Source organism: Arvicanthis niloticus, chromosome 2 (assembly GCF_011762505.2).
Source record: "Arvicanthis niloticus isolate mArvNil1 chromosome 2, mArvNil1.pat.X, whole genome shotgun sequence".
NCBI lineage: Eukaryota > Metazoa > Chordata > Mammalia > Rodentia > Muridae > Arvicanthis > Arvicanthis niloticus.
This window is the reverse complement of record NC_047659.1, coordinates 5385680-5528821: the sequence shown is the minus strand read 5'-3', so window position 1 is coordinate 5528821 and position 143142 is coordinate 5385680. Positions and strand designations below refer to the sequence as shown.

Genomic DNA, 143142 nt, shown 5'->3' with positions numbered 1-143142 from the left:
ACTTGTCATGCCTGCTAGCATGACTTCTGTGATATGATTTAGCTCACAAAGTCCTGCCCTACTGTCCTTCTTGTTAATAATGGGGTTCAGCTGCCACCTACCACTGGGCTAAGAGAATTCTTCATTGCTGCCCTGGACCAGGGCCTTGATTCTGCCCAGTGAAGGATGGGTGTGGGGGTCCTAGTACCTGCCACTGGCCACGAAGTCCTGAGCTTGTGTGAGGTGATGTTCTTGAAGGATCCTTGTTACTTGTGATGATCACTGAGTTCCATCCCTGTTTTTAAGCAACATCCCTGTTTAAGCAAATCCCTGTTTTTTGTCAGCCTTTTTCTTCAGCTTGTGTGGCTGAAGTTCTAGGTTAGTTGGGCCCACCTTCCTTGCTGAAGGTCCTCCACTATCCAGGGCAGACCTCAGCTGGAAGCTCAGACCCTGGCAGCAGGCAGAGCGGGCAGAAGGAGCCCATTTTGACTCTGTGCAGATCCAAGGAGAACATAGTACTCACAACCACAGATGCTGGTGACAGTCAGAGAGCCCATAGTGTCCTTTCTCATAAGGAGTCCTCCCCTCCCGGGCCCTGGCCACCTTATCCCACCCCCATTTCTAAGCAGCCAGGGACACTGCTTTTATTTAGATAATATCTCTTGGAACTCCCAAAGGGTTCATGACAGAGTGCAAGTTGCTAGTTGCTATCCTGCTGGATTGCTTGGCTCCTACCAAAGTGATGGGGTGTTTGCCCCAGGCCTTAGAAGATGTTCTGGAGTCTCTAGACAAAGCTGTGTCAGCCCCAACCCTGCACAGCAAACAAGGCTTTCCAGAAGAGCAGAGCTAGCCTCCTCCCACCTTCACCTACCATCACCATCAGCCAGGGATATATTGTGACATAGCTAACAGCCCACAGACAGCCACATGAAAACACTCATTAGCATGTTACAGACGTTTCATCTTGTCATGCTGTGAATCTGCTCTCTTCATCCCTGCCCAGGCAAGTGGGGACTAACACAGGGATGTGCTGCAGGTTAGCCAGGGAACCAGGACTCAGGGGTCACCTCATACCCTTGCTCACACGGTAGAAGCCAGAGCTTGGTACATCTGTCTGTCCAGAGCCACAAGAGTGCTAAGGGGCCTTTTGGAAGATGCCCTAACTAGCCAGCCGTTGTTGAAAGGCACAGAGGCTTAAAGTGCCACCAGACAGCCTGGTGGCTGGAATGCAGTCCTGCCCCAGCTCCAGTGTGCATAGTGCCCCAGAGATGTGTGTGAGATGTGACATCTTCAGGTCACACGCCATGTGCTGAGAAGCAAGGACTCAGAAGCCATCCTGCACCTAGGACATGGCAATGGAACAAAATAGTCTACAGAAATGAGCAGGTCCACATGTCTCTTGGCTGGGCCAGGGTCCAGTGGACTTTCCTGCCCTACTGTGTGGACCCATCTAGGCTGAGTGTCCAGAGGGTCTTTACGGGAGAGGATAAAGGACTCACCCTGGAGAAGCACCAAAAGTCCTCCAGGCTCAACTTTCTCATTCCATGGAGTCAAACACTAAGATGATTCTTCTGCCTCTGTATGCACCTGATTCTGCCATGTGATTTAACCAGCATGCCACATCCAGCCATCAGCAATGGCTCCACTCCCCAGTGTCAGTTAGGGCTTAGGTCTAGCTAGATAGAAGCAGGGTTATCCTTGATATGAGGTAGGTTACCCCCTGAAGGATGAATGAATACGTGGGAGGTCTGGGTTTTGCATGTACTCTTGGCCAAGCTCCCTTTAACCAAAGGGGAAATGGGGGGCGGGGAAGTCTGAGGAGGGAAGGGATGCCTCCTGGGCAGAGTCCACATCTCAAGGCCTCTGCCAGCTAAGGATTGCTGGTTGCTTAATTCCAGTTGTGCTACCTGACAGGGGCCAAGGCTCTACACCCATACCTGGGGCCCTTATCACAGGCTCCTTGCTGGCCAGTCCCTCATATCCTCCCTTTCTCACAAGCCTCCACAGGTTACTGAGCCAGCCAGAGACACCAGTGAACAGAGAAGGCCCAGCTTCTGCCCTGCTCCCCTCACCCAGACAAATGGGCTGCCTCCTGGCAGGAACAACAGATTTGTCTCCTGCTGAGTACCACACACAAACCCATTTCATCCAGGTACTGAGATCCATCTCTTCTATCTCCTAAATTTATAGATGGCTGCTCTGCGTGCCCTCCAGAGAAGATGCGTTAGAGACGATAAAGACGGCGCCAGCTCCAGACAAATGCTGGCTTGTGATTTAAAGCAGAAATGTAGGTTTGTAGGCAGATATGCCAGGAAGGCGGCAGAGCCCAGTGAAAGACGCTTTGGCCTATTGGACCTTCATGGCTCCCCAGTTCACTGTCTGGCTTCTTGGGTCTACACTGTGGCCTCTTGTTACAGGTAGCTAAAGACTCCCAGGGGAAGCTTGTAAAAAAAACGGAGGTGTGAAGCCTAGCTTTCTTGGGGTTGGGGGGGGGGGGTCTAGACCTTCGGAGTCTGTATCCAGCATGCAGGAACCTCCAGCTTCCCTGGATAGTTGATGATGACTAAGCAAGAGTAACAACCCTGCCCAGCTGCCCAGCACTCGACACAGCTCTTCTCGGGGATTGACATTTGAAGGACTCCTGCATTTCCGAACTGCCCTCCCTGGAATGCCAGTACCCATCTCTTCCTCAAGATTCTACAGGAAACTCCATGCTTCCACTAGAATTTGGGATTTATCCTTTCTCCCTTCTGCCCAGACCACTCAGAACTCACACCAAAGCCTCTGGAGGTGTTCGCCCTCTGCTTACTCCCTGCAAAGCTTCTGATGCATAGGTTACTCCTTAGACCACCTTCGCCATGCCACCCTGGCTCTCCAGAGGAGGTCCCCCATGGAGAACATCGAGAGCAGCTCCCTCTGGCCTGTAGGAGACAGTAGGACGATGCCTCATCCGCCCTGGAGCACTTCACCCCTAGTATGTTCCCTGCAACCCTGGCCTCTCAGTCCTTTCCCAGAGATGACTGCCCTTCAGTGCTTAACTGAGTTATAGGAAAGTTGCCCTGAGTTCTGGGGAACGGTCCACTGAAGCCAGAATAGTGCAGTGTGACAAAGTTTGAGTACCAGGGTCTCCCATTTATTCTGAGACATACAGAAGTTGTTCTGTACAGCACAGAGGGGCAAGCCTATATGCCATCTCTCCCAGAGGACTGAAGTGGCTCATATTTTGCTACTTGGAACAAGCTGATCATTGGCTTGCTTAAAATCCTCTCCAGGCTTACAGTGGGCCTAGGCAGAGAGAGCAATGTCACAAAGTGGCTCATCTATCTGCTTCTCCCAAATCTACACCTCACTCTTGTGATATGGAAGTCAATGTTTCTGTTGGTATGGGTTACCGTGCATGTGTATACAGTGTGTGTGTAATGGGGGGAGGGGTGTAGGCCAGAAGATGACACTAGTGTCGTCCTCAATCTCTCTCTGCCCTGTTTGAGACAGGGTCTCTCAATGAGTCTGGAGCTTATTGAATTGGCTACACTGCCTGATCAATAAACTCCAGGAACGCTCCCATCTCCCTGTTCCCACCTGAGAACGTGGGTTACAGACATATACAGCTGTTGAACAGAACCATATGTCCCCTGGAGGGAAGGCCAGGCCAGAGATCGAGAGAGAGGCCCTGAAGTCATAACTTCCCACTTTAAAAATATCTGGGTGGAGATGTGATTCAGTTGGTATGAGCCTAGCATTCAGGAAGCCCTGGGTTCCACCCCAGCTCCCCATGTCTGCCATGGCTCACATGTGGGAGTCAAAGGACAACCCAAGGAACTGGTGAGGATTGAACTCAGGTTGTCAGGCTGGGCAGCAAGCACCTTGTACCTGTTAACCCATCTCACCAGTTGCTGTCACAGAGTAAAAAGTATTCTTACCTTACCACACAATCTTCTCAAGTAGCGTCATGTGGAAGCCCTTTGGCTTCTCAGCACATTAATAGGCAGACATACCATATATTCTGGCTGGCCTACTATACACTGTGATCTTTGTAGATTCCCTGACCACAGCACTGCCAGGAGATACTGCTGCCCAGCATTGCAAGTTAGGGTCAGACTGCAAGGTACCAAGCGTGGGAAAGGACAAAAATGCACACTTCGAAGTGTATTTTCTGAGCTTGTATGACTTTTATACCATTCTAAAGCTGAATACGTGTGCTCGTGAGCCCAAGTGACACGGAGGTATCATTACAGTGCCATGGGCAGTGTTAGACTCTCATTGCCTTGTGTCCTATCCCCCCCACCCACCCCCATCTCCACACTGCAATGCTTCCATTTTCCATACGCTGTACACCCCACAAGCCACTAAGGGAAATTTAGCTGGAAATAGACAGCTGCGTTTTAAAGAGATCAAAGGCGTAGATGAATGTGGACGTACCTTTGTATCCACAGCTTTTGGTCAGAAACCGTTAACCCAGACAAGATCCGTTCCTTGCACCATTTCCCCTCTACCTACTGGACTCCTCTCTGCACACCTGCAATCACTCTTCCAATTACAAGTGTCTGCCCAGCCCCGTGAGCACCTCTCAGCTGCCTGCAGGGCTTTCTCTCACAGTGCTGGGAAGCCGTCCTTCCATGTTTTTCCAGCTTTGTCTGCTTTCCAGCGATGTCCAACGTCCTCACACCTGTTCCTCTGTGTGCCCCAGCAGTGTGCAGCTTTTGCTGTGGACTGGTGGCAGTCTGTGCAAGCTGTGCCTTGGTGTCGTTTTCTCTGTTAATCTATCTAAGATCTTGGTGAGGTTTTAAGCTTTGTGGGGTTACAGTTTCATCTGATATCTGCTGTGATAGAATTTTCTCCATTCCGTTTGTTCTGAGACCTGAGGCCTGAGAGTGTTAGATGTTGGTGAGTTAGGTCACAGACTTGAGTGCTTGTTTTCTGGGGCCCTTCTCTTTGTGCTGTGTTTTGAATGATGGGTCCCGGCAATGTCTGAGAGTTCACTGATTCTAGCCCAGCTCTACCACTGAGTTACACAGCCAGCTGTCTTCCATCCTCCATTTCCCCTGTTCTTGTTCTGCTTTGTAACACATGGTTAAGTGTTGACACTCATGTGTAGCTTTCTTTTCAAACTTTATTTAGTTAGTTTTTTTGTTTTGGTTTGGTTTGGGTTTTTTGTTTGTTTGTTTGTTTTGTTTTGTTTTGTTTTTCGAGACAGGGTTTCTCTGTGTAGCCCTGTCTGTCCTGGAACTCACTCTGTAGACCAGGCTGGCCTCAAACTCAGAAATCCACCTGCCTCTGCCTCCCAAGTGCTGGGATTAAAGGCGTGCGCCACCACTACCTGGCCTCAAACTTTATTTTTAATGATGGTTTTTAAACCCTTTAACCCCTTCTAGCCCACCACCCACCAGAGGTGGCAGGGGATAGGGAGGAAAGATACAGGGGAAGCGGGCCTATTGAGAGATGTTTCTTTAGAACAAATCCCATCTGCGTTGTCAGGAAATCAGCAGTTCAGTTCATAGGTCAGCAGCGGCAGCTCGATCCACTCGCAAACATGTCACAGATACACCAGCGGTCCAGTTCGGTAGTGTTGGGATAATAACAGTGTTGACAAGACCTAGCAGGAACAGCCAGGCCTCAGCTGAATCGACCGAAGAGATTTGGATCAACAGGGACACCAGGAGAAGTTCCTGGCTGTGCCTCTCTCAATGAAGTGAAGATCAAGAAAGACTTAAGACAACAAGCATTGTACAGCTAGCTCTACCAGTAAGTAAGTCAAGTCCATCACTGTCCACTGAGTCCTATTTATCTTCCCTCCAAACATGGCATGTCCTCCACAGGTCTTGCCTCACCACGTGTCTTGTCTTAACACATGAGTCTGTCTTAGTAAAACTTCACATGAGTCGGTATCAGTTGAGATCACTCTGCCAGTCAGCCTGGGTCCACAGAAGTGACAAGAAGCTGTAACACAGCACCAGAAGTTTTTTGATGTGATTCTCTCGGTGGCCTCCTGACAAAAGGAGCTCAACTACATACTGCAAGGCCCACTGATACATGTGTGTTGTTAGTGAAGAATCTTTCATCACGTGTCCTTTCACGTGCTTGCTTTAGCAGAACATCCTCTCTCCTGCGTCTGCTTCAGCGAAACCTTCCTTCACGAGTTTGTCCTGACAAAACACCATCCAACACAACCGACTTTCCATTAAGTTTCCACATCAATCAAGTTATATGAGTTCACTAGACCTTTGAAATCTTTGTTAATTTTTTTGCATTTACTTATCTATTATGGGGTGTGTGTGTATATGTGCACGCGCATGCGCCTATGTGTGCAAGAGTGTGTATGTGCGCACATGTGTGTGTGCGTGTATGTGTGGTGTGCCACAGTGTACATGTGTGGTGGTCAGATGACAACTTTCACGAGTCAGTCCTCTCCTACATCTGGGACCTGGAGATCAAACTCAGAACCCCAGGCTTGACAGCAAGCACTGCTATCCAGAGAGACATCCTGCCAGCTTGAAGTCTTTCTGGAAGCATTTTAAAGTGGATATAGGGTAAATGGCATCCCCACTCTAGGACTGGATGCTTTGCCTGGTGCTAGGTGCCTGAACCGTGTAGACTTCTATTGTTCTCCTCTGTGGGAACTGGGCACTATGTGGGCCCTGATTGTCAGTGTTTTACCCGGACCTTATACTGTGTGGACACAGGAGCTGACAGGCAGCCACCCAGGGAACCGGGGTACCTGACAGGACTTTGGAAAGGGTTCTGAGTGTTCTTTATGCTCACATGCCATCCTTACCATCCATCTACCCTCATTTATTCATTATTTGCACTGGGGAATCTCCTCTGCTCCCTGAAACTCATCACAGCACTGACTGAAGTGGAAACTCGGGGTTCTTTGGAAAGTTAGTTGGATGGTGTTTTGTTGGGGCAAACATGTGAAGGAACATTTAGCTGAAGCAGACACAGGAGAAAGGATGTTCTGCTAAAGCAAGCATGTGGAAGAACACATGACGAAGGATTCTTTGCTAATGACATGCATGTATTGGTCCACGTTACATTGCGTGGTTGAGCTGCATTTGTTGTGACTCCATAGAGAGAAATGCACAGAAAAATTTATAGCGGTATGCTGCAGTTTCTTGCCACGTCTGTGGACTCAGGCTGATTGGCAGAGTGATGTCAGCTGAGGCAAGACACATGGAGGACGTGTGATGTTTGGAGGGTATAAATAAGACTTGATGGCCAGCGATGGGGGCTGAACCTGGCTTGTTTATAGAGGTAGCTGTGCAATGCTTGTGGGTCTTGCATCTACAGCTGAGAACTTCTCCTAATGTCCCTCTGGGTTCCTCCTGCTGACTTGAGCCTGGGCTGAGGCCTGGCTGTCTCTGCTAGGCAGTGCCACCACTGCTGATTCCTATTTGTTAACCCAACTTTACGAAACTGGACTGCTGGTGCATCTGTGAAGAGTTTGCGAGTGGATCGAGCTGCTGCAGCCTGCTAACCTGTGAACTGAACTGCTGATTTCCAGACAACACAGACAGGAGTTGCTCCAAAGAACCTTTCTAAACAGGTCCTCTCCCCTGTGTTCTTTCTTTTCTACTACCTCTGGTGAGCGGTGGGCTAAAAGGGAGGTTAAAGTATTTAAGAACCATCATTTAAAATAAGCTTTAAAAAGTACAGTTACAGCCTGAGGTGCAGCTGAGGTGTCCCGTCCTGTTACAGCCAGTATGTAAGCCATGGAAAGCAGAAAGCATCTCATCCAATCTTCATTCTAGATACACGGGGACACTGAAGCACCCAAAGGGATGGTATGGGTCTGTGGTCTCATCATGAGTCTGCAGCAAACCCATACCTTCCCTCTCAGGAGCCTCTCTCCTGCCCAGGTCGATTCTGACCTGGTTTATCTTCCTGGCTCTGTAGAATCCCTGAGATTGGACCATTTGTGAAGAGCAGAGACTTGTCCTCTGCCAGCTCTGAAGACTTTAAGACTGAGGGCAAAGCAGCAGCAGGTCTTATGTTTGGGACAGGGCTGCTCTCTGCCTTGGGCTCCTTTAGGGGCTGAATGTTGTATTCTCACAGGGCAGAAATTGGGAATGTGGAAAGGGACAGCTTAACAAAGCTTTTACAGTGGCTCATCCTGTCCTAAGGACAGAGACCTGTGACCCTTCCTAGACATACTTCCAAGTCAAGTGCTATGTGACCTCAGGGCTCTTTCTGCTAGTCAGAGTAATTAGCATAGACCTCCCTGCATATCCAGATGCCCAGGGACCTTACCTCTGTGGGGCTTGGGGCCAGTTGTGGGCAGGGACCTCAGACCTGCCCCTTCAATCAGACTTGGCATTCATGTTTCATGGGATCCAGGGGGAATCTGCTGAGCTCTGTCCAATAGGAGACCAGGCCAGGAGATTAGAGTTGGGAGCAAGTTCCTACAGAAATCTTAGCATCCCAGATATTGAGTACCTTGAATCTATGCACCCTAGCATAGATTCCTTACCTGAGAAGGAGCGGCCTGGGATGCTGCTCCAGGCCTCCCACAAAGATGCTTCTTATAGGAGTCAGGTATTGGTCCCTGTTTAGGCTTGGGGGCCAAGGACTACCTCTAGGGGTGGCGTCTGTGTTGAATGAACAGGGGCACCTATGTCTAGGGTCCTGAGAGTCCTGTCTTCTCCTCCCAGAAACCAACACACATAGTTGTATCCTCCATGTACCTGTAGTCTGCTGGAGAAGGTCAGGAAAGACCCATGGTGGCAGTAATGTCCCTGTTTCTCATGGTCCTCTCAGTCCTTCTTCCATAAGAATTCCTCTGCCAGGCTCTGTTTCCCTGGAGGACCAGTTACCCTGGACATAGCCACCTATAAGGCAGAATGGCCAGAAGGCTTATACACTCAAGGAAGGCCTTGCCCCCAGTGACTGTTCTTCATTTCTTGCTAGCCTCTGAGCTGCATTCCAGACCCTCCAGCAAGCTAACGCCCGCACAAACCTCTTTCCTAATTAAATTCTCCTTTCTGTAGAAAGACTCAACTTGCTTTCTTTTTTTCCTTCTGCTGCTAATTCTTTTAGTGCTCATATTTTTTCCAGTGACTACTTGTTGAAAAGGGACAGAAGCTAGACCAATGGGAGCACAGGCTCTGACAGAGAGCCCCCAGTGGGAATCCTGCCCCACATGCTCCTGTGGTTCCTCCAATCCCCATGCTTCTGTGTCCCCGTCTGTGCAGCGAGGAAGTGATGGTGGTAGCTCTCAAGGTCACTAAGTTTGGGGAGACACCGGCCATGAGATGCTCTGTGAGGATGCACCTGAGCCAGTGAGATGGCGCAGCATCTGGTTGCCACGGCAACACTGCCAGCATGCCCGTCTTCTGCAAAAATGGGTCACTCGCTCGTCTCCTCCACAGTTTTGAACTTCTGTAAAATAATGATGATGCTCCCCAAGTGCACCCTGGCCTGCTGCTGTGAACTTCCCCTTGGCCGTTTCTGAGCAGTGTGTTGCCGTAATGAGCCACTGGGGGAGGGGGGCGAGGAAGGACGTTTGTCACCTCAGAGGGCCAATTTATCTCTGTATTCCAAAGTCAGCCATAGCCTGTGATGAAAGATGAAACAACTGCATACATAGTCATGGAAGTCCTGCTCTAAGTCTGACTTTGTGCCTCATTGTGACATGTGATGAGTAAGACCTATGAGTCTTGTCATGGTGAGACTCCATTCAGTCCATCAAAGTCTTCATGTCTGCCTAGGGCCCAGACTAGTGAGGACCCTGCCATCTACTCATACCCTAAGATGGAACAAACCAAAGCCTGTGTGTGTATTTTGAGGCATTTATAAGCCCCGAGGTATACAGATGTATCTTAGATTCCTTAAGAGACAAGGGTGGGCCACTTTTCCATGGCTTTGGAGATGCCAGAAAACCAGAAGAAGAGACACTGCAGTTTACTGGAGTGTGGGGTAGGCTGGGCTGGTAGACACACAGAGGACATTTCCCAGCCTTCTATCCAGGGTCCAGGGGATCCAGCAGGTTAGCTCAGGGGGCAGGGGGACACCTGAGGAGTGAAGAGCAGAGGATCTTCCTCAGGCACAGAACCCCTGAGTTCTGGTGGGTTAACCACCAGTCTATAGATGTATAAGCCTCCCTTGAAGTAATGGGTAGGCAGGTGACTGACATTAACCAGTGGGACAAGCACGATGTCATACTTGCCCTTGGGAGCCACAACCAAAAGCCAGCCAGTTAGTCGCCTATGCCCCATTTTGACCTATGCTGTGTCCTGCTGCTTGGAGCTGGCATGTGATGGCTGAATGCCAGCTGCTTTCCTGGCCACAGGGCGGCAGACACAGGACAGCAGACACTGGACTGCAGAATGGGTGCTGCGAGCCCTAAGCCTGGGAGCTGAGAAGCGAGGCCATGCCTGGACTGCACACAGAGTTCTCTCATGGAAAGTCTGTAACGGGCACTGGAGAGCTGAGGAGAGAATAGCCTGGGTTCTGGAGAGCAGCCTGGGCAAAGGCTTGTCACTCAGGGCTGGGCCTGGATGCCATGAAGAGACCTGGATGAGAGGGAAGCGGGGTGGTGGGCAGACGGGATGGGTCTGTCACCCATGTGGTCTGACAGCCTCCTTGCCCTTCAGTACCCATCTGCAGGGCAGAGCTTCATGATGGGTTTTTGCTTCTGACTGCTGTGTTCACACAAGTCCGAGAGTGAGGCTCCCAGAAGGAAATGTGAAGTATTCTGTTGAATATGGTTTGATGGTTCACACCTGTAGCCTAGCACGAAGGAGACCCAGCACTCCAGCCTAGCCTGACCCTGTCCCTGAGGAGAAAGCCAGTGGGAACATTATGAGAGGGGGCCATCTTCCTGACAGACCCAAGGTCCAGCTCAGACCCTTACAGCCTCACATTAAAAGTTAGTGTGTCCATGGAGGCCCTCTGAGGCTCCCAGAAGTCCATCAGCGAAGAAGACCGTTCTATATGAGACTGGCTGTGGTGGACACAGAGAGTCCATGGTACCTCAACCCCACCCCTCACACTTCTGACTGAGGTGCCTCATCTCAGTCATGGGGGCAGTCCAGGCCTGGCAAAGAAGTGCTGAGCAGAGAACCACCAAGGACAGGAAGACACGAGGAATGTAGGAGTCAAGGTTCCTGCACACTCGTGTGAAGAAGGGGTCTGGAAGGGTTTTTTATTCTCTGAGCCTCCAGGGGTCCTGTGTTGGCAAGAGGACAGAGGACCCTGCCTGGCATGCATGCTAAGGAGAGAAGCCTGCCATCCTGCCTCCAGCTGTGCTACTTGTCTGAATGTGCTCTGACACCCTTCTCATCCTTGAACACCCAGACTTGGGCTCCTTGGGGACTGGGATGGGCCTGGTTCACCTTTATGCTCATCCTGAAAAGGGTTGCGACCCCAAAACAGGTGTTACATGGCAGTGTGTTTAAATTCAAATGCGATGATAGCCTGCACAGAAGTGGCCAGCACTTGTCTTTCCTTACCTGCCTTGAACTCGCTTCCTCTGTTGTCAAGATTTGAGACGGAGTCTGGGAAGGAGCCTGGGACAGGGATGGCTACTAAACCAGGCTGCTAAACTGGGGATGGCAGAGCAACCACCTCTTGGGTTTTGCCACTTCCTTTGTGGCTGCAGAGGCTCTTTTGGTCCTCTGGAATGTGAGGGGTGCCCTGTGGTCTTCCCTAGACTCCCCAAGATAGCCCTGTGAACCAGTTCTGTCTACGTGCTGCTCTGACTCACCGGCTCCGGGAGCCTGCGAGCATCAGGGAGGTTTTTTTCCACTGCCGCCTCCTGCAGAGTCCTCTTCTTGGTAACTTAATTAGCTCTCTGTTTCCCAAACAGGGGAAGCGTGACTCAGCACTATCGTGCCATCTATATTTGTCCCTTGCTCCCACCCCAGGTGCCTGGTAGCCTAATCCTTGGAGAAATTAGATCATGAGGTTAGGAAGAGATTTGAAGATGTCCAGAACCTTGTCCTGGTCATATCCAGGATGCTCTCTACTGGGCTCCCAAGAGGTCCGTTGCAGAAGACCTGAGGCCCCCTCACCTGTCCCTCCTCCTGGCTCCAGTAGGAACCTCTATTTAAATAGTTGGTAGAAGCTTAAAAAACAAAGTGGCCATCCTTTTATCAACCCTCTTGGGCACTAAAGCTGAAGCCCTGTTTCCAGCTGAGTGTCAAGGGCAACTGTCTCTCTTTGCTCCCATAAGCTTTAGCACAGAGCAGCTGGGGCCCTATAGTCACACTCTGCGACTCTGCGTCTCGATGGCCTGGACCTGAGCCCTGATGCTACACACTTCCCTCATCTCTTCTGTTCCCCCCCCCCCCGCGCCTCCTGTGTGCCAAGCCTAGCTGCCCCCCATCCTTGAGGAGGTGGTACACTCACTGACGAATGCCCAGAAGGACCCTGGGAACCCTGCTTGCATCCCAGCTGTGCCTTGCTGAGCTCCTGGATTCAGCAGGGAAGCAAAAATGCACCGGAACAGTGGGTGGTGTCTGGGGTGACCGGGTAACAGGTTGTTAAAGGGCCAGACCTTTCTCTCCAAAGCCCTTGGCATTAAGCACACACATAGTCCCTTCACCTGGATGGGCAATGGCTCTGTTAAGACCAAGTTGCTCTTTGGGAAGAGCCCAATGCAGGAGTCTGAGTGGTGTGTGTGTGTTCCTTATCTCTGCATGTGCCCACTTTTGTTCTCCCAGGGTGGGATGGGAGTGAGGGTGCAGGTGCTGCACCCAGGCAGGGACCTCAGCTCCTTTGCAGTTGACAGGGTCCTTATAGCCCCATGGTTCATGTGAGACAGTTCATCCTGAAGCCCAAGGAATGACAATATGTTTACTCTGAGTTAGGAGCCATGACTTCCTCCTGTCTAGCTCAGGGCCATCCTGCCTCTCTTTAAATCTCTCTGTCCTAAAGGTCAGCACAGATGCCTCCTTCTCCGTCCCTGTCTTCTCTGCTTCTGTCCACCTGTCAGTTTAAACCCCTCCTCTTGGCACAACCACATCAATGCAGTAGGTGGCCCAGACAATCACCTGGCCCCGGATCATCACCATTCCAAAGTTGTGAGTCACATCAGACAAGTCTCCTTGACACAGAAGGCCCCCTGCTCACAGACTCCAGGGCAACCGCATGGTTTCTTTGAGTGCTGCTCTTCCGGTCCAGCCTCTGAGCATCTGCACTGTCTTATCTTTGAATTCATGTACTTCATGCGTGTTGCAGTAGCCAAGGTTCACATGGAGCCATCTTAGTGAGCCGGCTCTCAGATGTCCTCTCGGCTGGACTGTGAACTCTGAAGACCGTGGGTCTCCCTCAGGGTCAGGTCTTTGCCTGGTGCATCATCTCAGCCACACTTTGGTCAAAGAACAGCCCCAAGGGCCTTTGAATGCCGCTCACCTGGCTGAGGCACGGGTGCTTTATTTCTGTGCACCTGTGCTGGGAGGCTGGAAGGCAGCGCTATCATCCCTGGCTGTGAAGCGTAATTATAGATGTGGAATAAATGACGTGTTAACATGGCTGATTACCCGCTGCCTCTCCTGCTGTCATTAGCAACCAAATGACAAGGCCAGATGCTCCTAAATGGGCTACTGAGGCAGTGATGGAGGACACACCAGCCTGGGGCCCATCAGAGGTCAGGGCTGCTCAGTCCCGATTGCTTCTGGCCTGTCTCCACCCTTTTCCCCACTCCACCCCCTCACCCCCCATCTCCACCCCCACCCCCATTCTCCCCTTTACTGCCTCTTGCCTGAAGGACAGACTTGATTCAGAATGGAAGCAGCTCTTGACCTATCACAGCAGGCTGGCCTTCCCTCTTGGAGGTTCAGCCCATGACCCTCAATCCACCCAGAGTCTAGCACCCCTGGGTAAAAGAGTGTTTCCTGGAAGTCTGTGAGCTGACATGGAAGGCCATAGGACCAGCCAGCAGTGGGTGAGCATGTAACCGCCCCACACTGGCACACACACATGCTGGCTCATGTGGTGGAGCACAGTCTTCACTCTCTGGACAGATATGAGGCTAATGGTATTATTGCCCTGGCTTAATGAGACTCACCTAGAGGATGTCCATTCATGAAGGGATTAAGAAGGGACCTGCTGAAGATGACATGTTTTGAATATACCTTGTGAGCTCTCTGCTGGGTGTCACAGTACGTACACCCTGGCAGCCCTGCCAACCTTGAGGGAGCCTCTCCATTTGGGTATCAGAGACTGAAGTTCAGAAAGGGTGAGTCACCTGCCCACAGGGTCACACAGGGTCACACAGCCTTGCAGCTGGCCTCTTCAGCTCAAATCAGCATTTCCTGCTACAGTCTAAGAGGTACAGAGAGGTGAGAGGCAAGGTTTTTGTTTTTAAACTGAGGGTGATGGGGCTGAGTCTTCACCAGCTCTGCTTCCAGGAAACCACACCTCTCAGCCTCCCTTGAGTCAGGCTGGGGCCTTTGGGTCTGATGTGGTCAATTCCATGTGTAAGGAACCATCTTTTCTTAGGAAAATCCAGGAGGAATGGCTTGGAACCCTGCGTGTCACGTGGAGCAGAGCGGAGATGTCAAGAACTTTAGACCTGGGCCATTAACCTCTGACATTTACTCTCAAAAGCCAGAAAAATGCAGCCTGCCAGTCACATCATGGAGCTTAAACATGGGGGTGGACAGGCTCTTTCTCAAACAGAAAGTGAACGGTCAGCACAGCACAGGCAGACTCCAGAGGCTGGGGAACTGTTCTGAGGCGAGAGGCAGCCCATGCAGCTGTCCCGGAGGTGAGTGTGTCCCCCAAACCCCGAGGGCTGTGGAGACATGGTGCCATCCTCTCTGTCCTTTGCTTCTCAGGAACCCCCATTACTTCCCTTGTTTGTCCCCACCGCCCAGCATTCTGGGGACATTTGGGCCGTAAGTCAAGCGTTTTATATCCAGAAAGAGAGAAGGCGGCTTCCCTGAACTCATCACCCTGATTTATAAAGTCAGCGAATTCTACGAAGCTCACGGTGGCCAGTGTTTTATGTTGCCCTTTTATATGCACAATCCATTTTAAGACTTGTTTAAGAAAGAGACAGGAAAATGCATGCCTTTCCTGTGTAGAAAATCGGCAGGCCCAGCATCTCCAATCAATAAAATCACATTCTGCTGACTTTGAGCAGGAAGCTGAAATGTCTTTGCAGGGGGCGTACTCCAGCTATGGGCGGGGTAGCTGGAGGCTTCTCGGCTTTGATGTTGATTTATTGAAAAAACAAACAAACAAACAAATGGATCTGGCTCCGTGCACGGGTGGCGAAGGCAGGGTGGGGCTCACAATCCTGGAGAGATGCTGGGGAACAAACCAAGTCGGCCAGTGCCGCTCCCCAGGGTGAGTTACAGCCTTGCAAGGAAACAGTGGGCAGAGGCTGCAAGCCACCCAGATTTACATACTGTAGAGTTTTTGGATTGTGGGGAGATGGGAGGGCATCCAACCCTGTCATGTGTGTATCTTACACATTTTTTCTTTGCAGCTTGTATTTATTTTAACTTCTGGTCACTCTGTGCCCTAACGATAGTTTTATGTGAGCATACTGAAAGGTATCAGGTATGTACCTGTATGTGTAGACATGCCTGAGACATAATCAACTTCCTTCTTTACAGGGCCCATGTGTGTTGGGCATGTGACATTGGGTACACAGTATGGCACAGCTAGACTCTGAGTTCTGAAGGAGTTAGATAGGTTGGAGAGGTGTGTTAATGATGCAGCCCTGATTTGGATTCTGAGGTCCTGAGCCAATCCTAGCCATCAGGAACCCAGTGGGTAATGCAAAGCAAGGAGGGTTCCAGGCCTGCCTCCCCACCCTTCCTGGCAGACCACAAACCTCAACAAGAGGAATAAATTTTTTTTTTTTTTTTTTTTTTTTTTTTTTGGCCTACCACTTAGCCCCCTGAACTGGAGCTGTTGGACCCTAAGATCCAAACCGGGGGATGCGCTCCCACAGAATCACTCACTGACGGTGGATTCGATGCAATAACAAGAGGTTTATTGAATTGATAATCGGTGCACTGGGGTTCCCTCGCATGCAGGCAAGAGGAACCCCGAGCCAAAGCTAAGAGCAGTTTTTATTCCATTTTCACAAAATTCACGAGGGCAGTTATACAATGACCTCTTAAACAATAACTACAAAGGCTGATGTAAAACAAGCAGGCCCGGTTTCTAGGTAACTCAGATTTGCACATTATCTTTATGACAATGAGTGTTAGCTTCTGTTTACCCAGGTTTATTAAGGACCCAGCTTCCTGATTACCTCTTATCTTGGGCCCTTCTCCTGGAATATGTGTTTAAGTCTTTGGAATGTGCTCCTCCTGTGTGTGTCCTGGGGCAGTTAATTTTTAAGTTTAAACTGAAACCTGAGATTCTTTTCAATTTTAAGTTTAAATTGAGACCTGAAATTCCTACAGGGCCACCACTGGCCATTAGAGATGTGATTTAGGCTTTGACAGCTGCTCCCCTGTCTCTGGCCACGGTAGCTCCTCTGACCTTTCACTTTCAGGACTATGGAACCCAGGATTGAACTTGCTGCACCCACACACAGTTAGCCAAGTGTCTGTGACTTGGCCTATATAGCCTTGAAGCCAACCAGGGGTCATGATAGCTTTGCCTACCCCACCTCGAAATTTCTCCTATCTCTGAACTCGTGGTCCTTCAGTGTTCTGCTGTGGGTTCCTCAAACTGACACTGCTGTTTTCCCAAATGCCCCGCCTCCACCTTCTCCCAGTCTGGCTTCCCCATTTCCCTGGCTTCTGTGGCTCCTCCTCCAAGCCTGTATGTCTTTCACTTGTCAGTGCTGAGATCCCACTGTGGTTCCCAAGCCCTCAAGCTTCCTCCAGATCCTCCTCAGGCCCCTCCCTTGTCCTTCCTCAAAGCCTTTGTGTTTCCTTCCGTGTTTTTGGGATCCTTCCTGCATGATCTTGGATGCTCTGATTGTTGTATTCATTTGACCTCAAGCCTGTGTAGGTCAGATTCTTATCTTGACCCCACGTCCCTCTCCATTTCTGCCTTCAATTGATCTCCATGGCTTGCCCTGGCTCCTCTGCCTGGACATGTCCCCTCCTCCCTGCTCCTCATCTGACACTGACCCTTCCCCATGCTTCACTGGCAGCTTGAAGCGTCCACCCTTTGCACACATTTTCCTCCCTTGGGTTCCAGGCACAGCATCCCCAGGCAGACTGATGCTGCCTTTCCTCTACATCTCTCTGGCTATTTCTGTCTCTTTCCCCTCTCTTACCACCAAGTTCTTTGCCTCCTCTTTGGACTAAGCCTCTGTATTATCCACTGTGTGAGCATTTTTGAGGGGGATGCTCAGTTCTCCTGGAACCATGGGACCCATCAGGTTTTGGGAGGGCGGTGTTGACATCAGCGGCCATGTCAGGAAAGCTCACAGAGCAGCGTGCAGTGAAGCTGCATGGAGAAACTCAGCTTATGACTATTGTTTCTGAAACAACCAGTTACATCTAATCAAATAATGGTTCTTGTAACTCACAGCTAATTTGTTTCCAGGATCAACCTTAGAAGCTTGCTCCAGTTGGGATGTGTTTGCTGTCTCTCGGTGTCTGCACACGTCCCCTCAGCTCCTCATCCCACTTTGCCTGCTCTGAATAATTCACACATACCAAATTGCTTCTCGCTCCTGCTGCTGAAGCCTGGCGAGAGAGCTGAGCGGGGTGGGTTGGGGCCGGGAGATGGCTTTCTTCTACCTTCTTTGACCAGGGGCTTTGGGCCATCTGAAGCTAGAGCAAAAGGCAAGAGTCTTGGGAGCCGTGGGGGCTCTTCTGTGCTTTCTTTACCTTGACCCAATGTTCTGTTCCCAGAGAGAATGCATACAAAGAACCCAGCCTTGTCTGCTGGCACTGGCTCCTCAAGAGGTTAGGGCTGGGGCATTTGCAAGTTTGGGGTCAGTCTGGGTTACATATAAGTTCAAAGCCAACCTGAGCAGCTCAGGGAGACCCAGTCTCAGGGTAAATAGAAATGAGCTAGGAATGTGACCTGCAGTACAGCAAGCGGAGCCCCTCAGCAGCCCCTGGTATGTATGGCAGCCCCTGGTATGTATGGCAGCCCCTGGTATGTATGGCAGGCCTCTCAGGAGAGGGCAAGAGCCGGAAACTCAGTGTCTTGTGCCTCAAGGGAGGGCAAGATATTCCTGGCTCCCCTCTAGTTGAGTGCACAATGGGTGTCTCCTCCAGCTCTAGAAATGCCTGCTAAGCTGTAATGAAGACTGGAAGGTTCTGGAAGCCAAGCGTCAACTCCTGCTGGATTTGGTCTTCCCAGTGGGAAGCAGCAGACCTCTTCTTTGTGGTACCCAGTGGCCACTCATCCTCCAAGTGTCCTCCTAATCCGAGCTTTCGCTTTGTCAGCTTGGGCGCCACATTATTAAATGGATCATTCCAGAGTGAATGCACCCCTCAGCTTTCTATTGTGGGGGAACTCTCACAGCAGCCCAGTATGTCCTGCTGGGTGTGAACAGTCCTATGCTCAGGGCACCCTGGGGGTACTTGTGAGAGTCTGCTACCAGAGTGATAACTTATATGGTGGTGTATGGGTGCGATGCTGACCTTATGTGGTCATGGCCCTAAAGCAAGCAGGTGGTGCAGAGCAGGTGCCAGGCATCCTTCCAGGAAAGACATACTAACTCAGGGGCTGTGGGACATGTGCAGAAAAGCTCAGTCCTCACGGACCCGTCTCATTTGTAGCTCCAGCCCTCACTGTGGTGGAATGGGTACTCTACTAATGGGCTGACTGTACAAGCCCCTCCCTCATGCCAGGTATACTATGGGCCCTGGGAGAACTGAGGACCAGGAGGGAATTTCTGACTTCTGCTGGGTCAGCATCAACATCTCTGGGGGGTGGGGGTGGGGGAACACAGGCACATCTAACCACCATCCATCCATCCACTATCCATCCACCCACCATCCATCCACTCACCATCCATCCACCCACCATCCATCCATCCACCATCCATCCATCCACCATCCATCCACCCACCATCCATCCACTCACCATCCATCCAGTCACCATCCATCCACTCACCATCCACCCACCCACCATCCATCCACCATCCATCCATCCACCATCCATCCACCCACCATCCATCCACTCACCATCCATCCAGTCACCATCCATCCACTCACCATCCACCCACCCACCATCCATCCACCATCCATCATCCACCCACCATCCATCCACCTACCACCCATCCACCATCCATTCACCCACCATCCATCCATCCACCATCCATCCACCCACCATCCATCCACCATCCATCATCCACCCACCATCCATCCACCATCCATCATCCACCCACCATCCATCCACCTACCACCCATCCACCATCCATCCACCCACCATCCATCCATCCACCATCCATCCATCCATCCACCCACCATCCAACCACCCATCCATCCACCATCCATCCACCATCCATCCATCCACCATCCATCCACCCAAAATCCATCCATCCACCATCCATCCATCCACCATCCATCCACCCAAAATCCATCCATCCACCATCCATCCACCATCCATCCATCCACCATCCATCCACCCACCATCCATCCATCTACCATCCATCCACCATCCATCCATCCATCCACCATCCATTCATCCACCATCCATCTACCCACCATCCATCCATCTACCCACCATCCATCCATCTACCCACCATCCATCCATCCATCCATCCATCATCCATCCACCCACCATCCATCCATCTACCATTGAATGGCTAGGTGAGGGGGTGATTGATGGGCAGTGGGTTGTGCTCCCAGAGACTGGTGTTCCCATAAAAACTGGAAGTGAGGGATCTGACAGCTTAGTTTTCCTTTCCCACCCCTTGCTTTAGGACTCTACAGTAGAGCCATTGCTTTGGCAGAGAGACAGATTTGCCTCAGTCAGGTAAGTCTCTCTCCACATGAGGGCTTAGTTTTCTATTATGAGGAAAGCGGTGGATGTTTATCAATGGACAAGATATTAAGTGCCAGAGGCTCAGTCTAGTGCCATGCATTATGATTGGCAAAGAGGAAAGGGCCAGCATCTAGCAAGGCCATCCTACCCAATCTTTCTGCACTGGGCATTAGAACTTCCTGTGAGTAGGTTCTATCTACCCCAGCCATCCCCACCCTGTTCCTGGAGAACACCAAGAGGCATCCTGGGACAGCATCTGAGTTATCACTTCCCAAAGAATTGGCCAAAGTACTCCTTAGAAGAGTCTCTGGGTGAGACTTACAAATTTTATAGAACAGATTGCACCCTAGGGCTCAGGCAGGTCAGTGTGCAGCTGGGGCTCTGTCTGGCTGCTGCAAGCACCCTCCATCCAAGTCATTGCCCAGACCACGTCCCTACGATGTTCCTTCTGCTTCCTTCATGGAACGAGGTTCTCTGAGATACCTACATTGGTGAGGGGTTGCGGGGTGTGTGTGTGTGTGTGTGTGTGTGCGCGCAGACACAAGAGTGTGAGAAGGAAAAGTAAGGACTTAGAAAATTACCATTGGGCGACCAGGCCTGCATTTATAGGCCTGGTTAAGGACCAGAAGAGGCTGCCTAGGTGTCTCCTGTTACACTGCACTTTTATAGCAATGGTCTTCATAGCCAATGCTGTTGAACTGCCTCTCTCTGTCTCACAGGGTAGTCAGGGCCAGTGGATCTAAGGGTTCCCTAAAGACAGGGCCTGTTCCAGCCCCCGCTTTCCTTGGCTGGCACAGATGGGCATCTTCCCAGAAAGGAAGGGATAGTGAGAGGAGGCGTCTGCACAACAGTCCAGCTCCAGTAAAGCGAAGGCTGGGCTGACCGGCAGTGGCCTTTACCTGAGTTTCTCCTCTCCTGGTCCTTCCTGCAGTAGCTCCCCTGGATGATCCTAAGCAGCGGCTGTTTGTCTTCTTTATTAAGGCTTTGCCACAGCCAATTTAACAGGGACAGTGCCATACTGGCCGAGACAAACAGCCTGGAGCCGCTAGCAGACCCATCCGGCTAATTATAGGGGTGGCTTTAGGGCAGGAGGCAGTAGGAGAGGAGGCACCTGTGCCCAATGTTACATTAAATTGTGCATTTAAGGCCTCTTGCTGGCTGAGTGGGCCTCAGATGTCACAGGAGTCCCGAAGGCAACTAAGGCCCTTGCTGGGGATGAGGGCAGGGGTCCTTCAGGAATCACACAAAACCCAATCATCAGAGACGAGACTACCTGAGATTTGTGTCCAGGACATTATTCTTGGTGACCTTATTTTCCAGGTTTTGGTGGGAAGAAAGAGATCAATAAGGAAGTCTGTTCATGTCTCCAGTCTGCTGGGTTCTTCTGGTCCCTGTGGGCTTGACTTAGAGTGGAAAACAGGCCTGGGCTGGGGCTGGGGAAGCAGCCTTAATCCTCCAGGACTTTTGACACTGGCCAATTAGCAGGCAGTTGCTGTGTGACAATGCAGCTGGTATCTCCAGCTTGAGCCAAGGCCCGTGTCAGGGGACTTGGGTCCTCCTTGAGTTTGCTCCAAAGTAGCTGTTCTAAGTGGAACAGGTGTTAAATGGTCTCTCTGGGCCTCTGTGTCTCTACTGGCAGAGTAAGGACAACAGTGTCTCATCAACAGCAAAGCACCCACATTAGTTAGTGGGGGGCACCTTTCCCAAGCTGGCCACGAAGGGCCACACATCTCTTAGTGGGACCATCTGTGCAGGCTCTCTGAGTACTCTGCCGTGATACCTGGTGGAGATGTTGCAGCTCTGCGGCTCACCCTTCTCAAGAGGATGGCTACTGGAATGGGTCTGGAGCTGTCTCAGGGCCCCTCCCATGAGGCCAACATTGGTATTTCTGGTGCTGGGTGATGAATAGGGCCAGCAGGCAGGAGGACATTTGGGCTAAGATGTAGGTGACTTCCTCCACCAGTGTGGTGGTTTGAATATGCTTGGCCCAGGGAGTGACACTATTAGGAGATGCGGCCTTGTTGGAGTAGGTGTGGCCTTGTTGGAAGAAGTGTGTCACTGTGAGCATGGGCTTTAAGACCTTCATCCTAGCTGCCTGGAAGCCAGTCTTCTCCTCTTTGCCTTCAGAACCAGATGGAGAGCTCTCAGCTCCTCCAGCCCCATGCCTTCCTGAATGCTGCCATGCTCCTACCTTTATGATAATGGATGGAACCTCTGAACCTGTGAGCCAGCCCTAATTAAATGTTGTCCTTATAAGAGTTGCTTTGGTCATTGTTTCTGTTCACAGTAGTAAAACCCAAACTAAGACAACCAGTATTTCACTTCCCCTAGCTGTAGCCACACAGGATCAGGTTAGACAGGAAGTCCCTGAAGCCCTGGGCAAGTGGAGGGTAGGAGAGTGATGCCCTGGAAGGAGATGGGTGCCTGGAGGCAGGAGAATTGAGTGACAAGATTCCACTGCTGGGAAAATACACACCTGGAGGGAGCAAGGTGAGTTCTATGGCTCACTTGTTAAAAGGGATGAGGTCTGCTCCTGGCTTTGCATGAGAGAGAGGGAGGGAGGGAGGGAAGGAGGGAGGGAGGAAGGGAGGGATGGAGAGAGGAAGAGAGAAAGAGAGAGAGAAGAGAGAAGAGGCAACAGGATAAAAAGGAGAGAAGAAAGGCCTCTCTCCCACATGCCTGCCCCTCCTTGCAAAGGCAGAGGAAGACAGGATGCCCAGCTCTTGGCTCCATGTTCCTTGGCCAGGATCTTGAGTCTTTCCAAGGCTCAGTACCAGGCCACAGTGACTCACGGGCTTTGTGTCTAGAGGACAAACCCCAGAAGGCTCTTGCACCTTGTACTGCCTGCAGTGGATGAATAAGCAGGTCGTGACTCGCCTGCAGAGCGCTCTCCTGTGTAGGGCACAGAGACTGGTTGGAGGCTTTCCCTTCCGCCTGTCAGTCTGGTTCTGGCTTCTGCTCTGTTGCCTCATGTCCATTTCTCAAAGAGGAGGTGACACAGCCACACATTGGTAAGGGAGGCCCTGAGAGGTCGCATAGAAGAGAACTCAGCTTGTCTTTGAAGCTCTGTGGAGTCTCAGGAACTTGGCACTTGGATCCCTGGGAGTGTAGAAAACATACTATGTGCAACTCAGATGCTCAGTTCATAAAATAAATGATAATTTTGAGCACAGTAGACAACCCTGCAGTCAGAGCTGGGAAGACAGGCTGGTAAGGCACTGACTGAACATAAAGACCCGAATTCAGACCATCCCAGCATTGACATAAAAGCCATAAAATGTGGTACATACTTGTCATCTCAGCCTGGGACACAGAGAGATTCTGAGATTTGAAGCCCAGCCAAACATAATTGGTGAAATCCTGTCTGAAGAATAATGTGTGGGGTTACTGAGATGGCTGCTAAGCCTGATGACACAGTTGATTCCACATAGTGGAAGAAGAGAACTGATCCCAGTAAGCTGTGGGCTTCCACCTGTATGCTATGACATGCATGCAGACAAGTGTGTGTGCACGCATGCATGCACGCATGCACACATGCATGGATGTGCCCTTCCCCCAGCCTTGAGCAGACCTGACCTGTCTTGTTTACCACTGTAGACCAAATAGGACCCAGGAGACAGTTACCCACCTTGGTGGCCTACAGTCTGCTACAGGAGCTGAGAAGAATAGACTGCCTGCTGAGCTTGCCTTGAGATACCTTGGTAGCTGCAATTAAGGATGGAGTCCCCTCATCATGCGCTGGCTGAAGCACAAAGGGGTTCTGGTGGTGGGGGTTGGGCTCCCCCTTTTTATTTGAAAACTGATCATTAAACTTTGAGCCTTGATCAGAGAACTTTGTCTTGGCTTCATCTCTTCCCGCCTTCCGTTCCTTCTTCCATTCCCAGCCCATTTCAGGTGAACCCAGCTGTTTCGTGGCTGCAGGCGGCTACACATGGACGCATGCACTCTGAATAAAAATTAAATTAAAAAAGATGAAGAGTGTCTGAGAATGACACCTGATGTTGGCCTCTGGCTTCACATGTGCCTTTGTTCACAGGTGCACATAATGTACATATATGTACACATACAACACACACATATAGCACACACACATACAACAATACATATAGTGCACACACACAACACAGACAACATATACACACACATATAACACATACATATAGCACACACACATACAACACATGCATACAGCATATACACACATACACATACAACACATACATGTAGCAAACACACATGCATACAGTACATACACACATATAACACATACAGCACACACACATACACTCATGCATATAATACATACACACATACAACACATACATACAGCACACACACATACCATAACTCCACACATACCACACCACACACACAAACACACACATACACACCACACACACACACACACACACACACACACACACACACACACACTATATGTTGGTAGAATCAAGAACTAGATAACAAAACTGACAATATTTACAAGGGACTCCAAAGAGCCACAAAGGTCAAGTGCTCCACCCTGGAGCATCTGATGTTTGAAAAAAAAGGAAGGAGCTGATGGCTAGAGGGATGGTTCAGTACTTTTCTAGAGAACCAGGTTTGATTTCCAGCATTCACATGGTGGCTCCCCACCTTCTGTAACTCCAGTTCTAGGGGATCTGATGCTCTCTTCTAGTTTCCACGGGCCCTGCACGCACACGACGCACACACATAAATGCAAGTGAATAGCTTTGCATCTTCAAAAAACCCTTGAGAACAAGAACAGTCTTCCCAGTGCTGACGGTAGATTTGTCTGCTGTGTTCAGAATTATCAGTCATTATTTTTATGCTTTGAGCATCTGAGTTGCACACAGTATGTCCTGGTTTTCATACTCCCAAGTTATGAGGATCCCAGAATTCACTGAGATGCAGGCCCCTGTGCTGTGTTAGACCATCAATGCTTTAGAGATTCTGCAACGAAGTGGGGGGCATTCCTTAAGAAACAAGTGTAAGACATAAAGTTTACAGTAAACACAACCTATCACCTGACAGCCTGCTTAATCCTCTGCCCTACATGAGTGCCTAGTCTGTCCCTGTCCGAGGCTGATGGAAGGACCAAGCTGCCTTTTGCTACTTCCACGAGCCGCAAGATGGCCCCCTGAAGGCAGCAGCTGCTTCATGGAGCATGGGTGTGGAGAAGAGGTCTGGTCCTGTACATCAGACCTCTGTAACTTCCTCAGGAGCCAGTCCTGGGGAACCCCAGCAGAATAGGAGGAGAGCCACAGGGTACCTGAGGTGGGTGACTAGACACAGGCTTGCTATAGAACAGAACCCCTGTAGAGATTGGGAAAATGCCTTGCCTGTCTGTGAACAGAACCCGGAATTTCATGCCCTGATCTCTGAGTATCTCAAAGAACTGCAGTTTGATTCCAGGCCAAACTTTTAATAAAGAAAATTCATCCACAGACGCTAGGCTATTGGCTGATATATCCAGTTATTGGAATCTGGGAGATTTAGTGGCAAGGAGTTATTTTATTTGCTCTGTAGATGAAGCCGTTTTTCTTAGGTATTTAATCTCCTAGCAGTATATTTTCCCTAACAAACACACTGTCTGGGACAGCAAATCCATGTGGCCTCGTCATGTCCTTATTTTGTCTTCCAGTGACTCATAAATGGGCATTTGCTTACTTCTGATTTTTTAAAACTGTGTCATTAAGGAGAAATTACACAGAAATCAGCCCACAGTTACTCTCTGTGATCATGGCTCCAGTCTGATGGTGTGCATACAAGACTCTATCAAATGGGGGATGGGGCAGAGGCCTAGCAGCTTGAGTGATCGCTTAATTGAAACTTGGACTTTTAGATGAACAAGCACCCAATGTGTCTCATGGGGGTGGGGTTCTGCCTGCTGTCTCACCCCAAGATAATTTGTGAACATGAAAGTATGAAAATGACCCCCACCTCTGAAAGCTTTAATTGGAAGCTCCTGCATGCTGTGGAGGCCATGGCTTGCTCAGGGAGCCTTGGAGTTGACTGTAATTAAGGATTAGCTTTCCCCAGACCACCCCTCTCCTCTCCTTACTCCGAGTCACCCCAGTGAATAGATTCTGCAAACTTCTAGGCAGAAGAAAAAGCAAGAGAAGATTTCTTTCTTTTTTCTTTTGTTTTCTTCTCTCTCTCTCTCTCTCTCTCTCTCTCTCACTTTCTTCTCTTTATTTTTTTCCTTTTTGGTTTGCATTTGGACACTTACCTATTTTGGAAACTTGAACTACTTCTCTTAGATCCCAGAATATGTTGGATGAGATTGGTCACAGAAGGATGGAGAGCCTGGGAAGAAGATTCTCTAGCAGGTGTGGAGGAGAGAGACCCTCTAAGGTGTTTGTGTAGTGGTGGGAGGAATCTGAGGCCAGGAGAGGTGGTCAGGGGCATGCTAGGGCCCTGTGCCTGGGGATCTCAGTGAGAGAGGGCTAGAGCAGACCCTGCCTCTTACAGAAAGCTGTTCAACCTGCAGGTTGTGTTTGGTTAGATTCGGCCGAAAACAGCTATGAATGTAAAATCATGAATTTACTTCAAACATTAAGAGATATTTTTGTAATTTCTTTTTGTATCTTGAACTTTGTAGTTAACATTGTGTCAAAATGTCAAAAGGTTGGACATACCAGATAGGCCATTGGTATCAGCAGCCCAGTGAGGAAGGGGACTGAGATCCGGATTGTGGTCCCCGGAGTTGCAGTGGCTGGGAACTCCACATCAGACCTGACTGATCTATGCTTATCACCTTCGAGAGGCCTCCCAGACCCCCTTGCCACCATTGTTCTGTGGCTCTAACTATTGTCAAAGGCCAGATAATAAGAGTGCCTAGTATGCTCAAGCTGGGCACAGCCCCTCAATGCCCATAGCTACTTTGTTCCTAGTTGCTCACTATGGCAGTGATGCCAATTTTTGTGTGAGCACAACACTGCTGTCTCTCCTTAAACATCCTCAGACTCTCAGCCCTACAAAACAACTGCGCAGCATGGGGATCAGCTCATTCTGAGTGCCATCAATGTCTTGCTTGGGAACCAACCATCTGCTGTCCCAGGACACAGATGGGAATGTGAGAGACTAGTTTGCTCACTGACTGGGGGACACATACCCTGACCCATGTCTCCACTGACCACCCTGAGTGGGGTGACAGATGCCCAACAGTGGTGGTGAGGAGAGAGGAGATAGCTATGATACCGAGCCCATATGTAGATCATAGACAGCAACCACCTGTCAAATCTGACGCCAGGCACATCACCATGAACAGGGAGAGCCTCTTATGCCATCACCCCACTAGCTGCCATTAAGCTCCAAGATATTCTAGAAGGGCTCTTGACCTGGGGCTGTGACTTGTTCTATGAGAACATCAGGGCTTTCTCAGATACAGGGGTCTACTTGAGTGTTCTAGGTTGTTATCTGCATGTTGAGTTCTTTGGAATTGCTAAGATATACACATCTTGAGGTCCCAGGGCACCTCCTCCCAGGGTTTACCTTCATGGACTCATCAGCACCAGTGGGTCTTGGCTGGCGTATACCAGTGGCAGCAGGGCTGTCTGACATGGGTACCTGCTCCAGGGAAGAAGAGTTGGTGGAGGATGGGAGACCCTGGGCAGCCCAAGGTGGGGAAACTCCAAGCCTTTTTTGACTTTGGGAAGTAGTAAGTTGCAGTCCATTGTCCTCTCTCCCTTCTGAGTTCTGAGGTCTAGAGGGTAGCTACGAAGTCCGGGGTGCCCATCACGTACGTCTTGTCACAAACAATAAGCAGAGTGAGGATATCTCCTAATATCTTTATTGTTCCTTAGTTAACTGAATAGTACAAAGTTGCCCTCTTTGACTTATTTATTTTCTTTAAAAAATGATCTTTCCACACATGGCTGCCCTTGGGGAGTTTCTTCCTGCAGGAAACCGAAGTTTCCCAAGATGCGTCATTCCCATCCATGGTTACACAATTCAGATAACTTGACAAGAGAAGAATTTCACTGGGTTATTATCAACATGAACTTGACTATGTCTCCTATAAGGGCGAACACTGATTTTTTTTTTCTTTTTAGAAACAGAAACCATCCACTTATCAATCCAAACTACAGCATTGCATGACAACATTCATTGCATAAATTGAACACACGGAGTTACCACCTTGGGGGATAACAGACGGACACCTCACGATCTAGCTACAGGGTACGCAAGTTCAACAATGTGGGTACAGCAACTTCACTCTACGCACACCCACCATCGCTTCGGGAAAGTACTAGACACAGGTCCATGAGCTACCGGGAGCCTCAGCACGGTTAATCTAAGAGACAACAGCACGGTCAAGAAAAAGGCAGCTGCAATACGTGTGGGCCGAAGCAGCCCACACCGAGCGCCACGGGGGCTGGGGGCTCAGGGTGGGGAGAATGGCCATTACATCATCTCGCTGGGCACAACCTAAGGAAATGTCCATGCAATCCTAACAGTGGGTTGTTCTTGGGTGAGAGGGGCCAACAGTCATCGCCTTGCTTCTTTGAGTTATTGGACCAGAGAGGGATGGGGGTGGAATGGGGACAGCCAAGGAGCCTTGGGCTGCAGTTCCATCCACATACATGGCGGCTTCTTCTGAAATCTGTGGCCCACCTGCATGAGTAGGAAGGACACAGAGAGGACACCATCACTCGGCGTCAAAATTGCGCTGATTTCTCAAAATCAGGACTGTGAGTATTCTTGGAATCATTTGGCAGCTGTTTCACGGAAATGTCCTCGGGGTGAGGACTTGGACCCTTGGCTTCTGGAAAAGCAGGAGCTACAACTCATCAGAGCGGATGACGTGGAAGAGGGTGACGTTGTAGAGGGTCTGATGGCCATTGTTCCAGGCGTACAGCGCGCGGTCTTTAGGGTTGTAGTCCAGCATGGAGATGTGAGAGTATTTGTTCTGGAAGGGGATGTCAATGTACTCGTAGGTCGAGGCGTTGGTTTGGTAGGCATAGTGGACCTTGGTGCCCCCCGAGTAACCGTTGGTGACGTAGAGGGTGCCGCAGATGATGAAGGCCTCACCGGCGCTGCGCTTGGGATAGCTGGTGTTCCAGGTCTGGAGGATCTGCAGCGAGACAGGATCCAGCTTGCTGATGACAATGTTGCCCGCGTTCTGGTTTGTGGCATAGACGGCCCAGAGCCCATTCTCGTCCACCATGAGGTCGATGTCCGAATGGCCACCCCAGGCATAGTGGTACATGTTGTTGTAGCCAGCGTAGTCCAGGCTGCGTGTCTTCAGGATCGTCTCTGTCTTCAGGTCAAATCTAATGATAATATGACTCTGGAATTTGTTGAAATAGATGGAGCCATTGTAGACCACCTGGCCTGTGCCTGACCAGGGATGTGGGAGGCGGTGAGAGGTAAAATTGTCCGTGTTCATGAAGTCCACCATGGACTTGTACTCACGGACAAAGCGGTTGTTGTGATAACCATCCATGTACCAGACCTGTGGGAGAGCAGACTTGGTTAATGTCCCACAGGGTGTGGGAACTTAAGGCAGAAGGATCTGGAAGGTCAAGACTATAGAGCATCCTTCCTATCTTCAGGAGCACCGGACTCCCCTGGGCTCCACTCGGGCCTGCTTTCCTACCCCAGGAAGAGTGGGACACAGCGGAGGGACAGATGTGGGGACAGGTGGTCAGGGCTCTCCTACATATACAGTCCACAGCCAGTCTATGTATTATACAACGGTTGGTGGTGGGAGAAACCCCACCAGGTCCCCAGTCCTCACTACTTGGGATAGCACCATGTTACAGGACAATGGTCACGTCTTTCTGCTCACTGTTGGATCCTGGCCAAGGGCTTGGGAGAAAGGAGTGTCCTCAACTTGGGGACTCAGTGCTGGAGTCAGCGTGTACAGCTGCTAGGTAGATGCTCACACACTGGGGAGCTTCTGTCTGCAAGGACAACTGTCTCTCAAGGTTACTGGGAAGGGCCATCTTCCAGTGTGTGAATGTGACTGAGTCCTTACCAGCCTGTTACTGATGTACAGTCTGAGTCACTGTCTCTGCTGGTGTGTGTGTGTGTGTGTGTGTGTGTGTGTGAGAGAGAGAGAGAGAGAGAGAGAGAGAGAGAGAGAGAGAGAGAGAGAGAGAACCAAGCTTGATCAGGGGAAGGTAATTAACTGGGGCTTTGGTTTGCTGCAGGGGCAATCGTTCATTCCCTAATCTGGGGAAAGCACTTCTCAGACTGGAATATGGGCCTCCCAGCCATGGAAAGTAACAAACTCAGCCTCGACCTGAGTTTGGAGGGTTACAAAGGAAGTGATTTCTGACGACTGCTTGCATGCCAGTTAACCTGAGAGCCATTTAGACTTGGAACAAAAACCTTTAGTCATCTTGAAGCAATTTTGGGGCAGATGAGATAGGGGCGGGGTTAGGAGAGAAGACCTGGCAACACTCTCTGCCTGGCTTTAAGACTGCTGCTTTATCCACAGAGAGCCTGGGAAGCTGAGTAGGGATTAGGGCTGTGGCAGCAGCTCTCAGGCTTGGTTCCTGAGACATCCGATCAGATAGATACCGGGAGGCAGATGTGCCTTTTGTTTCTAATGAGATTAAAAACACCAACAGCAACAACAGAGGCTCTGTCTGGGGTTGTTGTTATCCTGAGTCTCTCTTAGACCATCCCTCAATGATATGGGTCATGGATTAGAATGGAGATATCAGGACACATACAGTAACCCCTTGGTCTCTCTGGGGAAAGGCTACCCACCCCCTTACTCCCTCACCGGTTTGCTTCATGGGATGGGGAGTTCTCCATCTCTTTGCATCCTCTGCTTTAACCTCCTTCTACAGCCCTCTGTTCACCTATGAAGCAAGCCCCTCCTCAGTGTTTTGGAGTGGGCTCTCCACAGCATGAAGCTAGTGATTGGTTCCTGTGTTTCTTGGGCCTAGTGTATAACAAGATGATACCAATATCATTTCTAATGGTTTGATACCATATCTAATTTCTAAGGATTTTTAAGTGGTCTCTTCTCCATATACTGGCAAATCAGACACAGGACCCAACTGCTTTCTGAAAACACAGATTGGGTTACATTAGGGCAGTGAGCTCCAGAGGCTGAATATTCAACTACAGGCTATGGAGGCTGCTTGGGACACGGGCCATTCCACAGAAGAGAGCCACATGGCTCAAACCCCAGAGCCTCATGGGAAGAGCCCCATTTCCACTGTTGTTCACTGTGTCGTAACTTCAGCTCTGAAATGACTTTATTTTCTGTCCTTTCCAAGGCTAGTGTTGTCCCTGGGAAGTGACTCCAGAGACAGTTGCTGGTGCCCAGACATGTGGCTCTCATGACCTCTTAGAAGGATCAATGGTTCTTTCCAACTAGACTCAAGGATGCTCTGCTAAGGGTGGAGGACAGAGTCCAGGGTGCAAGGGTACCTACACCATTTGACTTTATTTAGAGGACACAAGTGTCGTCATAGGAGCCTATACACCAGCAGAGCTGCCTTCGATGCAGGACAGCTGCTTAGGTCATACAGGGGACCAGTGGACGAAAAGCCATTCCACCTTCATTCTTCTGGTCCTGATTTCTATCTCTCAATAGCTGACCCTGAGAATTTTGGCATAACTGACCAGACCATCTGAAAAGAGATGTATGTACACACTTCCTTTTCTAAGTAACTTCACAAGCAAGACTGTTAAAATGGCTTGCAAGCCACATCTTAAGTAGAACTCCTCTGAGACCGATGTCTGAACAAAGATTCCTTTGATCCATGTCTTACCTCTGGATCACCCTTCTCAGGCTGCAGAGTGGACCTGTAAAAGCTCTTTAGGGAATAAACTCTATGGCTAAGAAAAAAGGCATATGTCGGCATATCCTAACTTCTGAACTTAATTAACAGATTTAATGGTTTCTAAGTCCCACATCACATCTGTAGCCACTGCCCAGGTACACAGGGCTGTCCTTCTAACATCTGTGCTTGACTCTGAGTGCCTCTTATTTTTCTGCCTCAGAACTAACTTGCTAAGTTTGCTTCTGTCTCACCCCATCGTTCTCCTCTTTGATGGATGTCAAGGGCTTGCCTGCTTGGAGGTCCCCTAGCTTTTGTGGGGTTCCCTGAGCTCTTCTGCACACACTATAGATCTGCTGCAAGTTTCACCAAGTTCAGATGTGAAAACGGAGGTGACTTAACTAAGTTCAATTGCTTTTCAGCTGGGAGAGGGACCAGGGCAGAGCTGCCAGGGCCCTGCCCAGCATCTTATGGTGCAGCTTTGGTGTTGGGTGATGCTATTTAAGGGACTGTCTTAGTAACAGGGCTTTAGTTTTGCTCTTCTCTCTGGCTTGGCAAGCATCTGACAAGTGTCCTCCTGAAACTGCTAACATCAAGGAATTCAGCCTTGGAAACCATGTTCTAAAGGGAGCAGTTAGTGAAGGGGTGGAGAGCACCTCGGTGGGAGGCTAGGAGGAAGTGGCAGGATGCCAGCCACCCCAGGAATGTCCCAGTCCCTACTCCCACTGAGAAAGGATTAGAAAGGATATCTAAGCTGCCAGCAGCCAGAGCTGCAGGCACCAGTAGATCTGTGTAATCTAAAGCATTCTGGATAATTCCACCCTCTGTTCTAAGGATCATCTGTTGGTTTTGATGCTGTTTAGATGAGGGGAAGAGCCTTTGAGCACAGAGCTAAGGGAGGGTGTTAGGAGTATGCCACCCTTTTGAACATGAGCCTCCTGGGGCAGTGGGAGAATGGTACAAGCCCCCTCTCTGATGTCTTGTGTAAGCTACACTGGATTCCTGAGGTGCAGGACCAGTAGGGAGCAGAAAGGGAGCTGGGTGGGACATAGCTCTGTCAGTGTCCCAATCTAAGTAGACTGTGAGCCTATGAATCCAGAATGAACTCTCTGGAACTCCAGGGGCCTGGAGGTGTGGTAGAGCGGTAGGGACTCAGGCACCCTACACACAAGAAACACAGCTAGCTCCCTCTCCCAAGCTCTTCCCACTTCTAATGTTGCTGTAAAGGGCCTGGCCTTTGTTGGGGGCTGAGGGTCTGTGGCTCACTGCTGAGTAAGGCTTCTCAGCACAGCACCTTACATAGTTGGTGCTTGATAGAGGAGAGCCCATGCAAAAGTGTCTCAAGCTAATTAATTTTGTTCTAACAGTTTACCCAGAGGCAGTGGGGACTGAGCTGGCTCAGCATAGTCCCTCAGTGCACACACTGATGTGGGGCTCTGCAGCTTCCCAAGGTCTCCTCATGGGGCCCATGCGATCCTCCCCTCTGTTTACCCCCATCCTCCATGGGGGCCTGCTCTGTAGCCAACATCAATTTCTCTTTTTTCTTTTTCCTTTTCTTTCTTCTTCTTCTTCTTCTTCTTCTTCTTCTTCTTCTTCTTCTTCTTCTTCTTCTTCTTCTTCTTCTTTTTTTTTTTTGCATGTGTGTGGTGAGTTATTGGTCCCCTGTGTGTATGTGATCAAAGTAAATGGGAGATTGGAAGAAAGCAAACAAAACAAACACTGCTGGTGTTGATCAATGGCTGAGCGAGGTGACATGTCACTTAGCAGGCTGGGATACATAGGCCACTGTGGGGACCATGTGCATCAGAGCCCAACGTGCCCAGAGCAGAACCCAATACAGTGTGTCTGCTGCCAGCCAGCATCCTGCTTCTTCCCTGCTGTCAGTCCTCCTGAAGGCCCCTCCTTCTTCTAGCCACTCTGCCTGCCACTAGAGCCTCCTCTCCTGGAAGGCAGTCATGAAGCAGAAAATAGATTCTTAATTGTCACAGCACCCATGGGTGTCCTGACAACTCTGTGAGCCTCTACCCTTGCTATGCCTTATATTCTAGAGGCTGAGGCACACATATATGCAATGTCAGAAGGCTCCAGACTTGGGTACCTGTCTTGGCCTTGGCTAGCCAGTGTGGGGTTGATGGTGGTTTTCCTGTTCTGTGCTCTGGGGAGAGGTCCTTAATGAGTGGCATCAGGAGCTTCAGTCCAGAATCTCACAGATTCAGTGACACCAGGGACCAGCCTCTGAGGTTGGTCCCTCTGAGTGAACCATGGGTAGGACCTGGCCCATTTGTATGAGTAGTGGTTAACAGTTTCTCAGAAGCTTAGAAAGAGGTGCCAGTGCTAGAATGTGTATAGAGAGCAGTGTGTGTGTGTGTGTGTGTGTGTGTGTGTGTGTGTGTGTGTGTATGACATATGTAACGATATCATTCTCTGCAATCCAGAGCTAGTAACTAGACATGAATGACATGGTTGGGGTAGAGCCTGACATGCTGGTCTAGACTTCTTAGACATCTTCTGTCTTGCCCCTCTTTCTCTCCATCATGGCATCCACATCTGTAGTAAGGGGGTGTTCCTAACCAAACTTTGAGCAGAGGTAAGTTTTTCTGACAAGATGTGGCTACAATCAAAACCTAAGTGTCCCAGTTAGCATTAATTGTCAACTTGATCCAGCCTAAAATCAGATGAGTAAAGAGTCTTAGTTGAGTACCTGTCTTTATTACGTTGATCTATGGGTATGCCTAGAAGGGACCATTTTGATTGCCTTAACTAACAGAAGGGCTCATCCCACTGTGGGCGGCACTATTCCCTATGCAGTGGTCCTGAGCTATGTTAGAAAGCTAGCTAAGCATAAGCCATTGTTAGCATCCTCCATGGTTCCTGCTGTAATTTCTTGTCCATGGGTGGGTGAGTTTCTTAGTCAGAGGTGATGCTTAGAGGAATAGCAAAAAAGTCTGCCTTCAGGTCCCTGCTTGAGTTCCTGCCCTGACTTCCTCCAGGGATGAAAGAGACCAGAAAGTATAATACAAAAACCAACCTTTCCTTCCTAAGTTGTTTCCTGTCAAAGTGTGTTATCACAGCAACAGAAAACAAGAAGGCTGAGAAACTATATTACCACCACGATCCAGAAAACAGTGTGAGAACAACTTATGCTCACATGGCCCTGACCCTACTGGGTCAGCCCTGACCTTCTGGGCAGCCCGACCAGCCCTCCCAAGCTGTCTGTCATGTGTGAAGAGCTGGGCCTTTGGTGGCACTGGTCTATAAAGCCATGCCTAGCCTCCTGTTTCCAGTTCTGCCCAGTCTTGTTCTGCCTGCCATGGAGAAATGCGAGAAGGCTTAGAGCATCTTGGATTTCAGGCTGCTTCCTCTGGACCAGGGAGGAGCATCCAGTTCTGAGTGTGGCTCTCCACTCTCCTGCAAACCTCTGATGAGAAGAGTGTTTGGGAGAAGCACCTGGACCCTAGGCGGCTCATCCTGGCTGCAGTGATTAGTGCTGGGTGGCATCAAAGGATTCACAGAAGCACAGCTTCTCTTCCATCTCTGTTGGAGTTTCCCAGAGACCCTGACTGTTCCTTACAGGCCTCCTCCATCCAAGGGGCCTCCCAGCCTCTGGTTCCCCAATGCCCAGTTCCTAAAAGAGCTGAGACCACAGCCCAGTTCCAAGGAAGGAGAAATAGGCAAAATAAATGGGCGGCTGGCTCATTTTTCTTCTCTGAGGTCTGCCCACGGGGGAAACACCCAGGAAAAAGAAACCCAGCCTCTTCTCAGAATCAAAAGGGAACACAGAGCTTCTATCAGCCATGAAAGGAATGGCAAATGAGAACAAATCAGCTGTCGTTAAAACAAGAAAGGCCTAATAGATTCCATCCCCGAAGCAGAGGCTGTGATGGGAACCGCCCGGAGCGGTCAACACAGTAGATGCCTGGGCACCTGCTCAGCCACTGGGCAGAGCTACTGCTGTTCCTCTCGCTGCCACCACTGTGCTCAAATGGACATCCCCATCCCACTGTCTGTCACTAGTGTCAGCATGGGGGCCTCTACCAGCTTTCTTTCAAAGAAGCCCTTGGGAGACTATGGCCCTATCTAGTCCACATCCCCTGGAATGGTCTGCCTGGAAGGTAGTAGACATGGCTGGCACTAGGGTGAGGAACAGATTCCAGGTCTTTTAGGTCCCTTAAGAGCTTCGGGGACACTTACCCGGTTATCACCTTCTGGGGCCAGTGGGTCTGTCATCCAGGACCCGAACCTTGAGCCAGAGGTCTTGACAGTCACCGGGTCACTTATGCCTGTCAGCTTCCCGCAGGCTGGAACAGAGTGCACATAGGTGAGGGCCAACAGGCGATGGAGAGCCTTGGCCCCCTTCCCCAATGGCACAGCTAGGTTCGAAGGACAGGTGCATCTTCCTCTTCCCCTCCAGATCTGAAGCCCAGCAGCTCATGATGTCACTTACACAGGTCCCACTGGTGGCCCAAGAAGAGCCACCCCCTCCTCTAGAGAGAGCAACTGAGGGCAGGGATGGCAAGGCACAGCACTGAGCGGCTGCCCTCCGGGACCTCATGACTCCTTGTAAGCAAAAGGCCAGGGCAGCCCGATAACAAGTGAGGTGGCCTCAGCAAGCCTCAGTCTTCTCTAGGAAGCAAACCAAAAGAGCTCAGTAGTCTCTGGCTGCTGGAATAAAGCACTTAAGCAAGATGGTGGGAACTTAGAATCCTGGACCCAGGCAGGATTCACCTTCCCAAACAGAAAGACAATCCTAGCGGTCCATAACAGCACCCCACACTGTGGGCGCATCATCCCTGTGCATGTGTCTGTCTTGGAACCAGCCCTCTGGTAGAGGTGGGTGGAGTCTTGTTGGCATCCTGCTGTGTGTGTGTGTGTGTGTGTGTGTGTGTGTGTGTGTGTGTGATATTTCCATGCTCTCAAGAGGGCTGGGATTGGAGCTTCCTGCTCTATGGGATCTTGAATGTGACCTCTGCATGCCTCCTGTCTCACAGATGGCCAGAGATGACCTCAGAGCTACAACATGATCGTTCAGGAGGTGCTGAGGCTGTGACCTAGCATTCCTGCCTTATTCCTGCAACTTTCTTGCCATCCCATGGACCCCCAGCTTGAGCCTGATGTGTAGGATTCCACTAGGTCAGGCTTGAGTGTGCCCCCCCCAGTCTATAGGATACCCCTCAGGTCAGGCTTGAGTGTGCCCCTTCCCCCCCAGTCTATAGGATACCCCTCAGGTCAGGCTTGAGTGTGCCCCACCCCCACCTCCCAGTCTATAGGATACCCCTCAGGTCAGGCTTGAGTGTGCCCCCCCCCACCTCCCAGTCTATAGGATACCCCTCAGGCCAGGCTTGAGTGTGCCCCCCCCACCTCCCAGTCTATAGGATACCCCTCAGGTCAGGCTTGAGTGTGCCCCCCCCCCCCAGTCTATAGGATACCCCTCAAGGACCACATCAGCATACATACACACAGTCTGCAAAGTTCAGAGAAGATCCAGTTGCTTAGGCAGGATTGTGAGAGGCTTAACCTGAGACCACAGGGAAGCAGAGATAATCCTACAGTGAACAGGGCAGGGCAGGCCTCAGGGATAGTGCAGCCCGCCTGCTCCCACACTCAGCACCATCTCCTAAAGCCCACAATAGGGTGGGCACCTTCACAGTGGCATTGCACAAGACTGTAAAGAACAACAGCTTGGCCCAAGAGGAGGCTCAGCAGGATTACAAATGAAAGACGACACTCCAGGCCTGGATTTCCTCCAGTGCCCCAGCCCTGGTACCCCTGTCCTTCCTGTCCCTTCCTCAAAGGCACCTCCCCTTCTAGGAGGAGCTTGTGTTTTCCCACACCAACACTTTCTACTGAGGCTCAGAGCTTCATGAAGGTCTTGAGCACAAGGGTCTAAAAGGTATATCTCTGAGCCCAGGGCATGCACACTTAGCCTCTGCTCACACGGCCCTGCCCTGCCCAAGCCCTGGGCTTGGAGGAGATACCAAGAAAAGGAAAAGGAAAAAGAAGGGCATGGGAGAGGCTAAGATTGATCAGTGTCAGCAGCTGGAAGTGAGGATCCTGATGGGTCTGAAGAAAAGTTTCCTTTCCATGAGTGGCCTAGCCAACTTCACACACACACACACACACACACACACACACACACACACACACACAAGCACGCACACAAACACAAGCACACACACACACACACACACACACAAACACAAATGCACCCACCCACTTGCACACCTGTATGCCTGCTGAAATTCGAGTGAGTTCATTATGTGCTTCCTGAGGAGGCGGTTGGGCAGGGGAAGCCATATGCCCAGGCTGGACTCTACCTCTCACTCCCAGTTTTTTTTCCTTTGCTCCCTATTGAATTAGGGGATGGGTTTTGTGTTGCCAGGAGACAGAGGCTCTCTCTAAAATGAGTGGGCATTGAAAGAAACCAACAGAAGGCAACCTCTCTGCAAGTCCTCTTTCCAGACCCCATTCTGCCATCCAGACCCATCATCCACAGAATTTCTCATAGAAGGTCTCCTGCCCATCCTGGAGACACGATCTATGAGCTGCTTGGAGGTTGGTGTTCAAAGGAATCAGCGTGCACAGCTGTCATGGCTGGAGACGCCTGTGGGGGACATCGTTACCACCCAATGGCATGTTGTGCTTGTAGCCAACATATGACTTAGCCACACACTAGAGTTTCTGAGATGCCAACTCACACTAGATCTGTCCCAAATCTGATAGAGGTCCCTTCCTGGTTGGACATTCTCCTGAAGAAACCTGACATCCTTCTGTGCATCACTGGTCATGGCAGAAGTATCAGGAGGACGCCCACCACAGCTTGGACGCCTAGCCCTGGTCCTAGCCTTCCCTGCCTCCATGGCTGGGCCTATTCTATTTCTACTCTAGAGCTCACCTTCTGCCCAGCTTCTACGGCTGGGCCCAGACACATGCCCAGACCCTAAAGATATCTTTATCCCATCCACCTCTATAACCTTAGCTAGATCACATTTCCTGGGGTTGCCAACCAAAGTGCCTGGGGCTTGCTGCTCCAGGTAAGAAGTTTCTTCCACTCACCCTACTTCCCCATAAACAAATGAATGCCTTGGTGTACATCCATTCACCACCTGACAAGTGCTGGGCTCGTGAGGGTGAACCTCTGGGCAGTGATGCCCACCCTTCATGCTGCCCATGTTGATCTCGGTTACCACAAAGCAGGCATGGCATCACCAGTGACCCTAGGAAAACACACTAGCATAGGTGCACAACACAGGCCTTTCAGAACATGGCTGGATTCTTTAGTCATCCCACCATGCATTCAGATGGGAATGTGCAGAAAATAGGACTTTGCTCTCAGCCAGGTCAGGGGCAGCCTTGAAGAATCCTACTATACTCCACCCATATGAACCTTTCCTTTCACTATCTCAGAAGTGACAGAGGTCCATGTCTGAGTTCTACAGGAAAGACACCCAGTAGGACCAGCCTGCAAGCCACACCCAGCCATCTTCTATGTGCATAGTCACTGTGCAGTCAGCTTTCCAATACTTCAATGCTGAGGAGGGGTAGGGAGGTGTGGCTATTGTGTCTCCTGCTCTCTAAGCTGCTGGGGCTGCGGCAGGCACAGTTCCCAGGGCCCACGGGGCTGGAGGCTGCCTGCCCTCCTTGAGTCAGGGAGTTATTTTTGGTTCCCTGTCCACACTAGTTCTGCCAAGACCTCTCGAACTGACAGAATCTAAAGGAGTCCGCGGCAGAGGCTTGGCAGTATCTTGGCACACACAGTTCTAGAAAGTACCTCTCTCCAGTCGCGCACTCAGGATAGATGGGGTGGGGGTGGGGAGTGTAAGAGGCCTGCTGTAAGGATGGATCCCATGTGTGAGGGTCTTGGGATGGAGATGCCTGGCCAAGCTGGAAGCTAGACAAATCATACACCCTGTGCACTTCCTGGGAAGACGCCAGGCTGAGAGCAGCCTGGACCATCTCAAAGCTTGAGTCAGGATAGGCACATCTGGGAGGCTGGGTCAGAAAGTCTGAGTCCTCAAACAGGACTTGGCCTCCATTCTCAGCGTTTAGCCCTGAAACTAGAGAAGACCCATGTAGAAAGACGTCTGCAGGCTGGAAACAAAGCCCACAATACAGGTGAAGGAGCCCCAACCCAGGCCCAGGTATGAATCCACAGCCTACAGCAGGCTTGTGAGCATTGTCTTAGAGTCACACCCCTTTTGCCCCAGCCAGGAAAGGCATGGCTTCTAGAAATGGAAGCGGCAGCCCTGGTCCAATGGTGGCTGTAGGCTATAGGAATCCCGGGTTCTCGTTCCTTGGGCTTCCACTGTCAAGTCACCTTAAACTCTCCCATCTGGGAGTGATGACAGAGCTCTATGGGCCACTATGCCCACGGCCCCTGCTAGTGGAGGCCAGCCTCCGCCTGTTGACTCTGGCATCTCAAGTGTTAGGAAGGTGTCTTTTGATTTCCCTTGAAGAGCATATAGGAGCTCACAGCGCAGCCCAGCATGACAGCCAGTGTCCCCCACCAGACCAGGAACCTGCAAATAGAATCCTACTCATGTGGGTGCTAGGTGGACAGTTCACCTGGCCAGCAGGCAACTTGTAAGTGGAAGTCACAAGCTTTACTAAGACCTATTTTCAGTCGAGTAAAAACCACTCTTTCCCCTTGGGTTGGCCCTAGCTCTCGGAGGTCTTCCAACCCACCTGCAGAAAGAAAATAATCCCACCAGGGTGCCTTCGGCATCAGTGCCAGGATGCTATGACAGGGAGGCCATTTAAGCCAGCTTAGTCCTCCATGGCAACAGTGACCAAGGAAGCTGGCAGCACCAGTGTGGCCTAAGTCTGGGGAGTGGCTGCATTGAGCATCCTGTGCTGAGGCCCAAGTTCTGGCCTTACCCAGATTAGCTGTTGGGATCTGACCTTGCAGCATCCTCTCAGCAGCCATCAGGGTTCTGGGTGGCATTGCCTCTCTCCTGCCTGTGGATAAGACTTGCTCTAGGGGATTGTACTTCCCAGAAAAGACCCAAGACATGTTATGCCTAAGCTCAGTCCAGGAGGAAGATGTTTCAAATTCCAGGACCACTTAGAAAAGCAGGTCATCTCATCAAGAAACCAGAAGCAAATGTAACTCTGGACCTTGAATTGAGATTTCTGCATGTGTGAAGGAATTGTCACCAACTGATCTGAAAGAAAGAGGCAACCAGGGCAGATCTGATGAGAGGCTTTGAGAGATGCAGGGAGCCCTTACCTCCCTCACTCCCAGTGAATGTAACCAAGCATCTGCCAAGGCAGACACACCAAGGAGACTGGGGCTTGGGGACTTAAGGACTAACACTTAACTACTGAGTTTCTACATGTGTAGAGTTCCACTCACGGAGCCAGCAGTGAGTGCTGCCTACATCCAGAGGCTGCATCCTGGGTATCTCCATCCTGTTAGTAGTCTGCTAGGGAGGCTGGGGGATGATGCCTCTCAGCAAGGCTAAAGCAAAGACTGAATTAAGCATCCATAGGGTATTAGTCCTTACATTCCCGGGCTGAATGAAGGCCTGGGACAGATGCTAAAGCCATCTATAGACCTATCAGTCAACCATCTGCCACTAACTTCTGTCAGCTGCTTAGCTACCCATCCATCACCCAGCCATTAACCAATTCTCTACCTGTCTGTGCATCTACCATCAGCTCAGCCTCCCTCTGTCCCTTTATATTTCCAGTTATTTCCTCTCCCCACCTCCACTCTCCCACCCACCCACCCACTGACCTATCACAACCCTAGCTCCTCTGAGCCAGGTAGTGCAGAGCTAGAGACAGGAACAGAATCTACATGTTCTCCTAGTGGGCCCAGGCCCCGGGGATTCTCTGTACCTTTGTGTTGCAAATCAGGAGACACTGCAATGCAAGAGGGCAGCAAGGACCTGGGAAAGGTGCCTGCTGTTGAGTGGGTCTTGCTACTTTCACTATTTTATAGCTTGGCACTCCAAGGCTGCCCAGACAGGGGGCTCAGAGCCCACTACCCCACCCCCAGCTGCTGTTTCTCTTCAAGTACACTATTATTGAAGCCCCTCAGGTGACCTCGCTGGTGCATCCCAGGGTGGGATTAACTGGCTTTATCATTTTCTCTTCATTCCCAAATGACACATCTTTAACAGCCCAAGGGCAGCCACGTGAAAGCCCCAAGATCCTAGCCATAAGGTAAATTCACGAGACTGCTAAAGATAGGCGAGGACAGATGGGAAGTCTGGCTTGCCTGGGATAACCTGGAGAGTCATGTGTGCTGCCCCCGTCTCCCAAAGGCCCACTAGCCTGGCAGCCTTGGTAATGTCCCACCATGGTCTCCATCTGGATTCTCTTGGTTTCTTAGGGAAACCAAGGAGGGGAAAACCTGGGAGGGGAAACAGCATTTTGGGGGAATAAAGTAGTAAACCCAAACTTTATACTTTTGCTGGGGACAAGCCAGGAGCAGCCACTGACAATCACCTGGAAGTCACGAGACTACTTGTCTAGTGAATGCTCTCATTTGTCATCTAACACCAAGGATCTGTGTTTGGGTGTCGGTCTGTGCAAGAGCACACATGTATGTACAAGCTCCGATGGAGGCCAGAGGACAACCTTAAGTATCATTTCTCAGGAGCCAGCCACCTTGACAGGGTCTCTCACCATATTACTTCCCACGTGAGGCACACTGGCTGGCCAGCGAGCCCTAAGACCCACCTGTCTCCCCTTCCTAGCACTAGGGTTCTTGGTACGTGAGTTCTGGATCCTGAACCCAGCTCCCCGTGGTTGCCCTGCAACAGAACCATTTATTTGGTCCATGCCAAGGCTTCTGAAAGGCTGTTTGTTCTTTGGGATATTTTAAATGTGTAAGGGGTGGATGAAGGAGGGACTGAGTCAGAGCATAACATAAGAGTCCTCCCAGATCTTTCTGGAAGGTCACCCTAATACGTACATGCTAGAAAAACAAATGAGTTGGTCAGACTCCATTGGGGAATGTTGACGCTGGTATCAAGACGCAGTATGTACGATTTAAAATTGATTCTGAGTAGCCACACGTGCAGTATGGCCAAAGTCACTGGGTACTCAGAACCCAAACGCCACCCACTTCAGGACTGTTGGGGAAGATGAGCCTGAGAGGGAGGCAAACCACCTTGCTCAGCAGTCCGCTCCACCCAAGCCTCCAAGGGCCCCCACTTGCTCTGCCCATACATAACCTGCTGCTGTACCCTCTTTTTAATTCCAACTAAACCAGATGCATTGTCTCAAGGTCTTATCAGTTCTCTTCTTAACCTGGTTGGAGATGTGTTTCCAGCCCTTTAAATCTATCCTAAAAACACATGCATGGACCACACACTTGCATATTAAGCACTCACACATTGTGCACAGATGTGTGCAACCACCCAACAGCATGTGGCATCCAATATCATATTTTTTCCAAACGTTAGATTCAGTGGGGTCTAGAACTGGCCCTGGTATGGGGCCTGCACATGGGTGATACCCTGGGGTGGGTGTTGCCTGCACTTCTTGCTGCTCTCTCTGGGTGGCCCTACCCAGAAGCCCTGATGCAGCCATCACCTGCTGAGGCCAGGCGGGCATTGTGGCTTCAGCACCGCTCCCTACACCTGCGTGTGTGGCAGAGTCGGGCCAGACAGTGCCACACCGGCAGGGTGCTGGGCCTACCTAGTTTTTGCATGCATGCACGGAGCCTTTCTTCAAGATTGGACACTCTGCTCTGAAGTTCATCGTAGTCATAGGCGCCAATTTCCTCTTGCAGTTCGTTAAGCACTGACGTCAGATTCTGGACCTCCTCCTTAAACTGCAATACCAATTTGGCATCGGCCTTGTACTCTTCCAACACAGGGATCAAAGGCCTAAGTTCATCCATTTTCGCTTTTATTGCCTGCAAGGTTAAAATAAGCTGGTTCAGTGCGATGCATGCAAAAACTTGAAATACCCTGCCTTGGCCTGGCTCCTCCCTACGAGAGGGAAGGTGTGCACACTCCCGTTTTAGCAGCCGTCAGTTACAGGTCCCAGCGAGTCAGGAGAGCATATTAAACAGTCCTCAGAACACCACATATTTGGGAAAGGCCTTTATTTGTCAGTTGAGAATGCAGCATCTTAAAGTTACATGCTTTAGGTCACATACACAAAGTTTGTGGTTGCTTTTTTTTTCTTTCTTTCTTTTTCAAAAAGTGCATTGACAAGAAGGGTTCAAACTATTCATGGGATGCATCTAGAGTCGCATGCAAAAGGAGGATCCTGGCTGGATTCAAGGTTCCTTAGTGAAATGGCGCTAAGGATTGGAAAAGAATCGTAAAAATGCATGGTGCAAAAAGCTCTCTGGCTCTCTCATGGTTACATGGGGGGACTGCTTCTTCAGTCACTGGCGCATTGAAAAAACTCTTTAAGTTAGCCCTGCAAGCAAGAAAATGAAACACCGTTGAAAAGCTAGCTCACTAGCCTGCCTCAAACAGCCATTAAAAGACATATATATTTGCATGGTCACTTAAGAAAAATCACACTTTAATCATTGTAAAACAAGTCACTCAGATGGTGGTGATGGGACTCCCTCATGGTTTCTGCTGAGATTCCTTCATGCAGTGAGTACAGCCTAAAAGGTAAGGGCTAGCTTGTGCTATCACAGAGTCTTAGAGACCCCAACTTTGGATCTCAGAAGGTGCTCTGTGGATGACATTGTCCAAGGGAAGCTTCCTCATGTCACTGAAGACACTTCTGTCTTCAGTCTGCCAAGCAAGCACAGGAGGGCAGATGCTGGCCAGGACAGAAACAAACTCTTTTTGGTCTCTAAGGTCAAAGTCTTTCACCAAGGTAAGTCATGGCGGCAAAGGGGCACAGTAGCTCCCTGCCTCGGACAGGAACTGAGGCTTATTTTGCCTCAATGGGATCTGCCTGCTATTATTTTATTTATAACGCAGATTTATAACTTCATTAGCTTGCCATTTTGCCTACCTAATGTACCGCTTTTAAAAGGAGGATTAGTTCCTGCTTCACGTAGGGAGTGCATCAAAGGATAACATTAGCATGAGCGGAAGGGAGGGCAGAGAAGCACTAAGCAATTTCCAGCCAAGCGGCTGTGTAATTTGACCTGTTCATTTACATCGGGGCCTGATTCCTAATTAACATGCATGAACACCTAATTAAGGTGGCAGATAATTCCCAGCCCAGTCCTAGTGGAGAGTCATGTATATATATACATACTTGTACATATGTATATATAATTTCAGGTCAAAGGAAGTGAGCTTTTAACGGCCAGGGTCACATGGAGCCGCAGAGCACTTAGCACAGCTGCATCTACAGTGTGCCTTGTCACAGCTAAATTAGGTCAGAAGTGAAAAACTGCCCTGAGTGATCAGGGCCCAGAAATGGCTCTAATCAATTAAGCTAATCCTTGACTAATGTGATTTACCTGCGGCAGCTGTGGAATGCTGAGGGCCTCTAATGATACCCTGCCCAGCTAATATGCCTCGGCTAGAGGAGAGGGGGCTTGGGACCCCTATTTCTTACTGGCTGATGAGGAAGGAGAGAGGAGCCAGGGTGTGACGAAGGGGCTGACTAAGCCCCACCCCCTTCAGTGGCCGGAGTGGGTGGCCTCTCTATTCCCAGAGTGGCACAGCTTTGCAAGGCAGAGAACAATCCTTGCGATGCTCCCCAGGACCCTGAGCACTACCTCTGTGGGGGATGGGAAAAGAAAGTCGTCTGACTTGGAGGGGGAGGAGGAGGAGGAGGAGGAGGAAGAAGAAGAGGAGGGGGAAGAAGGAGAGGAAGTAGGGGGGAAGGGGGAGAGAAGGGGAGAGAAGGATAAGGAAGAGGGAGGAGGGGAGGGAGGCAGAAAAAGAAAGAGGAGGGAGGAAGAGGAAAAGAGCCCCGGAGGGACTGCATACCTTGAACTGCCTGGCCAGATGCTGCTTATGGCTCTCCTCCACCTGCTTGAACTTGGACTCCAGGCCTTTCATCTGGTTCTCCATCTTCTCCACGTACTGTAGGTCTCTCTGAGTTCGCCTATCCAAGACTTCTATAGATTGAGACATGTTTTGCACCTGTCAAGAGGGTAACAGGTTCAAGGCAAGAGCTGCAGCAGGTGTCAGCCAGTCTCTGTCTGCTCATCAGCCAGGCTGACCTTTCCCACTGCACCACCCCAGAGCCAGGAGTGGTCCAAGCGTGATTTACCAGTTAATCACCAGCATTAGGCTGTTAGGATCAAGAACTCCCCAAACACTGCAAATTGGTTGGGTAAACATTCCCTCCCACCCTGACAGTAGGTTACAGAGATCAGGGAAGAAGCCTTGAATTGCTCCAGGCACGGGGCTGCGGGCCATTTCACTCTACATTTATGGGTGGGGCCTGTTTCCACTCTACGTTGGGGAGTGACTGGCAGCCTTAGGCAAGTGCACACAGGCAAGAGATGCCAAGCCTGCCCGAGGTGTAAATTCCTCCCTGCCGAGTCTCCTGGAGTGTCCTTGCCAACAGCATTGGTGTTAAGTGTCGAAGGAAGGGACAGAGAGCCGTTCCAGGCTTTGTGCGGAGCCTTTCCCACACTGCACTCGCCATCCATCAGCCCCACAATATCATAGGCAGATGACTGCTCGGCAAACACGCACATTCAGAACGCGGAGTCAGGAATCAATCACCCAGCAAATGAAGAATCGCTGTTTTACATCCTTACGGGCACTGTTGAATGGAGTGCAGCCTTAAGATGGGGCTCTGTTATTCAGCACGATCCCAGAGAGCGGCAAAGAAAAACAGTTTTGGTGCGGCCACCTGCCAGCACATTTCATTTTCAGGAAACTGGTTATGGCTTATGCGAGAATGTATGCTCACCAGGGGCGAGGGGGGAGGGGAGCCAAGGCGCCGAGGATGCCGCAGTGGGTTGGGTCATCTTCTCAGAATCTAATCCAATTACTAACAAGGAAGGTGCTTCCTGAATGACAGGTCTTCTTGCTGAATTTTTTTTTTTTTTGGATTTGAAAAAGATCCCTTCCTAGGAACAAAGTCCTTGGGAGAGAGGCGTGGCTTCACTGCACAGTGGTCAGAACAGATCCCACTACAGATCCTTCAGACCAGTAAGTGGAGTAAAGTAAGGAGACTAGAAGCCTTCTCACTGGCCAAGGGAAGATATTGCCCATGTCAGCACTTTAAAACCATATGGGATTTTAGGACCAGAAAGCAACACACACACTCACCTTCACATTTCAGTTTATAGAGCAGCCTTGCAAGGGGCTGACTGTGACTCTGCTCCCTTTTTTAGATGCTCGAATAGAGCTGCTCTTGCTGGACAGCCTCTCTGGCCACTTGACTCCCCTCTAAAGGACTGCAATGCTTCTTGTGGGAAAAGAGGACTCTTGTCCACCCTTCGAGGCCCAGCACCAATGCCACTGCCTCCAAGGAGTCTTCTGGGATGAACTCAAACACTAAATGGCTTGTGAACAACGCCACGTCACTGGCACTTTGGAAGGTGAAAGTGGGAGCCTCATCCACACCTGAAGCCAGAACAAGGACGGCCAGTGCAGGAAACCTGTCAGCCTGCCTGGCCATCTCTAGCCAAAGCCTCTCTTCCCAGTCTCCTCCTTGGAGATTTGACACCAACAACAAGAACAGTGCTCGAAAGTCAGCAAGTCAAATAGTGGGCAGGGCTCAGTGCAACACAAGACTGTGGGTGGGAGATTTTTGTCCTTCCTAACTAGGGACCAATGCATTTAATCAATTTTCAAATGTAAAGATTAGCTTTAACATTAAAAACAAAAACAAAACAACAAAAACCTTAAAGATGTTAAACAGCTTGGTTGCTTTAAGATAAACCAAAGTCTGGCCCTGCTTTCGGGCTAACCATTCAGCTAAGTCTTCCATCACGGAAAATGGGTGACACCCAATCAAACCCTCTGGGGACAACAGCTTCCACACACGCCTACTTCCAGCAGTGTCTCCAGAAGCCAACCAGCACGGTCAAGGTCACAAGGTCATGAGATAGTCTTAGCCACTGTGGCAGCAGGTGCCATGAAGTGGGGGAGGGGACTTGCACAGCAGCCACACAGCTGTCCCCCACCTGGGAATGACTAATGTTTATTGCTCATGTAAGCACTGGCCTGAGCCAGCTATGTTACTTATCTCACTTGATCTTCATAAAACCCTGGAGGGGGGCGAGCTGTTCTGAGTCCTACATGCCAACACAGATATGCCCGCTTAGAAGTTAAGAAACTTTGCCTCAGCACACAGACAGCTCAAGCCTCTGCTCTTGGACTCAGATCTTGTGTTCTTCAGAGGACACAGTTCCATCCTGGTGCCAGCCTCATCTCCTCCTCTGCCATCAGACCCTGGAGGAGCTGCTCAGAGATGCCAATACCCAATCCTCAGCAAGAACTCTGGTTGGACCAAAATGGAGACTGGGACCTGACCTGCTGTGCAACCAAGTGAATCTGACAGGAAGCCCGATGGTGGCAACGCACAACCGGTCCTAGGGTGCAAAGGGACCTAAGGAATCCAGAGCCGTCTCTGCTGTTGCCCAAGATGACAGGTGCCAGGCCTGGCCCCACATGCAGGGAAAAAGCAAAGTAGAAGAGAAGGGAGGCGTGCTGACCAGGCCCGGCCTTAGCGTTTGGACGGCTGAGCAGGCTTGGCTCATCAGTGCTGACAGGCCCAGTAAATGAAGGGCCTCTCTCCAGCCGGTGCGCAGGCCCTCCCAAAATAGAGTCTGCGCGGCGTGAAATGGGGCTTTAAATTTTTAAGCAGCAAAACTGTGGCCTGAATAGACAGAGAGGAAAACCATGCAGCCTCATTCTCAGGGGCCCCTAGAGCTTTCTGGAACCATTTCCCAGCTTTGTCCTTCTCCCAGGGTCCCTTGGCTTGGGCCTCAGTACCCCCCAGCCCCACCCCCTTGCTACAGTTCTGAATAATTAAAGGCTCAATTAGGCTCCTGTCTAGTTTGGTGTAAATAAATGTCCACAGGATCTGTTAAATATATTTTACTTGAACTCTTTTCAAGCGATTTACTCTGATGGCTAAAGGTGGCAAAACGGGCCAAGAAACCAATACACACATCATCCCTTTGGGGAAGCCAGCCTTGCAGGTACCTGATGGAAATAAGGTCCCAGGTCTCTTCCACACAGAGACTGGCAACATCCTGGGAGCCATCCCAATTCTCAGGCTGCTTCCTGCCTCAGCAGCTGAATACAGGAAAGGGGACTGGTCTGCCCAAGGTGGTGGGAGCCCAGATATAGCCCAGCTCCAGCTGGGAAGGCCAGGTCCTGGCAGGGGTGAAGCTGGGCTCCAAAGCCATTCTGTCTTTGCAAAGATGATTTCTGTTCCCAGGGCTTCTCTTCAAGTTACAGAGGATGCCTCACCCTGCAGATCTCACAAAGGTAAGGGCTTGAAACGTTCAAAGCCAATCAGTAGGGGAAGTCCCAGCTTTCCTGGTGTGTGTGTGCACAAGTGCGTGTGAGCGTGCATGTGACATGTGACCCCACTGTCTCTGGGTAGGCCAGCTTTCCTGGTGTGTGTGTTTGTGTGTGCGTGTGCATGTGCATGCACAAGGGCGTGTGTGATGTGTGACCCCACTGTCTCTGGGTAGGAAAGGTTCATGCCCTGGAGGCATCTTTTCTTTGGAGGGGAAGTGGGCAGGATGGAAAAGTCCCTCATTTTCCCTTCTCTGCATGGTAGCACCCCAGGGATCTCAGTTCTTGTGACAATGAAATGAAACAAGACTCAGAAGGTGTGTATAGACACATTGCTGCCCTCATGTTAGGGAGCAACCACTAGGAGCATCCATGGGGGGAGCGACTCGCCAGGTGGGACGGAGACATCCCCATGGAGAGCCTTCGTGCCAGGTATCTGGAGCCCACCGTTTCCCTGGCAGCATTTCAGAGCCTTTAGACTAGACCCCGAGCATTGCTCAGAGGAGAAATGGCATGTGGCAAGGAGAGCCATGCTGGCATGACGAAGGAGAGCCATGCTTTTCTGGCTTTCCTAACAAGCTCTCTCCCAGAGCCCTCAGAGCCCAGGAACCAGGTGTACTTATCTCTCCCCGCTCCCCCCAGGGCTACCCTTGTCCTTTTTCCATCCTCCTATCCACCCGGCCATCTGCTCATCCAATCATTCACAAATATTTAGGTGGGGAGGGCATGTCAGGGAAGGCCCCCGGGTGGGCCCTGCAGGCTGGCCAAGCCTCAGGCTGCCACACGGCACTCTGCATGTGCAAGCTCACACACACACACACACACACACACACACACACACACACACACACACCCTGCACAGACTCACCTTCTCCAGTAGCTGCCTCAGCTGTTTTGTGCGGGCATCCCGTGAACACATGGTCTGCTGGGGGGCGACCACTGTGCAGATACACCTGCCCTCACTGTCCTGGGCAGAGCTGTACACCTGCCAGCTCTCCTCGGGGTTGGTGGGCAATACCTGGAGAGGGGCAAGCAGGGAAGGGCACGAGGAGAGAAAGAGAGAATGTGAGGATGAGGGAGGCCTGAACCTGGGTGCTGAGGGCTCAAGTAGACTGGAGAGGAACAGTGCCTTAAAATGCATGCTTCACCCTGGATGCTCAGTTTTGACCTCTAACCAAATTAATGCTGGGGGAGGTGGGAGGGGCTGCAGATGTACTAGGTTGGGTGAGGGGCCATATAAGAAACCAGTGGCTAAAGGCTTAGGGAATCAGACACCCTCTTCTCCCAGCAGAGTGCAGACTTGCCTTGATCTCCTGTTCCCTAACACTTGAAGACAAGCACCATTGTAAATGGCCCCCAGTCAGCACCTAAGAACTGGGAGCAGCAACAGCCTAGAGCTGTGCTGTCTCCCCAAATGCAGCCTGGCTAAGATGTTGATTTCCAACTCCATGAAGTATCCCCCCTCACCCCCCGACTAGCCATTTGGTGGATGTGAACAAGTATGTTGTGTAAGGGTCACCCTTAACTCAGTCCTGAGTGCTTGCCCAAAGACCACCAAGGACCCAGAGCTGAGAGTGGCTAGGTTCACCTTGCCGGCCCTCTATCCCACCGGTAACCCTGACCTTCAGACACACAGCAGCAGCCACCACAGCTCCTGCATACACACCCCCATGCCCCCAGCCTCCTGTCACTGCAGCCTGCCCAGTCTCCAAGCTCTGCCCTGGCATCCTGCACTTCCCTGCTATTTTTAGGTAAGGATGGGGAAGAAGGCCGAGGAGCTACTGTAGTGATAGACTTCATTTCATTCATCCAACCTCAGCAGCTCCGGACACAGAAGCAAAGTCCGCATCAGGAAACTCACGTTGACATTTTTGTTTGGCATTTTGGTGCTTTTTGAGACAGGGTCTCATTACTTAGCTTTGAATGTCAGGGAACTCACTCTGTAGACCAGGTTGGCCTCAAACTCACAGAGATCCACCTGCCTCTGCCTCTGGGATTAAAGGAGGGGGACACCACTCCCGGCACCAGGGCACTAGGGAAACTCATTTTAAAACAACAGGAGAGGCAGACCCAACAAGAGTCATAGGTGGTGGTGGTGGTGGGTCACACCACAGAGCCCTTGAAAGCAAAACTAGAGGAAAAAGAGACTTGCCCCTCACCTGGCCTTTCCATTGAGCAGTTAGTTATGCCAGGGCCCCTTTCCAGTGGCCCTTCACTACAGGGTGGTCTCAGCTCAGCCTGCTCCATCTATCATAGAAGTCAGCCTTATCCAGACCCTCCACCCCTGTCATTGCTTCCCACCCGCAGGCTGCTGCTGACATGGAGATGCGATTTCCATTTCAGAGGACAGTAGAGAGGGGTGGATGAAGGCAGCTGGGTCCCGCCCAGCTCCTCGAAACCTCCTCTGGAGTGGACGCTTAGATCTTCGGACGGGAATGGGAACCGAAGGGTCCCTTGGGATTTGGGGGACTCAGGTGAGATCACAAGCTCTGAGCTTCTGCCTTGGGCCCCACTCTGGGCAGGTCCAGTCCGCTTTTTACAAAGTAGGGCGAGCTGAGTCCTGGCTGGACCTAGCCCACAAAGGGCTTTAAACAGCATCTCCACCCCTTACATGCTGAGTGACCTTGGCTAAGTCCCCAAGTCCCTAGCTTCAGTTTCCTAAGCTTTGCCAACAAAGATTTCCTAATATTAGTGAACGAGGACTCTGGACTTTTGAACCCCTCCCACCACCACCAAAGCAGGTGTCTTCAAGCCCCTCCGGGGACCGGGCGCAAGAAGCATCGCCCCAAACGCCAGAGCGCCGGTGGCGGCCGCAGCTGGAGGCGCTGCTTGGCTGCAGGGAGGAGGGTGGGCTCGTGACCCCGGCCCCTGCAACCCTCCCTTCCAGGGTGACCCCATCCTGTGCCGCACCGCCCGGCCAGCCCCAGCCAGCCCCGGGCTTCGACCCAAGAGGAGGCAGGAGGGAGGAGGGGCCCGAGGGCTCAAGGCGGGCGCACTTACGCCGGTGCTGCGGTCTAGCGTCCCGCCGCTGGCGGCCGAAAGCCGGGTGGTATTGAGGCCCACCAGCGAGGGCAGCGTCTGGGACATCCAGTTGGTGATCATGGCCATGGTGCTTAGCACGACCCCGATCTTCAACAGCGGCACCGACATCGCGCCTCGAGTGGCCTCCTGCGCCCGCGCCGTGCCGGCGCCGGCTCTCGCGCCCCGGGCAGCCTCAGGCGGCGGGCACCACGGCGGGCAGGGGCGCCCGGCCGCGTCCCCGCGCCCCCTCCGCCCGCCGCCGCCCGCCCGTCTCTGCCTCCCTGTGCGCCCTGGCCATCGCCGCGCCTCCCCGGCGCCGGGAGGTGACCAGGCGGCCCTGCCCGGCGCGCGCTGCCTGCCCGCGCTGCCCGCCGCTGCAGCGTCCCCGCGCGCTCCGCTGTCGAGAAGGGCCACCGGGTTCTGAGCGCCGAGCGGGATGTGCGCGGGGGCCGCGGCCGGGGGGCGGGGACAAGGCCGGGCGGCGGCCGACGCAATCTGCCCAGGAAATGGGTGGATTTTTCCTCCGCGCTCCGGCTCCGCGCCGCCCCCTGGCTGCAGGCAGAGAGGTCTGCAAACCGTCGGCCGAAGAGTTAGGGTCACCCAGGAGGACGGATAACACTCCGCCACAAAAAACCCATCAAAAAACAAAAAACAAAAAACAAAACCCCAAAACCAAACCTCAAGAATGTTGCATGGCACCCATCCACAGCCCTCCCTCCCCAACTCTCTCGGTCACCCTGATGACTCTGTCTTGCCGAGACCCAGCCTGCTGTGGTCAAGGGTCTCCTCCCTTGCTGCTGGGCTTGTCTCCCCAGGTGGATTGATTGAGTCCAGTCAGTTTGGGGTGTCTCTTGAGCCCCAGGGAGAAAGTGGAGCTTGGGCCGAGTCTCCAGTGCCCGCGCAGGAGAAAAGAGGTAGCTACAAAGTGAAAGACTCTGTTGGGAACCTTGGACAAGTGCCTCAGAAGGAAGGGACAGTTGGACTTCCTAGCGGGGGGAACACTGTGGACTTCTGGGAGCAGGTTTGAAAAGAGAGGGGACTGGAGGAGGATGGTATGCCCGCTGTGCACAGTACAGGATGAAGGAGAGTGCGCCCACCTACCATCAGGAGCTGCTGGAAGCCTAGCGCTCAGGAAGAACCAGAGGGACCACACCCATGATTGTGGGCTATGGTACGTGCATTGGAGGGTAGAGTTTCTGGGGTCTCTCCTGTAGGTTTAGATGGACGGGGTCCCTCTCAGCTCAGGGGGCAGGCAAGCTTAGCTGTATCTGTGCCAAGACTTGTAAGTCTCAGCACAACAGCGCAGCCGCCAAAAACAACTTCATAGTGCTTTTGACTTTGAAGCAGCCCTCTAACTGAGGAAAGCCAGGTTCTGTAGGCATCCCTCCAAGTTATTCCAGCCCCGGGCAGGGAAAGCCAGCCTACACAACCCCTCACTCCCCGCCGACAGAGAGAGAGAGAGAGAGAGAGAGAGAGAGAGAGAGAGAGAGAGAGAGAGAGAGAGAGAGAGAGAGAGAGAGAGAGCGCAATTCTTTCCCACCTGGTCAATTATAGATTCCCTGCAAGGGGGTTTGGAAGAGATGTCAGAACAAAGGCAGGCTTCCTTGTGTCTGCCAAGAGGGATATGACATCTTTCTGGGGCTTGTCTCTCTCTGTTCAGCCCCCATTTGCAGAGAAAACTTCAACAACAGCCAAGATGATTCTGGCCTGAGTGCTGGGTGTGAGCCCTGCTGGCTCAAGAAGTCAATTGGAGTTGTTTCTCTGGTTAATGCATGGCATTCATTGGTGCCTCCGGTTTGGGTCAGATGCCAGCAAATTACACCTGTTAGGGAAGGCCGCCATCTCTCGGTGAAATCTGGTACTACAGGCCAGTCACACCCAGTGGTCTTGCTGGATTCAGCATCCGGAGATGCAAGGCTCTGCCCTACTTTCCCTGCCAGGCATTTCCACAGATTCAGGGCCATGGCTGTGCCTGCTCACTTGCTTTTGACTACACAAAGGTTAATGTTTATCAACAATTTTAAATCCAGGCCAGTCCAGTCCACAAAATTCTCAAGCCATCTCAGGAGTCACACCTTTTTTAAATATCTACTTAGTGCAAGATACAAGGTACAGCACAACCTAAGCTCCATGTCAGATACAACGTGGAGACCATAATTGTCTTTGTTAGGCACACTCCATGGCCAAGCACCATTAAACTTTTCCTGCTGTCTGATGGGCAGATGTCCCTCCCAGAGGTCAAGTGCAGGTGCAGAGGTCAAGTGACCTTGGGGTCAAGGGGAGCTCTGTCATGAACTTCCATGAGACAGTGACCTAGCTAAGAGCCTTATTGTGACTCAGCTCTCTCATCTGTAAAATGGGCTTAACAATAGTAGCTTCCCCTATGATGTTATTAGGATAAAGAATCAGTGTAGGAACAAGACTAGCCTGCTCTGGCAAGTCATTGTCACCATTTCAAATGACAAACATAGGCTCAGCCAGCAACCTGTGCAGGCAGGCGGCAGAGCTGGGCTTTGATATGAGGTGTGATGGCCCCGAGTCCTGACATGCCTCTGGAGCTGCTCTCAGTCAAATACCACAAGCAGTGAAGGTAGTGAAGGTAGTTTCCCATAAGGAGAGATCCCTTCTGGGTGGGGGATTTATAACCGTATAGATATAACCATATATTCATATAACCATAGTGGTTTCGAAGAGCTCCTGACTCCACTTTAGGTGAGCAATTTCCACAGGATTCTCAATTACTGCCAAGAATTGGAGGAGCTTAACTTAGCTGGGCTTTTGAAAGGAAATGGAATTCAAGGAGTCTGCAACAGTGAGGCTTGGGTTTGTAGTCCCAGGAATGAGTAGGTAGCCCTGAGTACCACTGGCCAGGAACTGTCTCCCACCCTCACCACGACAGGTCACTGTGGCATGACTTGAAGACATGATCTCCAGCCCATAGTTCTTCTAAGCCCGGGGGGGGGGCGGGGCAGAGGTTCCAGGCTCCCCTAAGACATGAATGAGACTCAATGTAGTTGATCAACTCACAAAGAATGCACCAGAGGGGATCTGGCTGTTGGGAACCAAGCTGACATCAAAGGGCAATCATTAGGCCAGGTAGAAGAAAATTCTAACCCTACTCACACTGATGCTTGTCAAAACTGGTCATCACCTCAGAATGTGTCTAAATTAACAGAGAACTGAAGAAACACACATCTGATCATTTCGTAATGTGATTGGAACAGAGGTGCACACTGAATACAGAATTACCCTTTCAGATCCAACATCTGATTTTCTTTCCACCTGCACCTGAGCCTCTACACCTGCAGCCACATCTGAGCCTCTCACTTGAACCCAGGTCTCGCAACTTGTACCTGCATCTTTCCACATGTACCTGAGCCTCTCCACCTGCACCTGAGCCTCTGCACCTGCACCTCTGCACCTGCACCAGAGCCTCTGCACCTGCACCTGAGCCTCTGCACCTGCACCCTAGCCTCTCCACCTGCATCTGAGCCTCTCCATCTGCACCTGAGCCTCTGAACCTGCACCTGAGCCTCAGCACCTGCACCTGAGCCTCTGCACCTGCACCTGAGCCTCTCCACCTGCACCTGAGCCTCTCCACCTGCACCTGAGCCTCTGCACCTGCACCTGAGCCTCTGCACCTGCACCTGAGCCTCTCCACCTGCACCTGAGCCTCTCCACCTGCACCTGAGCCTCTCCACCTGCACCCTAGCCTCTCCACCTGCACTTGAACTTCTGCACCTGCACTCGAGCCTCTGCACCTGCACCTGAGCCTCTGCACTCTCCACCTGCACCTGAACTTCTGCACCTGCACTCGAGCCTCTGCACCTGCACCTGAGCCTCTGCACTCTCCACCTGCACCTGAACTTCTGCACCTGCACTCGAGCCTCTGCACCTGCACCTGAGCCTCTCCACCTGCGCCTGAGCCTCTCCACCTGCGCCTGAGCCTCTGCACCTGCACCTGAGCCTCTGCACCTGCACCTGAGCCTCTCCACCTGCACCTGAGCCTCTCCACCTGCGCCTGAGCCTCTGCACCTGCACCTGAGCCTCTCCACCTGCACCTGAGCCTCTCCACCTGCACCTGAGCTTCTGCACCTGCACCCGAGCCTCTGCACCTGCACCTGAGCCTCTGCACCTGCACCTGAGCCTCTCCACCTGCACCTGAGCCTCTCCACCTGCGCCTGAGCCTCTGCACCTGCGCCTGAGCCTCTGCACCTGCGCCTGAGCCTCTGCACCTGCACCTGAGCCTCTGCACCTGCACCTGAGCCTCTCCACCTGCACCTGAGCCTCTCCACCTGCACCTGAGCCTCTCCACCTGCACCCTAGCCTCTCCACCTGCACTTGAACTTCTGCACCTGCACTCGAGCCTCTGCACCTGCACCTGAGCCTCTGCACTCTCCACCTGCACCTGAGCTTCTGCACCTGCACCCGAGCCTCTGCACCTGCACCTGAGCCTCTGCACTCTCCACCTGCACCTGAGCTTCTGCACCTGCACCCGAGCCTCTGCACCTGCACCTGAGCCTCTGCACCTGCACCTGAGCCTCTCCACCTGCACCTGAGCCTCTCCACCTGCACCTGAGCCTCTGCACCTGCACCTGAGCCTCTGCACCTGCACCTGAGCCTCTGCACCTGCACCTGAGCCTCTCCACCTGCACCTGAGCCTCTCCACCTGCACCTGAGCCTCTGCACCTGCACCCGAGCCTCTGCACCTGCACCTGAGCCTCTGCACCTGCACCTGAGCCTCTGCACCTGCACCTGAGCCTCTCCACCTGCACCTGAGCCTCTCCACCTGCACCTGAGCCTCTCCACCTGCACCTGAGCCTCTCCACCTGCACAAAACTCTTTCTACCTGTACCCCAATCTCTCCAACTGTACTGCAACCTCTCTCACCTGTACCAAGTTGCTCCACCTTCACCTGAACTGAGAGGTTCAAACTAATCCCTTCCTATTCTTTCAGGTCCAAAGCAAAGTCCTGCGCAGTCTCTTTCCAGATCTGGCAGGAGGCTCTACTGTTCCTAAAGCTTTTGTGAAGGACATCTGAAAGAGCTGGTGTTAAGTGCCATTTGATTTAGTGTTCTACACACACTTCCAGAAGTGATCTTTGGATTGTGGCAGAATACAGGCATTTACATTAAAGTGTCCATGGTGCCAGCCAGCAGCCAGTGTTCTTAAAGAGAAACTCAAGCCCCAATTTCTACATGATTTCCCTTGAAACAAGGGCTAGCCCACATTTGCCACTGAATAGTCATCACACTGATGGAGCAGGTGCTGCGCCCAGACAGTCCTATGTGTTGTGCTGTGGAAGGGTATCCTGGTTCTTGGGTTGTGGGTTCGGCCACACCCCAGAACCCAGGCTCCTGACACGAGGTCTGATCTCCATTCAACCTGTGCCCTTCAGGATGCAGGTAGAGGGTGTGATTGACAGGTCTCCACCTCCAGAGATTAAAATATTAATGAGTTATCTAAAGGCTGGGGGGGGCGTAACTAATTAAGTTATTCCCTCCCCTTTCCTCCCTCCCTATAAAAGCCAGGCTCCCCTGGCTTTTGTGGGGGAGCGCGAACCATCTATACCCATTCACCACGCCATGAACAATAAAAGCTTTGGAAAATTGGACTCCACGTGTCTCCAGGGCCTGAACCTTCCTGAGGCAGCTGCCAGCCCGCCCACAGCAGCTGTGTGAATGTGGGACCCTCTGCTGGTGGTGTGGAAAGCCCACCCGGGACCCCGCTGCCGACCACCATGGGAACCCGCCGCCGGACTCCTCCATCCCCCTCATGAGGTTTTTTTTTTCCCACACCTGTGGATTTGCCATCCGGGATGTCACTGGGTGGTCTCAGAAGATTACAGGGGAGTGCTACTCCCAGCTCGCTTGCATATTTGGCCCAGGCAGTGTGGAAACACAGCCCATTCTCAGGGAAGATCCCATAAGCAGGGTAGTTAGTGCCCCTTCCCCTTGGATAACTTGGCACCAGTCTCCTGAGTGCCAGGAGTGTGTATCCCATACAGCTCTCATCCTGATGACCCAGGGAATCAGTCGGAGCCCTCTGGCTCTTGAAGCTGGTAAGGTCTCAGAAGGCCTGGGGTTCTGTTACCTGTGGTGAGTCACACTGCCAGATCTCTATTCTCTTGCCCTCCCCTTACCAGTCTTGGCTTGGAATCCGCACAGTTGTATCAACAACCAGGACACAAGAATCCTGACCCTCCATAGCCTGAGTTCCTCAGCTCTGAAAGTGAGGGCCAAGTCTACAGGCTGGTACAGGACACTTGCCCAGACATGACCCTCAGAGAGGGGCTAGCACTTGGTACATGCAGGGTAAGGGATGCTAAGGGATTGCCTGGCAATGACAGGACCATGAAGGATAGGCATGCGCAGTTCACTCGCACCACCTCACCACCAGAGAATGGAGGCCCCCCCCCCCCCCCCCCCCCCCCCCCCCCCCCGGGTAGGAGCCTGCTCAGGTGTCAGGGCTGGCAGTGACCACCTGGAGGGAAGCCGGTCTCCAGTTCAGTTCTTAATGCTCCCTCGCAAAGGAGAGTTCCGTAAGACAAAGTCTGGATGACAGGTTGAAGTATAACAATGTCTATGTGGCCTCGTTCCAAATAATTTAAAAAGGAGAGGGGGAAGAAAGGAGGAAAAGAAAAGAACTGACAAGAAGGAGAGAGGAAAGGGAGGTGGGTGAGAGACAGAGAAAGAGAGAGAGGAGTAATGGAGACAGAAGAGACTGAAATAGTGGGGCTGAAATAAAGACAGAGAAATAGAGAGATAGATGAAGATGGATAGACATTGAACATTGAGAAAGGAAGATAGAGACAAAGAGACACACAGAGAGGAATAGAGGCAGAGGGGGACAGAGACAGAGGGACGACAGACAGAGAGGGCCGAGAGAGACCAACGGGGCAGAGAGATTAACAGAAGAGTTCCCACGTGGAGCTACTTCTTTCCCTGTCTCCATCCTTCTCATCTTTCTCTGAGGCAGACAGAACATTCTGGGAATAGGAAAATGATTGTATTTAGCACAGGACAGTCTTCCAGTAGCCACAAAAGGCCCCATGGGTAGGCAGGCCATACGTCTCCCACATAAGCCCATATGTGTCCTCCAGAAGCACAGGGCTTTGGGAGCACAGATGGGTGGAGCTGTGCTTGCCACCCGCATCCCATCTCAGCCTGGCTCTTTGCACTCTAGACCACCCACAGGCCAAGGGTATATGACCCGCCATGGTTGGCCTCTCTGAGCAGCCCTGGGGGCTACTCGTGTCTTGGTGCCCTTGCTCTCTGTCTATATCATGGGAAGTGACGGAGAGAGGGGCTGTTCTTCCCTGTGGCCCTGAGTGAGAAGGCAGAGGTTCCAGGTCCAGCTCAGTTATGGGCAGGAATCACACTGCAGCCATCAGGAGCCACTGAGTTTGGGGTTTATCAGTAGAGCCAGCAAGACAGCTAATCCAGGGACCCGAGGTCCTCTGATATTTTGTCCCTTTCTCTTCTACTCTGGTTCCAACGATTCAAGTCTCCCAGTGAGCAAGTGCCACACCCTCCTAGCAAAAGACTCCACAACCCTCAGCTGTCCTTAAGACTGTCCCCCACTGATGCCCGATCTTCTGTATTTCTGGCTCATTAGATGTGCGACTGCTCTCTGTTCATCCAGAGAGCCGACTGCCATGCTGCTCCCTTGGGCCTTAGCAGTGCCTCTGCCTCTCTCCAGCCTCTTTCATTAATGTCTGTGGGAAGGCTCAGCCCACGTACCCAGAACTGTCTGGCAGAACTGGAGCCAAACCCTGGGAGTGGCACTTCCTGGTGGACACATTCCCCTTGGGGCTAACCTGCAGTTTCCGGGAGCTATAAGACTTTATTTCCTCCTTCCCAAGAGAGGGGAGTTGCCACGGCTGAGGATGGGCTGACTACTCTGGCAGCAGCACCTGACCTAGATGTGAATTAAACTATGCATGATTAGAGACAACACGTTGACTGGGGGTGACCAGCAGGGTGTGGAGGAATGTTGGAGATGTCATACCTGCTCAGCAGTGGACCCTGATGCTGTCAGACCCTGTAGACCAAGCTCCTGCTTGCCAAGCTTGACTTTCTCTGAACCCTGTCCCCTCTGCAGAGCCAAAGCTGAGCTATGAAGATTCTCTAACAAAGATTGTGCTATCTTGGGGGGAAAACTGTCTGTGAATCCTTATGCTACTGATAGGAGGCACAGGACAATAGTCGAGCCTTCTCCATGACTGCCACACACAGCTGAATCACAAGAATAGACTCGGGCCAGGCAGTGCCATGTAACAGAGCAGGGGTAGCCATGTGTTGGGTGGGTGGCTGGGTGTAGGGACTCACATACTAAAGGCACGATTGCTGGAAAAGCGTCTCCCCGTTTCTTTGAGTTCTGCTATGCTAAATGTACCTGAGATGCACTGAGAAATACACCTGTGTTCTCCCTTTGACCCTCAGCCACCACCAGATATCACCCACAGTCAGTGGGAAGTTCCCTTCTCAAAGCCTGCAGAAGAGCAAGTTTGTATCCTGGGGGCAGCTCTGAGCAGGAACATAAGTCCTCAGGGGTGAGATGAGACCACGAGATTGAATAGAATTGTTTTAGGTAAGTATGGTCACTACTAATCAGAGTTGCTAAGGAATCAGCATCCTCTCTCTCATGTGTGTGTGTGTGTGTGTGTGTGTGTGTGTGTGTGTGTGTGTGTGTGTTATAGAGAAATGGTCTTATTCTGTAGCCCAGGCCTCAAACTCAAGGCAATCCTTCTGCCTCAGCCTCCTAAATGTTGGGATTACAGGCATAAGCCATCACACCTGGCTTCAGACTTTATTTTGGGATAGGGTTTTGAGTAGCCCAGGCTGACCCCAAACTCACTGACACCAAGCTTTGGATCCCGCAGCCTCTACTCCTTCTCAGGTGTTTTCCACCAAGCTCAGTTTTAAGTGGTATCAAGGGCAGAACTCAGAAGTGCTTGCATGTGTGCCAGGCAAGCACTCCACCAGCTGAGTTATATTTTAGGGTGTCAGTTCTGTGGAGCAAGAGATAGCTATGTTCATTTCTGTAAAGAAACCACTCTCACTGACTGTCACCTGAGCTGTGGCCATGAACTTTAACACAGATGTAGAGAATAGAAGATGGTTTAGGCAGAAAACCTACTCTCAAGAAGCCTGAAACAAAGGCAAGGCACACATAGACAGTGCTGAACCCTCTGAGAAGATTCAGGTCATCCCTGCACTGCACAAACTGCACAGATCTTGCAAGTGGTGAAGCCACACCCACACAGAGATTTGGGTGATCTAGAGACCTGCACATAGATGACATCTGTTCCACATGGCTAGGTTCTACTTGTGACTTCTGGAGTCTCAAGATTCTGCATAAATGTCAACCAACCCCTGGCATTGCTTTAAGACTGAGCCAAGGAGCCTCAGCATGCATTATCAGATGTCCCTGGGTCTCTGCAGGCAAGAGGACCCACCTGAGGGCTGAGCCTTAGCGGGAAGACAGAGACCCTGACCATGGGCTTCAGACTCTATGTCTGTTCCCTTTGTTCTTTCCCCTTGAATGTCAGCATTTTGTCCCACAGCTAGATAACCACCCACAGCTCTGCACCACAGAGGCTGCTGTGACCCGGGGACACAGCAGGCATCTCTTCTCTCTGCTGCTTCACGACACAGAGCCGTTTATTTTTCTCTCTGTTTTAGCAGACACCTGAATTTTGGGTGTCAGACAGAGCTGGGGCTGCATTTGCCCCCCCCCACCCAGAGGTTTCTCCTCCTCCCTGAGCCTCAGTGTCCTCATTTTAAGAACAAAGATGACCCCAGGTCATAGGGACACTGTGGTATGAAAAGTTGAGCCCCCCTATGTCTCCCATTTATGCCTGATGAAGGATGACCCAGACAGTGTTAGCCCTCAGCAATGGCTAACCTGCCAGTACCTTGAGCCCCTGGGGAGCTTCTCTAGCTGCAACAATGTGAAAAAGAGTAAGGGGGGGAGGGGGAGGTCTTACTTTCCATCTCCCACCCTCTGTTGGGCTGCAGTGGAAACTTAGGTCACCTGGAAGTAGAACTAACCAATGGCCACTGGTCTTTGCCAGCCTCACAGAAACAGCATCCACACCTCTGGAGGCTGCAAGCTGCTTCTCTCCCCATCAGGCCAGTTCAGGCCTACAGTTCCTGGAACACCTAATTTACTGTAGCCGGTAATTTGTTTTGTATCACCTTACGCGGTGATGCTAATACTGATTACAGGGCCTGATAACTGTAATAGTAAATACTACCCAAGGCAGACAACCACTAACTAGCTTTTGACTGTGGAGGGCTGAGGAGGGAATGGGAAGCAAATTGTTGTGTGTATGAGGGATTTACTGCACTCTGTCCTTCCCCCCCTTCCCCCATGTTCTCCAGCCTCCCTGTGAGCAGGGTAGACCCACGTATCTGGGTGCTGTGTCTTAGCAGCTGGGCACTTGTGTTCAGAGCTATCACCCACCCCTCAGTAGTGCAAAGAGTGAGTTCTGAGATCAAATCTGTAGGAAAAGCCAGTACCACCTGGCTCCCTGTCATCCGCCCCACACAGTCTGTGTGACCAGGCAGAGGAGGAGCTGGGCTGAGGGGTGGGGCTGAGAAGATGAGCTAGGTGTCCATGGGACCCCCATGATGCAGGCTTCCTGGGATTCTGGGAGATGAAGTTAACATCACCAGCTCTGGCTCCACTTGTCCCCTCCACAGAACTACCCAGGTGTGGCCAAGTGTCTTGTGTGGGACAAAGGCTTGTTATATCTGCAAGCACCTACAGTGATAGTCCACTGAGGAGTCCAGGATCACGTGCACAGAAGTCACTCAATAAAGACAGAAATGGAGCAACAACCACAGCAGTGGCAGGCAGGAGAGAAAGCTCTGTCGGCATTTACAGCTTTGGCCTCACCAGGGTACCAGGGACACTGATTGTTAGTGATAGCCCATGCTGGGATGGGTGTGATGGCTAATGAGGAGCTGGCCCCCAGCAGTCACTGGAGCATGGGATACAAGAAAGAAGGGTTCTGGGCCCTTTGTCTACAGCAGCCTCTGTAGCTCCCTCTCCTTCCTGGTCTCCCTTGTCATCTTCCTGCTTGGGCTCACCCAGAAATGACTCTAGCACCCAGCTGGGATATTATCCTTCTTCCCAGCTCCTTCCATCGACAGCTAGAGCACTCGGTGTAAGCCACTCTTGTGTTAAATGACATGGCAGAGCCTCAAATCTTCCCACAAAGTGTATAGCCTCAAGTGACGGTGACAAGGACTTGGATTTGTGTGTCACCATAAGCTCATATCTGAAAGGGGCTAAATCCAACCAGTTTGTGGCCAAGGAAGGGTTGTTACAGAAAAGGGCCACTGAGTGGAGCAGATGCAAGAAAGGAACCGGCCGGCTGTGACAGATAGTAGATAAGGTGATGAGGTCATCCCATTTAACCTTCCATTTTCTAAAAAGATGCAAGGTAAGACTCAGAGAGGTAAAGACCTGACTCAGTGCTTAGTGTGACTAGTATGAACTACCTTCCTCAGTCAAGGTCTTTGCTGCAGAGCTTCCCAGCCCTTACCGGACTCCCACAGATCATGCTTCTATCTAAGCCAAGGCTTGGTGTAGGCCTGGAGACCAGGGAGCCCCAGCCACGCCCCCAGCTCAGGACTACAACAAACAATCCAGTGCCCCACTGGGAGGCTCAGGATGGTGTCACCAACACTGCCCTCAAAGAGCACCGATGTCAGCTTTTTATTAAAAACCACAGAACAAAGTCACACCAAGCTGCCTTCTGTCTGAGGACAAAGTTCAGGAGGGCTTTGGCTTTGCATGGAGCAAACTATCAATCAGTACTTGGCATTTGATTGAATAGATCATCTTGAGCCAGCTGCTGGGAGAGCAGATGGCCCAGCACGTGCTCCATGCCCCCACCTGCCTTCCTAGATCCCGCAGGCAGCCCTCATTATGGGCAGGGCTGGCCTATCCATCTGCGGCTGGTTCTCATGCCCACCTGTACCCGGCCACACCCACCACCCTGGGATTTTAGGTCCCCACTGTTTGGAAGAGCTGAAAGCAAATGTGGCTGCAGGGAGCACTTTTCCTGGCCTGGGAGTGGAAGACAGATGCTTTCTGAGGCCCAAAGTTGTCTGAGTGTTTCTTGTCACAGTAGGACTGAAAAAAAAGATTTCCAGGCATGGATATCCTAAGGGACTAACTGACTCAGTGCAGCCCAGCCTCCCATCTCAAGCTGTCACCACTGACTGTGAGAGCCACCTGTCCCTATCCCAATGGGGCCCCTGACCTCAGAACCCAGAGAGAGAGAGAGAGCGCGGAGCCTTCCTAGACTCAACATGGTTGGATGATTAGAGAAATTCATGAGACTTGGTGCTGAAATCCCATCACTGTCAGGGTAGCAGGTTACCCAGGCAAGATTCTACAAAGGAGACTTCAGAGGCCCTGTTGGGGATGGGGGGGGGGGAGGAACCTCAGGGCTCAATTTCTAAGAAAGAACTTTCCAAGCAAGCAAGTGACAACTTCATTGTCTTTGAAACACTGGCTTGAGACTTCGGGAGCTGGCCATGGTCCTGAAGGCAGCTTGCAGGGAGGGAGCCCTTTCTAGAGCCCAGAGGTGGGGTTACTGAGTGTGCAGGGGTCTGTTGAAGGGCTTCCTGGAGGCTCTGTTAGGACAAATGGGCAAACACCAACATAGAGACAAAGCATCTAACTGAAGTTGAGCTAAGTTTTTTTTTTCTCCACTAACAGCAGATCTTTGAAAAGACAGGTAGAGGATTTAGGGAGGAAAATCCTCTTGTGGTTGGACAATTGAGACATAGAGGTTTCCAGAAGGGGCAAAAGGGTCTATGAGGAGAATTGCTTCCAAGCCCACCCAGGACCAGCTATCCTATGCCAAGATATGTTGGAAACAAGGCATTGCCCTTTGTAAGGCTGCCACTCCACGAAGGAAGATCTGTGTGGCTCTTCGTGGCACACAGGTGCGTGGTGTGTGTGTTTATCCATCCATGCACCATGCCCAGTCAGTACCCTCCTCCATGCTTTTCCCAGAGGAACCAAGGAAACTCCCTTTCCAGAGTTCCACAAAGACCATCTGTAGGACTAACTGGACGCCTGTCCAGGACGCTCCCGGCAAAAGTCACGGAGGGCAAGTGGGACATCAAACCCCACTGTCAGGTTGAGTTTGAACCGTATGTCCTGGACATAGCCAGCCAAGCCAGCAGGGGCTTCCAGGTGAACAAGGGAAGCTTGTTCCAGAGTCTTCTGTCTGTGGTCTCCCAACTGCTCTCTGGTCTCTCCTCTCTCTTTTGTTTCCTCTTTTATTCTGAGAGATGAACAGAGGGAGGCAGAGAGGGCCTGGGCACCCGGGGTTGGGACTAAAAGGTGGGCTGCCCATCGACATCCTGGAGTTTTGACTGCCAAGAGGCGGGGGAGTCTTAACTCAGACCAAGGCACTGTGGCACGACACAAAGGGCATTTTAATGTCACTCTTGAACAGCCCAAAAGCTGGCAGGCTCTTCCCTGCCAGCTTGAGCATCCTAGTAGAAAAGCGGCCTCTCAGCTGGGAGCGCACAGCCTCCCAAGCTGCAATTTTAAAATGGAGAATACCCTCCCAGAAACACACTCCGGTCGGTACATTGTTCTGGACAGATGAGCACTGGGCATCTCCAGCCTTCCCACATGCACACAGCACATCGCCCATGCCTCTAGCCGCGTGTGGTCACAGCCCGCAAATCCTCCACAGCCAACAATGCACCCGAGCGAGCGCCTTGCAGCTGCCCTTCCAAGGCTTAGTGGCACCGTGCCCACCGCGCAGAGGGTAGCGTTGTTCCCAAAGGGACAGTCGGGTCCCCGAGGGGGGTGTGTTGGGAGGCAGGAGTTAGGTACCTCCACTGGCAAGAATGCATGGGGGCTTGGCAGTCGCCTCTGTCTTCCCTACCAGATGACAAACCCAGGAAACGAAGCCCCCAGTTTGCCCCCTGAACTTCTCAGGAGTGGGGAGGTGGTCTTGGGAGAGGGGCTGCTGTAACCCTTTGATCCAAGGCTGGGGAAACCCGGTCTATATCAGTCTGCACCCCTCCCTCAAGCCCGGGGCCAGCCGGCACTCCAGTCCCATCCTCAGCCCCAGCCCCGGGGACAGCTCCCCGACTTTGCCCCGCTCACGGTGGCCCTGGCAGAGGAAAATGGCGTTGGTCACACGTACTTGGGTGAGTTCAGTGCCCATCACCAGGAGGACCAAGAGGCTGAGGAGCTTCCGGGCCGGTTGCATGTCTCACGGCCACTCCGACGTCCTGGCGTGCGGGGCCTGGGTGCTGGCGGCCGGCGGCTGCAGGGACGTGGACGCGCTCCCGGCTGGGGTTGGGGCTGGGGCTCCGGCCGCGGCTCGGGCTCCGGCGGCGCCTGCTCAGCAGCCGGGGCGGGCGGCGCGCGGGCTGTGCTGCGCTGAGCCTCCGCTCTGCATATTTATGGTCCCGGTTCCGGCGCGACTGCCTCTCGGGCAGGGCTGGGCTGGCGGGGCGGGGGCTGCGCTTGCTTTCCCTGCGCGCCAGGCGGGTCCCCGCGCGCCCGGGCTCGGCGGAGAGGCGCGCCCTGCGGAGCTCGGCGGCGCGCCTGGGCTGCAGCGATGCCAAAAGTTTGCTCGGTGAGGGGCGCGGGTGGGGGCGGCGCCGAGGGACCGGTGCGCCTCGCTTGCCCGGGAAGGGAGGAGGGAGGGCGGCGGCCGGAGGGGAGGCAGGCTGGGACAGGATGTGACATCAAAAAGGCGGGGGAAATTGAACTGGGCCAGACAAGTCTATCTGGCTGGTCTTAGACCATGGGGAACTTCGGGACCCACTCTGGAGATTCAGCCAGGGACCTCTGAGTGGTGACAGAGGCACCCGGGAAAGTACCCAAAGAGGAGGTGTCCAGAATGGGTGGAGTGACATCCTCAGAGGCAAGTCCCATAAACTGTACAGGTCCTTCCTAGGTGACCCTTAAGGACCAGGGGTGGCAAGGATGTTTCCAGAAGCAGCACGGAGGGGAAGCCGAAGTCAGGTCTCCTGAGAATGGAAGAGGCCTTTCCCATTCCGGTAGGGTGGTCTGCTAGGGGTTGAAGTGTGACCCGGGAGTGGTGCTGTGTTCCATACTCAGGTGGGGGTTGGGATGGGCATCTCAGCTATGTTGGTGTGTGTGGCACCCACATAGGTGGATATACACATGATGTGGCGTCTGTCTTCGGGTTGTCACTCTCTTTCTTTACCCCACATACCTATGCTCAGGAGAGGAGTACCCAAGAGGATCCAGAAGAGAATCCTCCAGCGGATCTGAGCTGTCTCAGCCCCTGTGGGCTTAACCCTTGTCCCTTCTGGCCTTGGAGTCCCCCGCTAGGGTGGAGATACCCTATTTGCTTTTTCTTGTACCCAAAGCCCTAGACTGTAGGGGCCTTGTCTTGGGGCCAGGCTTGTCTTCCATTTAAGTTGTACACTTTGGGGGAAATGTTCTCGACGTGTTTGCCGAGAAGCTTAGCTGCAGAAGGCTTTGAAAGCATCGCAGATGATTTTTTTCCCATTGTTTTGCTTTCAGTTCTAGGAAAACGAACTCTATAAAGAAAATCCCTAATACCAATAGCTGTGAGGGGGCGTGGCTCCATGCTTTTATGTCACAGGAGAAGATAAGGGGTGGGCTGAGGGTGAGGATGGAGGGTCTAGGGTGGGTGAGTTGGGTAGGGTGGGTGGAAGGGGCTGGGGGTGGCTCTGGTGTGGGACTTACCTAGGGAGTTCCAGGAAAGATGGGGTGTGACTTTCTGTGTGGATTTGCAAGGTCCAGTTCAAACCCCAGGGAGCAGACAAGCAGGAAAGCAGGCCTGGTCTATGCTTTGGAGACTGAGTGGTTCACGAGGTGGCCTCTTTTAGATCCAGTAGAACAAAAATAGTGTCATTTAACATGAGTCTTTATTTGGCTGGGTGAGGTTCATCTCGATGGTAGCACCTAGCAAATGCCTTTCCTTGTCATTGTAGAGAAGTGTTTCACTGGGCGTGGCTATGAGAGTGGGCGTGGCTATGAGGGTGGACCTTGTTTCTGTGTCCACTTGTTCAGGGATTATTCACATGTTTGGGTGTTTCTCTTCTTGGCTAGTGCAGAAAGCTGCTGTGGTGTTGAGTGTAAACGCCTGTCTCTGGTGTGGCTTTTAAGTCTGACGAGAAATGGGCCAGATGGTTGTATAATTTGAAAAATCAAGGTGAGCTGAGGTGATGGTTCAGTTTGCAAAGCACTTTGACCTGAGTCTGGATCTCCAGCATGCTTCTAAGAAGGTGGGGATGCCTGTAGTCTAGTGCTAGGGAGATGGAGGCAGGGGGATCCCTCGATTTGATGGTCCGTCAATAAGAGTTCCAGGTTCAGTGAGAGGCCCTGCCTTAAAAGATGGAGAGTGGGAGACGAAGATATCTGATGTTGTCCTCAGGCCTACACATGCACACCTACACACACATACACACACTCATGTACATGCACACGCACATGTATGCACACCCATGTACACACATGCATACAGATGCACACACATACAAGCATGCACACATGCATACCCACATACACATAAACACACATACACATACATGTGCACATACATGCCCGCATGCAAGTGTGTATGCACAGGCGCACACACACACACACACACACACACACACACACACACACACACACACAGGACAGGAAAGAGATTAGATTCCAGGACTAAAGGGAGAGGAGTAAGGAATGATTACTGAGAACAAAGTCATGTTTGAGGTTTTGAGTGAGAACGATTTTGAAGATGGAGACAGTGGCTGGACAGATGGTGTTGCTAAATTGTACACTTCAGATGTTTCGTACTGGACATAGTCTTATCTCAATAAAAATATAGTCATTTAACAGATCCCAAACCTTTGACTTGAGCACTTCAGATTTATTTTCATTTATGTGTATGTGTGCATAAATGTGTGTCTGTGTGTGTGAGTGTGTGTGAGTGTGCATACTGTATATGAGAGTCCGTGAAGAGACCAGAAAAGAGTACTGGTTCCTCTGGAGCTGGAGTCACACAGGTGGTTGTGATCCTCCTGATGTGGGCACCAAGAACCGAACTCAGGTCTCCTGGAAGAACAGCAAGTACTGTAAATAGGAGAATCACGTGGAGTTGGTGTTAGTGTTGAATAAAACTGGTTTTTAAAAGCTACTTACACAGTCTAGAGGTGTACTTCAATGATAGAGCATTCACAGGGCCCTGGGTTGTGTCACAGAAACACACACACACACACACACACACCCTCCACCACCACTCCCAAACCTAAACATGGTCATTTATCACATGACTTTAAACAATATAATACAATGAAGAAAACCTCAGGAACGCCCATTCCCAGGACCACTGAGGGACCACTTGGTCCCGCATGTTCATTCTTTCACACAGATAAACAGATGATTGAGAGTTTGTTATCTTTACAACCACGTGGTCTGGCTTCTGATCCAGATCTGCCTCTCAGGAGCTGCTGTGATCCTGGTTGGTCATTCCTAGGTGTCCCTCCCATCCCTGCCAACAGAGTAATGACCAGTTTGCCACTCTGTGCCAACCCAGTGGATCAAGGATACTAGTGAGAGCCAAATACCTACCCCTGCCTGGCACTCAGGGGACTTGAAACAGGGGAGGAGAGTGAGGTTGTCACTTGTACATTCAATTTGGAAACTCTGTACCCCTTGGTATAATGGTATGCTGTTTGTCTATAACATGCAGACATTTTCCTAGATATTTTATTTCCTTTCTTATTTTAGTCAATGTTTCTGGTTTTGTTTAAAATTTAAAATTTTATTTGTATTATCTGTAATTATGTGTCTGTGCAGGTGAGCACAGGTACTATTGGAGGCTAGAGGAGGGTGTCAGATCTCCTAAGGGTGGTTGTTTGCCACCTGAAAAGGTTGCTGGGAACCTAACCCCGGGCCTCTGAAAGAGTAGCAACTGCTCTTAACAGCGACGTCTCTCCAGTCCTATTTCAACTTGTGAATTTTTTAAAAAAATTTTAATTGGTGCATAATACTTGTATTTCCTCCCACATGCTTGCAGTCAAATAGCCTCTAGATTGTTGCTAATACTCAGTGTAATGTAAAACTGTATAAACAGTTATTATAATGTAAAATTTAGCTCAGTTCTGCAGCCTCCCATTCCTGAGAGCGATTTTCCCTCTGTGGACTTGGGGACCTGCAGACACAGAGGCCAAGAGCACTGTAGCTGAATATAAAGCCAGGACAGAGTTAAGCAGAGTCAAAGCCACTGGCTACCCTGGAGTTCATCATGAGGAAAGATCTATGGAGACGGCCATTCCACAGACTCACTTGGACTGTCAGTCCTGTGTTGAAGGCTAGGAGCTCGTGTGTTCAGTTCCTCCTCCCTGTAGCCCCCAGTGTTCCAGTCCCACCCCTCCTCTGACCTTGCACTGTCAAGGCTGAAGCTTATGCTGCTTGGCCCAGTTTCTGTGTTGGGGTAGATGTAGTGGTCCCTTTTTCTGTCCAACTGCCCACTGTCTTCTTCTGGATCCACCTTGTCTCAGGGTGGTCCAGTCCTCCAGGCTGCCACACTCATGCAACTCTCCAGACAAAAGGCTTTTCTGTCTGGAAAGGCCTAGGTCCAATGGCTACCATGTCAGGCAGCCCCAGCCTTGAAACTCTGGGCTGTCTTAGACACAACTCAGTAGGTCAGCCACCAGGGCTACTGAGCACTGAGCTGGCTTGGTTCACCCCACTTCATAACTTCCTAACTACCTCACCTGCTGTCTTCCTGATGGACCAGCCAGCTTTCCTGGTGTGCCTCCTCAAGACACCCGGCAAATCGATATGTTTTGTACTCCTTTAAGCCAGGCTTCCTGCTACCACTGTGCCTCGTTATAACGTGACAGTGTGTTACCAAGGCAACGGCACTAACTCCCTGTCCTCTCTTAGAATTTCCTAGCAAATGGGGCCTGAAACCTCAGCTGTCCAGCTTTGATGTGTCCTGCCACCAGAGCCAAGACCAGAGCCTACAGATGGCCAGCTTCCCATTGGCAAGGTGCGATTGAACTGGACACCCCATGAAGTCTACTATCTCCAGGTCTCTGCACTGTGTTCTATGACCAAGCTTGTTGAGTGGGGTCTCATGGATGACATATGCTTATTGGGAACACACTGTTTGACAGGCACTGTGCCTAGGGAAGTCTGGAGAGAGGGCCAATGACAGACTCATACCAAGGATAACAGACTCGGGCACTATGACCAACTCTTTCTATCTGGAAGCCATGATGGGGTGTCTGCTTTCATTCCTGTGTGTCCTGTGCTGTTTCTGCAGGATTGACAGTTATGTTCATGAAGACTCAGCCCATCACCCCAATTATTTGCAATCCTTAGCCCTTCTTCTGGGCTGGGCATGAAGCAATGATAACCTTTGTGTACCTGTTAAACCCTTGGCCTTAGGAAGGCCTGGGATGCTGCCATTCTTCTGAGTTACTCCAGCACAAGCATATAGCAAGTCCTAGGTAGCCTCCACCTTTCTTGTCCTGGTCACACCAGCTGTGTTAAGCTCAGCTTCCTGTCCACCATCTGCTTATAGATAGCAGAGCAGGTGGGAAGCCCAGTCTGATGTCCTGGCCTCCTAACTCAACAGGAGTTGAGTGCTTCTAGAAATTGTTCAATCCTGCGTCCCACTGAAGTTCACCCCCTCCAGCCCCTAACTCTGTGTTCTTGCTGCTGTGGGGAAAACTGAGAGCCCTCTGGGGAGCCTCATGCCCCACCCCATCTCCAATCCCTGACCACATAGAGGTCTTCCTCCAGTTCTTCCTCAGCGGACCAGCCTCTTGTCTCTGCTCGCCTGCCCTCCATTTCTATCAGCACTAACACGTAGCTTGCCTTCAGTCCAGACCCCCTTTTCCTGCCATCCCCAGCCATGCTCACCTCATAATGCCTTATAGAGCTGCTGGTCATTGCTGACTGAGTCTGTTGCCCCTCCTCTGTTCTCATTGGTGGTCTTTCCTCAGGATGGCTCTGGACAAGGTTACCAGCGATGATTACAATCTAGCAATGGCTTTATCAGTAGTGGCCACACCCCTTCCATGGAGCCATGACTGCTTCTGGGCTGGGCACAGCTTTCCCTTCTATGCTCAGGCCTTCTTATGCTTCCCCAGTTGTGGTGTCACCAACCAGCCATCTTTAAAGATTGAGGTGACCTCAAGTTCAGGCTTCCATGCCCCCTGAGGGTCCTCCTCCCTCCCCTTAGTACTCACATCTTTTCATACTTGCACAGTCTCTTCCATGAGTTATGTTCACAGCTGGCCTGCAGCTGGCAACACTCTTGGACTGAATAACTCCCATGTCTTTGGCCCACCAAGTTAGCTCTGCCCTGCTCTTTCTCATTCCCATTGACAGTGAATTTGCTTCCTGTTATGATAATGAACTGAACCTCAGAACCCGTAAGCCAGCCCCAATTAAATGTTGTTCTTATAAGAGTTGCCTTGGTCATGGTGTCTCTTCACAGCAATGGAAACCCAAACTTAGTTACTTGCTTGTGTTATTTATTTATTTATTTATTTATTTATTTATTTATTTGATTTTTCCCATCTTATAATCACCTTTGTCCCTCACCAGGAACCCTTGGTTCAGGTCCTCAGTGGCCTCCTTCAGACCTCAGGTTAGATGTTTTCTTGTTGGGAAGCCCTCTATACTGGTTAGTTTCTTTGTCAGCATGACACAAGCTCGGATGTCATCAGACTGGCCTGTAGGCAAGTCTGGGGGCTATTTCTTGATTAATGATTGGTGTGGAAGGGCTCAGCCCACTGTGTGTCATGGCTTGGATAAGAAAAACAAAGAAAGAAAACAAATACAACTGACCAAATCAGTAAGTAGTGTCCCGCCATGGCCTCTGCTTCGGTTCCTGCCTGCCTTCGGGTTCCTGCCTTCAGGTTCCTGCCTTCAGGTTCCTGCCTTCGGGTTCCTGCCTTTGGGTTCCTGCCTTCAGGTTCCTGCCTTGGCTTCCCTTAGTGATGAACTGTGATCAGGATGTGTAAGTCAAATAAACCATTTTCTCTTGGTTTCTTTTGTCATGATGTTTATTACAGCAACAGAAATGAAACTAGGACCCTCAGGGCAAGAACATCATGGTCTCCTTTGGGCCTTCTTCAGTTTTTACTTAGCATTCTGTACTCTGATATGAGGCATGTATGCTCTTCTCCACCCAGTGTCTGAAGGCTGAGTGGCCAGGCCTGCATTCTAGAGGAGACATAGTGTTCTGCAGATGCCAGGGCAGGAGGATACAAACTAAGGGACTTGGCACAACAGGAATTTATTCCTTCCCAGGTCTGGGTGCCAGAAGTCCAAAACCAAACCATGGGTAGGGCTGTTCCCTCCCTCCAGAGGCATGTTCTTCCCACCTCTTTCACTGCCTGGTCCCCCAAGCTTGTGGCCACTTCACTCCAGACTTCAAGGTCAGCTAACACCCTCAGCCTCTCCCTCTGCAAGGCCACCTAGATAGGCACCTGTGAGTCAAACAGCCTTTGCCTCCCCCTCTTGAGGATGTTTGTATTTCCATTTATGGCCCATGTCCCATGCAGAGGTCTGGCGGTGACTGTGAGGCTTGTTGGCTTTGTGAGGGGAAGGGGAAGCAAGACTGGACACACAGATGCATGTGTGCATGCGCGCATGCACGCACGCACACACACACACACACACACACACACAGAGAGAGAGAGAGAGAGAGAGAGAGAGAGAGAGAGAGAGAGAATACAGAGACAAGCAGATAGACAGACCAGAGACACATGACACAGAGACAGACAGACATAAAAAGACAGACAGAGACATAGACAGAGAAAAACAGATGGGGATACAGACACAGAGACAGACATACAGAGAGATAGATACACAAAACATAAAGAGACAAAACAGACATAGAGAAAGACAGACAGAGACACAGAGGCAGAGACAAAGACAGACATAGACAGACATAGACAGACCAGAGATACAAGACACAGAGACACAGATAGAGACAGACAAAAACAGAAAGATATGAAGACAGAGTCACAAATAGAGAGACACACAGAGACTGTGGTGAAACAGACAAAACCACAGACATAGACACGGAGAAGTAGAGACATCGAGACAGAGAAGCACAACGGGGCAGGACAAAGGTGTGAGGTGAAGATGGGTAGACTGGGCCAGACTGCATAATATGTGAATTCTGCTCTTGTGAGAATGCAGACTTGGGGGTGGGGGTCAAGTAGTAGGGGAAGGGGTCTGGCTTTCCTGTTGGATCTCTGCCTCTTAGGAGAGAGTGGGGACTTGAAGTGAGGGAGGACATTATCCGGGAGCCACCAAGTTGGCTCATGTGAGGGGTGACCATTCCTAGGGGACAGTAGAGCTTCAGAAGGATGCGGAGTGTATTGCAGGTTCTGATGGTGGTCAGGGGTGCTGCAGTTGTGTGGGTTGAGAAAGGAAAGGTAACCAGCTAGGTCCCATGCATTGGCCTGAGGCTCTGCTTGGATAATGGGGAGAGATAGCAAGAGAAACAGGGCAGGGAGGAGGCCAAGTCAGGTTCACCTGACTTCTGACTTCCTTCCGACTCTGTTCCCAGAAAAGAAAAAGGAGAAAGGGTAAGGGTTAGGGCTAGGGTTAGAGTTAGGGTTAGGGTTAGAGTTATTAAGGAGGCTCTGGCAGGATTGCCTGTGGGATTTACCCAGTTCATATGCAGCCTAGAGATTCAGTGTAAATGGATTTGGGCTGACAGAATATTCAGCAGGAGTTCCCTTTTCAAGGGCATCCACTGCAACCAGAAGGCTCCACAGGACAGGTAACATAGAGCATCTGTGAGCCACTTATTCCCTGAGTATGGGCAGAATTGGCACCTCAGACAGAGGGCCCTTCATGGATCCCACTAAATCCAAGACTACAGAGAATCCAAGACCACAAGAAATGGCTCAGGACACACTTAACATTGTCACTAGACACACTCAATGGACTCTGAGGGCTGGCTTCATGATCAGCATGCAGTGCAGGGTGGCTCAAGATCCCCGCAGTGTCCCAGATCCTCATTATTCAGTGAGACACCTCTATGTCTCCACATCAAACCAGAATCTGACACTCTGATGTCACCTTTGGAGTAGGTCTCCTCTTGGTGGCCCTGCCTGGAAGCACAGACTGCCAGCAGAAGGCAGGCAGCTTCTGGGGTGCCCATCGTGTGTCTTCTGGGTGAGGGGAGCAGGAAGGAGATGAGGATGAGTTGATCCAGTCATGGGTCACAGTCTCAGGACTCTGCATTTGGCGCCTTTGCGGGACACGTATCCTCACTTCTATATTTGAGCAGCCCTACCTCCGCCTTCTTCAACGGAGGAAGCAGAAGCTCTAAAGTGTGAAGTCTGTCAGGTTATGGCAGAGCCTGGTTCTGCAGGCTTCCAGGGTTCACATTCTTTCTTATACTACAGTGCTTCACTTTGATTGGCCATTTCCCTACCTGGGCAGGACAGAAGAGTGTTACTTCTGAGTTGTGAGTTAGCAGGTTCCAGGAAGTGTTCGGAGCAAGTTGCTCTACTGAACATCAGCTCGTGCCAGGCTCTGGGCTAAACTCCTGCTGTACTGTCTGAGTTAGGCACTCAGACATGAGGGGAAGTGCTGGCTCAGTGTTACAGAGCTGAGAAGTAGCAGAGGCTGCCCTAACTCCAAGACACACAGAATCCAGGCAAGGAAGGCACGCTCACCCATAGCTCCTTCGCTTTCATGGGGTTCTTACTTATCTCAAAGGTACAAAAGTACATCCAAAGGCAGGGTACCTAATGAGCCTGGCACCTCATCCGCTGTCTTCCCAGGGGTTCAGATTAAGAACAAAGACCTGAGAAATTCACAGACCATTAAATGGTCATTTCTGTAGAAAAAGGCAAAAGGAGATAAAACCCAGCCTTTCCCACTCTCTTTATTGCTTGAGTTCCATGTTTCACCATTAGTCATGGGAGAGTGGGCAGGGGAGGGGAAGAGGAAGGGAGAGGGAGACACAGAACAGAGAAAGCAGAGAGGACAGAGAGAGGAAAGACAGAAAAGAGGGAAAGAGGAGATAAGGGAGGAGGAAGAGAGGATGGAAGAGGAGAAGTGGAGGGAGAGAGAAGAAACAGAAGGGATGAAAGAGAAGAAAGAAAGGGAAGAGATAGATCAAGAAGGGAGACAGATAAAGGGGAGAGAAAGGGGCAAAAGAAAGATTGACAGGAAAGACAGAGAGGAAAGAGAAGAGAGGACACAGGAAAGAGAGTGGAGAAAGAGGAGGAGAGAGAACAAAGATGAGAGAGGAGACGTGAGGATGAGAAAAGACTGGACCAAAGCTGCCCAGGAGCAGTCACCCAGGATGCCTTGGCATGGTCCACGGATGCAGATGTGAGTGAAGCCAGTCATTGCTTGACCTTCACATTGGTTTCCAGGTTTCTGGGCTTGAGAAGAAATGGCCACATGGAAGGGCCGAGTAAGGACCCTCCTGTAGGCTTTAGCTCTCCATGTGATTATCCAGAACCAGCACCAAGCCTACTTCCAATGCTCTGAGGGCACAGGGCTATGAGAAGCGAGGATACAGGTGACAGCAAAGGTCTCTGCTTCCTTGGCCACGTGACGTTAACGTCATGGGTCACATGCTGGGACTGGATCAACTTTGTACTACTGATAGAATGATGCAAAGAAGAACCTCTCTAATCTTCAGGTGTGGGATGGATGGCTATGCTGGATCTGGGACTATTTATCTGCCATTGTCACCAGCATCTCACCCAAGCCTTCCCAGGTGCCCACTCTGGTGGGGAGAAGAGAAAGCAAGAGCTAGACTCCAGGGGTGGTCAGTGTGCCAGGGCCCACCCTCATATCCACATCCCAGGTTTCATCTTTCCACCTACATCTGCTCATGTCTCTGCCCATGTCTCTTTGAGGCATGGTTAACCAGAGCCCAGGTTAGCGAGATAAGCTCAGTCATTTATCTTCAACAGGCCATTGGAAGGACAAAGTAAAAAGCAAGAAGTGTGGGGTGGTATTCAACATTGTCACATTGGAAGCTAGACAGAGAGGTACATGACACCCAGGTCCATCTCCAGGGTCCTGACAGTTTCAGGTTTAAATAGAGAACATGAGGTATCTATAGCTCAGTAGTCCTGGTCAATATGTGGTTCCCCATCACTGACCCACCATTATGTCAGCTCCAGCCTCTCCTGGTAGGTTGTCCCAACTGTGATGAGTCTCTCCTGCTATGACTGGCACCAGGCTTCAGCCTTTTCCCTTTCTCAGCACGAGATTCCTGGAGGAATTCCAATTTTTTGAGATCTGTTTTCTTCTATAGTTGAATGTCATTTCTGACAGGACAGTCACACTGCAGGCACCAGGATACAGAGGGAATGGAAGTGACCACACAGGAATTTACCTCCCAATTCGAGTGCCCTTTTCTATTTCCTGTGTGAGACACATCTGCTTCATTTCCTAGTGATTCTTCCAAGTGGCCCCAGGACTAGCACATCTGTGGTACCTCTGTGGCTTTGGTTGTATCAGTTGGAGTCACCTTGGGGCTCAGCTTGGCTGGCCAATCAGCCTCCTGCCCCACTCCCTGGTTCATTATTGTATTGTGACCAGTGTGGTTTTAGGGATTCACTTTTTTGATAGGCTTTTTTTCTCCCAGTATCTAAATTTCGTAGCCATTTTTTAATTGAATTTTTTTTTGGGGGGGGTGAGGTGGGTCATCTTGTCATGAGGAGGCCACAAGAGATGACTACTCAAAAGCAGTTATAGCCAACTGAAGGTCTTTGTTTCAGCTGGCTGGAACCACACTAAGTTATGTGAGGACCTAAACATAGACCCGAGCATTTAGACCAAGGGGCTTTAAATGCAAAACCCACATCCTTGTGCCTCACTCAGTAGCTGTAAGAGGGATACAAAAGCCGGCAACTTAATAGGAGCTAAGATAAATGAGTTGAGGCATCTTGGCCTCTGGTCCTGGATAGAATTAGGTGATTGTTCACAGATTCTCCAGCAAGAAGATTAAATCCTAGTTAAACCTGAAATGGCCTCAGCAAAAAATACAGAAATACAAGATGGAGAAAGCTCTGCCCTGCCCTGTTAATCTTAGTGATTTGTAAAAGTTCTTTATGTATTTTGAGTAGACACACCTTTTGTCAAATACCTGTTTTGAATATTTTTCCACTCTGTCCTTTGCTTTTATTTTTATTTTGTTTTCTAAATTATCTATCTATCTATCTGTCTGTCTGTCTATCTATCCATCCATCCATCTATTTATCAATCATTGTGTCTATGTATGTCTGTGTGTGCCCAGCACATGTGTTAAGACACATGTGTGAAGGTCGGAGGAAAACTTCAGGGAGTCCATTTTCTCCTTCCATCAGGTAGATTTCAGACATCAGACTCAGGTTGTTGGGCATGGCAGTAAGCACCTTTGCTCACTGAGCCATCCCATCATCCCGACTTTGTTTTTTCTAGTGGTTTCCAAAAGCTGAAGGTTTCCCCACCTAGCCCGATGTATCCACTTCTATGGATGTGCTTTGAATCCAAAATAGGAAATTGTTGTCCTAAGGTGGAGCTTTTATGGTCTGGCCCTTGCACTTTGGTATGAGGTAGGTAGGGGTTGATGCTGATAAACCAGCCTGCTTCCATCTTGGGTTTGAAAAACATCTTATAGCAAAGTCAAACTATGTTCCTTCCTGTTTATGATTGTCTCTGTTTGGATTAAGCTATGCTACACTGTACCCTTAACCACAAGGGATTCCGTACTGCCTGTTCCAGGAAATGGCAAGCATGCCTTTGTTTCAGGAAGTTGTTTGGTGACCATGTTGTTACGACCACCTTGCAAGCACATGTTGTTTCAGGAGCTTGTTGTGACCATGCTACACTGTCACTATCACCTCACACTGAGCCTTTGTTTTAGGAGCTTGTTGTGACCAACTTCTTATGCTTATTTTCTTCTTATTTCTCTGCCAAGTGCCCCATTTGAAACTCCCCATTCTTGAGCTATAAAAACCCTTATCTCCCCCATGTCCAGTGCTTCTATCTTGACCCCTGCCTTAGGCGGAGACAGCCTGTGTACACGGACAAAGCTTGCTTTACTTTGGCCATGATTTGGGTTGGTAGCCTTTCTCCTTGAGTCTGTGGGATTAACAATACCTGTTTCCTCTCACACCCTCTCTCATTGGCTCAGGAACATTTGTCCAAGTGGTCTTCCTTCAGCTTTGAGACCTGGCCATACCCCATACAGCATCTGTTTATCATTTATCATTACCCACAGGAGTACCACTGGACTCCATTGGGCATTGTTGGTTGTTATGGGTAGCCCTTTTGCAGAGGTCTGTCTTTTTCAAAAAAATTCTTCTCGCATGTGCACATTCCTGTGTACTTGCGTGAGTGTGGGTCCCTACATGACATTGTGCAGGTACAGAGGTCAGAGGACAGCCTTGTGTTGGCCCTTGCCTTCCACCATGTTGAGGCAGGGTCTCTTGTTTACTGCTGCCCCTAAATTTCTAAAAAGTCTCCTATCTTTATCTCCCATCACACAGTAGGAACATGGGAATCACAGGTCTATGCAGCTACATCCAGGTTTATATGGGGCCTCGGGATTTGAACCCAGGCCCTGGAGCTTGTGTGACAAGAGCTTTATTCCCTAAGTCAACTCCTCAGCCTCTATAGCATTGTTATTATTATTGAGACAGGTTAGCACTATGTAGCCCTAGCCAGACTGGAACTTTCTAGGTGCTTCAAACTATCTTTGAACTCACACTGATCCTCTTGCCTCAGCCTCCCAGTGTTGGGATTCTGGGGGAATGCTGAAAGGTTTGGATGAGGAGGTTCCAGACACTGAGACAGATCACCGTGCAGAAAGGTGTTTATTAGAAGAGTTATCAATGCCATGGACAAACAGACTCAGGGACAACAACATGGTGGGGGCTCCAAGGAGAGTCAGGCCCCAGCACTGGGGACAGAAAGAATGGTGGGGGCTCTGAGGAGAGGAATCAGAGGCATGGGGCAGAAGTAGAGGGTCTTCTTCCACCTCTCTGAGGATGGCGAGGTTTCCAGGCCTGCAGCCTGGCTCCCAGATTCTCAGGCAAGGGGGTGAGGAGCGGGATGGGTGGCCACCAATAACCCCTTTGGTGTAAACTCACTTCCCAGGTGAGAGACCCTGAGGAAGTCAGTGGGCTAGGGCCTCTCAGAGGCTGTCTCCGGGTGTGAAAGGAGAAAGGCCGCTGCAGTTATTGTGGCCAGAGCAGCTGGATTCTGACTCCTCCTTATCTGTACCATGTAACCCATTCTCCTGTCTTTAATAATATATTCTCATGGTGAATCTTGATACTCAGTGGACTTCCGTTTTGTTTCATAAAACATGGCTTTGGATAGAGGTTGTTTCCATTTGACCCCTGCCTGTCAATTCCCCTAGAAGGATTGATTGGTGGGGCTTCACCAACTCACACTGAATCTCCCCTATGGAGAACCAGCCTTGTCCAGGGTGCTGGAGTCTCACACTATAAACAGGATCCTTGGTCTACTTTCTAGAGATAGTTAGATTCTCTCAGCAATACCCATGGGCTGCCTAGAGCAGGAATCACCTGTTTTGCTAAATTTATCCTTCTGTGGTCTTGGGTGGTATTCTCATAGGAAGTTTTAAAACCCCCTCTTCTAATTGTTTGCTAACCAATGCAGTGGGGTTTCGGGAGCCCTGTATAGTCATTACTGCCTTCCCTGGGTTTCTTTTCTGTATGGGCTTCTTAGCAATTTTTACACAAGCAGCTTCTTGCTTATTCATAAAGGATAGATGACAACTCTGCAGATCTGTGTGTGCTTATTTCTTGGTGTCCTTTTGCAATTACTAAATCATCCTATAAATACCAAGCAGAAGTGGAGTGCGGGGGACCTAGATCTCAGGAGAAGAGCACGGGGCATTCAGTAGCCTCTGTCCATACTGCCCCTCACCCTTCCTGCCTCCTCTTGACTCTGAGTGTGTATTATTGGGCTTATTCTATTGTATTTAATCATGCCAAATGGCATTTTGTGCCTATTAAAATGACTGTATGGTTTCCTTCCTTTCTCCTGTTAATATGGAGAATTAATTGATCAATTTTCAAGTATCAAAGCCACCTGCATTCTGGTATAAATGCACCTGGCTGAAACAAATGATCATTTTGTTCACTGTTGTCTCATGACTCATGAACACTTTCCTGAGAACGTTTTGCAGTGTGTTCATGACAGAGAGTGATTAGGAAGGTTTTGAAGTTTTTCTAGTGTATTTTCCCATCCGGTTTAGATGTTTTGCCAGCTTCACAAATGAGTAGTGAAGTTAGTTTCCTTCCTTCTGTTTTCTGAAAGAATTCGGGTAAATTTATGTTACATTTCCTAGGACACTTGAATCTACCAGTCAAACAAGCTGGGTTTGAGGTGTTCTTGGTGGGGCTGTTTGTTTGTTTTTAAACAGGAGAATCATTTTAAGAACAGCTATAGAGGGCTAAAGAGATGGCTCAACAGTTGAGCCCTTATTGGTCATATAGAGAACCTAGGTTTGGTCCCTAGCATCCATCTGTTTCAGGGGATCCAACACCTGCCTCAGAGGGTACTGTGTGAATGTAGCGTGTGTGTGTGTGTGTGTGTGTGTGTGTGTGCCCAATGCCTCCCCCCAATAGATAATTTTAAAACACCTATGGAGATAGTCAGTTTTTTTTTTTTCTCTTCTGACAGCATGTGCTGGTTTGAACAGGTTTGACCTGAATAGATTTTTGTGTTTCCACACTTGGACATATGGAGTGGCACTACTAGGAGGTGTGGCCTTATTGGAGTAGGTGTGGCCTTGCTGGAGGAAGTGTGTCACTGTGGGGGGTGGGCTTTAAGGGCTAATATATAAGCTCAAGCTACACCCGGTATAAAAGACAGTCTCCTCCTGACTGTCTGCAGAAGAGAGTCTCCTCTGGCTGATTTTGGATCACTGCCAAGCTTCCTACCATGATGAAAATGGACTGAACCTCTGAAACTGTAGGCCAGCCCCAGTGAAATATTTGCCTTTAAAAGAGTTGCCTTGGTCACGGTGTGTTTCACAACAAAACCCTAACTAAGACACAGCATAATTTTTTAGTAAACTATAGTTTTTTGGGTTTTTTTGTTTTTTTAAAATTTGTCTTTTTTGATGGCACAAAGTCATTTGTAGCATCATCTTTTTAAGGGGTTGGCATCTGGCCTCTCATGTTCTTGTTGGCCTCTGGATGCGTGTAAGATACAAAACAACCCGTTTTGGTTTGTGCTGTTCTTTCCTTTGGTTTACCTAGTTTTCAGCTGCTCCAACTTTTCAAAGTGGCTTCCTCTTCTCTAATGGTGTCTGGATCCCCGTTTGCCGTTGGTTTCTATTTTGATTCCTCTATAACCTCTTCCTTTTTTTTTTTTTTTTTTTTCTGGGTGGAGGTTGTAGAAGTCTGGGTTGTGGGGTTTAGAGGTAGAACTGGAATTACAGATAGTTGTGAGCATGTGGCTGTGCTGCTGAGCCATTTCTCCAGCCCTGACCTGCTGCCCTTGCAGAAGACCTGAGTTCAGTTCCCAGCAGCCACATCAAGTAACACACAACCACCTCTATCTCCAGCTCTAGATGATCTGATGCCCTCTTCTGGTCTCCATAGGCATTATACTTATGTGTACATACCCACCCACATACATACATACATATAAATAATACATATTTTTTTAAAGTGCATCTCTACTAGACAGTATACAAGTACATTTTGTTCTTCAAAAATCCACTTTGATGAACTCTTGTTTCTAACTGAAGTCTGTTCTTGTTGCTGTTTGAGTCTATCTGACCCCATCCCTCCCCACCAGCCCTCTCTCTTCTTTTTCCTTCCTTTCCATTGACAAGATCTCACTATGTGGCCCAGGCTGGATTTGAACTTGTCATTTTCCTGTTGCAGTTTTTCTGGTGCCAGGCATGTCTTTATTTCTGATGAGAACTTTGAGAACATTTACATTGGGGTTCTGTCTTTTTCCTCTGCTTCCAACAATAAGGGCAATGAAAGGAAAGGCAGGGGAGGGAGGAAGAAAGCCCATTGCAGTACAGGCTTTTTAAATTTAAAAGAAAAAGTGCAATGGGGGACCCCCTGGTGTGAGAATTAGGGCCACTGTCTAAGGAACACCTACAGGGGTCCCTGGAAAGCTTAAAATGCTTGCTTTCTTCCTCTCTTCCTCCCTCTCTCTCTCTTTTCTTTCTCTTTCTTTCTTTCTTTCTTTCTTTCTTTCTTTCTTTCTTTCTTTCTTTCTTTCTTTCTTTCTTTCTTGTTCAAATTTGGCCACTGCTAGGATAATGGGGAGGGAGTTAGAAGCAGGTGATGGACCTGTACATCTGGCCTCCTTTACAGAGCAGGGGAAGTACGGAACCAGGGAAAGGTGCCACTTTCGTTCTGCGAATGCAGATCGCTGTGGTTTTGGGAATTATCACCATTTAAACCAAAAAGACAAGATATTTACAAATATCTGTGGCTCTTGCTAATTACCAACCTTTTAACTTGTGTTTTAGCCCTGTGACTCTAATGTGCTTTGATGTGGCTTTCTGTGAATGGGTCAGTCTGTGGGTCCCTGAGCACTGTCTTTCATGAAATTTAGTGACTTTGGCAACAGGACTCTGTTTCCCCCTCTCAGGCGCCCCCTCCCCCATCCTCATATGTGTATGTATAAGAGTTTTAACTGTTCACGAGTTTCTAAGGTACTGGGTGTTTCCTCTTTCCTGCACACTGGGTAACTTTGGTGTTTCAAAATATAAGAATATTGATTCTTTTTTCCTCCACAGCCTCCAGCATGCTGCAAGTCTGCCAGGTGACTGTTTTTCATGTTCTTTCATTGTTTCAATTCAATTTCTTTCTCTCTTTGGGACTGGAAAAATGGTTTAGCAAGTAAGGCTTTTGCTGCCGTGCCTGGCAATCGGAGTTTGGTCACCAGGACCCACAGGATAGATAGAACTGACCTCTGTAGGTTGTCCTCTGACCTCCATACTTGGGTCTCTTTCTCTCTCTCTCTCTCTCTCTCTCTCTCTCTCTCTCTCTCTCTCTCTCTCACACACACACACACACACACACACACACACATACACACACACACACACACACACACATACACACACACACACACACACACACACACACAGAACACATAAATAAATGTAATAATTTTAAAAATTTCCCCTTGCAATAAGATGTTTTTCTCTTTCCATCCAGTATGAGAACATTTTAATTTCCACACACATCACAATTAAAAATAGCAGCCTTTGTCTAGTAATCCCAGCATTTGCCTCATCTCTGGGCTGATTCATCCCGGAGCCTTTTCTTCATAGTGACTCACATGGTCTCCATACTTTAAATGTCAGATAATTTTGCAGACTGTTGTCGTTATGCTGAGAGGTTGTTATATTGCCCCCAAAGTGGTTGATGCCATTGTTTTAATAGCTAATACTTGGTTAGGTAAAAGTCTGAAAGAAAGGTGGCTTTCCACAGGTTGGGAATTTGGGACTCACAGAGTTGACAAGCCTGCCAACTGATCGTGGCCATTAATCGCAATTCAAGGCCAAAGGCCACAGAGGCAGGAGCCACGGTGTGACTCCTAGTCCAGTAGGAGAGAACTGGTGTCTTGTCTTACTCTTCCGGTTCCTTCCAGCCTTCTGTAGACTGGTCTTCCCACCACACCATGAGGGTCCTTAGTCTAACTTGGTCGACCGCCTAGTTAGACTGTTCAGCCGATTGTCTAGGCACCCCACAGCTTGGTTGTTAATCTTCTCTGTCCACTTCATGAGATCTAAAATCATCTAGGAGGTGGAGGTACATCAGTGGTGTATCCAAGGACATTTCTACAGATAATTGAGAAAAGACCTCTGAATGTGTGTGGCGCCATGCTGCCGGCTGGGTGCTCAGACAGAACAGAGCTGGGGAAGACAATTGTAGCGTTTCCTCTCTCTGCTTCCAGGCCATCCTGAGGGGACCTGTTTGCCTGGCCATACCCCACAGTCCCTTCGTGCCATGACAACCTGACCCTCTCAGAAACTGAGCCAAAATGCACCTTCATTCTTTAACGACATGTTCTGTCACTATACTAAAGAAATGAATCTGCAGAGTGACATCACTGTAGGAGCTCAGGTCCCAGCTCTGACTTCTTTTCCCTACTCTATATGTGAACTCCACAGCACAGCCAAGCTCCAGAAAGTGATTCTAAACAGGAAGACGGCGAGGTTTCCTCCTGCGCCATCTTCTCTCCTGGGCCCCTCAACTTTTGCTTGTTCTCACGTGCCTCCCTGCTGGAGCCTGTGGCCACAGGAAGGTGACATGGCTGGAGTGTCACATCCACAGCCTTGTCATTGTCACACCAGTGTCCCCTCTTTGTGCTTCTCCCAGAGCGCCCATTCACCTGCCAACATTGATTTTCATGGGAAAGCTGATTTGTTGGGAGTTATTTGTATGCACTGGAAGAGGACAGAAGAGGACCTGTGGAAGTCATTTTCATCTTTCAGATGCTCTGTTGTACATGCAGGACGGCAGAGTGGGTCAAACTCCTGGTGCAGCCAGACTCAGCCCTTTGTGTTTAACGGGCTAGCCTTTGGTGTGACTGTCTTGGAGTGCTGTGGGCACTAGATCTGCCTGTCTCCAAGTCTAACCCCCCCCCCATTATGTGAGACTCTGAATATTTTGTTTGAAGTTTCTCACATGGGTTATAAGTTTATAAAGGTTCCCTGTGCCCACAAAACCACAGGTCACAGTTGTACCAATGTGACAATTGTTCAGGTCATCAAAATCTTGGATAATATTTTTATTTTCTTCCTCCTTCCCTCCATCCCTCCATCCCTCCATCCCCCCTCTCTCCATCCCTCCCTCTCTCCATCCCTCCCTCCCTCCCTCTCTCCATCCCTCCCTCTCTCCATCCCTCCTTCTCTCTATCCCTCCATCCCTCCCTCTTTCCATCCCTCCCTCTCTCCATCCCTCCCTCTCTCCATCTCTCCATCCCTCCATCCCTGTCCCTCTCTCCCTTCTCTCCTTTTCCTCCATTCCTTTTCCCCTTTCCTCTCCTTTCTTCTCCCTCCCTCCCCACCTGCTCCTCTCCTCCTCTCTCTCTCCCTCAGCTTCATTCCTTCCTTCTCCTTTCTCCTCCCTCCCTCCCTCCCTCCCTTTGTCTCTTTCCTTCCTCTCTGCCCTCACTACCAGCTTCTGGAGCCTTGAGGCATTCAGTACTGCAATGAGGCTTCTGCTTTTTGACCACAGTTTTCCTTTCCACAGTTTCCTGTTGCTGAACTCTGTCAAAGTCACTGACACTGACACTGACAAAGGCTTGAGTTCTAGCAGCCCGTGCCTCTCCTGCACCCATCGTAGGGAGCAGATCACCCCAACTGTACCCCAAAGCTACAGGCAGTGCTGACCTTGCTCACAGGTCTGTCATGATTGGGGTCTGAGGGGACAGTGTTTTCCTTTTCACTCTGAGGAGGCCAGACAGCTGTGCCTGGGGTCACAGTCTCTATGTACCAGCTTTTCGTGTCCTTGTTGGCAAGAGCCACAGCCAGAGATGCTGGATGCAACCTCAGTGTGTGCTGCTTCATGGGGCATGGCTGCCTTTCAGCACAGCTGCTGGGCACTGAGGGAGGTGGTCTGTGAGAACAACATAGAAGGAAACTCATGTCCTTTTATGATCTGGTCTTAGAAGTTACACCCCACTGTTTCTTGGTGCTGTGTGGACTGAGATGCCAGAGAGGGTCCAGGATGTAGGAGAGGGGACAGAGGACCCTCCCCACGGCAGGAGCAGTATGAATGATGGAGCACAGGGAAGTCACATTGAAGAAGCTATCTGTTGCAGTAGCCATTCAGCAGTGGATTAACATTAACTAAACAATCAACTCTGTTCTTTCCCATCCTCCAGAGCTCACAGCAGATAATCTTAATTGTTCTTAAGCACTTGGCCCATCTGCAGGGCTGAGTCAGGTCCTGTTCAAGCTTCCTGTTCTTTGCCTCATAATAAGCAACATGATAGAAAGTCACCCTTGCACAGTGCCTGTGGCATGTTGTGGTGATACCAGCTCACTTGGTCTTGTGACCCATCTGTCATTCCTGAGAAGGACAAAATGTGTGTGTGTGTGTGTGTGTGTGTGTGTGTGTGTGTGTAAGGCTGGAGGTTGATATTAGGTGTCTCTTTATTTTTTGACACAGGGTCTTTCACTGAACCCAGAACTTATCGACTCAGCTAGATTGTCTGGATGGTGAACTCTAGGAATCTGCCTATCTCCAAATCCGGGATCATCGGCATGTGCCACCACACGTTCACATGGGTGCTGAGGAGCTCGACCCAGTTCCTTACACTTACATGGCAAACACTGACTGAGTCATCCCTGGCAGCACCCCCGTCTTATGCTGGAACCCAAGGGAAGAGTGTGAAGCATGCAGGGTAAGGGTCTGTGCAGAAGCAGAGCTGTCACTCATGGGATATTAGCTGAGGACATCTGCATGGCTCTCTCAGGCTCTGCTGACAACCAGAACGAGTGAGAGAGGAGGAGCTGGGAGAGAGAGGCCCGGAAGTCAAACCGCTCTCCAGTGTTGCCTTGTGTATCGTTTCTGATTGGCTCAGTGTGTGCCCAGCGCCTTACCTGCCCCTACATCTGGAACAGGTGCCAGCAGCTGCTGGTGGAACAAATACAAATCAGTAGACAGGAGCCTCAACGATGCCCAAGCTCTTTTGGGAGCTGCAGGTGGTGGTGATGGGTGAGGTTCGGGGCTGAGCGTATGTTGTCCTTGTCATTCAGTGTAGCCTTGTGACTGAGACTGAGAGAGTGCCAGATGCTCTCTCCTGGGTCACTGAAGTCAGCCTGGTCCTTCCAGTGCTTCCTTTAACTTGCCACTCCCTCCTCCCCCGTGAAGTCTGTCTATCTGATGAATGCCTGGTGTTCTCTTCAAAGGCTCACCTCTTCAACTGTGTCTAGTGGTCAGGCCGTCTCAGGCTCATCGAAGAACCAGCCTTCTTTCAGGGATGGAGGTCTCTTGACACTGGCTTGAAAACTAGTCTTGCTGGATGAAGGTGCCTTGTGGGGTCTGAGCAAAAGCCCTCATGGCTACTGCACACCATGATGCTCTTAGTTTCTGGCCACAGAGGTTTCTCATCCTTGCTGGGGAGCCAGAAATGGGAGTGGGCAGTGATGGTGGGCGTGATGGGGTAAGCGATGACTGAGGCAAACCAGTGTGTCCCTGATTACTTTGGTCCAGCCCATCTGCTTCTGGAGAGGTGAGGTTTTGGGTAGAACTGATTTTATTCCTGGAAATGAGAATGTGAACAGTGTTAGCACCCGCTCCAGGAATCTGCCCAGCTCTCAGCTGAGCCAAGCTTGATTTCAGATGCCCAGTACTGCCCTGCTATGTGCTGCTCTGGCCAGGCTTGGGTGCAGATAAGAATACCCAGGATTGCTTTTCCAAGTCATTGGTGTACCTATCCAGGGACAGTGGTTGGCATCCATTGTGTCCTGTATGTTGAGAGAGAGAGAGAGAGAGAGAGAGAGAGAGAGAGAGAGAGAGAGAGAGAATATCAGCTCCACGCTCTCAGAAGGGGTAGTTGTTTTTTCCCATTCGTTGCAGCAAGATGTAGTATTCCTTAGTCGACCCCCACCCCTCTGGCCTGTACCCACTCCGGGTGCCCTAGGAAGGTGCAGGCAACCTGTGTACTCAGGGGTCAGTAGTTTCATACCCCTCCCTTACCTTAAGCACCCCCAAGCCAGCAGCCTGGATTCTCCAAACATCAGATGAAAATAACCCTTTAATTACCCACCCAGGCAAATTTAGGAGTGCGAAAAGAGGGGGAGAAATGGAAACACTGCAGACTCAGTTGCTGCTGACATTGATTTCTCAGAGTGTTGCTGGGCGGGAGTCGTGCTGAGAGAGTGTAGGCTGAGTGTTATGCAGAGAGGATGAAGGCAGCCCTGCTGCTCAAGCTGGCGTGTGGGCACTGCGTTCACAAGCATCCTCCCACAAATGTGGCTACACGGCAGGTGTCTGTGCTGCCCTGATGCATGCGAGCCCTTCTGCTGTATGTGCCGCCCTATGTGGATGTAGGAGGCCAGGGCAGAATCGTTTTCTCTAGGCTGACTGTGACTTTTATCTGCTTTCAAGGTTTGCTCACCCTGTTTCCTCTGCCCCTTTGGCTTTGGCTGCAGGCCCAATCAGCTCAGCCACTCACCAGAGAACTCCAGGTATCCACTTCTAGCCTGATGACTGCATCAGCCTGGGGACAGCGGATGTGAGAGGGGTGAGAGAAAAGCGCTGCTGGTTGGGCAAGAGACTGCATTCTGCATAACAGCCATGGCCCCGTCTCTTTGAGTAGATGTCCACCAGGCAGCAAGCCCGCCTGGTAGGAAGCACTTCGGAGGGAACACTTGGGAGATCATCACTCCCAGCTGAGCTTCTACAGATGAACCAGCATTCCAGACCCTGTGTGGGGTTGTGTGGGACCAACTCCACCAGTGGGATGGTTTTCTTCTTAGAACTAGTCACCCTTGGCGCAATCAGGTAGCAATGTGATGAGAATGTGAACAATCCATCTCTCTTCCTAACTTGATTTGAGTCTGCCTGTCTTCCAGGAACTGATAAGTTCAGTCTGGAGGGCACACAACTTTAAAAAATATTTACTTATTCTTTGTGTGTGATGTGTGTGTACAAGGGCGGGCATGCATACAGAGGCCAGTAGGAGAGTTCTCATAGTCATATGGGTTCTAGAGATGGCACTCAGATTGCCAGTACCCTTGCCTGATGTGCACTGTGAGAGTTTACAGTGCAAAGTCTCCCACCTCCTTTATCCTCTCGTTTCATTCTCCCACCACTGTTCCAGTTCTTAAGATTAGAGGAGATCACGGATGAACGGATGGATGGATGGCGGATGGATGAATGCACAGGCAGGGGGATCGGCTGGTAGATGGATGGGTGAATAATGAATAGATAGATGGATTGGCTGATGAATGGATGCACATGTGGGTAGATGAGCAGGCAAATGCGTGAATAGATGAATGGGTCCATTGAAGAACCATGGATGATGGATGGTTGGATGGATAGGATAGGTGTCAGGAGGGATGGATATGTGAACACACAGACATGAATAGATGATGTGCTGGTTAATTTTATGTCAATGCGACACATGCTAGGCTTCTTTTGGAAGAGATAACTTAAACTGAGAAAACACCTCCGTCAGATTGGCCTGTAGGCAAGCCTGTGGTGCATTTTCCTTCACTGGTGGTTGATGTGTGAGGACCCAGCTTACTGTAGGTGGTTTCACCCCTGGGTTGGTGGTCCTGGGGGGCTACAAGAAAGCAGGCTGAGCAAGCCAAGAGAAGCAAGCCAGCAAGGAGCACTCTTCAAGGCTTCTGCCTCAGTTCCTGCCTCTAAGTTACTGTTTTGAGTTCCTACCCTGACTTCCCTTATTAACGAGGGTTGTAAGCTGAAATAAACTCTTTCTTCCTCAAGGTGTTTTGGTTATAGTGTTTTATCACAATAATAGGACCCTAAGATGGTTGATCTGATAAGTGTGTATCTTTATACACATACATATACAAAACATGCAAATAGGTACATATTAACATATATATATTCACTTATATGTGAAAAAATCTATACATTGCATGCATACATGTGCACACCTTCACACACACTCGTGTGTATATGCACATGTGTATATGCATGCACACATACACCACACATATACCATGTACGATTGTTTTGCAGACACAGCATGATACACCCTGCACACTCTGCTTCCCCCACTTCTGTCTGCTTCTCTGTCCTTTCGGATGGGCTTTTCTCACTCTTAAGTCACCGCTGTCCTCCCACTGTACAAGCTAGCTGATTTGCTGGTGAGGATCCTAGTCACTGTTTCTAGTATCCTACAATGGGAAGCGTTGCTGTGCGTAGCCTGGGTTTTGTGCACAGATGCATGTGCGGGATGGAAAATGCCTAGCCTCGAGTTACAAGCATCTTTTTCCTAGTAGGCATTCCTGAATCAGCTTCCAAAGAGTCAAGTCTGCATTTCCTCAACAATCTCACCAGCTGTTTTAACCACTATAAAGTATTGCAAATTGATACTTCTAATGTAATTAGTGGGCTTTCCCTCTGGTGTTTAAAAGCCATTTCCTTCTCTCTTAGTTTTTTGTCCAGGTACTTGGGCTACTTTTTTTCCTGTGTAGTGATCAACCCAAAAATTAGGCTCGGTAGCTGTGGGTAGGTAGAGCATCCTGATCTCAGTGGGGATATTGAGTAGGGAAAATGCAAAACTCCCACCCCAGGCAGATGACGTTTGATGAGAGCCAACTTCTTCACCTGGAGCTCAGCTCCACCCTAAACAGCCGCACTGGCATTGGGTTGCCCTCACCCAGGACATTCCTGATCTGTACACACTCAATAAAGATGCAGACTGCTGACTGACTATAGCTAGTGCACAGTTTGGGTCAGCAGCCTTTGCAAGTTTCTATCCCTCAGAGAAAGAGTTAAATGAAGTCCAGACCCCCAGGCTGCCTGCCCCTGTACTGCCTGTTCATAAGATGGGTTTCTGCCCAGAATTCCCTGTTGCAAACATGGAAAGACACAATAGCAAAATCTCTGTTGCCTTTAACTCCTCCTCTTAGTATGTGCTGCAGGACTCACCCTGCATCTTGCCCCTCTCTGTACTGTGAGCCATTGGCACACTTACCCCACATTTGAGAAAGGACAGAACAGGTGACTTTTCTTTCCACCCAGGGTCCAGATCAACCAAACCTGCATGCTCTCATCAGGGATGGTGGAGGTACTGGGCAGCCTACCTGAGGGCTAGGCAGAGTCCAAGGTTGAGGGAGTACAGGACCCTCAGCTTGTGGAGATGCCCCCAAGTGACAAATGACAGATAGTGAATAGGACAACTGCACTGCCTGGCAGGTAGCAGCCAGTAGTAACCATCCTTGGTCATCAACTAGCCTCTGTCTCCTGTTCTCCTGCTCCATGCATGTGCTCTGCTAGGCTGCTTCCTCTGCCTGCTGGCCCCCAGTAGGAAGAAAGCCCTTACTCTGCAGACATCACTGACCTTCAGGGAGAAGCAGACACAACTCTTGATTCTCTGAATCAACAATGAAAACTGTTGGTTCTCCATCACTCCAGACCCCACTATTCTGTGTTCTTTTATCATAAAACAAACCCAAAGAGCTATCTGATATGCTGTCGGCACACTGTAACTATTACCTATTAGAGCAGGCCTGCTTTGCCCTGACTCCTGTGAACCTGTAGGCAGTGGAGCTAGAAGTTGCCCCCTGGCCTCACTGGAGGTAGCATTAGGAATACCATGTAGTCCTACTGAGTGACGTCTTATACAACTTACAATCACCAAGGCAAGGCCATTTTACAGAGTCTTTGGGTGTTATGTTGTTGTGTTGTGTGGCTGCTGGTGTTGTGCGGGACTGTGGCACTCACACGTGTGGGCGTGGGTCCTGTTGGGCTGAGTTGTGGTTCTCCCATACGTCTGCCACCCCAGGCAGCTGGAACCGTGGCTCAGAGAGCAGAAGTGCAGGAATTTGACTGAGTTCACTCCACTCAGCGCCAGGCGGAAGTCAGGCTGTGAGAAGTCGCAGAACTCTGCTCCGGGTGTGGGGGGATCTCAGTCTGAGGTCCCGTGGGGGCAGAGGTCTTGGGTGGGAACCCCTGGGCAAGAAGGCATGTGGAGATTGACTGGTCTCAGACTTCTGGGCTCCCAAGCGTCGCTGCTGGGAGCCACGGAAGAGTTGAAACTGTGGGGCTTATGGGCTGGAGTGGCCCGCAGCTGAGAGGGACAAGGGGGAAAAGCTCCGGCAGTGCCCCGCGGGGTGGGTGAGACTCTTGGTCATTGTGACTCACTTGGCTGGGTCATGGCTGGCTCAGCTAGCTTGCTTGAGTTGGCGGCCTCTATGGCTGGAACACAGAGAGGTCCTCTGGTGGGAGATTAGGTGGCAGCTCATTCGTTAGAGGCTTTCTCTATGTTCTCCACAGCAGGGCCCCAAAGACAGAGGTAGTCCAATGTTTTAAAAGGTTTATTGTCAGGGTGGAAAGTGGATGAAGCTGTATCCCGTGTTCTCAGGGCAAGCCCGAGGTTAAATATCTTTTGCAAGGAGGAGGGTCTGGGAAGGAATGCTTAATTGGCTATGCCCTCTGGCTTTTAGGTATCTCATTAATATGGAGATCTCTTGAGGCTGTGCAGTCTGTAGTCACGCCCTCTACCTGTGTTACCTGTGCTACATGACCTAAGGCTACAAACCTTTGGGAGGGGCTGTGGATAAGTGAAAGGAAGCAGGGCCCAGGAGTAAGGCTGAATACCTACCATTTCATTAGGGTATTATCTGGGGTTCGAGGCCTGTGCTCGATCAGGTACCCAGCTGCCTCTCACAGCCCACTGCCCCACAGTGTTATTAGTCTCAAAATGTGTGAGGGCCACAAACAGTGGGACAAAGTAATTCTGTATAAAGATGATGACGGTTAAAAGAAAGAGACTCAAGAGGAAAATGAAATAAAGTAAAATCCAGTATCCTTCCATTTGCTTGGTGCTAACACTAGTGTATGATGTATTTGTTATGATTTCTATCTCTCTTTCTCTCTGTCTCTTTCTCTCTATTTCCGTGTGTGTGTGTGTGTGTGTGTATGTGTGTGTGTGTGTGTGTGTGTGTGTGTGTGCTTCCACCCTATGAGAAGGCCTGAGGGTAGGTGAGATCAGGATCGGTGGACGCTCTTAGCAATCAACATCTTGGTCTCTACTAAATTCCTTTCTCATCAGAGGACCCCAGGTTCTTTGGAGACATGACCAGACTAACTTGGGGCTACCCTGTAGCAGCTCAATGGGCCTCTGTACTGCCCTGTCTCCTTACACAGTGCTTGGCTCACCCAAACTACACAAAAGGAAAGAACAAAGAAATCCAGCTCTGGCCGTGATGCTGCCTCCCCCAACCCCAGGTTTCCACCCTCCCTCTGGGTCTGATCTGAGGAGAGTACAAAGCCTTTGGCTTCATGGGGTCCCCTGGAGACAGCTGCTGACATCAGGAGCCGTGGCATCCTCTGAGGTCCAGGAGGTGATCATGAGACTGTGGACTAAAGGCAAGAGTCACAGAATTCAGCCATAGCCCCTCTCCTTCTGGTCTCAGAGAATGCGCTCTTACAAATGGGTTAGGAAGAAGACACCCACACGTCGTCTCTGTGGCTATAGGATGCAGCTGGGCTTTTGGGGAAGGGATTTATATAAAGAATTAATATTTATCTCTTCTGTTTTATATTGCTTGCTTGCTTGTTTGTTTGTTTGTTTTGTTTTCCCTCTTTTCCTGACTTTGCTGGTACATGCCACAGGATTCTGCATCTCACTTGTTCACATTTTCCCTTCGGTGGAGTTTTGTTAGGTTTATTGTGCAGTGAATGAGAATAGCCTCTACTTTCCCCCTGCTTCTTCCTCCTTTTGTTATTTTGTTTTGCTTGTGGCACTGAGGATGGAGCCCAGAGCCTTGCCTTTTTCAGGCAAGTGCTCGTGGCCCTGAGCTACATCCCCTAGCTCCAAAATTTCTGAGGCAGATTGGCCTTGAACCTGTGACGCTCCTGCCTCTACCACCCAAATGTCTACTAGCTGGAGTTGCAAGTGTGGCTGGCTTTTCCTCTTTGAAAGAATTCCAAGGCACTGGGTCCTTCTTGCTTTGTGCCCGACACCAGACAGGTGCCAGATAAAGTGTGGAGCAATGTCAGAATAGGCATGGGCCCCAAGAAAGTGCCCTGCAGAAATCCCCGAGTTCTGAGCGCAGTGCTCCCTCTCCATCTTGTTTTGATTGGACTCTCGGTGGAGGGAGAAAGTGACCCCGTGGATGGCCTCAGTCATTTGTTCCCTGCAAGGAGGGGCAGACAGTCTAGGGCTAAGGATTCAGAAGCTTGGGAAAGGATGACAGGCTCCTGGGTCAACATGTTCTAAAAAAGACAGAGATCACTAGTTTAAGGGGCCTGATCCTAACATACAGGCATGCTCAGGATAGAGACCATCTCTGTCCTAGGACGAGGTTCCTGGCTAATTCCTTTCTGTTCCTCCTGTCCACAGCACAGGGGCTGCTTCTGATACAGGGCTGGCAATTTCTCCTTAGGCGTCACCTTCAGAAATGTGCTAAAGGCAGAGTGTCTCCTCCAAGGCCAGGTGAGAAAGGACCAAGGTTGGGAGCATTTGGGGATGGTATTCACCATGTGGTTTAGAGGGAGGGAAACACAGACTCATGACCCAGGGCCCGACAAGATTGACTTTGGACAAACTGAAAGCTGAATGTTAAGGAACTAATAAGGATTTTAAATGTTTTACATTTATTTATTTATGTATTTGTGTATTTATTAGTGTGTGTGTCTCCATACCACAGTGCATATAAGGAAGTCAGAAGACAACTTGTGGGATTCAGCTTGTCTCATTTACTCTCTGGGTTCTGGAGATTGAACTCGGGTTGTCAAGCTTGGTGGCAGGTGTTTCTATCCACCGGTGCATGTGGTTGGCTCATTATTATTATTGTTAATATTATGATTATTATGTTTGTCTATTTAGTAGAGACAGGATTTCTCGTGTAGCCTTAGCTGTCTAGGAACTCACTTTATAGACCATGCTAGCCTCAGAGTCTCAGAGATCCACCTGCCTCTGCCTCCCAAGTTCTGGGATTAAAGGTACATGCCACCAATGCCTGGCTCAATATTTTTTCCTTTCTTAAGATTTATTTTTGTAGCCCCTGAAAGCTAGTTTGCTGGAGTGGCACACTCCTTTAATCCCAGGACTGGGGACACAGTGGCAAGAGGATCTCTGAGTTCCCTGATCTACAAAATGAGTTCCAGAACAGCCAGGGCTACACAGGGAAAAAAAAAAAAAAAAAAAAAAAAAAAAAAAAAAAAAAAAAAAAAAAAAAAAACAAAACAAACTGTCTCAAAAAGCTAAGCGGGGAAAAAAAGAAAGAAACAAAGAAAGAAAGACTTATTTTTATTTTTTTCCTCAATATTTTTTTTGATTATTTTGGAATTTCACATCATGAATATTGATTGCTCTCACTTCCTGGTCCCCCCAGGTCTCCTCCCCAACCCTTGTGATCTCCCCCTAAAAATAAAGATGAGGAAGAGAAGGAACAAAAAGAGAAGGAGGAGGAGGAGCCGGAGGAAGAGGAGGAGCAGGAGGAAGAGGAGGAGCAGGGGGAAGAGAGGGGCAGGGGGAAGAGGAGGAACAGGAGAAGCAGGAGGTACAGGAGGAAGAGGAGGAGCAGGAGGAAGAGGAGGAGCAGGAGGAAGAGAGGAGCAGGGGGAAGAGGAGGAACAGGAGAAGCAGGAGGAGCAGGAGGAAGAGGAGGAGCAGGAGGAGCAGGAGGAGCAGGAGGAGCAGGAGGAGCAGGAGGAGCAGGAGGAGCAGGAGGAGCAGGAGGAGCAGGAGGAGCAGGAGGAGACACCAAGTACAATTTATATCACCCATTGAGTTCATTAGTGTTTCTGTTGCTGTGACAGACACCATGACCAAGGCAACTCTTATAAAGGACATTTAATTGGGGCTGGCTTACAGGTTCAGAGGTTCACTCCATTATCAAGATCTCGGGAACATGGCAGCATTCAGGCAGGCATGGTGCTGGAGGAGCTTAGAGTTCTACATCTTGTTCAGAAGGGAACAAGGAGAAGACCGGCTCTTCAAGCAGGTAGGAGGAAGGTCTCAAACCCCACCCCCACAGTGACACACTTCCTCCAACAAGCCCACACCTACTCCTTCCCCACCTCACCCCCAGTGGAAGCCGTCAATTGTGGAGAGCCAGGAACCACAGGAGATGGGCATGCCACACGACAACACAGATGTGGTCTGCCAGCTCTGTGCCACATGATTCTGTATGTCCACGGTCTATCCTCCAATCACAAATCAGCCAGGAATGAAACCGCTCTTGAGACAGGTTGACCTAGGTGCTCAGGGCCTCTGTAGCCAGTGGCAGAGTGAGAGCAGACATAGTAGGAAGAACCCGTTTCTAGGCTTCTCCCAGTGGCTCCTCCGCCTATCCCTGTGGGCAGAGTTCCAATGTGCAAGACGGGGGACATTAACAATTCTTACCACTGCACACTGACAGAACCCCACAAAACCTGCCACTGAGATGCAGCAGCTCAACTCAAACATACATACATCCCTGTTGTAGAGACACAGGGAGGGTAAACACCCCATTGATGACCCTGGGAGAATGTTGTCTATTCTGTTGATGCTGAGTTTATTATGAAATGGATTCTAAGCTCTGCCACAGGGACATCTCAGCAGCCAAAGAGGGCTCACTCTCCCATGGTCCTGAGTATGGGAGGGAGGGTGGGTGCTAAAAGCCAAGCTCAGTGGCTGAGGATGGACAGTGGCATCCTCAGGGACCCAGGTACAGGGTGACCTCATCAAACCTTTGACCTGTCATATATTTTGAAACTTCACACTGGAGGATTTTCTTGCTGAGTTTAAAGGTGATAAACACTGGCCTTGGCCAAAGGTATTCATCAGATTTTGCACCTTCTTCCTGTCTAACATGGTCCTAGCCTCTTCTGTCTATGTGCCTGGATGAGACGCCTGTGCTTGGACTTGCTCAGAGACCCTGGGAACTGTCCTTTCCTGGAGTAGGTGGCCCATCTTGTATCAGTACCGCCTAAAGGACCTCTGTCCTTGTTACCAGCATCACTGTCTCAGGTGATGGCTTCCACTGGGGGTGAGGTGGGGAAGGACTCAGTTTTCAGTTTTCTTTAAGGGGCTGGCCACTGGGGGCTTGACCATGTTCCAGTGAATATATGGATGTGGTGGTTTGAATATGCTTGGCCCAGGGAATGGCTGCACTGGGTTCCAGCTGATGAAGTGGGCCAGACACATGAAGAATCAGCCACACATCTAGTAGAAACCATGTGACAGGTCTACGTGCATATGCACACGTGTGGCTCTTCTTCACACCCTCATCTCAATTTCCCCCTGGGCTGGCTGACCACAGGAAGGTGCCATCGCATGAACTAGCATAGGGCAGGGTGGAATCTACAGGGCTTATGGTCAGCTTCGAGGTGAGAATATTATTATCCTGAGAACTGGTCCTGCTCTGAAGTCACCAGGCTCTTCCTCCACTGACATCTAGGCTTTGTGCTTCAGCATCTGGACCCACCTAAAGAGCCAGAGGTCTCCTCTGGGAGGGATCCCAGCCTTGCTTAGTCCCGGAGTTATTGTTGGGATCCATACAAAGACATAATGTAGAGGTGGGGTGTGAGGCTGCAGCCAATAGTCAGGGAGCAATAGTGAGCCTTGCTGGGGGAGAGCGTGGCAGTCTGATAATGAGGTGTTCGGGAAGACTGTGCGTGTCATGGGAAAGCAGCAAGGACTTCAGGAATACCTTTGTGTACACAGATGATAGGCATGTATATGTGAGCACATGCTTATACTACTTGTGTGTGTATGCATGAGCAAATGGCTGCATACATCATTGTGCATGTGTGTACAAGTGTGTGTGAGCATGAGCAAACGGCTGCATACATCATTGTGCATGTGTGTACAAGTGTGTGTGAGCATAAGCAAATGCAGCATTCAGCACTGTGTGTGTGTGTGTGTGTGTGTGTGTGTGTGTGTGCACCTGTGCTTGCATGAGCACAAGACTGCACATCTGGAGGCAGATGTTCTTCCCACCCTGTAGTCTTGACCTCTGGATGGAGCTGGCAGTGCAGTATTTGCCTCCATGCTGGGAATTTGCTTTGGACTCTTCTGGACCTTCCTGGGCCATCCTTTCCTGAGGAGGTCAGGTTGGTGTGGAGTAACATGGAATACAAGCAAAGAGAGCAGAGGAGGTTCTCTGGAACCCCTTCCTCAGAAACTCATGCACAGTGTGCAAAGGTTGAGCACTTATGCCTTCTGGCAGTCACTCAACACCCCTTACCCCATATAGGGATGGAAACAGGTGTGTGTGTGTGTGTGTGTGTAGCTTTGAATACAGCTTATTCTAGGGACAGGCAGCCCACCTTCCTTGAGGCCCCAGGCCTTGAAAATAAAGTTGTCTGAGCAGAGCCCAGAGGGAGGGCAATGCTGATTAATTCTAGGCAGGCTGAGTGGCTGGTTAATGCCAAGCCATCGAAGGCACATGCAAATCAAGATGCCTGATCAGCCAGATCTGCCTTCAGCTCCTGTCAGTCTCTTCTCTGTCCTTTATGCTGAAAAGCCAGCCAGGCCTCAGGGAGCCAGTGGGGCCAACCTGCCTCTGCTCCTGGCCTCTAGCCTTGGTCTTCCTGTACAACCTTGCTAGGTTGCTCAGGATCAGAGGGAGCATGTTAGCCTTTCCAGCTAGACCGAGCCTCTGTTTCCTTACCCCTCTGTCACATGGCCTTTCCTCTGCTCCCAGGGTCTGTACTTCCAGATTCCAACAGTTTTATGGTTAGCAGCATTTGCTGCTCAAGCATGAGGGCTTGTGTTTAAATCTCCAGCATCCATGTAAAAAGCCTGTTGTGCTTGTGCAGGCCTGTAACCCCAGGGCTGTGGGGGTGGAAGTAGGAGGATCGCTGGGCTTTGCTGCTAGCCTGGCTTCAACTTCAGTGAGACTGCCTCATGAGAATAAGGCAGAGAGTGATAGAGCAGGACCTGCTTCCCAAACACACACACACACACACACACACACACACACACACACACACACACACAAACATGCATACACACACAAACTCACACACATACACACATATACACACACATACACAAACATGCATACACATACACTCACACACATACACAAACACACACACACACACACACTCACACTAGCCAGTGATCTTATCAGAATGATCCATGGCATCTACTAGGCATAAAGTGTAGACAGTGTGCAGAGCAGGCATTCCATTGCACAAGTACATCTTCTCCTTTGATGCTCCCAGGAACTGAAGGTGGGCTCCCTAACCTCCTGAACCTCACTTTGCAGCAGAGATTCAGACACAGAGAAGTGAGCTGGTCTGCCCTGCCTGCATTGGATGGCCGGGGAAGTGGGCAGAGGCAGGATCACAGCCTGGGTCTGTGGCCACATGCCTTTCAATGCTGCCTCTGGATCTCTGCCTGCAAGACTCAGAGATGGGACTCTTTCCTGCAGTACTGCATCGGCTGGGGCAGCTGTTTGATTCTGAAGCAACACCCTATCATCCTGTTTGTAGTCTGGACACTTGCTTGACAGTGCATGTATATGGCCCTTAGCACAAGCGGGTGCACAAAGCCGACCCCTAAGCCTCAGCAAGGCAGGGAACTGGTGAAAGTCTGAGCACATGCTGTTCTGATGCTGGATCCCTCTGCTTTCTGTATTTCTTGAATCTGAAAGTGGAGACAGCTATTTTCTCAGATGCTTCTAGCTTCGACCAGGAGGCTTGAATTGGAGTTTCCAGGCGCTGGACCACTGTAGCCAATGCTCTCCCCCCATCCTGTGAACTGCCCATACTCTTCCTGCAATACTCTAGAGTCTGGGTACAGCTCACATGGGTAAGAGGAACAGGCAAGGGAAGGGAGAAGGCCCAGAGAGGCCAAAGGATGTGAGTCCCATGAATGGCAGAAATTGGATCTGTATCCCTAATTGGATGGAGATTAGGATGGCTCACAGACCAGGGTTGGGGAGTGGGTTAGCTGACTTAGATGGTAACATACTTGCCTTGCAAGCACAAGAACCTTAGTTTAACCCCAAGAAACCACTAAAAAAGAAGTGGGGAGGGATGCTCCCTTGTAATCCCGGAACAGGGAGGCAGAAACCGGAGGATGCCTAGGACTTCCTGGATAGCCTGACTAGCTTAATTGGTGAGTTCTGGGACAATGAGAGACTCTGCCTCAAAACAACAAGGTGGGCAGTGTCTAAGAAATGGCATTGTAGAGGCCGTCCTCTGGCCTCCATGTGCACACACAGGGCCACAACCCCTCTGAGTTTGTACATGTCTCCCTTGCAGTATGAACTCAAACGCTGCCTGTCTGGGATGAGACAAGAGGTAAGACGCCAAGATGCAAGAGGGCTGCTGTAAGCCATAAAGCACCACACAAAAGCGCATTAATGTTGTCGTGGCTGTAATTATTGCTATTCTGAGTGCACAAAGATGACGGATGGGTAGTGGTGAGAGTCCAGCCCGCCAAGAAAATCTCTATATTTCAGGGAGAAAAGGCTTTGAAATCCGAGGAGGAAAGAAGCTCACTGCCCAGGCGCTGAGTTATGCTCGTGATCTAGTGAACTGGGACGAGGCCTGACCTGCAGAAGGCGTCGTCCGCATCCCTGTAGCTCCTTCTTCCAGAACTTAAGAGACTGACGTGCAGAAGCTGACAGAAAAGAGGCTTTCTGCCAGTTCTGGCCCAGCAGGCAGCTGTAAGTCACCATTCCCTGCTCAGACCTAGCTTAGGAGGGGGTGTGAATTAGAATTTAATGTCCTTCTAAGCCCAGCAGCTGGAACTGCTCACCGATGTTTTAGCCTAGCCCAGCTCGAAGGTCACAGACTGTCCTGCTCCTCGAGGCTGATGGTGCCTCGAGCAAGGTCCAAAGGGCGTGCAGGGCTGGAACAGAGCCTGGCCAGCGTGCATGGCTGAGCGAGGGTTCATCTGAGATGTTAGGCAGCCAAAAATGTCTCTGCTTTCCTGGCTGTGCACACAGCACAAGCACACTGCCCGGTGTGTAGTAGCCACTCAGTTAACGCACACTGAGAGAGGGACACAAAATGTCACATGAAGAACAGGCAGTGTCCTCAAGAAGACACCTGGAGCCATGTGAAATTCCTTTGTCCCACATTAACTATTGATAAATGCCACCCCTTCTTCAAGGATCTAAGGGTGGAGAGCCTGTGGCTCCTGCATGTTCAATCACTCACAGCCCTCATCCTGAAAGGCGTGGGCCTGGCTCTGCCTGCCACTGTTTGTGTTCACAGGCAGTTGCCTGTCTGCTCCAGCCTCCAAGGGATGTGAGAAGCATCATTGCAACCCACCATAAAAGGAAAGGTCCAGTCACACTGGTCCTGAAGATGCAAAATCAGACGGACAGACACCTGCCCAGCCTCTGTGATCCATCAGGAACCCAAACATCCCCTCTGTTCCTTAGTCCCCACAGAGTTGTTCAGCCCAGGGTCTGTTGGAAAACAGGACATTCAGATAGATACAGAACATGGGCTGGGCACGCTCTTGATATGGGCCCAGCCATAGCCAGTCAGAAGGCAGCTCCCTCAGACCACTGCTACCAGGTTCTTATAGAGTTGTTTCCAGAGCCAGCCTCCTACCTTAGGACTGCTGACAGCATCTTCTTTATGTCCCAGATATCATCAGAAGGCAGGGTTAGTTGAGGTTTCTGTTTCCAAGAAGGGGCAGAGCCTGCATTGGAGGGGGCAGGACTAACTAACTGGAGGAGCCTAAGACTTGCTAGCCAAGCATAACTCACTAGTCACTCAGTCCTCCTAGCCTGCTAGTAGGGTTTACTGAAGGACTGTCAAACCAAACTGCCCAGATTGAGATTTCCTATAGCTTAGGTATCATCCTGGACATCACTGAAGGCCCTGAGGAAGAAGGGCAGATCTGCACTCCTCCCAGGGCTCAAGGGAGTCTCCTTCTGCCCTCTCTCAGTTCTGTGGCCTCAAATGCCTCACGGGTGCTAACCCTCTAGTCAGATGAACCCCTCTTTTCATTACGTCAGGCTTTCTTCAGTCTCCCTCTCCCAGGTCTTGTGATGACATCGGCTCTGCAGGCGATGCAGGGTCAAGTCCGTAAACATATGGAGCTCATGTACATTGAGACCTTTCCTTCATGTATGGCTTCCCATATGTCTCCAACATCACTGTTCTCATGCCCACAGTCTGAGGAGCAGACACGGTGAAGAACAGTGATCACAGACCTGGGAAAGACCCATATGGCGCCATCACAGGTGCCAAGGGTACACTTCTCTACAGTCGTTTCTCTGTCTAATTGATTTGAAATGGACTTGGCGGGAAGGAACATCCCAGGTAATAAATGAATTTAATAACACCTCCCATGGGTGGGAGTTTTCCAGGCATGCATGCATCTGTTATCTTATTAGTTTTTCACGGAGGGGTGGCTGCAGCCCTTGTCCCTGTGATGGATGAGGACCCTGACACGTGGGTGGCCACACGGAGGGGGATGAGAATGTGTTTTTTAACCTGCCAATGGCACTCTCAGCCAGGACCCAGTAAGCTGTCTGGCAGGCTGCTTTCTTCTCTGGGTGCCTCCCTCCACCCATGCTATATATACACTCTTGGTTAATCAACTGTGTCCCACAGCTTTAGTGAGGCCAAGCATGCATTACCCTCGACCACCTGTAGAGGGCGTAGCACTGGAGCTCTAGTTAACGGGGCAACACTTTTATCTTTAGTCTGTCTTCCTGCCACTCCCTCTCCCAGTGTGTGGTGGGGCTCAAGACCTGTACAGCAACTCTCCTGGGGAGTATTTTTTAACACCCTTGGTGAATCAGAGGCAAGAGCAATGGTTAGTGACATTATTCTTCTTGGCTGAAAATGGCTGCCTCCCTCCCACCTCCCCCACCTCCCCAAGCCCACATTCTCCCACCTGACTTCCCAAGCGTGCACCATGCACTTGGGCCAGGACAATGTCACAGAGATCTATGTCTGTTGATCTCCAGTCAGCTTACTCCTGGGTAGGCAGGCTATCGGAGCGCACCACCTTTCTGGTCTATTTATGGAGAGATGTGTTCTTTGCTTGTCCAGTGTAGCAGAGAGACACTAATGGACTTTTGACAGGCCAGGGCTGATGGGGTCAGCCACTGAAAGGCTGTAAGTGACCCCCAGCCAAGGACTAGAAAGCACAACTCGGGAAGGGGGTCACTTAGAAATGTCATTTGCAATGCCCCCTTCCTCCCCAACAGTTTAGAAAGATGGAGGAAGTTAAGGTAGCATAAGGAGGGAGGGACACAGCTTCTCACCTCGAGTCTGGCTGAAGCCTTCTGCCAGCAGAAAGCCAAGCCCTCCAGCACGGTTGACTCTGTGTGACACTGCCTATGAAGACAGTTCTCGGTTTTAGAAAGAGAATACAGATGAGCTCAAGCCCCCAGTGCACTTGGCCTTCCAGCTTGGCCTCACGCCTTTCTCTGATATAAATCTGAAAATCTGGGGATCTTACAAGCAAGACCGTGAACCCCCATTCACAATAAGCACCACATTCTAACCCCGCTTTCCTCACGGTTGTACCTTATCAGACCGTAATCTTAGCCAAGCCACTCAAGGGACCAATCTTCCCATCTCATCCACCAACACAGAAGGAGAGATAGTATCGTAGCAACCCTTTGAACAAAGGATCACAAAATCATACCTGTGGCTCCTGACTAAGCCACTTCAGTGTAATATTCTCTCAAGCAGCCCTTGCCCACACCTGCGTGTAGAGGGCCCCTTGTCCAAGAGCCTCTTTTTCTGTTAACCCTCGTGCTTAAACCTGGGTTGAAATCACTTCCTAAGAAACTTTAGTGCTACTTCACACATCCGTCCTGAATTTCTTTTGTGGAGTGCAGCCAACTACACCGGCTTTATCTGAGTAGAGGTCTCTGAGAACTCCTCAGGCTGCCTTGGGATGTAACATTGACACATTACACACAGGACAGGTAACTTGACCCCCATGCGAGCCGGGAGTCTGTTGAGTTCACACATCTCCTTAGATAGATTCCCCCAGACTTCGTGAGCATACATACATTGAGCTCAGGTCAGGACACCAGGCTTGCTGTCTTTACTACTGAGCTACCTCACCAACCCCACAGATGCCTTTTAACAACTCATTTTTCATCTTCCCTTTCCTTTCTGGAGGTGTGTGATGCTCCCTAAAGCCCCAGCCTCCCTTAGACAATCAGAACACTCTATGCTGGTGTGGGAGGGGGGCACGAATCCTCTTGGTCCTCTAGACCCTAAACCAGAGGAGACTCACCAGCTCTTGCAGGCAGCACTGCCTCCCGGTGTCCTGTCTGAAGCTGCCCTCGCCTGCCCCCTGGGTTGCTGAGTTTTGGGAATCCGGCAGCACCAAGCTAGGTGCTCTGCTGGCCTCTGGATCCCACAGCAGTACTGTGGCTGCGAGGCTGAGGCTGATAACACTGTCAGTGCTGCCAAGGTGGCAGGTGCATTCTCTCCGGGACCTGAAGGCCAACTTCATATCTTAGCTTCTTTTGCTTCTTAGTCTCTTCCAGAAAAAAATATCCCCAGCATCCTATTCTCAGGCTCCACCCCTAGTGTGTGCAGTATATAAGACCCGAACTGAGCCAAGGTAAGCAGCCTTACCTTCATCGTGTTCACCATGACCTCCATCCTGACCTGAACTTCAGAGCTACGTTGTGTTGTGAAACTTCTAACTCCCTGAACGGCTCCAGATAGAGGGCCCGGTTGGATAGTGACCCATTCCTGAGGAGATGCAGACAGGGGCGAGGTTTGCATTTTCTCTGGGCCCCCGATGTTTGCACTGCTCCACAGGGTGGATCAATTCAGTAAGGTATGGTACCTGCCACTCACTGGGGCAGAGACACACATGTGGATATGGTGGCCACTGCTTGTTGTGTGATTGCATGTGCACTGTGCTGTCCTGTCTTCTGGCTGCCATGCCATGGCCAGTGGCTCATCGTATGAGAAGAGGTACCAGCTTCTGGTGCTGGGAGAGTGGGAAGAGCACAGCAGCAGCAGTAGAGCCCGTACTTGGCATTCTATAGAATCATCTTTTTAAAGCTTCCTGAGGGTTGGGAGATGGCTCAGTGGGTAAGCATTTGCTACACAAGCATGAGGACTTGAGTTTGAATCCCCAGCACCCATGTAAAAGCTCTGCATGGCTGTGAGCATCATAACCCCAGCAACAGGGATGGGGTGGGGAGGGGGCAATGTTGCTGGGACTCACTGGTCAGCTAGTCTAGCCAAAACCTGGAGATCTCTAGGGCTGGTGGAAGACCCTGACTCGAGATGAAAAGGCAGAGAGTATGGAGCAGGACACCTGTCACCTTCCTCTGGACTCTGTGCGCGCACACACACACACACACACACACACACACACACACACACACTCACACACACTCACACTCACACTCACACAGACATACACACATTCACACACACAGACACTCACACACAATATGCTGATCTGAATCACAAATGTACGCATATGATGGTCTGAAATGCAACATTTTTTGTATTGGGGTGCTGATGGTCTGAGTCTTTTATCTCTGTGTGCATTCACACACAGGTGGCCTTGTTGTGTGCCTGGCTATCTCTTCCACCTGCCTGAAAAAGCAGATTTATCAAGATATATCACATGTCGTCCGATTGCCCATTAAAGCACGCACTTCAACAGCTTTTAGTTCATTAATAGCTTAGTGCAGCTGTCACCATAGTCAATCTTAGAACATCTTCATCGCTCCACAGGAAGTCAGTCCCTGGTATTACTGCTCCCACCCTGCCTCTTCAGGCCCGGGATCTCCACAGACCTCCCCACTACAGACACTCGGCACAGAATGACTAACAATACATGACCTCTGCGTCTGCCTGTGGCACACGTCAGCACTTTCCTCCCCAGAGCAGAATGTTTTATCCTGTTTGCTACATGCTTGTCTAGTTACCTATCCATGGGGGGAGGGGTGGATTCCATGTGTGTGTGTGTGTGTGTGTGTGTGTGTGTGTGTGTGTGCGCGCTCGCCAGAGAACAGCCTTGGTTGGGTGTCTTGCACGTGAAGGGCACCCCTCCTTTGAGACAGTCTCTCATAGAACCTGGAGCTCGCTAGGCTGGCTGGCCAGCAAGTGCTACAGAGCCACCTATTCTCTGCCTCCCCGGCGTTGGGACTGCAAACACTTGCAACCATTTTTCTTCTTGTTACAGAGGATCTGGGGATCAAACCAAGCACAGCAAGCACCTTACAAACTGCATGTTTACACAGCGCCCTCTCCCTCCCTCCCTTTCTCCCTCCCTCCCTCCCTTTTTCCCTCCCTCCCTTTCTCCCTCCCTCCATCCATCCATTTACTTATTTACATACATATTTAACTATAGAAACATTCTGGCAGTGTTTCCTAGGGTTCATGTTGACCTTATGATCTTCCTGTCTCAGTCTCTTTAGTGCTGGAACTACAAGTGTGCATCTCCATGTGTAGGCTTAGGCTTTGTCTTCAAAACCTACTTTATTTAGGGTTTTCATCCTCCCTTCTTTTATCCACCAGAGGTAGAGGTTAGGGAAGGTTAGTCGGTAAAGGCTGCTGTGGACCTGTTCAGAAGTAGTTCCTTGGGGTGGTTCACCCTTTGTTGTCAGGATACCAGCAGTCCAGTTCAATAGCAAACACCAAACACAAGCAGCTGAGCAGCTGCTTGATCCAGCAGAAACAGCAAGGCTCCACTGAATTGGCACAAGTCAGTGGAAGCAGCCAGAATCAGCCGTTCTTTGGTAACAAGGAGTTCTTTGGCATGTTTCTTTCTACTCTACGAAGTGAAGACCAATGAAGACCAGCAAAGAGCATCCTCTCACTGTTTGTGGGGTTCCATTTATATTTTTCTAAACATCATGCACCCTTTCAAGTATCTGTTTTCAACAAAACATCGAATGCCTGATGTGGGGGGAGGTTATTGATTCTCTAATTGGTCTTGATTGTGTCAATAAAGACGGCGGAAACTAATCACTGGGCGAAGGGGGAAAGGTGGGACTTCTGGATCCCAGGAGGAGAAGGGGATGAGAGGGAGGAGGCAGAGCAGGCAGACATGTAGGTCTCAGGGGCACCTATAGTTTGGAGCCTCTGCTGTGGGCAGAGGCCAAGGAAGATGGGGCAGGATATTCTTCGCCCAGCCATTGAGTTATCTAGCTAGTTTTACAATATAAGGCTGTCTGGTGTTTTCTATCTGCAGTGACTAAGGAGGGCAGGAGAAAGGAGAAAGGGCGCAGCTGGGGTGGTCGTTGGAAGTTTGGTGGAGCTAGCTTCGAGAGGCTGAGGGAGCTCAGAATGAGCTCTCAAGAAAGAGCAAGCACGTTATCAAAATTACAGGCCACAAAGTTGCCTTTCCTTGAATGGGCTTATTGTGGTTGGAGATGTACCACAACAGCCCTCTCACAAGACAGCTTCCAGAAAAGCATCACGTGACACCACTGAGTTGTTAAAGAAATCAGACATTTCCATTTCAAAGGTGTTTGGCCCTAGAACATCAGACTCCATCCTGGTTCCTCTGAACACCCTTCTCCTTTATGCCTTCACCTTGCCTGGTTCTCTGCCCTTGTACCACGAGGGAAAATCCCTTCTAGCCTGTTCCTGAAGAAGCCCTCACTTCCTTACTCCCACCCCCCATCTTGGAGCTTGATAGCATCATGGACATCAAATCATGTTCTTTTTAGCAGTCTCTCACCTCTGTGCCCCTCACTGCTCAGCTGGTGAAACCCCAGCTCTCTCTGTTACATTCAGGTTGAGACCAGCCCTGAATCTCCGAGTCTCTCATCTACCACAATAGTTCCAGAAAAATCTGTCTTGCTGAGCTAGGGAGATACTCAGTCGGTGAAGCACCATGCAAACATGAGGGCCCAAGTTTGATCCCCAGAACACTGGTAAAAAGCCAGGCACAGTAGTGCATATATATAATCTGATTTGATGGCAGTAACTTGGGATGCAGAGAAACACAGAAGCTCATTGGCCACCCAGCCCTGCCTATTTGGAAAAGTTGCAGGCCTTTGAGAGACACTTTCTCAAACATACAATAGAGGCCCTGAGGGATGACACTTAGGCTGTCTTGTCCTTTGCACACCCTTACCCTGAGCACCCATTCACCCCTCCCCCCACCCCTCCACCACACACAATATGTCTGCTTGGGTCACTTGCAATGGCACTCTGGGGCTTTCTCCCTCTGGCTCATAGGAACCCTGCTGCTGAGAGCACACGAGTTTCTACCTGGTTTTGTTTCTCTGGGACCAAGGACTAGGGATGGAGCCACCAAGGCTCCTTTAATTGGTGTCCTGTGTGGAGGTTGATAACCTTGGCTTCTCCCTGCAGCGGTTCATGCATGCCAACACCCTCGGAGGAGTAGCCACAGGCACCTTGGCTTCCAGCACACAAATCCTGTGTCATGCAGCCACCAAGTCCCCAGTCACACCCACAGGTGGGAGAGGAAGTAGCACTCAGAATGTCCCCAGGGCTTCACACACAAGGCTGGCAAGCTGGTGTGATGTGCACTGTACTGACAAAGTGTCACTTGCTGTCTGAGTTCACAGGGAAGCTGGCTCCAGAAGTGGGGCTGCCTCACCCCCAACTCTGTGACAGAGAGAGGAAACAACAAATAGCCCAAGGGTAAAAACCTCGTGTTACTGAGAACAGCTGGACAGTGAGCAATTTCCAGTAGAGGTCACTACACTTACCCCGCAATAGCAAAATGTCTCTTCTGGGGAGGAGATGCTGGGCATGGAGCTTAGCCATGGAGAGAAAGGCCAGTGGGAAACTCCGACCGATGCCTCAACTTCCCAATCAGTTCTGCCGGACTTGGGAATGTCTCTTCCCTGTGGTTGTTATTTTATGTTGGAAGCTTCACTTGTGGGGATACTTGGCCTTTCCCAGGACTCTCTATTGGGAACACCAGCTGGCTGCCTCAGTGGGATTTTCTCACCTTATTTTAGCTGGATATTTTGAGTGTCCATTGTGTGTATGTGTGTGTGTGTCTGTCTGTCTTTATGTCTGTCTGTCTGTCTGTCTGTCTGTCTGTCTGTCTGTCTGTCTAACTGATGGGGATACTTCAGCACCCAGCTGAATGAAACCTAGGAATCCATGTGGGGTTTTCATTTGAAAATGGACAATTCTTTACCAGAAGGAAGAAGGTTCTAGAACCCATTTGAACACAGAAGGCAGAAGACAAGAGACTGAGGAGGGAGGAAAAGGCAGATGGGGCTCAGTTTCCTGAAGCTGGTAATGGCTTAGCGTTGGGTCTAGGTTCCTTGGAAGGGAAGTAACGAAGCCCTGCTCCCCAACATCAAACCTTATCTGGGGCCTCAAGCGGGGGGGCACTGTAGGCAGGGACATCTGGGTAATAGCAGCAGCTGTTCTGTCTGGCCTTTTCTTATTAAGGCTACAAAAAGCAGCCCTTCCCCATAATTCAGTCACCACACACCCTTCAGTGTCACTTTAATTAAGGTCAAGACCAGACACAGTTGAGAGGGTCCCCATCACCGGCACTAAATCAATTCCTCATTTTGAGTCCAAGGCCCCTTGAAAGTGAAGAATGGTAAGGCTGAGAAATGAATGTTTGCAAGAGGCAGCCATGGTCTTGAGATTGGCCTCTGCCCCAGGGGGATTCATTTCTTCCCTGCCCTTCCGTAGCCTGCCCTCACCTCAGAACCTGTCCCAGGGCAGAACTGGGCTGTAGGGAGGAGCTCAGGCTAAGGCTCTGTGAAGGAAGGATCAAGGACCCAGGGACCTTGTCTGCTGCCCATTCCTCTCCACTATGCACACTGTGGGGGAGAGGAGGGCCAAGAAACATCCAAGAACTCAAAACTGTCTCTAGGAACCCAAGGAGACAGAATGCTGGAGCCCAATGTGGTGTTTTGGATGGGACTTGGGCAGACAGCAGACACTGGTGGAATCGTGATAGTGTGGAGACAGTGGAAAGCGGTTTTGTCCCAGGTCACTGTCCCACCTTGGCGATATCTACAAACCACTGGCCCTTCAACAGATGAAAGAGCTAGCTGGCTTTCAAATTACTCTTCAGATGCAGAGTAGCCTAAGTTACAAAGTGAACTGAAAAGCATTCCTGTAATGACTTCCCTTACCCAGGCTGGGGAGGCTGTGGACCAGCTGGAGAGGTGGGCAGGTCACCTGCTTCCAACATCACGGGCACTAGCTCTGCCGCTGGGACTCACGGCTATTGTTAACGGTTCTTCGGGCTCCATGGCCATTTGTGTTTCTTACAGAATGCTTGTCAAGTTGCCTCATCCTGGGATTGTCAGCTCATGTTCTGTTTGTACCAAGAGTCGGCTCTGTGCTGTCTCAGTGGTCACTTCTGTCCTTGATGTAGCCTCAGCAGTGACAGGAGACAGTGATTCTTGTCATTAACCTCCCATGACTACTGAGAGGAAGGCCCGCTATGGCCAGGAGTTTTCTGATTCACTCACAGAGTGGGTACTGGGTGGAAGTCCTCTGCTCTCTTGGGTGGGATCAAGGGTCCAGTCTGAGTATCTGTTGTCGTAACTTACTGGACTGAGCGTGTTCTCTGGGCAGCTGCCCAGTGTGCCCTCCAGGGACTCATTATAATGTTTCTTTTAGACTTTACCCATCATCTTTACCTCTAAGAGTAGAGAGAACAAGTCTCAGTTCTTCTCCAATCAACAAAGCCTGAGAAGCCTGAGATGTGATTGTCCCTCTCAGGTCTAGGCCTGGGGTGGACAGATTTGGCCAGGGGGTGAAGGGCAGGCTTATTCATGGCCTTCTTGCTTACTCCCATCCAAGGTTTTCTTGTATGTGTGTGTACATGTGTGTATGTGCACATGTATGTGTGTGTGCATATGGTACTGTGCACTTACGTGCATATGTGTGTGTATGTATGTGTACACGTGGTGCATGTGCACTCATGGGTCAATGTCAGGCGCCTTACTCAATCTCACTCCATCTTATTTTGACCTTTTAAAATTATTTATCCATTTATTTGTTGTTGGGGGCAGGGTCTTACACTGAACCTGTAGCTCACTGGTTTGGTTAGGCTGTGGCTGGCCAAGGCCTCAGGGAGCAATGATACAGCTAGAATTACACATAGGTGCACACACAGACACGCCTAGCTTTTACGGCTTTTACTATATGCCATCTGAACTCAGGTCTCCCTGCTTGATTTTGAAGCCATCTCTGCCCCCCACCCTCATCCCAGAGGGGGCTCTTAACTGCCCTTTTTTGCTTTGGAGAGGAACGCCTCAGGAAGACTAAAACATTAAAGTTCCTCAGGAGATCATGTGCTCTGTCGGCTGTGTGCTTAGGGTCATTATCGGGATGGATAATGGGGCCACTGGGCCAGCATCATGAAAGTCTAATGCTTCTGAGGAGTTATCAGGGAATAGGCAATCAGGGAAGAGGTTAGAGGGAAATTGGTAATGTGCACACACAGCAGCAGATTGTAAGAAGAGGTAACACCCCGCCTCACAGCAGGGGTGTCTCCTCACTTGCCTAGTTATCTTCCCCAGCCAAGGAGAGGAGATAATGGAGGAGGAGGAGAAGGAGGGAGAGGGGGAGGGGGAGGGGGAAGAGGAAGAAGGGGAAGAAGAGGAGGAGAGGGCCCAGGGAGCATATGAAAGAGCAGCCAACAGGGTCTACTAGCCTTAGAGACCTCCTTCCCCAACAGGGTGCTGCTCTGTAGTCTTCAGCATCTTTGTCTCTGGGCAGTTAATCCTCCGCCTCTGGGAAGAACCAGGCAGCAGTCCTGAGGCCCTAACTGTAACCACTAGTTTGGGTTATACATACAAACTCCAGGGGTCATGGTCACTGTGTGCTCCTCAGCGGGCCACTGCTGACCTTATCAAGGAAGACAGGAACTTCAGTCTTGGCTCCTGGAGTCCACAAGTGTGAGATCTTCTGGGGGCCTGACAGAAAATCCAGGATGCTTAAAGAGCCACGCTAGGCAAATATTTAATGCATATTGAATAATGACCAGAAGGAGAGGTACCGACATCTTCCCTCTCAGCTGAGGAACAGGGGCTGGTTTCTTTCTCAGTGTCACAATTAGAAGCAATAGTGGCAAAACTTAAACCCAAGTCCAGCTGGTTTCCAGACAGGAACTCCACCACCATCAAATCTCCTAAACCTACTTCTATCCCCTGCCATAGTGGTAGGCTTGGGAAGGGGATTTGGTGGGAGACAAAAGAACATGGGCTACCTTTTTTTGTGGGTCTTTGGCCAGGCAAGAAAGGATTCGCAGGCCTCTGGCTGCTCAGCTGTGCTGCTCTGGTCAGGCCCAGGAAGGCATTTGGTGAGCTTTTTAAAATGCTGTTCATTCCTGCCTGCCAACTGTCAGGACTTTTAGGATCTGCTCTTCCTGCACTGAAGAGCTGTCACCTTACATCCCTGCCACCCCTCAGGCTGTACCCACTTTAGCAAGCATATACATCACAGAACGCACACCAGACCTCCAAAAATCGAAATATTAAAGAAAACACTGAGGGAGCCTAATTACTTCCAGGAGAGAAGCCAGAGACCAGGAACAGGTGTCTGTGCCTGGGGTTGACCTCCAGAGTACCCCACTCTGGGCAGCACCACAGCACAGCTGTAGCTTCACGATTTTGGAGGCAGAGGTCTGGCATGGACTTTTATCAGGCTTGGGTCTTTTATAAACATCTTGCAGGGACATTACTCCACTTTTTGCCTCCACTGCCACAAGACCCCCTTTTCCCTGTTTCTGTGCCTCTCTTCCCTTCGGCATACCAGTCAACTTGGCTGGGTGCCACCGTGCCCCAGTACACCCCCATCCTAACTGTTGACACCTGTAAAGATCCCATTTCTAAATAAGGTCTCCTTCACAGGTGCTGGGGTTAGGACTCCCACACTCTCTGGGGAGCGCGGGGTCAATACCTAACCCTCAAAGCAGGAGTCACTCTTGAACCCATGCTTGCTGAGTACTTCCCAGCTCACTGTCCGACTCAAGTCACATCTTTTGTTTGCCTCTTTTGGTAGCTGCTCGGGGTTGGTCTCTTTCAACCGCCTTTTGCTTGTTTTTATTTTTTAGTTCATGTTTGGGCCGCAGACAGGAGAGAGGCCAGAGTGTGCCCTGACCCTGGGTCACACATCGTGTGGCTCCAGCCTCCAGCATACGTCCACCCCTTCACACACCCTGGCCTCACACACCAGCTAGGTGTGGCCAGTCACCCCTGTGGGCTGTCTCTACTGTAACTCCAGGAGTCTTTGTGTTTGAGGAGAATATTTTCAGCAAAGCAAAAAAATATCTGGGTGGAAAGGAAATTTTAGCATCCCAAAGACAACTAATAATTACCCATGGCATCTATTACTGAGACTATTTCTGGAAAGGTTTCCTAGTTGTTGGCCCTACCTGGACTATGGGTGATGGGAAGTGATGTGGGTCTGTGCATGCAAAGCCGAGGCCCTGGCCAGGCTCCAGCTCATTTCCTTTATTCAGGGCAAGCTGATCTCCAATGTCAAGTTCACTTTCCGTTTCCTACAACTCAGCAGAGAAAGACCGTTAAGTCCCGGAAACGATGCAGGGACTGGAGCTGGACACTTGCTGGGAGCGACAGCTGCCGGTTACCTAAGTGCTTGGGACAGCTGAGCAGACAACGCTGGCAGCCAGAGGGGAAGGGACCCAAACCATTCCTGCTTGAAATGAGGGTCACCCCTGCTCCTGGCGTGTGTGGTTTACAGCCGAGGGGAGGTGGGGGCTTTGGAAGGTGAAGCATATGCCATCCGCACTTTGTTCAGGAAAGAAGTTCAGGCCTGGGCAGAGTGCCTCATGAGGGCCTGTCAGTGCCTCCTGGGTCTCTGAGGTCCATAGTTTGGAATCCCTGGGATAAACTGACTCAGGCTTGGGGCACACCCCAGTTTAAAGTGTGGCTGGAGCCCAGGTTTCTGCAGCTCCCCAGGAGATCCTCAGACAGGTGGGAATTCTGTATTTGTGGGTGGGTCTCTGGAGGTCTGTGCCTCCAGGATTGCATGGGTCCTATCCACTGTGCCTGGCAGGACAGAAGTAGTGTCCCCTCTACTCCCACCTCTCAAGACCCATCAGGGTCACAGACATGCTTGCCCACTCTGTGGTCTAGCATCCACTGGTGCTCCGGGCAGTGCTCCTGATTCCTCCATTTTCAGGATGTATTTTGTCTCCTCTTTTCGGGAGGACCCCCAACTCCCTAGAGCTATGTGAAGCTTTCTTAAACTGCTCCAGGGTCTAGAGTGGAGTGGGTTTTCTCAGCACAGCTGGTACAGCACAGTTAGGGACATTTACCAGATGGGGATCAAGACAAGAGACTTCTAAGTCCAAGGACTGTGGGCGCCATGTTCTTCAGCGTTAGGTCTGACTGATGAACCCAGCTGGGAAAGCAGTGTGTGTGTGTGTGTGTGTGTGTGTGTGTGTGTGTGTGTGTGTGCATGTATGTGTGTGTGTGTGCGTGTGTGTGCGTGCATGTATGTGTGTGTGTGTGTGTGCATGTGTGTGCGTGTGCGTGTGTGTGTGTGTGCATGTATGTGTGTGTGTGTGTGCGTGTGTGTGTGTGCGTGCGTGTGTGCGTGTGTGTGTGTGCGCGTATGTGAGTGTGTGTGTGTGTGCATGCGTGCGTGTGTGTGTGCGTGCGTGTGCAAGCGTGTGCGTGTGTGTGTGTGTGTGTGTGTGTGTGTGTGTGTGTGTGGCTGGTTCTTATCTTTGTTCTTGCAGTGGATTTTGAAGGCCCTCAAACTGTTACTGTATTCCTAACCAGTCTTCCCCGCCCCACTCACTCAGCCATTTGGAGTCTGCTATAAGCTGGTTGTCTCCCAAACCAAATGGTGGGGCCAGTGATTTACCTAAAACGTTGGGTACTTTGCAGAATAGGCAAAAAAAAAACCCCAAACAAACAAACAAACAAAACAAAACAAAACAAACAAACAAAAAAAAACAAAAAACCTTGAACACATTCAGGTGCACAAATGTTCGAACAGACCCTGTCTTACTAGACTTTGAAATTGGTTTCTTGTCCCACTAAGAACAGAGCCAGGACTGTCACCAAGTATCTGGGAGCTGTCATGGGAAGCACTGGACAAATATCCCCTTCTAAGATGGAGGCCTGGGAGTTTCTAAGGGTTTGGGGGCTCACTGAGACAAAAAAAAAAAAAAAAAAAAGGAGCCTTGAAATATGGCTGGTTGGGTCATGGCCCCAGAGTCCTGCAAATACTTGCATTGAGCCCTGCTGTCTAGGCCACAGCTTTCAAGACCCAGAGGTAGCACACAGACCACCCAGTGAAAGCCATCCTGCACTGTCTTCAGATTGCCTCAGAGCTTCCCGTGGTGTCTGAGGAGAGAGGGGAGGCCTTTTGCTCTTCTTCCTGAAATTCATGGGGAAGGTCCCCAGAATCAGAAAGTAAAATTGCAGGAAACCTAATTAAGCCTGAATTTTAGATAAACAACAATAATTTTTTAACACGAACAAATCTTATACATTATTTAATGCACATTTACTCTAAAAATAACATTATTCTCTGAGCTAAAATTAGGAATGCTGGATTTTTCTCAGTACCATTTTTTCTCAGGTATCCCATATCTATCCATCCATCCATCTATCCTTACATCCATCCATCTATCCATCCATCCATCTATCCATCCATCCATCTATCCTTACATCCATCCATCTATCCATCCATCCATCTATCCATCCATCCATCCATCCATCCAATCAGCAGCCCACATATCCACCCTACCTGTCCATCTCCCCATCCATCCACTTACCCTCTTATCCAGCTAGCCATCTATTTATCTGCTTGCCACATTCTTATTCATCCACCCATCCAGCCACTCATCCATAGACCCAATCATCCACTCTTGCACCTTTCTAGCCAGATAGCAAACATTACTCATAACTAGGTAGGCTACAGTCCTTGCAAAACGTGTGACAAGACAGGAATAAACTTGTGGCAAGACAGGAATAAGGAAGCTAAGGTGGTGATGGAGGAAGCCTTCAGGGCAGCAAAATCCATTCCAACAGTGGGCCAACAACATGTATCCTGAGCAAGTGCTGTACCCTCAATGAGTATGTAGCCTCGTGCAGAGGGTTCAAGCTAGTAGAGTGAGACCATCTCCAAAAATGATACCAAGTGTCTTCGTCAGGGTTTCTATTGCTGTGGTAAAGCAAGCGGAGGAGGAAAGGGTTTACTTGGCTTACACTTTCATATCACTGTTCGTCATTGGCGGAAGTCAGGGCAGGAACTCATGCAGGGCAGGAACCTGGAGCAGGAGCTGATGCAAGGGCCATTGAAGGGTGCTGTTTCTGGCCTGTTCTCCACGGCTTGCTGAGCCTGATTTCTTTAAGAACTCAGGACTGCCAGACCATGTCTGGTACCATCCACAATGAGCTGGGCCCTCCCCATCAATCATCAATCAAGAAAATGCCCTAGAGGCTTGTGTGTACACCTGATCTTATGGAGGCAGTTTTTAAATTGAGGTACCCTCATCTCAGATGACTTTAGCTTGTTTCAAGTTGGCATAAAGTGATCTAGCATGCCAAGGCCGTGTACTAAAAACAGAGAGGGTGCTAAGGTGAAAGGGAAGACGGGAAAATGTCCTAGTAATAAGAGAGGCAGAGGCATGAAAAGTGATGCTTTGACATCAAGTTCCATCCTCCATGCACATCAAGGCTGAGTTTGCACCAAAGTCAGGACCAGGCTCTCCCATCAGCATTGTTGACATTTTGGGGTCGGATGATTCTTTGTTCAGAGTACATCTGGCTTCTGCCTAGTAGATATAAGCAGAAGCTGTAATAACCGAAATCTCTAGATGTTGCCCTATGCCTGGTATCTGGTTTGGGGAGGTCTCTGTCAGCTGAGAGCCCTTATGTTGGAGACTTCAAGGTTACCGATTAAAATAAATGCAGCTTTCTTCTGAGAGGTTCTGAGAGGCTTTTAGGAACTCAGAGACGTTGGAGTGGGGACAATTTAAATAACTGTGTTCCAACACACTCCCATTATAACAAGGTTACAACACTGAAATCTTACCAAGCCACAAGCCAGTGTTTTCAAAATATATAACTATTCCATAAAGCGTTAACAATGTAAATAGATTACTACTCTTAAATATATATCAATAATATATATATATACACGTATGTGTGTACAGTCAATAGCATATTGAATTTTTTCCACAGTTTATCCAGCGTAATTTGCAGTTGGTCCACATTTGATTAAATACCATCATCTTTTATGTAGGAGTTACATAAGTAAATAGAAAAATCATTTACAGTCTGATGCTCCATGAAAAATTAATCTCAGGTCTGTCTCATGCTTCACACTGGGACTCGGTAAGGACATGTGGTTAATTGGATATGGGAGCATGGTGGGGCTGGGGCGAGCAGAGAGCTCCATTTCCTTGTCATCTGGAAGATTCAGACATTTTCTACAAATGTGTGGATTAAGAACTAGAGCCGATGATCATCCCATCATATATGTCTTCCAGAAATTTCCAGGTAGCAACTTATTTACCACACTGCTGGTTAGGGCCCTTTCCATGGAAAATTAGTTTCTTTGGTTTGATGTGGCTGCTGTTTGGTAGCAGGTGCTAGGCACTGATTATGGATCAAACCCAGGGCCTCCTGTCCACACCCAGTCTCAATCCTGGGCCAAGGACAAGGGACAAGTTCTCAGACTCACGGTACCTTCCACTGTGGCGGCCCAGCTGTGCGCCCATAATCTGTGAGACCTTCTCTTCTGGGCTGGGGAACCCAAATCCTACCCACAGTACACACAGAGTTGGAGCCCAGAGCTTTGTGAGAGAGGGACCAACCCAAGGGTGGGGGTGTGGAGGAGACCTGAAAGGATGGGTTGCCTCTCGGACAAAAATCAGAGTAGCAGAGTACCACCTGTCTCCAGGCTGGTGCTCTGAGCTCTCGGGAATCTGGGGCAGTTGCCATACACCTTCTCCTCCACTGGAAAGTTCTTGAACTGTTGTGAGGGTGCCACCCACTGGGTGACCCCCCTAGCATGAATGGGTCGTTCTTTGCCAGTTTTAGAAGCCAGAAGTGTGGAGGTTCGACAGGGCTGGCTCCCTCCTCAGGCTCCAAGGGGCAGCAGATGCTCTTGACCTGTAGTTGCAGAGGCCAGCCTCAGCCTCTTCTTCCCTACCCATGCCATGTCCCCATCTGTGGGTCTCCTATCAGGACACCTGCCATTGGTTTTAGAAAATCCACTTGATCTCAAGCCTTTTAACCAAAAAGAACTTGCTTTCCCAACCGGGCAGTGGTGGCGCACGCCTTTAATCCCAGCACTTGGGAGGCAGAGGCAGGCGGATTTCTGAGTTCAAGGTCAGCCTGGTCTACAGAGTGAGTTCCAGGACAGCCAGGACTACACAGAGAAACCGTGTCTTGAAAAACCAAAAAAACAAACAAACAAAAAAAAAAAACCAAAAAAACAAAAAACAAAACAAAAACAAAAAAACAAAAACAAAAACAAACTTGCTTTCCCAAGTAAGGCCATGCTCTTAGATTCAAGGAACACTTCACATGGAACCCAGTCCTGCACTGAGCCTTCCTTCTATCTGCTGCAGAAGATCACTGCCGGCCCTCCCCCAGCTCCTATGTCCTTCCCCATTGCAAATCCTTCAGGATCAGCTGACCATTCCCCTTTGATCCTGAGAAGACCTAGCACTGTCCGTTCCTGTTCAGTGTGACGCTCGATGCCAGTCCCTCCCACCTGGACAGTGGTGACTAACATGTCCAGAGGAATCATCTCCAAGGATGTGGAACAGATTGTTGTTGATGGTCTCCAAAGCCACGTTCTCCTCTCCCTCCCTCTCATGGGTGTGTCTGCAGCCTCCTTCTGTGCCTGCTCAGTTGTGATGAATGTCTTCAGGGCAGGTTGGCCATGTCCTGTCAGGGACACTGTGACTTTCTTTCCTCAACGTTAGTGTTAGAAGCTCCACCCCTACTCTACCCTCCCACACCATACCATGAAGGTGACCAATACAGGACAGACGAACGGAGGGACACCCTCCACTCCCAGGGGACTTCCTAACCAGGAAGACTCAGCTTCATCTTGGAGAAGTAGAGTAGAACAGGCCCAACATTTGTGATAGGCACTTTCAGATCTGACCAGTGTGGAGACCAAGATCCTCCACAAACACTCAGTAATAAATCCAAGGGACTTAAGAGAAAGAAATCCAGGCACGTTATTTCCCTTTCTATAGAACTGGTGCCTGCCCTAAGAAAAGGCAAAACGTTTGACACACCAACTGAGCACAAAAATACTGTAATGAGTGCTTGCTGGATTATAATCTTTCTGGAGGGAGAAGCCCACCTGTGGTGGTCTGAATGAAAATGGCCCCGGTTGGCTGAGAGAGAATGACAGGATTTGGGAGGTGTGGCCTTGTTGGAGGAAGTGTGTCACTGGGGATGGAATCTGGGATTTCAGAAGCCCAAACCAGGCCCAGTGTAGCTCTCTGTTCACAGCAATAGAGATCTTAACTAAGACAGAAGTCGGCACCAGAGACGGAGGTGTTGCTGTGATAGGCCTGACAGTCTTTGGTTTGGAGGAATGTGGGTTTTGAATCAGGGAAGCAGTTGAACACTTTAAATGGGGCTTAGTGGGCCATACTCATAGGAGCAGAAGACGGTAGTGTAGAGGGCGATGTGAACTATGGGGGACTGAGCCAAGAGGCTTCAGAGGAGGATACTGATGAGTGGCTTAGAGACCATTCTTGTGATCTTTTGGTAAAGAACGTGGCTGCTTTCTGAGCTTGTCCAAAAAGTCCACACGAGCTAAACTACAGAGCTGTGGATTAACAGTGTTGGAGGAGGAGATTTCAAAGCAGCCCACTGTCGACTGTCCTATGGTTGTCAGTGGCTGGTCTTATGCAGATCTATAATAAAAAGGAGAAATCTGAGAGCAAGGAAAAATACAAAATGTAGTTTGTAGAGAAAAGGGAACCAGAAAGGGTAAAGAGTAAGGAAAAGCTGGATGGAATGAAGGGGTGGGGACCTCCGAGCAAGACTGGAGTCAGCTAAGCTTCCGATTTGTGAAAAGGAATTAATGAAAAGTTTAAGGCCTAGTGTGGTGGCATATGCCTCCAGTCCCAGCACTCTGGAGACAGAGGCAGGTGGATCTATGTTCAAGGACAGCCTGGTCTATGGATTACATTCCAGGATAGTCAAGCTTGCCGTGAAGGAAACCATAGAAAACAGAACGTTGGTAAAAACGTATTTGAAGGAGGGGGCCGTGTTCCAGCCCCAGCAAGCAGAAGAACTTGACAACTTCAGCCATGTGATTCTGGCTTTAGAGGCAAGGATACAGAAAGGGGTTATGGAATCTCCTCTGTGACTAAGGGAAGCCACTGAGGCCAGGGTAGGTCAGGGGTGTTCCTGCATTTATAGCTAGAGAGGCCATCATGAGAAGCTGTGAGGGTAAAGCCTGGGTTGCCTTGGAGACCCCAAGATGCTGGAGATGCCAAGAGCTGTGGGATACCTGCCGAGAAAAGCTGCTAACAGGGAGTGGAACCAGCCCACGAGAGAGAAGTGCGTCGCAGCCAACAAAGATGAAGGGAGTTGGAATCTGAAGACTGCTTTGGCATCATACATAGAGATGGAGAGTTTGGAACTGTCCAGTGGGTTTGGTCTTGCTTTGGTCCAGTATTCCCTGACTGTGCTCCCTTCCCTCCCTTTGGGAATGGTAACGTAGATCCCACGCCCTTGTGTGTTGGAAATGTGGGATCCACCTTTTGATTTTGATTTCATAGAGGATTACAGTTAAGAGAATGCCATGAGTTGAGAAGAGACTTTGAACTGTGGACTTCTGAGCACTGTTGAGCCTGATAGACTATGGGAACTTTTGAGGGTGGGCTGAATGCTTTTTGCATTATGATATGGCTGCAAGCCTATGGGGGCCAGGGACTGGAATGTGATGGTTTGAATGAAAATGGCTTCCAAGGCATAGGGAGTGGTTCACTGGGAGGTGTGGCCTTGTTGGAGGAAGTGTGTCACTAGGGGGTGGGTTTTGGGAATTTAGAAGCCCGAGCCAGGTCCAATGTCATTCTCTCTTCCTGCTGCCTGCTCATCTGGATGTAAAACTCTCAGCTACCTCTCCAGTACCATGTCTGCCTGCATGCCAGCATGCTTTTTGCCATTACAATAATAGATTAAACCTCTGAACCTGTAAGCCAACCCCAATTAAATGCTGTCCTTTATAAGAGTTGTCAAGGTCATGATGGCTCTTCACAGCAATAAAATACTCCTCCCTAGAGAGAGAATTCCCTCTCCCTCCCTGATACATGAGTTCATACTATCAAGAAGCACCTTGGCAAGCAGGCATCCCTGTTATGGAAGACCAGTTATGGAGGCCCAGGGCCTCCTGCTTTTTTGTGGTCTTGTAAATGTGAGTCTATCTAAGACACCTCTGGTACTAGAAATAGGCCATTTGTATTTTATTTCGTACATCAAAGACGCCATCCCTCCAGCCTGGTCCCCAGCTCCTTCTGTGAAGAGCTGTTCTGGTTTCTGGGCTTGGGCTTGATATGAATAATTTTCTCCATGAATCCCAGCCACAGCTGTCATCCTCAGCTTTTTAAATCTGATTATCAGACAAGGGCTGTGACTCAGTGCTTACCTGGCATGTGTGAAGCTCTGGGTTCAATCCCCAGCACTGCTTAAACCATGCGGGGCCACAAGCAGCTGTAATCCTTGTGTTTGGGAGGTAGAAGCGGGAGGTTGGGGAGTTCAAGCCCAGGCTATGTGAGACTGTCTCAAAACAAACAAAACAATTTGCTCCTGATGAGAAGCCATTACAAATAAGTTGCTAATAGCTTGGTGGTGGTGGTGTGTGTGTGTCTGTGTGTCTGTGTGTGTGTGTGTGTGTGTGTGTGTGTGTGTGTGTGTGTGTGTGTGATACTCTCTGTAAAAGCTCAGTGAGTTTAGGGACACTTTCACTCTTAAGTACTTGTAAGAGAATTCTGTGAGGACCAAGGGACCAAGCCAGGATGTGGGAAAAAGGTGTTTGCGGTACCTGTTGTAACACAAATGTCACTACAAATCCCATATTTCAAATGATGCAAGTGTATCCTCTTTGCATCATCAGCATTAGAGACCTAGACTTGGTAATCACTGGGCTGCTCCTGCAGGAGCCTCTGTTCCTGCCCCTGCCTCAGTGCCCGGATGCTCCTGTCTGCTCACCATCCAAACTGGGCGGCCATCAGTGGACTGCCCAACAATTTTGACCTCTGCCTCCCTCATATAAAGATCTTGGTGAGACTGAGTATACAGAGGAATTGTCAACCCTAGACCCTTAATTACATATCTGTCTTGCCCCTTCCCATTTCAGGGTATTCAGAGGGTTGGGGTCCACAGGTCTTGGGGGGGGGCATAGTAATTTTTAAATCAGCCTAAGATGGTATTTTTCCACAAATTTCCACTATAACAAATCCATGTTATCATATATCAGAAAGCTTGTACTGCAGAACAGAATACATGGGCTTTGTGCCTTCTGCTTAGTCTTAAAGCTCCTCAGCCAGGTGTCCAAAGTCCATTGTCATCTGACCCAGAGGTTTTTCCCTCCTCTCCTCCTTTTAAGCTGAGGAGCTGCGGCCTTGCTTCTCAGCCTTTCTCACTAGGGCAGTCCCCCAGCCTCAGACACCCTCTTGCTCTGGACCTGGAATATCACAGACCCTCTATCCCCCAGATCTCTCTCATTCTACTTCCAGTGGCCAGTTCATCTCTTGTTGGCCAGTCAGCCCACTTCCTTGCTCTCCTGCCTCCCTGTCCTGTACAACATGGATGGCACTACACTCTGGTCTCCATGCCCTGTGAGCTCACCCCAACCCTGTGTAGGCAATTGGGGCATTTTGAAGCAGATTTCATCCCCAATGCCTTCCAATGGCTACAACTGCACCCAGGAGGGCCATGTCCTCAAGTAGCCCACTCATGCTTTCACCTGCTGTCCATATGATGAGTCTTCAAATTGTCCCAGACTGGCTTCCTGGCCTACTTCTCGCTTTTTGCTGAGATGTGTAAAGCTCTTTGCTCTGGCCCCTCCTCGTCCCCTCTGGTCATTTTACTCCAGCCTGACTCTTCTAATGCAGGGAACCATCTACTGATCACTGTACTAACTCCACCACCACCACCACCACCACCTCCACCTCCACCTCCTCCTCCACCTCCACCTCCACCTCCACCTCCACCTCCTCCACCTCCACCACCTCCTCCACCTCCACCTCCACCTCCACCTCCATCTCCACCTCCACCACCTCCTCCACCTCCCACACACATACACACGTCCCCCATCCCCAGATGTGTCCCATTCACAGGGCCTGGACCTTAACAGGAACTCCGTAATCTTGATATGTCACAACTCTTGGGGTCAACAAGACCAGAGAAACAAGAATAGGAACTATGGAATGCTGATGGAGGGGGTCCTAGGAGATGGTTCTGTCTTGGACAAAGCTACCAACAGATGGGCCCCTCAGAACCAGATCTTCTTGTGAAGGGGACCAAGCCCAACGGAGACTAGAATACTGGTCGGGAGAAGCCTGGTGGGCAGCTTATTTGCTCCAGTGTGAGGAAGAGCCAGAATGTGCTAAACCCAATGGAACGTCTCTGAGCCAGAAGTGAGTCATCTTAATTAGCACTCTGAGTAGGTTCAAGTGGATTCTGCAAGCATTAGTGGCTCTAATTATTCTGTCCCCCAAAGTTACTGCTCTGGGCTTACACAGCAAAGCCCCATGGGAACTTCAGAGGTGAATGAGGGATGGTGTCCATAGCACTGTGCCCACACTGGCAAAACAAGAGTGGGATCTGTGAGGTTTGAGGAAGGGTTGCCACACTGAGGAGTGAGTGGGCCTTGCTCTGATAAAACCTGGTCCTCAATTCAGGACCACACTTTTCTAGGCTCTGAGATAATTACTGTGCTGAGAACAGCCTGGAAATTACAGACTGGCCAACAGAGAGACTACTCAGGGTCTATGAAGAGGTTGCTTCCTAGCAACCATGGGTCAGAACATTTGGTTATCACACCTGTGAATTTGGGCAGGTCTTGGTAAGGTCAAGTGTCCACCCTGTCTCCCAGGCTCTGAAGACAATACAGCCTATTGTGACATCTCAGATGTGGATAGTATCAGACCGAGGTCTTGGTGTATGACTTGGATAAGGTCAGCCTGGAGCAGGCTGTTTCTCCTGTTTCTGTATGGCTGGGCCACTTCAGAAAACCAGGATGCAGAAGGGATGGGATTTCTGTCTGTTGCTGTAGTCAGAACTGAGATGTACCAGGGCTGCCCCTGAGGACCAAAGCTCTATCTCTATTTGTGTGCTGGTTACCCATGTTCAGGTCTGGTCTAACCCAGGTGTATAGGGGCCTATGCAGTAGATAATTACCGTCTACCTCTGGAGACAGCCAAAGGCAGTGGCAGTGGGCAGTATGTTTGAACAGTCTCCTGAGCAGCCCTGACCAACAATGCGAAAGAGGACTTCTGTTGCCTCTGGCCTTTTTGGCTCTTGGAGGCCAAGACACTTTGTCAACCCAGACACTTAATTATATAAACAATAAAAGGTGGAACAAGAAGGCAATCTAGACACTGTATTTGCTCACCAACAACCTGCCCATGTGCTGTACCAAAAGTTCCTGTCCCCCAGGCCTTGCCTACACACTTCACTGTTGGCACCAAGACCTCTCGTTGTGGAATGAGAGGCTCTTTATGTCAGCCCCAACATGGGACAACTTTCTGCCCCACCTTGAGTTAAGCTCTCATCTCTGTGACTGGTCCTCCTAGGGTGACTTGGGGAAAGTCTTTTAAGTACATATGCCAAAATAATCTTCCTATGACTCATCTCTCCCCTCTCAATGGTAGGCTGTCATCTTCTTGGCTCAAACCTACCCTAGTGAACCTTTCTAATTTCTTGGATTCGTGTTCCTAGAACACTTCAAGTTGAGACCGCTCAGGGAGGCTGAAGGTCTCTGATGGTGGTCTATGCTTGGAAGGAGGCTTCACATAGCCAACTTGGTGTGTAGGTTCTAGCCAGGGAAGTCTGCTTTGCTTGTATCCCCTATGAAACCGGGCTGTTTGCTGTAAGGAGGAGCTAACGACTGGTAAAGGGAAACAGAGAGAGATGGAAGAGGTCCCATTTCCATTACCATGTACTTCCTGGATGTCCCTGGACAAAATCCCGAAGGCGTGGCTGAGCTCACTTACACGCATGGTCTTTGAAGCACCATATACTTGACATTCTAGAAAAGTGGTCCCGAGAAGCACCCACTTTACCAAGGCCATTTGCCTATTGAATGGCAGGAACACCATTAGAGGCTAGACTGGTCAACTTCAGAACTCAGTTCTTAACAGGGATTTGTCAAGAGGCTAGGAATATGGCTTGGGAACAAAAGTGTTTCCTGAGTCTTAGCAGGCCCTTGGGACCAAAGGAGGCCTAAAGCTTTGAGGCCTCAGCCTGAGCTGAGAGTGCTGCCTGCTATGTGTGCCATGGGAGTCTGAAAGAAATTCCCGTTCTCTCCATCTCTCCTGCCCTCATCCCTTCCCTCAGTTTATAATTGCTCACTGACCTCAAGAGAATGAAGTGCTTCATTGTCAAAACACAGTCTCAACCCTCAGGAGGCTGTGTGGACTAGTTGTTTACTGATGTTTCCCTAGCCCATGGGGACAGGGTCCTAAGAAAGAGGCTGATGGGAAGGATAAAGAAAAACAAACTCCAAGACTACAAATTCGAACCAGGATTGAATATTGGAGCCAGGAGCTAGACAGAGCAGAAGACGAGGTGGAAAGATTACAAGAGCCAAGGAAACAGGGAGTTTGCTGTGAGGTGACGTGTCCTAGTAATTAATGTCAGAAGTGACTCCAACATGACTGTCTAAGCAGGAGCCGAACAAGGACAATGACAACAGTCACACCAAAGCAGACAGGGAAAGCTCACATAACCTCAATACTACACAAAAAACTACAGGAAAGGGCAGGAGAAATAGTCTTCCCTAGGGAAGATCACACCAATAGTTTATCCAACACCAAACAGTCAGCCCTGAAAACACATATAAGTAACATTGTACAGACTGAGAGGATTGTTCATATATATTTAGGAATACACACACACACACACACACACACACACACACACACACACACTACTCCAACTAAGAAAAAAAGAGGCCATGAATCTGAGAAAAAAAGCAAGGAGTGGGAGCAGGTATGGAAGGAAGGAAAGAGAAAGAAGAGGGAAAATGATGTAATTATATTATAATCTCAGAAAATAAAATAATTTTTAAAAATTGAAAATGTTTTAAGGATTAAATACAAAGCTATAGAAAGGGTCATAATTTGTCAGGGAAAGAAATGAAGCCGGTGTCTCCTGAGAGTTGAGCCAGTGACAGCTGCTGGGCAGTGGTGTTGGTATTGGGTTGGCGAGGAGCTATATATGAGATAACCGAGGAAAACTACACTTGTATCTTAGAATCTGTCTTGCAGCCAGAGGCTCCAGTGGCCCTGGGGTCCTGCATCCTCTTGCAGGCTGGTGACTGACCTCAATGACTGAGTTCCTCCATTCATCCCATGAGAGCATCCCATGGGAGCATCTCTGTGTCTGCTTATGGGTTCCTGGGATACTTGGCTACAGTAACGGTCTTGCCTGGCACATAGTGAGTGCTCTGCCACATTGGTTGCTCTGGTCTAGTCTGGTCTGGTCTGGTCTGGTCTGGTCTGGTCTGGTCTGGTCTTGCAGGCTTGGATAGGAGTCGGCATCAGTCCTGATAGCGTCTGGTAGAAATCTTTTTAGGACACTCACTTGTAGTTCAACATGGTCAGAACATGAAGCCCCCTCCAGAGACCCTTCTCAGCTCTTCACCACCACCGTTCACCTTAGATGGAGGACTTTTGTCCTTGGCTGAGCCCACTGAGCTAATTCCTGGTGCTTCTTTCTGTTCCTCTGCCGAACAGACTTTTGAGATTCTGTCCTAGGGAGGGCTTTCTTTTGACTCTATCTGGACACAGGACTCTGACTCTGAGCACGAAGGATCAGGAAGGATGTGAGTGGCATGCCTCCCGCTATCCAAGAAACCCAGCCATCGCCTTCTTTAACTTTGTATGGAGAGGATTTGCCGCTTCCATGGCAAATTAATTTTAAGATTCAGTGCTTAGTTAAATAGACTCGGGGAGCCCTTGTAGAGAGTTTTTATGTTCAGGGAAGAAACCAACACTGGATGTCAGCAAAGGTGATCACTCCTGGAGTTCCACAACTCCATCCATACACCCACTACCCAGCCAGAGGCTCACAGAGCTCACCAGACCAGGACATCCCTGGTGGTTCTGAAGCTTCCAATTGCTAGCATGGTCAGAGTACACAGAGCTGGAGTCACCTGCTGTACGGGAACTTTCTCAGTGTGGGAATCCAAGACATTTCTTCTTCCTGGCCTTGAGTGGCAGGAGGGGGTCAAAGCCCCTGAGAGCCAAGATTGTAATATTGGGCAGTGAAGCACCTGGCAGGTGGGGACAGAAGAAGATGGTTTATAGGACAAGGGGGGTGTGGACTTGTTTAGAAGTAGTTCTTTGGTGTGGTTTCAATTTTGTGGTCAGGATATCAGCAGTCCAGTCCAAAGCATCAAATACAAATCAGTAATGGCAGTCCAATCTAATTGGAAAACACCAAACATGATTCAGTAGCAGTGGTTCGATCCAGAAGAAACCGTGAGGCTCAGCCATATTTCCACGAGTCCCCAGAAGTGGCACAAAGCAGCTGGAATACCACACAAAGTTCTTTGGTACTTTTTTCTTTACGAAGTCACAACAAACAAAGATCTGCCAAGACCTGTAAAGTTTTGTAAAGTGAACCAAGCAAAGCATCCCCTCATTGTCTGTGGGGTTATATTTACAGTCTTTTAAAACATCATGTGCCCTCTCACAAGGCAGCTTCCAGAAGAATGCCACATGTCTGTTGTCAGCAAAACATCCTCTCACGTGTCTGCTTAAGTGACATATTCTGTTATCAGACAGTTTCCAGAAAAATATCACATGACACAACTGAGTTGTTAGAGAAACCAGAAATTTTTACTTCACACCAATGTTAGCCAACTGGGGAGAAAGAAAGGGTTGACAGAAGACTGTTGGACCCCATTCACAGGCCTTAGATACTGACAGTTGATGCAGCTCTCCATATGGCCAGCAGGCCAGGCTCACAGGAGCCAAGCATATTTCCAGCAGTGTTCCCAGCCCAGGGCAGGTGCTGTTCCCTAAGCCTAGAGGGATGTTCTCCCACTCTCAGCCATTCAGGCTTCTCCCATTCTTCCTCTTTAAGAGCTAGCACAAGGCTCTTAAAATGGAAGAACCATGGTGTAGCTCAGGCCCTTGCCTGTTGATGGTTGACCAGAGACATTTGCCATGCTAGAGAGTCCTCACTCAGGGAGAAGGGGGATGGTCCAGGGACAGGAAGCCAGTCACACATGTATGAGTGTAGTGGAGTTGAATTATACCCACAAAGTATACAATGAGGTCCTAACCAGGTGGCTGTGAGAGACAGATGTGACATTAAGAGCCAAAAGCCCTCTCTGGTGCCACAGGTTATGGTAAGAGCTTATAAGGAGAGAGGGATGGAGATACAGGGACATGTGTAGGAAGACAGCCAGGTGAGGTGGAGGATGCAGCTGAAATAAAGCCCGTGTGTGTGGACGGTAGACAATTTGGTCAGATCTGGGTGATCCCAGAGCCACTCTGACTTGGGGCTTCTGGCTACCCACACCACGACATGAAATGTCTACTGGATTGTGTCCCATCTCAGATCTGTAGTTATTCGTATGGGAGCCCCCCAAAATGAAAAGTCTCTGGGAAGGCAGCTGTCCTGACCCCTTCAAGTCCAGCCTCCACCTTTAATCCTAACGACCTAGTCTCCCCAACCTTCAATCTCTAGCCTCTAACCCTAGGCTTTCAGTCTTCAACCTTCTATCCCCAACCTCTATCTTGTAACAAACCATCAATGCCCTTAACCTCAACCTTTAACCTCTAGTCTCCAACTTCTCCAGTCATGGACCTCCAACCATAACATTCAATCTTGAATTTCCAGGGAGTCTTAAAGCTACTTCTTTTGCTTAAAATATTTTAGTAAAAATATTTTTCAAATAGGAAGAAACTGAGGCTGGAGAGATGGCTCAGTAGTTTGGAATACTGGAGGATACAGGTTGGAGACCCAGCATCTACATGGTGGCTCACAAATATACATAACCCTAGTTCCAGAGGATCCAACCCCATCTTCTGACTTCTTGAGCACCAGGCATACATGGGGTGCACATACAGACATACACAGGCATACATGGGGTGCACATACAGACATACACAGGCATACATGGGGTGCACATACAGACATACACAGGCATACATGGGGTGCACATACAGACATACACAGGCATACATGGGGTGCACATACATACATTCAGGCAAAACACCCACAGACATAAAATAAATCTTTAAAAAATTAAAAAATGAGCAGAAAATTTGAAATTGTTGTCACTAAAAGTGAACACATCCCTAAGGGTATTTCCAGAAAGTATTAGCCGAGTGGGTAAAAGTGACCCTGAGTGTGAGTGCTGTCACCCCATGGTGGAGTCTCAGACTGAATAAAAGAGAGACAACGAGTGTGCATTTGCCCCTGACTCCTTGCTGCTTCATGTTCTTGCTGACACTCCCCCATGTTGTAGTAAATAACCTCAATGGGGGTTCTACCCTGCCTTTGATCATTCAGTTCCCAGTAAAAGACACAAAACTTTTCTATTTATAACAAGCTGTAATCAGCACTAGATCTGGGCAGATACTTCCTTCTAAGGAAGTATCTACTTCCCTATAAGTTACTCTGAGTTATAATTTGCCACATTCCATCTGGCAATTCCCCCCTTAACTCCAACTGGCCAGTCCTCACATAATTTACCTACCCCATGGCATCCTCTCCTCTCTCCACATTCTTCTCTTTCCCCTTGTGGTCCTGCCTCAGACCACAAGCCCAAGATCTGAAACTGCTCCTACCTCTCTTCTGCCCAAATATAGGCATCTTTATTCAACTGATAGTTTTAATTAAGGAGCAAGGTTACATAGCATCACTTAGTGTGCATGAAGATTCCCTCATCCTTAGGGGCAACCAGACCTTGGAGGCCAGTATTTAGCATTACAATAGATAGCAACAGACCAACCCGGGACAGCTCCACCATCTCCAATGAACCTCAAACCACCAGCCAAAAATGAACCATTTCTTTCTTAAGTTGCTCTTGTTGGGTGACTCATCAAAACAATGAGAAAAGTAACTAAGACAGAACAAAGTAAGGTACCCAAGCTCACCCAGGACTCGGGTGCAAGGCAGGGGCCAGCACTCCATAGGGACAGGATCCTGGCAGAGGCTGCTGGCTCCTTCCATCAGCTCCCTCGTCTGTAGTTGCAAAGCACTTCATCCCCTGGCCAGGCCATGGTGGAGGTGACCCTTGTAAGGCTTAACCCAGTCAGGTTCCTTGGAGTCTCCTTCTCAGCTAGACCTGCACCTTGGCTATTCACAGTCATGCCCTGCTGTGACTGCTCCACCCTTGGTTTCTGGTCTCAGCCAGTCCCAGCCATCTATTCCCTGTCATCCCAAACAGTGGCTCGTCTTTAGCAGGAGAAGGCCAGTGAGAATGGTCTCCACCTAGTCCATTGGTAGCTTCCCCTCCCCCACTCTGTTCTCACGCCTGGCACCTGTTACTTTCTTGCATTTGAGTGGATCTCAGTCCTACCCCACACTCTCCACTCTGCTGCAGGGGCCTGAACAAAATTATTCTTGCTACTTTTATCAAAAAATCCAATGCAATTTTACTCCCCTACACCGCGGAGGTTTTATGTCTTGGACAGTGTCTTGTAGGTCAAGGTTTGAAGCACTTTGCAGAATTGCTGTAGCCTGTGCACTTGCTGCCCATTCTTCCTGTGGCCTTCTGCTAGCCTGTCTCCTGGGCACTCTGGAGTCAGAAGATCCTGAGGCCAGGCCTCCCCTCCTCTCCATCATCACCCCCACACACCAGCCTGCTCCCCCTGGCCCTCCAGCAGGAACCGCCTCCACTTCTATAATTATAGCCCGCACGGTGCCCTGGATTGCTGTGGTCTGCTATTTTTACTTTCGCACCAAGAGGTTTTTGTCTTGTTCCTACCTCAGGTGCAAGGACACATGCTGGGCAGATGTCACTCCTCAGATCTGAGGCCATCCTAAGAGGCTGCCCCACTTCTCCAGGCAGATATGCCCCCCGCCCCCCGTGAGGGTGTCAGGAGTTGGCAGCCGGGTACCCCCAAGGACTTTTGCCGGGAAGCTGTGTATTTAGATGGAAAAGCCAGCACCTTTGTTTTAGTCTGTTTTATGAGCATAATTTTGGATGGGTATCAATGACCCCAAACTGATGACAGTATGAGGATGTCACAGACATCCTGGTCTCTCTGTTTATATGTGGCAGACGTCTTCTTGTATGCAGTTCCTGGAAGCTGCTCTGTATTCTATACCAGGCACCAGACCTTCAAGACTACAGCCGCCCACTGCTTCAGAGCAGGTAAAAGTGTTAGGGTCATTGATGTCACCACTGAAGACAACATATAACCACAGTGGCTTATGTTAGAACATCAGACCAGAGGCTGCTCAAGTTATCCATATGGGTAGCCTTCTCTCTCCACCCTCAGTTGACTCTGGGATTCCTATTGCTACAGGGAGAGGGAAGAGAGAGGGAGAGAGTGAGAGACTCCACCTAGTCTTGATGTCAGGGAATGACAGATACTTTTCTTCAACCAACAATCCAGCAATAGCAAAAGCAGCATGTAGCAGCATATTTTCCCGCAAGTTAGGAGGAGCTAAGGTGGGAGGAGTAAGGAGAGCAAGAGGAGGAGGAAGGAGAGGAAGAGAAGGAGGAAGAGGAGGAGCAGAGGGAGGCAAAGAGGTAGGAGGATGGAAAACCACGCTTGGATCGAGAGCAGTTCTGGGTAACAACTTATATCTAGCTTAGTTAATTGGTTAACACCTCTAATTGTGTGAGCGTCTTGTTAATTGAGCATTATTAAACATATAAAGCCTTTGATTAATCTTTAAGCATTAGAGTCTCGTTCTTACGGGGGTGGGGGCTACCGCGTGGATGGCAGGATGGCCTTATGGAGACATCATGGAAGATTGGCAGAGCCATCTCCCACGTTGGCGTCTCGTGGGTTGCAGGACTGGTGTCTCTGGCCACCTGAGCCTTTGGACTGAGCCGGTGGTCTGAGCCACGGCAGCAGCAGAACATGCCGCTGCTCATGACCTCCGGCCTAGCCTAGTCAGGAACATGGCCCCTCTGTAAACAAGCGAGATCAGGTGCAACAGCAGCAGGCGCAGGGACCGGCGGCAGCAGCAGGGGGAGCAGCAGCTGCCACAGGCCCTCCCATTTATACCCTCTCCAGACTCTCCAGAATTAAACTAAACATCCTGCCCCTGCTAGAGCACGAGACAATCATAGCAGCTGTGGACAATCTGAGGCAGCCCCATATCCCACACCTGGGATTAAAACAACATATTCACTAACAGAACTGGGTTTTTAAAGAAACCAAAACTCTCAAGACAGGTTTCAATCTGCTGCAGTATGTGCCTCTTGAGAGCTGAATCAGACGCCTCCAGGTTGTCCACATGTGCACGGATGCTTGGTCTGCTTGGGCCATCTAACAGACACTTAGAAAAGCCAATTAATGGGGCCACCATCACCACCACCACCTTTGTGTGTGGATGGATGGGTGTGTGACTGTGTCACAGTACCCACAAGGAGGTCAGAAGACAATCTTGGGTGTTGGTCCTTGCCTTCCACCTTGCCTGAGGAAAGGTCTGTTGGGTTGTTTGCTGCTGTGCACACCAGGTTAGCAGCCCATAAGCTTTCAGAGATTCTCCTCTCTCTAACTCTCTTCTCACAGTAGGAACATGGGGATTATAGATGCTTACGACCACGCCCAGTGTGTATGGTTCTGGGATTCATGCTCATCACAGCGGCCAGAACACCTCTGTTTGATGAGTGTCCGATGATGTTGGCTGTGTTATTAATCTCTATTTCTGTGATACTGAACATCTTCGCTTGCACATTTGTATGTGGCTAGCTTGCTTGGGAAGTTGTCTGTTCAAATCTTTTGTCCATTTACTTAACTGGCTGTTTGCCAACTTGCATTGGGTCTCAGAGATATCTGTATTCAAATGTGAGTTTCTATTAGACACATGAGTTTAAAGTGTTGCCCTCCAGGGCTTTACTGATGGTCATTCCCCGCCCCCACGTCTCTCTCTCCCTTTCCTTTCTGTGCTTGTGTGCATGCACTCGTGTACCTGTGGAGACAAAAAGAGGACGTTGTATCCATGCACACTTCTCTCTCCCTGGTATATATTTTATAGTCCTGGAATCACCAGTATCTTGCAGTTTCCATTGCGACTTAGACATCTCCTTCACATCTTTGCACACAGCTGCTCAGGGCATCTTTGCAGGAACTCTGACCTTGCTACACATTGCTTGTCTTCAGCTAGTCCCCATGCCTCCCTCAATCTTGCATCTTCCATGTCTTCAAAAAAAAATAGCCCCTGGGGACCCACCTGGATGTCACTGCCAAGTTCTGAGCCCAGTTTAAGATGCAGCCCTGCCCGCCAATCCTGGGAAACAACTGGGTAAGGGGCAGAGAAACCCTTTAGGTTAGGCTTTCTCATGATTCTTCACAGACTCTGAGGGGTGTGATTCTGTGGTTCTACTGTTCCAGTGCAGTGTGTGAGGCTCTCTTCAGTGGTGTTGAGACCTGTAACAGTCACAGCTGCTTTTCTATACCAGCCTGGACACTCTCCTGCCTCAATTTCCTGTTAAACAAAATGGCCCATCTGCATCAACTTAGCTTCACACAGGTTCTTAAAACACAGGCAAAATAAAGCCACATTCTTGACCAACAATCCTTCTATCTTTGTATCCCCTCCTGTCCCTCAGTCCTGAGCGCACAGACTTGCATGGCATGCCTGGCATTTCACATAGACGCTGAGGGTTCTCATGCCTGTGCATAAGTTCTTGCTTGCTGAGCCATCACCCTAGCCCCCACTGCCTCCTGGGTAATCTGTCTCAGGGACTCCAGTTTCTTACTCCTTCCGGGACCCTCAGCTGCTTCCTGAACTTTGGAGGGGAGATACAGGACTTCCCCTTGCTGCAGTGCAACCTGAAGGCTTTCTCCAGGTAGAAAGCAAAACGTTGGTCAGGTCTCCTGTGTGAGTTGCTTCTTATCCGGTGGCCAGGCCATCGCTAGATCTATTTTGTCCAGTTTTTTTCTCTCTTATTTTCAATGTTCTTTAAAGTTGTCTCTGGAGAGAGAGGCTCTGGCTGTAGCTGCTCTATCTTGGCTGAAAGCTGCTTTAATTTTTTTTCTGCTTTAACCAATAAATGTTTTACTAGAAATATTTATTCAACAAATATTTATTTCCACAACGTCAACCAACATGCCTAGTACTGGCTTGGGCATGAGGAGGTGGGGCCGTGAAGACAGATAGAACCCCAGCCCTCTGAGGTGAGCCAGGCGTAAGAGAGCCTCACAATTAGCTATTTAATTACCATGGCGATAAGTAAGGCTTATAAAAGCTGACAGCATCTGAGCAAACGTGGCAAAGTTGAACTGATTATTTATGAAAGGTTTGTTTTGGAAAATAGACTATAATGAGTTCATTTGCAGGATGAGACAGAGAGATTCCCTTGGAATCCCCAAGAGAGAAGGGAGGGAGCCTTGGGTGAAGGGAGCGGATCCCCATAGGGTGCTGTCCTACCAACTGGTAACTGGTTCTGCCTGGCAGCCTGCCAGATGTGCATCCAGCACATGTGTGCTCAAAGGTGGAGCAAGGACGCTGGGGAAAGCACTTGGGTGGAGGCCCCCAGGCATCAACCTGCAGCTGCCCACTCACCTGTTCACCCTGATTTTCCAGTAACCCACACGCTGAGCATATAAACATAAAATAGCCCCTGAGGACCCAATCTGCCTGACTTCCCTACCTGAAAGTGGATCCGATCCCCGTCAGGTGATACTGTGGAGCGTGGTGATGGAGTAGACTCTGTATTAGCAGCCCCTCCTCCCCAGCACCACTGATATCTTCTGAACTGTCTTGCAAGGATCATCCCAGCAGCACCCGCCGGCAGCCCGTCACATTTATTATTCATACCAAGGAGGGTTTCGGGGCAGCTGGCACACACTAACTGGGAAGCACATTATTGTTTCATTAAAGATTGATCACACATGCAGCTGGTCATTTAAATAATGGCTCTGCTGACACCGTTAATTGAATGATAAACGATTCCACCCTTGCCCCTCTAAGTCAATATCAGCGCCGCTCCAGAAGAGCACAGCCTGTTCTCCGGCAGTGGGGCTGGGGAAGGCCAGGGGCGGGGCAGATCATTCTGGTTGCACACAAGGTGGGTTTGGGGGGTCACAGAGGCCAGGCAGGAGCATTTCATGTTGCCCAAGTGTTCAAGAGCCCATGCACAGCTGCCAAGAGCTCAGCCAAGTCCAACTTCTCCACAAGGAACTTGATTTAATTTAATAAGACAGATACTGTGTGTGGTTTAATGCCACTTCATTACAGAAACAGACTGATGGAGGCTCAGGGTGTTAGATTGCACACTGGCATCATGAACCAGTGCAGCTTTTCTGGAGTGGATGGGCTCCACACACTGCTGGGATAGAGGGAGGCATCAGGGAGCAAGATCATGTATCACTCACTCGCTCACTAGCTCATACATTCATTCACTCATTCACCACTCATTCATTCATTCATCCCATTCATAGGTTCGCCCACTTACTCATTCATCCTCCCTCATTTACTCATTCATTCTCATTTGCCTATTCATTCACTCATTCACCCACTCACTCATTCATTAACTCAGTCGTTCATTGATTCACCCACTCACTCGTTCATCCCTCCTCATTTACTCATTCATTCTCATCTGTCTGTTCATTCATTCCTTCATCCACTCGTTCATCTTCACTTGTTTGTTCCCTGTTTAGGGTTTCTAGAGCTGTGAATAAACACCATGCTTAAAGGCAACTCAAAGAGGAAAGGCTTTCATTTCGGCTTTCATTTCCACAGCACAGTTCATCATGGAAGGAAGTCAGGGCAGGAACTCAAACAGGGCAAGAACCTGGAGCAGGAGCTGATGCAGAGGCCATGGACGGTGCTGCTTACTGGTTTTCTCTTTATAGCTTGCTCACCCTGCTGTCTTATAGCACCCAGGGCCACCGACCCAGGGGAGACATTGCCCACAGTGAGCTTGGTCACTCCATATCAATCATCTCTCAAGAAAGAAAATGAACCACAGGCTTGCCCACCAACCAGTCTAGTGAGAGCATTTTTTTTTTTTTTTTTTTTTTAGTTGAGGTTTCTTAATCCCAAATAACTCTAGCTTGTTTGGAGTTGACAGCAGTCAGCACATCCATTTACTCATTCATTCACTCACTCACTCCTCATTCATTCATGCACTTGTTCATTCACTCACTAGTTCAGCTGTTCACACACTCATTCATTCATTCGTTCACTAATTCATTCATGCCCTTGTTGACTCACTCATTGAATCATTGACGCATTCAGAGCTTCCTAGGTCTCATGTTGCGAATGTGTTAAGTGTGACACGAGACTTCCTCTCTCCTTAAGAGGGAAAGGAGGGCAATTGGACAACTGAGCAAGGAGACCTGGGCTGCCGAGGGGATAACTCATGTACCTGTGCATGAATATTGGGAGGGGCAAGCTCCAACAGAATATTGCAGGACAAGCATTTCTGTAAGGAGAATAGTCAGCGCCATCCTTCAGGTACACAGAGCCCATCTTGGTTGCCAGGCCTTTCCTTCCTTGGAGGGCAAGAGCCAGAGTACGGAGTGGCCTGAGTGAAGCAGGGTGGAGCCCTGGCAATTACAAGTCCCAAGTGTGCTTTGTATCCAGGCAAGGCTTCAGATGGGTGGCATGAGGCTGGATCTGACAAGCAGCCTCCAGAACCCAGGGCTCAGATGCTAACCGCTGTGTGTTCTAGCGGAGCTGTGACTGAGGGTCTGGGCCACCTGGGCCGTTTGAAAGAATTGAGCCATGACTGGCATTCCTGTTGCTTGTTCCTCTACAGGCTTCTTGGAGGAGGTGGCCTTCACATGGGTTACACAGTGGCCTGTTCCAAGGACAGAAGCATGCCTGAGACTTTTTTCCCCCTCCCCACACTGAAGATGTGTTCTGCTGGGCATTTCCACTGAAGTTAGGTCTCATATCAGACTATCTATCCTCACCCTGCACATCCTGGGCCAGGTTTTCTTCCCGCTTACACCTCTTCCTGGATCCAACGGGCTTTTCCTGCTGAATGCCCTCTATGAAGCTGCAGTCCCCTGACACTGACACTTCCTACCCAGTTGGACCTGGACCTGTCTGGCCCAGGCTGATGTCACCAAGGAGGTGGTACATGGCCATCCCTCCCTATCCTCACAGAGACTAGGGGCAGCAGTCACACCCAGAGGGTTCTGGAAGTGACCTTTATATCATTTCCTCAGGGAAACCCCTGCCTGCTCATTATGATCGAGGCATAGAAGATAGTTGGTGGGGGTAATTCCCACTATGGACACTGTGTGTGGCATTCTATTTGGATTGAGGTAATTCTGACAAACACAGTGGTGGATGCCTGAGTTTCAGGGTCAAGGTGGGTGGTGACAGTGTGCTGTGCCCCTGAGGTAAGAATGAGACTGGCCATTGGGCATGGGAAGAGGTTGGGAGATTGAAATTCAAACCATCATTTTGCCTTTAATCATGGTGTTCTGAACCATTAAATAGCCAACAATTGCTTTTTGGAAGCATACCTTAAGTTTGACTAAGAGGCCGTGGATATAACAGAGAATTGTCCCAATTATGTCTGCTTCTTTGTGTGTGTCGGAGGAAGGGGATCAGAATTTAGCACTGTGGAAAATTAAAATATCGAGAAGGCAGCTAAGGAAAAGATGAGCTCGCCTCCTCAGCCGCCCTTCCTTCCATGATTAATCAGATGATGGGCTAATCCCAGCAGCAGGTTTTGCTGAGGCTGCGATCTGGGGCTTCACTGAGAGAGAGCAGGGGTGCAGCGTGGCTGCAGGCACTGGGGCCTGTCAGCTGCAACCTCGATGCTGAGCTGAGGGCAGCTCCCAGCTGCCACCACTTTCCCTAATTCTTTCCCTATCCCTCAGGATAGGGAACCTTCTGGGGGAAACTGCAGGGTGGGGCCTGGGAGGTGTCTACACCCACAACAGCACAGAGGGCCCACTGGCCCTGAAAGCCTGCAGTGTTTACTCCAGGCAGGATCCACTCAGGGGTCAAGACCATTTCTTCAAGGTCAAGCTGCAGAGTGAGCTGAACAGCATTTTAATTTGTCTCAGGCATTGATCAGGAATATGCTTGGGACAGGGATGGAAGCTCAGTACATTGTTAGAGCCCCATACTCATGTTCCTGTGGGCACTCGGTTGTTATTTTCTGCCTCCCTGTATCCTCGGATACCCCTGGGACTGGTACTTATGTCTATGTTACCATTGGAACCCTGAGCACCAGGGTCTGGGTCTTCAGAAGGCTAGGCCACTGGGCTTTGGTGGCTCCCGTCTGTTGGTTGCTATTCTCTGCCTGGGCTCACACACCTGGGCAGCTTCTCGCTGGGAAGCACATGGTCTCATTTAAAAACCACTTTTAAAGACCCCTCTGAAGGCCATCCCTGGACCAGAACCATCCAGGGTCTGCAGGAGGACTGGAGGCCATCCCTAGCTTCACCGTACAGGGAAGAGAAAGATCCTCATCTGTATGAAAGGAGGGCCCAGGATCATGGGGAGGGACTAGCGTGGATGTCTGAGGTAATGATCACGGGCTTTGGCTGGTGAGTGCAGGGTCAGCCTTGATGGCCTCTACACTGCTGGGTTCCCCCCTGCTTTAGACAGGAGCCAGACAGACGTCTGCAAGCCCATAGCTGCCTCCTACCTGCTCTCCTGGAGGAAGCAGGGCTTGAATAGTAGTTCTGAATAGGCTTTCGTCACTGGCCATGAGGTACCAGCTCAACCGCACATACCTGGGGAGCTACCAATGACCCAGGAACGCCTGTCGGTGGGCAGAAGGTCTAGCAGAAGCTGGAGGCCCCCTTCCTGGTTCATGAGTCCTGTTACATCACCCAGGTCATTCGTACTAGCTCTTCTTACCAAGCACCCACTTCTGTTCTACAGCTTGGGGATGGATTCGGCATCCAGTGAGGAAGGAGAGGCTAGAGTAGGGGAAGGGGTGGCTGGTGTGGTCCATTGGTGGAGCTGCCTGCCTGAACCAGGGCTTCGTGTCACTCTAACTTTTGAGAACTTTCTGGTCTAAAACAGAACAGTTAGAAAGAGAAAGAGGTTCCAGAAGGTCAAGTCTCTTGATGCCAACTAGTCTGACCACCTGAGTTGGACACCTGGAGAAGAGAACCGACTCTTGTCATTGTAGAAGCTCTGGGACTGTGTTGCTGAATACCAAAGACGCCATGTCACAGACAGTCTTGATATGGCCCGGGTCCTCTCCTCTGACACCACCTCCTGGAAGGGGGCCTTCATCCCATCAGTTCAAACCCAGGAGGTATGGGGCATCCTATGAGCTAGTAAGCTGGACACAGGGAAAGCAGCATTACGTAGGACTGCAGCCTCTGAATTCGCATGCTGGAGACTGCCCCAGTACCTTAGAGGTGACTTTTAGAGACAGGCTGGGGTTTTGGCTAACATGACACTCCAGTGTCCTTTCAGAAAGGGACAGGCGTGTGAAGGCCCTGTAAGGATATGGAGAAGAGGCAGCATCTGTACACCTAGGAGAGACACTGAGACAATAAATACCAGTGACTCAGGTACCTACCAGCCTGATTGTTTCACTGTGGTGGCTGGGCAGCCACACAGACAGTTCAGTAGGTGGGACCTTTGGGATATATATCCCTATGGAGCCAGGAACCTCTGAGGGTCCCATAAGGCTCCTGCTAAAGTTCAGTATCCTGCCTCCCCCAGGTGACCCTAACCTGTGTATTCTGCTGTCCCTCCAGCCCCCTTGGGAGATCCCTACATCCTTCCTGAATCTCCCATGTTCTGCCCTCATTAGCTACTCCGGATCCCATTTTTAGGTGTTTTATTCCCTCTCGCTGACACAGCAGTGTGCCTCCTGTTTTTGTATCTGTCAAACTCTGCAAACCCATCATTCCCCATTGGTAACACTCCCCACAGTGGGAAGAGCAGTCCTCATTTTATCCTAGGCAACTTAAGGGGAATCATACCCCATGACAAACCACAGGAAACCAAGGCGCAGGCCAGGTAGCGAGTGTCCGCACATGTTGAGCAAGTGGAGCAAGAACAAGGATTTTATTTGCCAGTGCCATCTGGCTCTGGAGCCTTATGCTGGGCACGGCAGTACAGCTGCACTTGGGAGTTACGGAGGCTGGTATGGGAATAGCCACTTTCTGAATAATCAGGGGAGATGACTTAACTGAGGCTCACTGGGCCTCAGTTTCCTCATCTGAGAATATATGCTTCTCAGATGCAGAAAACCCAGGAAGTCTGTGACACACAGAGGAAGGTGGTAGTCGGAGGTGTGAAGGGCTGTGTGGAGCCCCAAGGCACTCTTCCTAGCTCAGCCCACAGTGTCAGCCTTAGTCTCATGGCTGGTAACAGTAGCCCCATGCAGACATGGCAACTGTGACAGCTTCCCAGAGGTGGGGCACACCAGGCATGGGCACGAGTGTATGCAGGAGACGCCTGTTCCCTGGCATGTACCATCAACTTATGCTGACAGTCACCTGGGCATTTTGAGCATGCCCAAATGGTTTCTTTATGAGAAAGTATTTGTTTTTGTGACCTTTAAAAAAGCCCAATTAAAGTTTATATGGTGCTGGGAGGGAGAGCTCACTTCTGAGTTACTGTGAAGTCTACAGACTGCGTTATTCTGGTGAAGGGGGGCTCCTTCCTCCTACTGTCACCCAGGGACTAGCCTGATGCATCTCAGGGAAGGGCTCTTTGCTGGGGCTGTGCAGCAAGGAGAAGATACAGGAGTAGACTTGTGTTGTTCTCTGTGTTGTCTATGGTATTACGACCTGCATCCAGCCAGGTGTGTAACCGCCTAAGCTGATGCTGACCAGTGATCCACCATGGACAAAGCTTCAGAGTCACCTGTTTCAGAGTCACCTGCCCAGCTGACTTCATGAGTGGGACACATACACACACGGGGTCCCCAAATGACCTTAATGTGACTATGATGTTGAATTCAAACAAGTCTGTCTTCTCTCTGAGAGGTGCATACAAGCACTTGGAAGCATCATAAACACCCATGTCCTGTCATGTGCTGGTCGTAGCTATAGGACACCACAAGGTGGATGAGAGTTAATGAGGCCCGTGGCTGAGTCCCCTGGGAGGCATAGGTTAGACCCAAGTGGTGTCCCGGGGCATGCACTCTATTGGGATGATGTGAAGGCACCCGTGCCCATGTGGGCCGATGCACCCTACATGCAAGTGTGTCCCCTGTGATTCCGGCTGGGGAACGTGATCAAACAGGAGCCAGGCAGCTACAGGAAGGTTCAGAGACCTGTCTTGGAGCAGACTTGTTGGGAGCCCTGGGTCCTGGTCACAGCTTGGCCATCAGACCCCATGTGATTCATGACCTCTCCTACCATCTTGGGAACAGGTTGGGAGGCAGGCATGACAGACAGCCTGGTGGTTGGAGGCAGGCATGACAGACAGCCTGGTGATTTTTTTTTTTTTTTTTTTCTGTATGTGGTGATAGATAGCCAGGAAGAGGCAGAAGGGCCCAGGGGAAGGATTGACGTTCCTCTAGGTTGTACTCGATTCCCTTCTGGACACAGACCCACCCTAGTTCCTATCTGCAGGAACTCCTGAGGGAAAAGGGTAGGTGACCTTGGGCCCATGCTGTAGGAGCCACCAGACCTGTCATTTCCGGGCCCAGATGGATTAGGGGGTGCTGGCTGTGAGCTCTAGGAAGCCAGGTAGGGAGTATGGATCTGCAGAAGCCCCTTACTGGTGGTCTCACCACAAAGAGCAAGGCTACTTCCACCCCTCACTGTACCTCTCATTCAAGCCTCTCTGGAAAAGCCCTTCGGTGTATCAGCCTGTCAGCCAGGCTGTCACAGCACCTTCAGGAGAAAGGTCACCAAGCCTCTGCTTGTTTGCAGGCTCTGCAGAAAAGGCCTGATTACTAATTAAAACCCTGGCTTTTCAGGTTGGAATACTAATCCCTCACAGCTGTGGCCTTAATTATACTTCCCCTCTGACATCCTAAAGAGCAGGGCTGGGACAGGGAGAGACGGGCCAGCTTTCCACAGACTCTGTGGCCCCAGCCAGGGTGCCAACCTCCCTCCTGTCCCCAGACTCTGGCAGACAGAGATGTCTTTATTTCCTCTCCTGCTCTTCCTCAGAACACACAGCAATGGAGCTCCCAGGAGGCCAGGGCCTCTTCTTTACGTGTGTTTCAGTTGTGGCCTGAAGAAGCCACTTGGGCCCACGGCTCTTGGCTCAGGCAGGCCCTGAAGCCATTTCCCAGCTGTCCCTCCAAGTAGTTATGATTCTGACTGCCTCGGGTTTGTGTCTCTGTGGTTGC

At 50.2% G+C, this 143142-nt stretch overlaps 1 protein-coding gene and 1 long non-coding RNA gene across 5 annotated transcripts; one reads left to right on the top strand and one right to left on the bottom strand.

Annotated features, from left to right (window-relative positions):
* Positions 1 to 27615: 27615 nt before the first annotated feature.
* Positions 27616 to 66524, bottom strand: Olfm1 (olfactomedin 1). 3 transcript variants are annotated; one of them, XM_034494851.2, is made up of 6 exons: positions 66183 to 66524; positions 49836 to 49985; positions 45464 to 45619; positions 43242 to 43461; positions 35784 to 35890; positions 27616 to 29302 (listed from the first exon to the last, which is right to left on the bottom strand). In XM_034494851.2, exons 1-6 carry the CDS (start codon positions 66246 to 66248, stop codon positions 28628 to 28630), a joined length of 1374 nt encoding a protein of 457 aa, XP_034350742.1. In that variant the 5' UTR covers positions 66249 to 66524; the 3' UTR covers positions 27616 to 28627. The 3 variants fall into 3 exon arrangements, with proteins under 3 accessions (XP_034350742.1, XP_034350741.1, XP_034350743.1); XM_034494850.2 differs by lacking the exon at positions 66183 to 66524 and adding an exon at positions 51968 to 52405; XM_034494852.2 differs by lacking the exons at positions 27616 to 29302; positions 35784 to 35890; positions 43242 to 43461; positions 66183 to 66524 and adding exons at positions 43637 to 43976; positions 51968 to 52397.
* Positions 65857 to 96642, top strand: LOC143441244 (uncharacterized). 2 transcript variants are annotated; one of them, XR_013108460.1, is made up of 5 exons: positions 65857 to 66186; positions 70919 to 71024; positions 87154 to 87388; positions 95033 to 95125; positions 96509 to 96642. It is a non-coding gene; the product is annotated as an uncharacterized LOC143441244 (long non-coding RNA). The 2 variants fall into 2 exon arrangements; XR_013108461.1 differs by lacking the exon at positions 65857 to 66186 and adding an exon at positions 66538 to 66620.
* The last annotated feature ends 46500 nt before the right edge of the window (positions 96643 to 143142 follow it).

What these genes read in the sequence shown, in the direction of transcription:
- Olfm1 (XM_034494850.2), bottom strand. Translation starts at nt 52,117, where the DNA reads ATGTCGGTGCCGCTGTTGAAGATCGGGGTCGTGCTAAGCACCATGGCC. An exon ending in TGCATGCATGCAAAAACTAG is followed by an intron (nt 35,891 to 43,241) that starts GTAGGCCCAGCA and finishes ACTCTGTTCCAG; the next exon opens with CCTGCGGGAAGCTGACAGGC. An exon ending in CCCCAGAAGGTGATAACCGG is followed by an intron (nt 29,303 to 35,783) that starts GTAAGTGTCCCC and finishes GCTCTCCCACAG; the next exon opens with GTCTGGTACATGGATGGTTA.